Source organism: Cupressus sempervirens, chromosome 10 (assembly GCF_028749045.1).
Source record: "Cupressus sempervirens isolate cs-2001-9-10 chromosome 10, ASM2874904v1, whole genome shotgun sequence".
Lineage (NCBI taxonomy): Eukaryota > Viridiplantae > Streptophyta > Pinopsida > Cupressales > Cupressaceae > Cupressus > Cupressus sempervirens.
In genome coordinates, this window is record NC_143127.1 from 657,010,139 (window position 1) to 657,154,317 (window position 144,179).

The following is a 144,179-nucleotide window of genomic DNA, read 5'->3' on the forward strand; positions in this document are numbered from 1 at the left end:
AATGAGATCACTTCATCCAATGGATCAAGTGATCACACCATCGCCAACTACAAAATAAAGAGGTATATATGTTGGCATTATGATTATTTTGTCATTAGTGAAAACACTTACTCAATTCTATATGCTTACCGAGCATCAAGTGGTTACCTTGTAAACTTAGCAATTCACCAGTTTACACCGAGCAGGCAGTGGCTACCGAGCAAATTCAGACAATGTGAAGTCCACCAATGTCTACCTAGCTTCTCGTTATCTACCATGCTTTACAGTGTCTACTGAGTAGATAATTTGTGTCATGAAGATTTAGTGCAAACTGAGCAATGAAAGATTCAGTGTTTACCAAGTGAAGCAAGGTAAACTCAGTGTATAGTATCTACTGAGTAACACTACATCTACTAAGTCAACAGTGGTTATTGAGTTCAGAACTACATTGAGTGATTAGTATGGACCGAGCCTTCACTTCTACTAAGTGCATGACAATGCTGAGTAATGCAGTGGATGCCGAGTATCAAAAGATCACCGAGTCAGTTTAGCGAACCCGAGTTATTTACTATAGGGCCAACTTTGTAATGTATTTGTTTACTTGTATTTTGGCTAACCTTGTAAATTTTGTAAGTTTGAAAGGTATATATGTAAGATGTATTGTAAGATATCATGTATGTATATATGATGCATGGAATGAGAAGGAATTGCGAAGTAATGTAAAGTATATGTGAAAGATCATCAGCAGCAGTTCAAGGTACACAGCAAGGTCAATTCAAAAATTGAAAAGTATATCCATTACATGAGGTGATCAATGCATAAGGGATCTTATCAGCAATCAGTTGCAAGCAGATCCACTACTTCATCCTAATAGGTGAATCAGATTTTTCAAATCCTCTAACAAGGTAGACTTAACAATCTTTGTACAAATCTCCTAACAGAGTGCATACTTCATTGTATATTTGCAAATCCTCTAACAAGGTGGACTTAGCAGTCCTTTGTGCTCCTAACAAGGTAGATCACCAGAAGTGGTCAATGTAAGTCTTAACCGGCCAATTTTATGTTGCAGTATTGAAGTTTTGTGGGTATCATCCCCACCCTAGTTTTACTTTCTATTTGGAAGGTTTCTAGGTCACCAAATATTGTGTTCATTTGTGTAATGATTGTTTTATGTTTCATAATTTATGCATGCAGTAGTATAGATGGATGTGTGGTAAATTAATAAAAAGTTTTAAGGTTACTGATTCACCCCTCCCCTCTTAATAACCTATCATATCCTAAATATTTCCAACAATTGGTATCAAAGTTTTGTGGTTCTCGGGATAAAAGTTTAGTAGCTTGAGCAAAGATCTAAGAACAGATGGAGATATTTAGACTTGACAAGGCAATTGAAAATGAAAAACTAAATCTAGAAATGGCCATGGCTCAACTCGAAGAAGCAAAGGAGCATCTTTTTCAATCCCTAAAGAGAAGGAAGGAACTTGCAAGACAAATGAATGACCATCAGTATGTTGAAGAAAATATTGAAGACCTTTTACCATCAAGTAGCTCAGATGAAGCTAATGAGGCAATCAAGGAACTCCTAACAAAGAATGGCTCTCTGAAGGAAGAAGTAAGAAAACTTAAAAGAGAACAAGAAATCCAATCAATCAAGCTATGTAAAGTTTTGGAACAAAGAAATAAGGCTAATGAAGACTTGGAGGCAAGAAATAATAAATCCAATTAGCATGAAGACCTCATGGATCAAATCTCTAGAGAAAATGAAGAAATCAGGATTCTCAAAGCACAGAATGAAAGAATAAGAAGTGATATAAATAGTGAAAGGGAAATTAATGAAAGAATATTGAGAGAACTGAGATGTGAAAAGAAATTGTTGAAAAATTAAAGAGTGACCTAAATACTGAAAAGCAAATCAATGAAAGAATGATGAAGTCACAAGAAGACATGAATCAACTGATATAGCAAAATGAGCAGAATCTTCATAAGCAAAATGATAAATCAGGACTTGGATACAATGAAGAACAAGGTGAATCTTTCAAGAAAGGTGCAAAAATGTATCCAAAACCCTCATGCAATCATTGTGGAAAAATTGGTCACACATCAAACAAATGTTGGAGCAATGGAAAAAGAAAATTTAATGGAAAGTGCTATAACTACAATCAGCATGGTCACAAAGCCAATGAATGCAAGGAGAAACCAAAATTTGAAGGTAATTGTCACAAATGCAAAAAACATGGTCACAAGGCATCTCAATGCAAATCCAAAACATTCAATCCAACTAAACAACTTGTAAAGGAAATATTTGGATGGGACTACAATAACTGGTGCATATGTCATTATTATAGAGAATATGGACACATTGGTCTAAACTGTGCAAGACATCACCTAAGGAAGAAGGACACTAATATAAGGTGTTATACATGCACTAAACTTGGTCATATAGCTAAAAACTACATGAATATAGGGTGAATTGAAGATGGATAGAAAGCAAGGGCTAACAACATAAGGAAACAGATGAAGCAACAATGGATTCCTAAATCCACTGAAGATGCAAGCTCAAATCATGGATTTGAAGTCACTCAAGAAGCGAGTGAATCCATCCCCTCAAACTAAATTCTTAAGAATTTGTTGGAGCTGTACTCACCAAGGAAATCATAAGCAGTTCCAAGAAATGTAAGGAATGTAAATGATCCAATTAGTATTGCAGATACACCGGGATCATAGAAAAGTTATCTTTCATCGAATGCATAAGACTCTACTAAGAAAAGTAGTTAAAGACCTTACCGAGCAAGGTTGAGAGTAAAAGAGAATTTTGTTTGTTTATCGAGTTAATACTCATGTCGAGTTAGGTTAGTGGATGAAAGTCTATCATGCACTATGAAAACATGGTACCTAACATTAATGGCAAAATTTTCATCAAAATGGGCGAAATTCAACTTCATTTTTATCGTATTCTTAGAGCTAAAATATTTCCAAATGCATTTGAGTGACTTCAAGCAATTTCAAACAAATTTGCAATTACGAATTTGATCAAAGATTTCCATTACTTACCAAGAATAAATGGCTTCCACAAGCACAAGCACCAGCAAGGTGAAATGTGGATTAGAAATGTTGGTCAATTGCACAAAATGGAAAGCATTGAACTTCAAGTTAGTTCCCATTGTGGCAGAGGCACTAGACCCTAATGGCACACAATTGCAGATACCACCAAAGGTACTTCTAATCAATGATATCTGAACTCATTTCAAATGTTCTATTCAAGAAATAGGAACCCTAGAAATGGATAGCGTGTTAGAAGAAATGTGTGTTAGTGGCTCTTTGAAACTCGAACATAAACATTTGGAGACAAAAGGGTTCACCCACATCTCCCAAATGCCAAGAAGCTTCCAAATAAAATGGATCAAATATATCCTTAACCATGTTCACAATGGTCAGCTATGGTTGGAACAACCCATATTGATCACTAAGAAAATGATTCACAAGATTACTGGCCTTCCCATACTCAGCAAAGCCAAATCTACTAAAACCCTAGGTCAGGATGAACTTCAAAAGAAAACCCTAGTTGAGTGGGATGGCAAAAGCTTAAAGGTTAGCATAGTTACCAACATTGAACTTAGATATGGAATTATCATGTGATAGCTCAGAAGATCTACAATTCAAACCAATTGAAAAGTGTGTCGTGTGAGGCTGTAGACCTGGCATTTAAGGTTGTGAAGAAGAATTTGGAGCATGACTTGTCTGACCTAATGTTAAGACAACTGAACAAGAACATGGACAATATCAGATCATCCAAGAATAACCCCTATAAATTTGGATCACTGTTGACATGTTTATTCTTCTATGAACAAAAATTATTTCCCTCCAAAGGTTTTGTTGCATGGAGAAAGGTTTTCCCCATTCTTTATCAGATTAATGAGTTTATAAAAGAAATGGGTGTCAATGTTGACAGTATAATAGGCAACTATTTTGAGGACTTCAATGAGAGAATGAACAACAGGTTCAGAATCCCTCCTAAACTTGTTGAAGATTACAAAGATGATGTTTGTTTTATGGTTGACTATGATAGAGTATATATTCAGGCAGTCAGGCCCTGAGTTGCATGGGTAAAACCTCTACCGTATGAGGTAAACATTGATGAAACTAGAGATATTATTGAAGCACTGGTAAATGAGCTAGTAGATCCCAAGCAACCAATTTTTGGAATCTACAATGAGGTTAAAGCCAGAATAGAATTGGAAATCAAACTTCCCCAAGCAATCAGTAAGAGAAAGGTTGTCAAGTTGAAAACTACTACCAAGCCTTTAATGATTATTGAGGGAAAAGGTGAGGATGAAGAAGAGGGGCAGGAAACAAAAAAGAAAGAGGAAGAATTAGAGAAGGAGGCAGAACCTACAAAGAAGAAAGGTAGGGTTATCATCACAAAACCCCCAAAGGCCTCCATAGTTGTTTTCATAAGAAGAGGTAAAGGTAAGAATAAGGATGAAGTAGTATTCAGCAAGCCCCAACTGACCTTTCAAGAGAGATTGAAACAAATGGAAGAGGGATTTGGCATCACAAACTTCAAATCTTTAAAGTTTGAAACAAGGACTGATGCAGAGAAGATGCAGATTGAGGAGCTAGTACTTAATAAGATGGGAAAATGGAAATACTCCCCAGACCAGATTGCCCCTCAAATCTCCAAAGAGTTGTTGGTAAGATTGCAACCAAGGTGGGAGTCAGCCACCCAAATAGCCAAGGACATATATGAGCAATCCTTGAAAAATGTTCTACCAAGTCTTACTGAGGTAGAAATGAAGGTAGCAATGAAGAACAATGAAGGTAAAATGATGATCAAATTTCACACATGTTTGATTTTAATCAAGGACATTGAGCATGTTGTCAGAGATGCAACAAACATGTGGAAGAACATCTATCATCTGCACAAGCCCAATAATGATCCAGTGGTAATCAAGGATGATGATGGCACCAGTAGTGATGAAGGAGATGACAGCGCTACAAGTGCTAGTAATGATCAGGCACTAAGGTCTAGTGATGAAGAAAAAGGGGAAGAAGTTGAAGAGGAAGACAAGGAGGAAGAGGATGAAGAAGATGATCCAATGAAGATTACAGCACAAGTCATTGATTCCCTTCCTCACTCTCCACTTATGACTACAACATCATCAAGGTTGGAGACAGCTTCAGCAGGATTGGCCACATCAGAAACATCATCTACTCCTGGTTCCCCACAGCTCCTAGCATCTTCTATGGAAGTAACCATTACTTCATCTACCAAGTTGTAGCCTTCTTCATCAACACCTGAGCAATTAGTCACTACATCATCAACTATTTCAACCTCCTCTTATCAATGTGCAGTAAGCTCTACAATTATTTCTACAATTTTGTCTACTCTAATTGTGAATATTCCAGCCTGTACATTACCTATTTGTACATCATTTTTGGGAAGCACACCAATTTTGGATTCAATCGGTACTTCTCTCAGCTTTCCTCCACTTGCACATATTCAAGTATTTTCTACTAGTACATCTATGTCAATTGTTGTCTCTGTTTCCAAATCCAAGGAGGTAAGCATGGAAGTAAAACTGAAAACTCCTTAAAACTTTCGCTTATTGGAAAAAAAATTGATGAAGATATAGATTTGGATACAGAAATTGCTGTTCCAAAGATAGACTTGGATAATGCCTCATCCAGTGAGATGAGAATGGTTAGCCAACTTTTAGAGCAAAAGGCAAGGCAGAAGCAACTCAGAGAAGAGAGAGATAGAAAATATACTATAATAGAAAATGCTAAAAACATAATTATTGAAGCTATTGATGTTGATGTTGATTCATCTCAACACATTTTGTTGCAATTAGAAGAGGTTGTAGATAACTTCAATGAGGACACCTCTGGACAAGAGAAACTCATTGAAAAGGTGGAAACAAAATTTCATAATAAAGTGCTTGAGTACATTGCTTAGCACATTGCAATAAAATAGGTTGAATTAACCTCAATTTTGAGCAATCTTGAGCAAGTGTTCACAAATGTAACATCACTTTTTGGCAAGCTCTATGATGTTACCAAGTTCACTAAGGAAGTCAAGGAAAAATTGAATAAATTAGATGTGGAAGTAAAAGATAACGCTCAAAAGTTGCAGCTTGACCATAGTTCAAGCTCATCCCATCACATAAAGGTGAAATTTTTGTCCGAAATGTAGGCAAATTTACTTAGAGAAGAAGCCAAAATCCGGTCTACACTGATTGACACTCAAAATATGATTCTTCCAGTCATGGATCAAATGCAGAAACACATTGCCTACTCAAAAATATTAATTCATGATAGCAATTTTTCAATAGCAGATCATATGATTGAACTTTCTGCAGAAGTTCAAGTGGCTCTCTCCACCTGCAAAATTTTGCAAGACAATTGGGATAAGACATTGTCTCTTATTCTCAAGGTACACTTAGATTTTCTCTCACATTTTGGTGTCTCAATTTAAATTTATTGTATATACATTCTTTGGCATTATTGTGAAAAAGGGGGAGATGAGATTGTTGGCAAGGGGAGATAAGATTGTTGACATTGGGAATATGAGATGAATAAGGAATAAGAAAGACATTGTACAGATAAAAGCTATGCATACCATATATATGGGGGAGATATGTGAGATATGTAAGATATGTAAATAGCAGAGTAAATCTGGATGTTAGTTTCGATTCATAAGTGTTTTTATCACTAATGCAAAAGGGGGAGATTGTTGGCATTATGATTATTTTGTCATTAGTGACAAAACTTACTTAATTATGTATGCTTACCGAGCATAAAGTGGTTACCTTGTAAACTTAGCAGTTCAATAGTTTATACCGAGCAGATAGTGGCTACTGAGCAAATTCAGACAATGTGAAGTCCAGCAATGTCTATCGAGCTTCTCAGTATCTACCGTGCTTCACAGTGTCTACCGAGCAGATAATTTGTGTCATGAAGATTTAGTGTAAACCAAGCGATGAAAGATTCAATGTTTACCGAGTGAAGCAAGGTAAACTTAGTGTACAGTGTTTATCAAGTGAAGCAAGGTAAACTCAGTGTATAGTGTTTACCGAGTGAAGCAAGGTAAACTCAGTGTACAGTATCTATTGAGTAACACTACATCAACTGAGTCACCAATGGTTATCGAGTTTAGAACTACATCGAGTGATTAGTATGGATCGAGCCTTCACTTCTATCAAGTGCATGACAATGCCGAGTAATGCAATGGATGCCGAGTATCAAAAGATCACTGAATCAGTTCAGTGAACTCGAGTTATTTAGTATGGGGCCGACTCTGTAATGTATTTGTTTACTTGTATTTTGGCTGACCTTGTAAATTTTGTAAGTTTGAAAGGTATATATGTAAGATGCATTGTAAGATATCATGTATGTATGTATGATGCATGGAATGAGAAGGAATTGCGAAGTAATGTAAAGTATATGTGAAAGATCATCCGTAGCAGTTCAAGGTACACAACAAGGTCAATTCAGAAACTAAAAAGTTATATCCATCACATGAGGTGATCAGTGCATAAGGGATCTTATCAGCAATCAATTCTAAGCAGATCCACTGCTTCATCCTAACAGGTGAATCAGATTTTTCAAATCCTCTAACGAGGTAGACTTAATAGTCTTTGTACAAATCTCCTAACAGAGTGCATACTTCATTGTATGTTTGCAAATCCTCTAACAAGGTGGACCTAGTAGTCCTTTGTGGTCCTAATAGGGAAGATCACCAAAAGTGGTCAATGTAAGCCTTAACCGGCCAACTTTATACTCCAGTATTGAAGTTTTGTGGGTATCATCCCCACCCTAGTTTTACTTTCTATTTGGAAGGTTTCTAGGTCACCAAATATTGTGTTCATTTGTGTAATGATTGTTTTATGTTTCAAAATTTATGCATGCAGTAGTATAGATGTATGTGTGGTAAATTAATAAAAAGTTTTAAGGTTACTGATTCACCCCTCCCCTCTCAGTAACCTGTCATATCCTAAATATTTCCAACAATATATGTGATTGATATTTCAAAGCTCAATTATACATTAGTTCCAAGGATTGGGTTCTAAAAATATCATATAGGCATGAAGTAAGATGCAAAGTATTGGTTAGAACTTGGAAGAAATCTATAAATTTTCATGTTGTTGTCGAGCATGAAAATTTTCATTGTAGTTACCGAGTGAAAGTTAGTCGATGTTGAGCTATCGAGGGTGATAGTGTTGGCTGAGCTCGTAGTGGTTGTCAAGCATGAAGGAAATTACATGGAAGGAAGTGAGTTAGAATTGCTATTGGAGCCGAGCTTATAGCTGTGTAAGCATTGAGCATTTATTGTGAAGTTTTAAGGGATATATGGTTGATTTTTGACTCATTTGCAATCATTCAAATTTGGAGAGAGTACAAAGAGTTGAAGGCAAATTGGAAAGAAGGATTCAAGAATTTTCAAACCAAATTCAACTACTACTTGACACCAATCATCAGATTTTCAAAGGCATTTATCGTGTGTTGAACTACGTTGTTTAAATTTTCACAAACCCTAGTTAGTTGTTATGGTGTCTAGTGCGTCTATTGTCATGACTAAGGAAGGAAAGGAAGTTTTGAATGTTCAATTGATAAGCAATGAGATCAAACAACCACATTTCTGGGAAATTCCATACATTGCATATAAAGGAGACGTGTCTGGTGTATTATTGATGATACCACCACAAGGTTTGATGATACAAGATGTAAGGTGTTGCTACACTTGTAAGGTTGGAAACATTGGACACATGGAGATAAGAGAGTTATATGGAAAATTGTGTGCGAATGGAGTGTTAAAAGATGAATTCAAGGTTTTAGAGACAAAAGGATTAATCTGTGCCCTAGATTTTCCAAACATATTCAAAATTAAATGGATTAAGATTGTTCTTAGTAGAATTCAAAATTAAATGGATTAAGATTGTTCTTAGTAGAATTCATGATAATTTTTATGCTTAGAAGATGGCCCTATAAAAATCACAAAGAGGATCATTCAAAGAGTGATAGGGTATCCAACCATAGATAGACCTAAGATAATGAGGAGTAATGCAAAAGAAGAAATTGAAAATAATATAGGGGCACTATGGAACAAGAGAGGAATGACCATAGACACAATTTCTGATCCCCTAATTGCTTTTGTAGTAAGAATTATTGCACATAAGTTCTTTCAATCCAACAGGTTAAATAGTGTACCATGTATGGCAATGGATTTGGGTTACAGGATAGTGAAGAAAGACCACTTTTATGACCTTACCAAGTTACAACTCCAACAGGTTATCTAAGAATATGGGAGCCATAAGGAAAACAAAAAGTGCACAATGCAAATTTGGTTCAATACTAGTTTGTATATTTTTCTATGTGTAGAACAATTTTCCCACATTTGGGAAAGTAGCTTGGAAGGCTAACAGATTAGTTACTGTACAGATTAGTGAATTTATAGAGCAACTTAGAGATAATTTTGAGTGTGATGACTAGCTATTTTGAAGACTTCAAAAATTCAATGAAACAAAGACAAAGGATTCTAGTATCACTAGCAGAGAAACATTTCAATGATGTTTGTTTTCTATTTGATGTTGATTTCACATATGTTCAAGCTGTTGTTCCAAGGGTGAGATGGCTTAGACCACTACCTTATGAAATTAATTTTGATGATGCATCTATAGCCATCACTACTTTACTGATGGAAGAAGTAGATAAGGATGCTACTACTTTTGGAAACTATATTGTAGCAAAGTCAAAGATCACAATGGACTTAAAGACAAATTATGTGATGAGGAAAAAGAATAACCTTGTAAAGAAACTCAAAGAACAATTCAATGAAGGGGCAGAAGGAGGTGAAGACGAAGAAGATAATGAAGATGATGAAGATAACACCTGCCCAAGCACCACTTGCCATCACATAGGGTCAAGGTCAGGACCAAGGAGAAGAAGAAGCACAAATTGATGAAGGTGTCAAGGGAGAAGAAGCCAATGAAGCACCTATTTCCATAGAAGAGAAGAAGAGGAAAGAAAAGAAGTTGGTAGCAAGAAAATCTAAAAGGTTGTGAAATCTTCACAACAAAAGCCTACAGTTCTTGTTACTAGGGCTAGCTAGAGCTACTGCCAAGAAGACTTAGGATGTTTAGAAGCCTAAAGGAAAGAGAGCTACTACAGCTACATAAGGAGATGAACTTGAGAAAAAGAAAAGAAGGAAGTATATTTCCCCAGCTAAATCAAATGACGAGAGGACAAAATCAAATGATAAAAACCAATTCAAAGTGGTAAGTCATTGTCCCTCTTCTGATTTGGACAATGTGTGTGAAAATATTAAGAATAATGTTGATTTAAGTGGATTCACGCATGTTGAGTTTGATAAACTTGGAAAGTTAGATATGGATAAATTAGAAGAGTCTATATATGCCATGATGGAAACTTTTAAGATGACTCCAATTGAGATTGCCAACTCTCTACCAAAGAACCTATATGATAGAGTTGAGCAAAGGTGGAAATATAGTCTCACAACATAGAGAAATTTTAGAGAGACTACACTTACCAAAGTGATGCCAAATTTGGACAAATATGAGATGAGAAAAGCTATTGATAAGTACAAGGAAATATTTCCTCCAAAGTACTAAGTTTTTAACATTTTACAAAATAAGATTGAAGCTATTATCTAGCAAAGCACATAGATATGGAAGGTACTTTATGGGCTAACAACATAAAAGGCTATTAAGCAAGCACCTCAAGAAGTAGGTGAAGACAAAATAGAGGAAGAGGTAGTTGAAGCATAAAATGATGAATCTATGATGGAAGTACACAGGGAAGGCACTACAGAGGCAACAGATGAAGAAGAGCAATAGCCAAACCAGAATGTACCAGTATTGTAAATGTCAAGTGCCAGTCCTCAAGTAGATATAATAAAGGTTAAGGATATGTCTGACACCATGGTTCAAAACATCAATCTCCTAATAGAGGAGTATATGTAGAAGATACTGACCGATTCCACCACCAAGGCACAATTATGCAACCATCTTACATTGGTGAGTGTGGATGAGATTGAGAAGGTAGAATTGGCATCTGCAAGGGAGAAAATTCAAGCATTATCAAGTGCCCCCTCTTAATCTATAGAGGTGAAATCTACCATGCCTATGGTATTATACCACAGGAAGCACATCATGCCTTCACATATCAGCACCATGGTACCTACAGTTACAATAATTGAAAAAGAAAGGACACCAATTCAAATAGGTTAGGAAGCCAGTCCTGCACCTACACCATAAGCACAAGGTGGAGAAGAGATCAAAGAAAAGGAAAAGGATAGGATTGAAGATTTAGTCTTGACTAAAAAGCTAGAGGAAGTAATAGCAATATAGACATTGGTTACCTTACTAGACACTGCTACTCCTACTCTTAGTCAAGCACTTCATAGGCTAAGTATTGAAGCTACACCTTTGCAAGCATCAAGGACAAGTCCTAGCACATCTAAGATTTATGAGGTTACATCCTATGGTCACATAAAATTAGATGAGGTGATTGAGTTACCAAAGTATGATCTTACTTCAATTACAATAGAGCAGATGAGCATATTGTAGGATGATCTAGCAAGGAAGAAACACCAAGAACTACTCAGAAGGAAGCATGAGAAGAAATGAGCACTTCATGACATCAAGGATATATTTCTTGATGCATTTAGACTCCCTACACCTGATGAAGCCAAGCCCATCATTGAGTAGTTGGCAAATATTGTAGAGAAAATCAATGATGAAGACCTAGATACCAATGTCAAATTATTGGAATGGTCTAAGAAGAAATTTCAAACCAAGGTGAATGACCAGATATCTAGTACCATTGCACTACACTAGGTTGAGTTACCAACAAAGATTGAGGGTGTGAAGAAAGTATTAGAGAATATTTTCTCTCTTTACACCAAGTTGTGTGATACAACTCTATTCACACAAGAACTATAGCACCATATTGATACTCTGCAAGGAGATATGAAGATAATAGGTATTACTCTACCCAATTCTCTAGCATAGAGTCAAAAACACTTCAGGACTTTGATGAACTCCCAAGGTTAGCTATGAGCCTTGCATGCTCAAGATGCAAACATTTGGGCTACATTGATCAGTATCCAATCCATGTTGACCCCACACATGGACATACTACACCAAGAAGTAACCTTTGTATAAACAGTAATGAAGAAAGATCCTCATCTTTCTGCACGTGAAGGCTTAGTTCACCTTGTTGCTAAGTTATCTATCTAAATCAAATCATTGGAAGTAGCATGTGATAACTAGGATGTAACTCTGAAGATAGAGGTACATAAAAATTTCTTGGACAAATACACAATTTGTGTACAACCCATGACATAAGTGTCAAAAGGGGGAGAATGCATGAAAGGAGAGATGAGTTTTGGAGGAGAGCAAATAGAGACAGAGCCAGTGTAGAAAATCTACTCAGCAGGAGTATTCAATTTTAGTTCATAATAGAATAATCAACTTAGGGGGAGTTATTGAATTTTGAGGTATGATTGATGAGTAATAAGTTTTGCAAAATTTCAAACTCTTGAAATTATATATTTAAGACAAATACTAAATGGATATTATCTGAGTTATGCTTGAAAGGCTAAGATTATTCATGCATGACCAAGAATTTTGCCACTCATGTCAAAGGGGAAGATTGTTAATCTTAGATTGGTTTTGATATATGAGTGACAATATACTTAAGTCATTTACTTAGTTAATGCTAAACAAGTAATGTATGTTGAGCATAAGTTGTTAGATAGTATATGTTGAGCAAGAGATACGCAATATATATGGAGTAACTAGTAAGTGTCGAGCAGATAGTAAGTGCCAAGTCATTTAGATGTCGAGTGATTAGAGGATGCCAAGTTATCTAGAGGCTAAGTTATAGCATTGAAGAGATAGTGGATGTCAAGCATCAGACAACTCAAGTGCTAAGTAATATAGTTTTGACATAGTTGTTGTAATGGCAAAAACTATTATGTAAACCATTTTGGAGCTGAACTGAGGGTTGTTTTGCGATCCTAGATTATAAGGACGAATCTTTATTGAGGATCCCTATATAGTACATGCAACCAATCAGAAAAAGGGAAGGATTAAGTAACAATATGGTTGAATCACAATCATTGATTCATACCTAACCCTAAGTCACCTAGATCTTCTGAAGGAGGACAAACCCTAAACATTTTATGAATGTGGAAGGAGAAAAGAGAGAATTTTGCATGCACAAACAAAGCATCCATGGTGACTAAGGTATGGTGAATTGGGATACATTGCAGAATTTGTTAAAGGAGAACAAAGGAAAGGAGTTAATGGATAGAAGAGATACATCTTATCAATGAGGATCAAGTACACATCAAGAAATAGGTAATTTTTTATCTACCAGAAGAGTGCTAACCATAGGATCATTGTTGAGACATTCTAATGGATGAATCAGTTAAATTTATTAACAAAGTAGTCTTAACAGGTTGTTGTAAATCCTTTAGTAGGGTGATTACTTCATTGTAAGTTAAATTCCTTTTACCAAGCACACTTCTAATAGGGTATTGAATCCTTTAACAGGGTAAGATCTAACAATCTTGTAAGCTTTTAATAGGATAGACCTTTCATAGGGTAGATCATGTTTCATGATCAAACTTTGTAACCTTCATTTGATACACTTTATTACTGTAGTAGTGGAGATTTGTGGGTGTCATCCCCACCCCAGTGTTACATTCTCATTGGAGGGTTTCTAGATAACCTCATACATGTGTTGAATGTTATTTTTTTTCATACTATGGATGAATATGTTTAGCTAGCTATTTTAGTTTACATGTATAATTGTGAGATGGATGTATGGTGAATGAATTTATGGTTAAATTTTTGAAACATTGATTCACCCCCCCTATCAAAGTTTACTTTCCTTATTGTATTTCCAACAAAGATACCGTACATTCGTAGTTTAAGATCTACAATAAAATTACATACAAAATCCTTACTAACAAGGGTTTCAAGCAAGGTGAATCCTAACATTTATCTTATTTTTTAGTCATTTACATTTACATTTCTCATTTATGATTAATTCCTTAAGCTAGGGCTTGACCAAGGAAAGCCCTCATCAAACCCCAACCACAAAACCTTTCTTTTCTAAGTTGAATTGCAAGATACCAGTCAGAGCTTATAGACGTATAACCTACTTTTCGAGAGCTTTCTAGAGAAGTCAATTTCAAGTTATCAGACTAATTCAACCTGATTCTAGGACATCCTTCCAAGTCAACCTAGTCCTTCAATCTCCTTTTTTGAGTAGATTAATGGGTTTTGTTCCTTTCATAATTTTATTCTGAGATCTATGGATGGATATTCATAAATAGTTCAAATCTACGAGTTTCAGAGCTAAAATAAATCTTTCTCTATGCATTTCAAGGTGAGTCTTTTATATTTTATTTCCTGCATATCTTTACCCTAGATCTATATCTTAATTAGGCTAATTGTACACACATAGCATCTAGATTTACATTATCTAAGCAATTAGTTCAATTTCACATTCAAATTATCCCATCAAGGGCCAAAGAGTACATTTCCTTGTATTGCATTCCTCTTTATAATTTAAATATAGTATTACCACCCTTCTTCTTTTGGGTTATAGCTAATCTAATTTGGATTATAAGTAGAATCATATTTGGAATTTCTCCTCTTTCCCTCGCATACATATTTGAATGGCTTAGTGACCCAGAATTGGGAGACTTGTAGTCCTACTAAAGTGTCTCCCTTTTCCCCCTAAATATTTTGGTGAACCCATCTCTCTCAACTCTTTCTTCTGTGATGTTATATTTCTCCTTTAGTTTTGGTGTTTACCTTCTTTTGGTGAACCTAACCTTCTTACCCTTTTTCTTGGAGTTATATATTCCTCTTTTGGCAATCTCTCTTCTTTGGCATCAACTTCACTTAAACATTTTGCTGAGATTGACTTGTGCCCTCTTTTCTTTTTTGGAGTTAGATTATTTGTTTTAAGTGTTTACCTTTCTTTTGGTGAACCTCCTTTCTCTCTTTATCACAGAGTTATATTCTCCTATCTTGTGTGTGGTTAGATCTCTCTTTATGCTCTTTATTACATTTACATGGTTATATCTCATTAGGTTTTCCTTTTGTGATCTCCTCTTTTATGAACTAATTACACAAATTCAAACCTATAGCATTCCCGTTAGGCAAAGTCATAGATGATCATGATTCCTCTTTTCTTCCTAGGACTCATGATGACACTCGCATTCATACTTATGATCTTAATCTTATAATGGAGCATAACTCTTCTCACTCATCCCATGATGAAGATGAATCTTTAAGAGTTCCTCTTCACAAGTTGATAAAATTTCTAGTGAATTTGATAAATTGGAAACCTAGCTTGCTCAAGAAAATTAGAATCCTGATAGTGTTTTTGTTATTGAAGCTCTTAAGAATCTAGTTAAAAATTATGACAATAACATTTCCATATTGCATGGTATATCTCACCTTATTAATACTCATGCTAAGTCTTTGACATAATGTTCTCAAGCAATAGGATATCATCCTCCTTCAACAACCATTGAATCTTCTATTCCACTCTTTTCTATCATACCTACATATGCTCCACCTCTTATTCCTACTTCTATACAAGTGACCACTCATTTAAGTGTTGCTCTTCCTAGCCTTTCAATTCCCATGAATGTTCCTCCTACTTCCAATCCTTGTTAATTTCTTTCATATAATGTAGTTCCTTTTACTTATTTGAACCCTTTTACTCATTCCTTCTAATCCTCCACCAACATCCTTATATATTCCTTCCGCTTCTTATAACTTTCCTAACCCATCTAGCATACTTATGCCTACTAGCATTTCTTTCAATCCTATTGTTAGTACCTTGGTCCAAATTGTCACTACTTTACAATAACAACTCTCTCAATTAACTCAATCTAAGTACAATATTCCAACATATGATGTTGTTAATCCCCTTTCATGATGAAGACATAATCCAAGACAAAAATGAACACAATAGGAAAGGGGGAATATTATTATTAGAAATGATATGCTATTATATTTAGTACAACAAAAATAGACTCCATGACATGCCCTATGGGCTTAAAATGTTATCAGATTCTGGAGAAAACCCTTCTCACAGTACCTTCTCTCGAACTCCACCAAAAACTACCTTTACAATTCCAGAAAGGTCCTTAAGTAAACCAAATTAGGTTTAAGGTTAGGAATACATTTTAGAATATGCCATTTGGCATTCACCACCAAAATAGAAGGTTCTATAAAACACGTCATAATTCAATGTAAAATTAGAAGAATCCAAAAATGGTAGTCCAACTTTCAAGAGGCATAACTTTTAATCCAGAACTCCGATTGATGAACCATTTACATTTCTAGAAAGCTCTCCAAGCACTCTATAGCCCTATAGAATGGATTTTCTTCTCCCCTATTTTTTGGGCTTTTATAAGGCCATTTAGTTCCTCAAATCTGACTTTGAAGTGCTCTTAAGAGGTCTCCAAGCAACTTAAACCTACAATAACTTTCAAACCGTAAAGCCTTTTGACCCGATTCTTTCTCTGGAGTGCTTTAAATTATAAGTATAATAATCCCTCCAACTTAAACCCTCTAACTCATTATAATTATGGCTCAATTACAAAATAACCTATTTTCTATATTGACACATATCCCAAGGTGCCCAAAAACTCTAACCCAAAAAACCAATAGTGGAGTTATGAGAGTTAGAATCTTTATTTCACCCAAATGGGTATCTAGAAATGAAAACACTTTAAATAGAAACAAACACTAAGCATATTTTTGGGTGATACAAGATTGCCCTTACACCACTGGATGCTCCTACATCATTTCATTAGATATCCTTCGTGATGTTATTCCACAAGATGTTGAGGTACCTCATCTTGAGAATTATAATGGTAAGGAAGATCTTGTAATTCGTGTTAAAGCTTTCCAAACTATATGTAGTGATTTTTCTCATGACTATAACCTTATGGCTAGGTTGTTTCTATGTACTTTTAAGGATAGGGCCTTGCAATGGTATTGCTATTTACCCCCATATTCTATTGATTTTTTTCAAACTCTTGCTAATGCTTTCATTCAACAATTTTAGAGTAATATTGGTCCATGAATTTCTTTAGTTGATTTAATGCATTTTAAGAAGAATGTTAAAAAGAAAATTATTGAATTTATTGGTAGATTTAAATATTTGTATACTCATATTTCTCATTCAATACCTGATCATGATATCCAATGCATCTTTATTTCTAATTTACAAAAAAGACATTAGGGATAAGATTCTCCTTATTGGGTATACCTCCTTTTCACATCTATGTGTAGTACTTTACCATTACTAGTTACAAGTGAGTCAACTAGAGAGCTCTACTCTAATGGCTCTTGCTTTTAGTAATAAGAGTGATTCCAATGGAAATTCAAACAAGTTCTCTAAACCTAAAAATTTCATCAAAATCAAGTCTACAAATACAGTTGATGATCAAGTGACTACTACATCTAGAGGCACACCTACTTTCTCCTCTATATATCATCCTTATCATCAATATACTCAATTACCTTAGCCTTTGTCTGATGTGATGACTAAATTGATTCATCCTTGAATTCTTGAACTTCCTCCTATTCATCCTATTGATCCTACTAAGGCACTTCCTAAGTTTGTTGATTCAAATGCTTTCTGTCAATATTATTGTCAACCAGGTCATGATTCTCAAAAGTTTTATGGTTTGTAGAATTCTATTTGGGACCTTATTGATTCTAAGGCTATATCTCTTGATTCTTAAATTTATAAGATGAATAAATCTATTGTGCCACCTAATCAAAACTTACAAATTTACACTAATCCTTTACCTTCACACTCAATGAAAGGTTATCAATCAATCTTTTTCTTCCGATCATCATATTAATTATGATGAGAAGATACAAGAAGAAATTCATGTGGTTAATCATGTTGAGTTAGCACCTCAACCTCTGATTTCTTCTCCACATGAACCTAAACAATCATCTATTATTAGCTTTAGTTAGTCTAATATGTTTAAGGCACCTAAGGGTCCTCTTTATATCACTGCTAGAGTTGCTCATATTACTTCTCATGGTGCTTTGGTCGATCCTTCCTTTGTTGTGAATGTCATCAATAAAGAACACCTTTTTAACAAACAATTATATAGAGATACTTATGATTCAACTCCTGTATAGATTTAAACTTGTAATGGTTTTCTTTATCATCCTCGAGGTTCTATCACTTTACCTATTACTCTTTTAGGGAAAGATTTTTTTACTACCTTTGTTGTTATTCCTACTTCTAATCAATTTCAATTAAGCTTGGTATTCCATGGATTTCTTTATAAACCATCATGTCCTAGATATTTTGCTAAGATTATCGGCTATCTCATCATGAAACACCGTCCACTCATCTTGATCATCTCTATAAAAACTACTAACAATATAAAGTAGCCAAGATCATGGAATTGATTCTTCCTAAGGGTTGTTCACTCACACCTATCTTGCCTACTCCAACTAATCCCTCTACTTCTAAACCTATTTTATCTTATATATCTATTCCTTCAGCTATTATATCTAAACCTATTGATGTTCCTTCTTTAGAACCTATGGTAGTTGATCCTAATCCTCCTATTATATCCTATACAAATATTTGTAATTAATAAGCTTGTTAGTGTCACAAGAACCATCAAGCTAAAGGTAAGGATAAATCTCATTCTCTTGCTTCTCAACTTATGTATTTGTCTCAACCTTTACCCTCCTTTGATGAAGCAGTGTGTGAGTCTTTGAAGGGAGCTAAACAAGGAAACACTTTTCATATGGATAAACATTATGATTTTATCCATATTTTAGATTCTATTAATCTATATATAGAGGATAATTTAGATGATGAACATGTTAGTAGTTATGAAGGATTAATTGATATGGATAATGATTTTCCTAACATGCTTTCTATGCATCTTACAATTGATCCTAGTAATGAGCATAGTGACTCCCAAAGTCCTTGCTTAGAACTTGTTCTGATTCTTACTATAATGGATTTTGTTCCTCTTGTGAGTTGCCATCCTTCTCCTAGCATTTTAGATTGAGATGGAGTGGGGGGGGACATGTGGAATTAATCTATCATGGTACTCTTTGTGTTCTTGTGTTGTGTTTTCTTTTGTGTTGTGTCTTTTTGTTATATGTTTTTATTTTGATTTCTTTAGATTATCCTTGTTCCTTCGTTGAGCTCAAGGGGATAAAGTGTTAGATACAATTGTTTGATTGTGTGTTGTCTTTGATGTTACACAAATGTCATATTAGTTATCAGTCAGTGTCTATCAAGATCAGTTGGTCACCAAAGAAAATTTCAAAGTCTACCGAGCATTCTTGGAAATTACTCTATGGAAATAGTTTCTACTGAGCTCACTTGGGCGTCAAAGAATTTTGTGGCAGAAGTTAGTGTTAACTAAGCACACATGGTTAATGAAGGAAAGTCAATGTTTATCAAGTTCACTCAGTCTCCAAAGAATTTTGTAGGGTTCATAATGTTAACTGAGCCTCTATTGGTTAACATAGGAAATCAGTTCATGAACAGTGTTTACCGACCAAGGTCAACCAATGAAGGATTTTGCTATTTTGGAAAATAAAGTTTAATTAATTCATGTAATGATTGTAGTCGACTGAGGTAATGATTATTGGTGATTGTAAGTTGTAAATGAGCTGACTTGATAATTTGAAAGGTATATATGAAAGGTCAAGTTGAGAATTCTAAAGTGTGATGAGTGAGCATACAAGTGTATTGATTGAAGAAGAAAGTGTGAGTGAACTTTGAAGGATGGTCAAATATCCTTGAGGAGTAGCAAAGTTTTACTTGATCAGGAAGGATCTAGTAAAGCATAACAAAGATTTGTATCAGAAATTTAGTTGCATGTCATTTAGGTCATTTCATTGTTACTTTCTCACCATTGTAGCACTGATTAGTAAATCTCTTAACAGAGTTGGTCTAACAGCCATTTGTAAATCCTCTAATAGGGTGATTAAATCCTTTAACAAGGTCACACATAATAGTGTGTTTTGTAACCTTTAACCAAGTTGGCTCCTAACAGGGCTCACTTCAGAAGAGTGAAAATTAGTAGTTAGTTACTTGGTGGTTTTTCCCATAGTGGGTTTCCACATTAAATCTGGTGTCTCATGTGTTCATGTTATTTCTTTCATGGTTGCATGTTAATCACTGTGAATGTTTAAAAATCAGTAATAAGTTAACATACACTACATCTACCAAGTTACAGCATTTTTTTGTGTGTTTACCAAGTGATAGCAGTAACTAACTTATCAAACATCTAAGGGATCTGTGGATTTAATTTTTTGGTAACTGATTCAGCCCCCACCCCTCTTAGTTACTCCATCTATATTTCCAACAATTGGTATTAGAGCATTTGGTGCTTGCATGAAGGATTTCAAGGATCTAAGCTAAAGATCAGGATGTCTTACAAGAGAGAAATTCCAAGGCTTAATAGGGATAACTTTTTAGCATGGCAGGGACTGATGAGACTTCATCTGGCTTCCATTGGAGATACAAGATTTAAATACCTTGATCAAGAATACACAACTCCTTCTGACACACTATCTATTAATGACATTGCTGAGAAGAAGACTCATAACACCATGATGATAAACATTGCATCTGCCCTAAGCTATGAAGAATTTTATGATATCAAGGACTGCAAAACTGCCTTTGAAATGTGGAACAAGTTGAAAGATATCTATGGAGGTGATGAAAATGTGAGGAGAGCCAAATTAGAGAGTCTAAGAGGATAATTTGATGAGATGAGAATGAGAGAGGATGAAAACATTGCCAAATATGTTGAAAGAGTCAAAGTAAGTGTCAGTGCAATCAAAGCTTCTGGGGAGATATCAAAGAAGAAATAGTTGTAAGTAAAGTTCTTAGAACAATACTTCCCATTTATGCAATTAGAGTATCTGCAATTCAAGAAAGAAGATGTGAAGCAAATCATAAGATAAATTTGAATGACATAGTAGGAAGATTGACTGCATTTGAGCTAGATAACTATGACAATTATGTTCTAGCTTCCAAGAACATTGAATCAACATTTGAAGCCAAGATTTCACTCAAGGAAAAAGGTAAGAAGATAAAGGAATCTCAGTCAGAAAGTGAAGAAGAATCAAAAGAAAGTTCGGATAGTGATCTTGAAGTAGTTGAAGCTCTACTTGCAATGAAATATTCTAGAGGGAAAGGAAAATACAAAGGTAAGGTTCCCCTAATCTATTTTTCATGTGAGGAAATTGGTCATATTACAACTAGGTGCCCAAACAAGCAAAGCAAGGATGAGAAGAAAGGTCATAAGTGCAAAGGCAAGAAATATTTCAAATCATTCAAGGACAAAGGTAAGAAAACATGTTTTATGGCTAAGGATTGTAAGGATTCAGATAATAGTGAAGATGAAATTGTTTACATTGTTGTGAAAGATGAATCTAATAATGATGAGGAAGATAAGATGGCACTTATCTCTCATGTGAGAAAAAATGATACATGGATCATAGATAGTGCTTTTTCTCATCATATGGCTGTGACAAAACTAAGTTTGAACATTTTGAAGACTATGATGGTGGTAGTGTAAGGTTTGGAAATAATGAACTTTGTTGCATAAAAGGAAGAGGCCAAATCTCATTACCCAAAGAACTTGTATGTGATAATGCCTATTGGGTTGAAGGACTAAAACATAATCTGTTGAGTGTGGCATAGCTAATCAATATTGGATTCAAGGTGGAATTCATGCATGGAAAGGCAAGACTACTGGATGACAAAGGAAATCTGATTGGATCAAGCATACAAACAAAAGGTAACTTGTTTTATCTTGAACTTCGTGAGTGCTCATGCTTTATTGCTCAAGTTGAAGAAAGTTGGTTATGGCACAGAAGGTTATGTCATGTAAACTTTGATAACATGGTAAAGATAAACAAATTCAAGAAAGTAAGAGGCATTCCTAGTTTGAAGAAATCTGATGTTGGTCTATGCAAGAATTGTCAGATTGGTAAGATAGAAAAGACTAGTTTTAAAAGCAAAAGCTATCAATCTGAAGATATTTTGGAAATTGGGCATACTGATTTATGTGGACCTATTGAAATTGAGAGCTACACTAGAGAAAAGTTCTTCATTCTTTTTTTTGATGACTACTCTAGAATGATGATTGTTATGTACCTGAGAGAGAAGTCAAAAGCATTTGAGAAATTCAAATGGTATTTGGCCAGATTAGAGAAGGAAACAGGGAAAAGATTGAAATGTTTGAGATCAAACAGAGGTGGTGAATTCATCTCCCATGAATTCAATAACTTTTGCATTGAAAGAGGAATCAAAAGACAGGTATCAGCTCTTGGAACTCCCTAGCAGAATGGAATAGCTGAAAGGAGGAATAGATCTATCATATATTATGCAAGAACTCTAATGATTAAAAAGAACATTGCTATCAAATACTGGAAAGAAGCTATCAGCACTATAGTTCATACTTTGAACTGAGTATACTTGAAAAAGGACTCACTCAAAACTCCCTATGAATTATGATATGGCTACAAACCCAATGTAAGTTACCTGCACGTATTTGGAAGTAAATGTTACATTTTGAAAGAATCTAGAAAAGGAAAATTTGATGTGAAGGGCAATGAAGGTATATTTTTGTAATATTCTTGCAAGAGTAAGGCATATAGATGTTTGAAGTTGTCTACTCACAAAATCATAGAAAGTGCACATCTGAAAGTTGATGAGTTTGTAGAAAGGACTGAAGAAGAAATTAAAAAAGAACTAGAAGATTACAGGAGATTTGTTTTCATTGAACCTGATATAGTGCCAAATACATTTGTCAATCAAGTGACTTCTACTCCTAAGTCTTTAGTCACCGAGTTGCAAGAAGTTCCAACCAAGTCATAGGAACCTGAGTCATAGTCTGAAGCTACTGAGCTAATGCCTACCGAGCCAAAGCAGCCAGAACCTAAAGTTGAAGTGCAAGAGAATGATAATGCAATTCATTCAAGAGGCAAGGAACCTATATTGGCCAAGTATGTCATGAGACATCATGCACCAGATCAGATTATTGGAGATAAATCAAAAGGTACTATGACAAGAAGTAAGCTAAAAGGTACTTATTTACTTGTTGATTTTGAACCTAGAAATGTCAAAGATGCATTGGAAAATGAAAGTTGGATTGAAGCTATGAATGAAGAGATAGAAAAAATAGAGAACAACAAAACTTGGACTCTTGTACCTAGGCCTAAAGATAAAAATGCGATTGGAACAAAGTGGGTATTCAAGAATAAGTTGAATGAAGATGGTAAGGTATCAAGAAAAAAAGCTAGATTGGTATGTAAAGGCTACTCTCAAGAAGAAGGAATTGATTATGGAGAAACTTTTGCTCCTATTGCAAGATTGGAAGGTGTCAGGACCTTATTAGCATATGCAGCATACAAAGGATTTAAGGTATATCAGATGGATGTCAAATCAACATTTCTCAATGGTATTCTAGATGAAGAAGTCTACATTGAGAAACCTGAAAGTTTTGTTGATCCAAACAAAAAGGATATGGTCTACAAATTACATAAAGCATTGTATGGTTTGAAAAAAGCTCCTAAAGCATGGTATGAGAGATTGCATAACTATCTTATTCAAATTGGTTTCCAAAGAACTAATGATAACAATAGCTTATACATCAAGGAAGGACCAGATAACAAGATTTTTTTGGCAAAAATATTTGTGATGATACTTTGTTTACAAGAAATGATGATCTATGCAAAGGTTTTTCAGAGAAAATGAACAAAGAATTTGAAATGTCTATGTTTGGTGAGATTAAGTTCTCTGTTGGTCTTCAGATACAGTAGATCAAGAATGGTATGTACATCACTCAATCTAAATACATCAAGGAGATACTAAAGAAGTTTGGTAAGGAAGATTGTAAACTAGTTGGAACACCCTTGTGTACTAGACTAAAACTTACCAAAGATGATGAATCAAAAAAGGTAGATTAGACCTTATATAGATCAATGATTGGAAAATTACAGTATGTAGTTCATACAAGGCCTGATATTGCTCTTGCAATTGGTATAGTAGCAAGATTTTCAGAAAAACCTAGAGAAAATCATATGATGGCAATCAAAAGGATCTTGAGGTACTTGAAAGGAATTGAAGATTATGGCCTATGGTATAAATTTGGATGAAATTTGGACTTAAAAGTGTTCACTGATGTTGATTGGGCTAGTAATCTAGATGACAAAAAGAGTACAAGTGGAGGAGCATTCTTTTTTGGCAAAAGACTGGTATCTTAGACAAGCAAAAAGCAAAATTGCACATCCCAATCTACAACAGAGGCAGAGTATGTTGCAGCAACATTGAATTGTTCTAATATTGTTTGGTTTAAATAGTTGTTGGAAGGCATGAAGGTTGAGGTCAAAGAACTAGTTGTTATGTTTTGTGACAATACAAGTGTAATTAACATATCAAAGAATCCAGTGATGCATTCCAAAACCAAGCATATTGCTATAAATTATCACTTTGTCAAAGAATTAATACAGGATAAGGAGATCAGATTGGAATATGTCCATACAAAAGAACAGATTGCTGACATATTCACCAAGCCATTACCTAAGGATGCATTCTTGTATCTAAGAGGTAAGTTAGGGGTCATTCCCCTACCTGAAGCTCACTAAAATAAAGTTTTAGTGATGCATCAATAGGAACCAAGTTAAAGATCTATCAGTTGATACAGCATAGTCATGGGAACATTGCATATGAATCAATACTCAAGGTACATTGATAGTCATTTGGTATGTTTTTTCTTTGGCATGTGTTGTCAAAGAGGGAGAGTTTACTATCATATCTTTCTGAAATTTAAATGAATTTGTTTAAGGGAGAGTTTTCTATTTAGAAAAGAAGTTATGTAATTCCTTCATAGAGGGAGATTACTGCATTAGAGAAGTTTATGGCATAAAATCTAAGAGGGAGAAAAATTTCTATCAAAAAAAGACTCGTTTACAAATTTCATTGTGCTATGACATGTTTGTTGGGTGATGCGACACGCTCCCCTGCCCACAAGTGGTTAATTATGTGGCGTTCCATGTTCACTAATAGTCATGGCTTTTGGTACAATGAAAAATGGGCCTTGCAATTGGTATTAGAGCCTAGTTTTGGCCTGGTCATGGGTTCAAATCTCCTCGGTGCCTTCTCGACCCGCGTAAGCACCTGGTATGCTCGTCAAGGAGGAGATTGTTGGGTGATGCGACATACTCCCCTGCCCACAGGTGATTAATTATGTGGTGTTCCATGTTCACTAATAGTCATGGCTTTTGGTGCAGCGGCAATTGGGCACTACAATGCTTTGTGTTCATTTCTATGTGATCTATTATTTTTTGTTATTGGTTATATTTGCATGTAGTTTTTATTTCTATCCGTGGTTTATCCTAACAATGTTTTGTTGCCATCAATGCCAAAGAGGGAGATTGTTGGATACAATTGTCCAATTGTGTGTTGTCTTTGATGTTAGACAAATGTCATATCAGTTATTAGCTAGTGTCTACCGAGCTCAGTTGGTTAGCAAAGCAAATTTCAGAGTCTATTGAGCATTCCTAGAAATTACTCTATGGAAACAGTTTCTACCGAGCTCACTCGGGCATCAAAGAATTTTGTGGCAGAAGTCAGTGTTAACCAAGCTCACATGGTTAATGAAGGAAAGTCAATGTTTATTAAGTTCACTTGGTCTCCAAAGAATTTTTTAGGGTTCATAGTGTTATCCAATCCTCTATTGGTTAACATAGGAAATCAATTCAGGAACAGTGTTTACCAAGCAAGGTCGGCCAATGAAGGATTTTTTTGTTTTAGAAAATAAAGTTTAATTAATTCATGTAATGATTGTAGCCAACTGAGGTAATGATTATTGGTGATTGTAATTTGTAAATGAGCTAACTTGATAATTTGAAAGGTATATATAAAAGGTCAAGTTGATAATTCTAAAGTATGATGAGCGAGCATGCAAGCGTATTGATTGAAGAAGAAAGTGTGAGAAAACTTTGAAGGATGGTCAGATATCCTGCAGCAAAGTTTTATTTGATCATGAAGGATCTAGTAAGGCAGAATAGAGATCTGTATCAGTAATTCAGTTGCATCTCATTCAGGTCATTTCATTGTTACTTTCTCACCATTGTAGCACTGATTCTTAAATCTCTTAACAGAGTTGGTCTAATAGCTATTTGTAAATCCTCTAACAAGGTGACAGTTCTATTGAATTGTTCTAAAGACCTCTTGTAAGGCCACTCCTAACAGGGTGATTAAATCCTTTAACAAGGTCACACCTAACAGTGTGTTTTGTAACCTTTAACCAGGTTGGCTCCTAACAAGGTTCACTTCAGAAGAGTGAAAATTAGTAGCTAGTTACATGGTGGTTTTTCCCATATTGGGTTTTCGCGTTAAAGCTAGTGTCTCATGTGTTCATGTTATTTCTTTCATGGTTGCATGTTAATCACTTTGAATGTTTAAAAATCAGTAGTAAGTTAACATACACTGCATCTACCAAGTTACATCATTTTTTTGTATGTTTACCGAGTGACAGTAGTAACTAGTTTATCAAACATCTAAGGGATCTATGGATTTAATTTTGTGGTAACCGATTCACCCCCCCCCCCCCAGCCTCTTAGTTACTCCATCTATATTTCCAACATAAAGTAATCATCTTGTTGTATACATTCTTCTATTTGTACCTCTTTCTTCTATATGTTATGTCATACTTGTGCTATTGTTTATACCAGTGATCTTTTATAGTCTTCTTGGTTGCCTATGATATGGTAGCACCAATATTTTTTGGTCTTCGTGATATTGGCCCAAAAATAATCCTCTTCATAACTTTGGCATGTCTTTTCCTCCATTGTGTCATAGTTCTACTTCCTTTTGGGAATGATGAAATTTTCATACTTGATATAATATAACATTTTATCATATGATCTTACTAACCCCAAAGTTAGTAGATCCCTTTGTGCTCTCTCTTTTGTTATGTGCTTATTTCCCTTAATATGTTTCTCTTCTTGGGGACATGTCATAGTGGAATTTTTGTTTTGTGGATGCATGCACATTTTAGTTAAAGCTATTTCTCCCATTAAGGTATTGGCAGTCACTTTAATGTAGGGACATACACTCTGCTCATCCTTTGACAATGGAGTGCAAATGCAAATTATGTGTATAGCTTAGAGTACTTCAGCCTTTAGTGCTTGGTATGATTTCTAAGTTATTCCCAAAGCTATGCATTGTTATTTCATGTTTACTCCTCTCTTACTTGTTCCTTCTAGTTTCTAGGAAATATTGACAGTTCATAGGGGCTTGGTCTCTTTTTAGATCTCTCTTTAAACTATTAATAGTTCGGGAGGCCTGGTCCTTGTTTTTGGACCTTTCTTTTGACTACTAGTAGTTTGGGAAGCCTGAACTTGTTTTGATCCCTTCAAAAAACACATCCTTATGCTTGTGTCACTTTTGATTCTTTTTTGGGACATGGAGTTCCCTTGAAGTTGAATCCCTCAATGGGCTGACTAGCATGCCACAAAAACTTGCTAGACCATTTGGTTCATCTTCGATGGGTTGACTACCATGCCACACACACTTGTTAGACCATTCAACGTCATCCCCTTTTGTAGAGACCTTTCCCCCTTTTTCTTTTTCTTGTATGGTTCATAATCAGACACACAAACCTTACTAGGCAAGTAACTACACCCCTTTTTCTAGTGATTATCTCTCTTATTATGATTCTAGATGTGGTAAAGACTCAAGTCTCTTTGGGGCTTGATGATTTCTTTTCCTCCTAAATTATGATACGACTTTCTCTTTTTATGTTGATCTACTTTACCATGTGTTTGAGGAAATTAATACTCCCATTAAAGTGTGGGCTAAATGTACCATCTTAAAATGGATGCACTTGCCTTTTAAGACCTTTTAGCTCCCTCTTCATAATGCCTTCTTCAAACCATGGATGTACATGTGCTCAATCTCTTTTTCTTATATCTTCTTCCTCTTTCCACCCTATTTCTCCTACTATCTACCTCTTCTTTTTGTGGTACTCCAGACTTGATCTCTAGGACCAAGTTGACTTAGGTCAACCTGTTCTTGACTAGGTCGACCTAGATCAACCTAGTCCCCAGTGATTTAGGGCTTAGGGCCCGAAAGGACTCAGGGGTTTAATTAATTTTCATTTTCTCTCCCATCAGCTTGTATTATTTTCTTTCTCGAAAAATCATATATAAGAAGACTTGGAGGCTTCATTTTCATATCTCCTTCATTCATGCACTCAAGTAATCCAAGCTCTTGCTCTGAAGTGAAGATTTTTGCCTTTTGTATTCACTAAGTTCAAGTACTCAAGATTTTCAAGCATAAGGAGATTTCTATCTAGCATTGAAGGATCCTTTATAAGCATTTCCTCTTCAAGATCTATCTTAATGTTGGCCATCAAGGGATAAGATCTACATTGGAGCATTCATTATCTTCTTCATCGATGCATGTTTACATCCATGGCACCACAATTATGGTAGATCCGTTGCAAAGTGTGGAGATACCCTACATTCCTAGTTCAAGATCTATAATACATTTGCATACAAAATCCTTACTAACAAGGTTTACAAGCAAGGTGGATTCTAATATTTATCTTTTTTTTAGTCATTTACATTTACATTTCTCATTTATAGTTAATTCCTTAGCCTAGAGCTTAACCAAGGAAATCCCTCATCAAACCTCAACCACAAAACCTTTCTTTTATGTGTTGATTTGCAGGATACCAGTCGAAGCTTATAAAATTGGAAACTACTTTTTGGGAGCTTTCTAGAGAATTTAGTTTTAGGTCACTAGACTATGTCAACCTAGTTGTAGGACATCCTTCTAAGTCGACCTAGTCCTTCAGTCTCCTTTTTTGGGGAGATTTCTAGGTTTTATTCCTTTCATTGTTTTATTATGAGATCTATGAGTGGATATTCAGAAATAGTTCAAATCTACAAGTGTTGGAGCTAAAATACATCTTCCTCTACACATTTCAAGATGATTCTATTATATTGTATTTCCTTCCATATCTTTATCCTAGATCTGTATCTTAATTGGGCTAATTTTATACACATAACATCTAGATTTTCATTATTTAAAAAAATAATTCAATTTTGCTTTCACATTATCCTATCAAGGGCCAAAGAGTACATTTCCTTGTATTCCATTACTCTTTATAATTCAAACTTAGTATTAAAACCCTTCTTGTTTTTGGTTCTAGCTAATCTAATCTGGATAATAAATGGAATCATATTTGGAAATTCCCCTCTTTCCCTTGCATACATATTTGAATGGCTTAGTGGCCCGGAATTGGGAGACCTATAGTCCTACTAAAGTGATTGTCTTTTCCTACTAAATAGTTAGGAGACCTTGAACCCTTGTTAGATTCTAACCCTGTTAAAGGTTCATAATGAGACAAATAAACCCATTATTTCCTAAATGCTTCAACAACTATAAAGATTAAACTTCAAGATAACATATCCAAAATACTAATTTGACTAATATGCAACTTACTTTTCAAAATAGTTCCTTTGAAGCTCAATACAATTGACCAACTCTATCTATGCTCTACTATGATAATCCAACATTCAAACTCACATTATTTGACCACATACATGATACATGGGATGATTCCAAACTAAGAAAAAATATCATTCCTTTATACCCTCACAAATAACTAATTAGGTTGACCTATTAAAGCTTCCCCAATGAATATTTAATTACATAGGACCATGCTAAGGCACACACCTTCATAAGAATCTTCCAAATATTACATTAATGTTCTCACATACTACAATACAATTATTACATTTTCCAATGATATACAATATATTTCCTCAATCTAGTTGATTGTCAATAAAACATACTACATGTTTCACAACAATAACCATTCTAAAATTATCTTTGACATAGCTATCACTGACATAGTTATATGAACAAGTCTTCTACCATGATTCAAGATCACTGAATTTAATTCCACCCCACTCATAAGATATATAAAATATGCCATTGACTACCTCTAACATTATTTCTTGTACATTGGTATGCTACCAATCCTCACCAAAAGGAATGTAACTTGTATATAACTCAACATAAGATCCAATGAACATAGATATGATATTTGTACTCATCCTCTATACAAATCTAAGCTTGCATAGCTTAACCTAGCATATGCCAACTTTGATGTGCCAACAATCACCCTATAATATACATAATCTATGTCTTTCATGATCACATAAACATATATTGTCATCAATGACAAAACTTGTAAGTAATACAAAACATAAGTAGTACATCCAAGTATCTACCAAACCTTTATTTTAACACCCTTTTTATTGTTTCGCATAGCATACATACATCTCTCCCTTGAATTTGGTAAATTATATTAAGGGCATCCTAGCATGTCTGACCTTTGTACACCACTTACTTTACTTGCCTAATTGTTGTTCAAGCTAGTGTTCCCCCTTGGAGTCAACATTGGTAAGTTCCTTGAAAATTTAAAAGATACTATAACACCTCCCTTTGTTAGCATTCCAAAAATTGTTCTTTGTTCTGAACTATCCCTTTGGAACACTTCCATTGTTTTCAAGTGTCACATGTTTCAAGACTTGATCCTAAATTATTATTGAATCCACCTTCTGTTATGCTTATCTTTGGCCCTATCACCTCCATCTAGACTACTAATATGTGGATTCAACTATTATCCCATTATAATTTAAAGAGTGGTTTTCCAATTTTATGTTTTTTTCATTTTGCTAGACTTAAAATTTTAAACAAAAGGAATAAATAAAAGACTCAAAAAATGTTATCAATAAATAAATAAGGGTTGTGTGTAGCTCTAGTACCTCCTATGGTAGGGTAGATAGAAGGTGTGTTTGTGGATGGCTTTGGCAAGTTGAAGTTGAGAGCAAACTAATTATGCAATTCTCGACACCATCGATAGGGAATGAGCAACAATGTAGCTACAAACAATACAAGAAAAAACAAGGAAACTACAATGTTGAAAGCATAAATGGGTCCCGAAAACATGGCCTAATGAGGTACCCAACACAACCAAATATCTAAAAAATGGAGAAATAGGGAAAACCACATGGGAAAAACCTACTCCAAAAAGAGATAGAAGGATGCTAAAAACAAAAGAAGAAAGAAAGGATTCATCACTGAGACTCCCAAAGGACAAGTTCCTTCACCCCAAGCATAGAATGTGGCTAAAAATACCACAAGGATGCAAAAGGTTTAATGAAGATGTTTGTAACCTGTACAATAGTGGGAATATACTCCACCTAAGAGATCCATCCTCAATCAAATGCATGATAAAGTGCATATGAAACTTAATGTGCTTGGTCCACTAATGCTCAACTGGGCTATGAGAAATGTGTATAGCACTCTAATTGTCACACCAAAGAAATGTGGACCTGTTAGGGGGAAATCCAAACTCTGTCATCAACTGTTGAAGCCGTAAAACCTTCTAGCTAGCTAGCACAGCTGCCCTGTATTTTGCCTTTGTAGATGATAATACATGAGCATGTTGCTTCTTGCAAGACCATGTGATAGGACTAGAACCAAGACATAAAACAAATCCAAAAGTAGACCTTTGATCATCAATATCACCAGCTAAATCTGAGTCTATATAACCAACAATGTGAGGATCCCCTGATGTATAGTGAATGTCATAACATGTAGTATCCCAAATGTACCTAAAAAATATGTTTGGTAGCTTTCCAATGACTTTCATGAGGATCATGTGAGAATTGAGGGACACGGCCAACCACAAAAGAAAGATTAAGATGTGTGTGCATCAAGTACAACAAACTACCCACAAGTTGTCTACATAAAGTGGAATCCAATGTAGGAGTAGAGCAAGTGGTAGATAAAATAAAACCCAACTGAAAATGTGTGGGAGAAGGCTTGCAATCAAGCATGATGAATCTCTAATGCATATAAAGATCATAATTTTGCTATAGTATGGCTATCCCATGCAAAGATTGAAAAACCTATAGGCCCAAAAAATAGTGCAGAAGTCCAAGGTCTATCATCTCAAACTGCTCTCTCAAAGCTCATTGAACACTCTAAATCATAGAGGGTGAGCTACATGTAATAATGAGATCATCAAGATATAGCACAAGTATCAGTAGATCAGCCCCATGATGTTGAATGTACACTATAGGATCAAAATGATAATGTGTGAAGTGTGATGCAAGCAAGAAGGGATCCATCTTCTTATACCAAGGTCAAGGAGATTTTTGAGACCATACAAGGACCTCTAAAGTTTGCACACCATACACAAGTCCTTTACAAAGCCTTGAGGTTGCTCTAGATAGATCTCCTCATGTAGGTCTCCATGCAAAAAGGCACTCTTCATATCCATACGAAATAGTATCCATCCCTAAGAAGCTGCAAGAGGGAGGAAAAGGTCAATATAATTCATCTTAGCAACAAGAGAAAAGGTCTTGGATTAATCAATACCATCCACCTGTGAAAAGCCCTTCACAACAAGATGTGCCTTGTATCTATCAATAGAACCATCTACAACATACTTAGTATGGTACACCCACTTGCACTGAACCAAATTTCTTCTTTTCAGAAGAAGAAAAAGATCCCAAGTATGGTTCTTTATCAAATAAGAGTACTTCTCATCCATAGCCCTATCCCAATCAAAGTGTCTTGTTTCCTATGAAAAAAATTGTGGATCATCTAAAATGGCATGACTCAATAGTCTAATTCTAGATGTCTAAGCATAAGCATGACGAGAATCTAAAGGATCTCTTGCCATAGGTCCAACTACATCAATAGTATCATGAGCCCACTTGGGTACTCGCATAACATCAGGGGGAGGAGGGGAAGGTGGATCATAATAAAGGTCTTCCTTAAAGGATAAATAATCTTGTAGAGAAGAAGAGGAAGTACTAGGCAATGAGGGAGAAGTTGGTGATGGAGGGTCCATTGGAGGATAATGCTCATCAAACTAGACATCACACTGAAATAAGACCTCTTTGGAATTGGGATAAAAAAACCTATACACCTTCACATCCTCATAGTAGCCAAAAAAATGAGTGGTCAACTCTTCCTCGCCATGGATTTCCTCTAAACATCTGGAATAAATGCCCAAGCCTCGCTACTAAAAATATAGAATGTAGAAACATCAGGCTTGACACTAGTCCAAGCCTCCTTAGAAGTTAAATATTTGAATGCCTTATGAGGCATATGATTCTGAATATAGTTGGCATAATTGATAGCCTTAGCCCAAAATGAATAAATCATAGCGCAAGATTCTATCATACAATTGGTCATCTTCCTTAATGTCTTATTCTTTCTCTCAACAACTCCATTCTGTAGAGGGGTATGGGGAACTATGAACTAATGATGCCAACCATGCTCAGTGCAAAAATATTTGAAAGACTGATTCACATATTCCCTGTCATTGTTAGTGTGTATGTGCCTAATAGAAAGACTAGACTACTTCTCCATAAATGTCTTAAAGATTCGAAATGAATCAAGAACATCTGACTTGTACTTCAAGAAGTACACCCATGTGCATCTAGAGAAGTCATCTATGAAGGTAAGTATGTATCAAGCACCAGAAAAAGATGGAGTGGATAATGAAATAAGATCACTATGTATCACCTCCAATGGTGTCTTAGCATGTGAAGATCTACCTCTCAGAAAAGGATCTTTGTGATGTTTGCCAAGTGCACAACCTTGATAAACATTATCAGTACAAGAGATCTAAGGTAGCCCTGTTATTAGCTCTTATATACTCATTTGTTTTAGATATTTGTAGTTGACAAGGCCAGAACGATCATGCCAAAGCTTGCTCACTATGTTTGTGTGAGCGACAAGAGAAACACCTACATAATTGGAGCTCTTGAAGCCATCAAACCAATATAACTGAGACTTTAAATTAACACTCCCAATAGCAACAACCAAATTAGTATCATGGAGGTCTTGAATAACCATATCATGTGGTGAGAACTCAATTGTCTTACAAGAGCAAGAATGTCAAATCTGATAGATAGACAAGAAGTGTGTGGAAATGGTCAGAACCAATAGAACATCCTATAGAGAACCACCCTCCAAAGTAATAGTGCCAGAACCTGAAATTGAAAACTGTGCAAAGTCACCAACTACAATTTGTGTAGTAACACTCTGAGCAAGTAGGGTAACCAAATCAAGTGAGTGTCATATGGTGTAAAGCACGTGAATCTATGATCTAGGTAGTAGGAGAAGGCAAGGCTTGTGTAGAAAGAGAATGTCCTTTCCTAGAAGGAGGAGGTGGTGGCTTCGAAGAAGCAATAGTGTGTTGTTGCATGGCCTCCTCTAAAGCCTCAAGATGCTTCCAACATCTAGAAACTAGATGTCCTTCCTTGAAACATCACCTATAAACTTCTTAGTCTTGGAGGAAGACTCACCAGACTTAGAAGGTTTACCCTTTGGAGTGGATTTTCATGAATCTAATCTAGGAGATGGCTTGGAGGAACTCTCACTACCAGCTAAATCTATTTTGGGCTTCAATTTTTGCTTTGGCTTTCATATATATGTCTAAGCAACCAATGCCTGATTCTTTAATCATGCTAGAGAGTCCAACTATGTAAGCTTGGTTTGCTCTCTAGTCAACCGATTATAGAATATCTCAAAGGTAGGCATGGTAAATCTAAGACCCAAAGCATCCATAGTGGAATGGAAAGTAGAAGAAAAAATCTAAAAGTTTCCTCAAAGTTTTGATAGAATTAGATAAATGCATGCCATATTAGTCTTCACTTTTCCACATCCATACAACAAAGATCTTTGTTATTTAAAATTCATCAAAAAGTCCTCAATGGAGGGAATAGCATTAGGTACAAGTGATGTAAAATCTACCTCAATATGAAGTGCCTTGAACTCATTGACAGTACCAAATAAGCCCTCTAGCACAGTTTGCATATCTTGAGTAGTGCATCCATCAAGATGAAACTACAAATTGTCAGATACCTATAAAGCAATCAGTCCCATGGCCTTATCCATCTTGTTCCTTTGCTACATGACCTCAAATGGCCTCTATAAAACTGGTTAAACATCATCTAAACAAATCCACAACCCTTTTAAATGGAGAAGCTATGTCATCAAGGTTTTCCATGTGTGATAGTTATGTGGGGTTAGAAGTGCTAGATAAGAAGAGGTCTCGACCATGTTTTTAGAAGGTGTTTATTTTGATATATTTCTAGTTTACTAATGTAAATGATAGAAACAAGAATAGAAAGTACCCCCCACAATGCAAAAAGTCAAACCCCAACAGCTAGAAAGAAAGCTATATAATGAGAAGAGCATAAAAGATTCAATGACTATAATGTGTACCTTTGAAAAATTCTGATGAAAATGATAGATAATTTGAAAATTTCTTGAGAAGAGATTTTTGATGCTTCTTTCAAATAAAACTTTGGCACTAATTTGAGCAAATTAGCCCTCTCAGAATGTAAGAAGGATCAATTAGATTTCACAAAAAGGTACCATAATGGTAAAAAATTCCAAAGTAAACTCCATGGCTACAATGGGCTCAAAATTATCTTTCCAATGGTATCTCACTTGCCCAATTTTGATACCGTATGCTCAATATATCGTAAAAAAATGATAGCGCCTCTAGAAAGTAAAACAAATTTGAAAGCCCCTTAAACCCCCAAAAATAAGCCTCCTGGGCTTTCACATGACTGGACACTAGAAAAAAGGGGGTTCAATTTCTTGATGGGGGTTCAACACTGGCAGGAGAGTGGCGGCAGCGTTGTGGCTAAGTGCACAACTGAGAGGGTTGAATGTGTGGCTGATGACAGTGATTAGATTGTATCGGCTTTGTTTCAAGCAAGTCGCTTTGCTTTGTAAACTATCAATGACAAATGTAAATTTTTGCACTTTTCAATGCTATTTTTTAAAAAATATTTTTTAATTTTTATTTGTGATTTTGACCTCGATTTATGTGTCGAGGGTTGTATGACCATGGTATGCAAAAAAAACAAATTGCCTCACTGGTCAACAATGTCCAAAATTGAAGTGGTTTATGTGGAAATAGAGGTTTTGACGCACTCTGAATCCAACCTCAGTGTTCATTTGGATTAAAGTGCTTTGAATTTGAGAGATCCCCTTATTTCCACAAAAGATACCTGAAAAATACTACTTCTAATCAAACAAACCCTTGATCTTTGTCCCTTCAAATTTTTTTAACAAGTTGGAATAGATCCAACTCTTATACCGTATAAGATTTGATGAAAAATAAATCTTCTAAGCCCAAGAAACCTGCATGCAAAAAACCTATCACAAAGAAGGAGAGAGAAGAAAAGTACAAGGAATTTGCTTTGACAATATCCAAGATTGAATTATCAGCTAAAAGAATGAGTAAAAATATAAAAGGGATCAATCCTTATAGAAGGAGATCGTAAAACCTAAAAGAGAAACCTTAAGAGGTAAATGACATTTAATAATTAATATTTAATTATTGAATTAAAATTCATGTGGATAAAGTGAAATATTAAGTAAGGAGTAAAAGGTAATTTAATAAATTAAATTAAATTAATCCTTTACTCTAACATAATACTTATCAACCATTATCAAGTATATTGGTTTTTCTAAAACAGGTCTATGTCAAAGAATATGGTATTGAGACTAAATTTTAAATTTCAATATTAATAATATTTTTACTATTAAGATAATCATGTATAAGCGTTAGATATATTTTATAATTTTAATAAGCAAGTTTAACTCTAAAAGGTTCAGGATGCACAACCTCAAGCTCAAAATAATTAACTGATAAAAATAAGTATGAAAGGTCATCAAAATATCTCATTCTAGGCATAGTTCTGCGTTTGTTAATGCTCATTGTAAATGAAAGGGCACAAATTCACAACTTTGTACTAGAATCCAGATACATATAATAACTTGGTTACTAGATGTTCATTATAATCGCATATAATATTTGTAGATTTTGACATATTCCTAAAAGACACAATCTTCTAAAATCAATTTGTTTCTGCACTAGTAAAAAGGATTGTAGTTTGATTCCATAAATGATTTATGTTGCATAATGAGTTCAAACTAAAATATATCTATCAAAGTAATAAGACAACTCAATAATGATTTATGTTCCACATAATGAGTTTAAACTAAAATACATCTATGAAAGTAATAAGGTAGAAGTAACTTTAGAAACATAAGACCAAAAGTTTTTTTTTATTACGATCTATCAACAAATGCATCCAACATATAATGCTAGAAAAATATTAGGAGAAAAGGAGGTGAACTTTTATTACGATCTACCAATAGATCCTACCCACATATTATGCCATTAAGAAATTGGAAGAAAAGGATGTGAATTTTTGTTATGATTTACTAGTAGATCCATCCCACATATTATGCTAGAAAAATATTGGGAGAAAAGGATGTGAATATTTAGTAGAGATTGTTGGTGCAACATACAAAGGAATGATATCTTTAGGAACTAGTTAAAAAAGTTCTAAATGATTAATGATAAAGAGTGATTACAAAACTCTTAACTATCATAGTAAATTGCTAGCTGCAAATATTTGCTTCCAAGCTAGAACTATTGGTCGAGTACAAAGAACTACTTGTCTCTTATGGATATCCTAGCTCAAGTGTGTTATGTTGTGATGCTTTGTTTTAAAAAAACCTCTAACAATGTTTCCTTGATTTCTATTTTATTTGAAGTTTCTATTAATGTTACTTTGATTTTTTTATTTGTTTTATGTTTATCATTAAATGAGAGGAATAATTGCTGAAAATTAAGTTGGGAAGCACTTAACTTCCTTAATTGAGGAGAACACAATATTTAGTGTTGCAGAGTTTCCACAATACTAAGATTGCACAATTCATGTGGAAGTAACCACACAACTCATCTAGACACTAATATTTCAAAATTAGGATACTGAGCTTTTAACTAATTTTTTACCTATACAGTTGGTGCAAGCCACCAATATGTGTGTTAGTAACTTAGTAGAGCCATAAATGAGAAAAGATCATTCTTGACTTTGATTCTTCTACAAGTGCTAATTTTTGAGCTCATTGACAAAATTGGATTTTTATATTTTTATGTTCATTGGTTCTCACTGTGTTGAACATTCATGCCAAAGTTGATAAGAATTGATACATATAACTATAATATGTTAATGATATTAGAAAGTGCATTGAACAATAAAATTATAAAAGTATTAAAATAAAAAGAACCTTGGCTATAAAAAGCAACAAAACACAAAATTAATAGTGAAGAGACCTATCCAAAAAACACATGAAGCAAGGTCCACGGATCAGAAATTGGAAATTTGGAGAATAATTAAGATGGTTTTGTATCATTGAGGTGGTTTCATCACTACACATAGGGGAAATTTCATTTCATACTTTGAAATTACTCATATTACTCAAGAATGCTCCAAATTCCCCTTTTAAGTTTGATTTCTAGAGCCTTCCAAGATTCCTAACGAGAAGGCGTGCATCTACAAATCAAGCTAAATGCTCATGGGAATTATGTAATTAGTCATTATTTCATAATCGTATAGGATTTTTCAAGCTTCAATAGACGGTGGGGATTTGCAAAAGCTTGTATTAGAGATCTAAAATAGCTACGAAGACCTCATACTTGAGGCTCTCATTGGTGTTGTTGACAACATTCCTCGATTTCTTCCTCCACCACATAGACTAGATCCAAAATCTGATTTGGATTAAGTTGATGTAATATCTATCTATTAAAATATGTGTTGGTTTTATACAAACTTCTACATTATTTATTTATTTGTTTAGGAATTTATACTTCATAAAAAATCTACGAAATAATTTTTCAAAACTAATGTAGCATAATGGGCAGAAAAATCTTTGGTTTTTAGAAAAGAGTTCACTTTTCTTCATTTGTTTGTATCTAGTGTTATGTCTAAACCATGGCACATGGTCTTTTTAATGGAATTTTCAGTTGGGAGAGAAGTCACAAAAGAAAGAGTAATTAAAATTCTAAAAATGGATCCATTTGATGATTTAAAGATAGCTATTGTCATTTATAGGCTTGGTGTCATGTCCCCTATTCAAATAATTTTTTTAAAAAAAAATAAACTTTGTTAAGGCAGGCAGGCTCCAAAAAGGTGAAATTTCGGAAAAAGGGGTTAATCTTTGGAAACCAATGGACTAATAAATAAAAATTATATTTTATTAACCCCTCTTGGACGTGAGTTAGGGTTATGCCCTCTTTAAAAGGGGTTTGGAGGCATTTTGGGCTGATTCTACATCTTGATTCTTGCTAATTTTCTTGTTGTTCTTCAGAGGCTGCCAAACCTGTGGAGAAGGAGACCCAAGAACGGGAGTTTGCAGGTTTCCAGGAAGGCTAAGGACGGGAGTTTGAAGCCATTCCATGTGCATGCTCATACAGAGTTTGCCTTTGTGCTGAATAGTGCCGATTTGGGTGTTTTCGGGGTTGTTTTTGGTTTGAGTTTGGGTTTTCAGTTGAGTGTTTCATATCAGTTTGGTTTGCTGTTGTATTTCAGACTTTATGATGTTAAAATAGAGTTGAATATATGTATTGGGTCGTGATTAAACTTCTGAGATAGTTTATGAGTGTTTGTGGTGTTTTCGGGCATTTTTGTGTTAATTTCGGGAGCCCGATTAAGCATAGTTTTGCCCTACATTTGTGAGCTGTTGTGTAAAGGCTATACAAATCTGGAAATGTCATTTTTTAGGCTTTTATGCTGCTGAAATTTCTGTAAAAATGTCCATTTTCAGATTTATTAATAATTTGTGAAGTTGTGAAGTTTTTGGCCCTAATTTGGACATACCCGATTTGGGTTTTATTGGGAAATTGGCAGATCTTTGTAATATTGGTTGTTTGATTTTAAAGTTCTGATTTGAGGCTGGAAATATCATAAAAAATCAGTAAAGGGACATTACACTTAGAGGCATTGGAAAAACAACTATGGCCTCTATTGTCTTCAAGAATCAGAACATTTCAAACGATGTCATTAAGAAACTTCAATAATAGATATTGAGAGAGTTGTTGGGCCAAGGGAACATCGAGTTGAATAGTTTTGTGGAAGATCATAATGAGTTAACAAAGGACTTTAGAAAATGTAGTGGTTCCATATGTATGTTTATTTACAATGCCCTAGAAGCAAATGACCTTGCTAAGCTTTTCCCTATTGATTTCTCATGCTTTCCCAGTGGGATGAGAATGCTTGTAACCCCTTGGCCATGGAACATGGATGAAGAATTCACTTGAAGTGTGAAAGGGACTAGGGAAGAATACTGAAAATGGAAACATTCAAAACAACTACTAGATTGCAAACATAGTTCTAGTACAAGAGAAAACAATGAGGAACATGTGATTCCAATCTATTATAGAAACAGGAAAAAAAACTAAGTTGCATCAAAGATAAAAAAAAGTCCAAAGGGCATACCTATTGATCTGAGAAAACCCTCAATATAAATGAGATAGTGTTGAATGCATTGTAAAAGAAAAGTTGATTGCAGTAATAAGGAAACATAGCCAACTAATAACACCAATGTTAGTAAGCATGCAAAGCCACGTACAACATGCTTTACAAGGAACACATAGAACCCCTGTTGCTACTTTAGGAGGTTTTTTTTGGCAAAATTATGTACCATGAAAAAACAAAAAACTAATGAGAAAATGGACTTGGACCAAAGAGAATGCTAAAAATTTGCGAGCAAAAATAGTATTTAATAGGAAATGACAAACAATGCTTATTTATGTGGGATTGTTTTCCTAGTTTTCAAGCTCCCGAGGCACAATTAAATAAGAAAGTAAGATGAAAACATTAGTCCCCACCTATAGACGACATGGACTAATAAATATTTTTAAAAAAAATTGATTTAGAATCCACTGGAAAGTGAAAGATCACAAGAAATCAAATATTTGCCATAAATAAATAAGAAAAAAATCAATTTAGAACCCACTAGAAAGTGAAAGATAGAAAGTGAAAGATCAAAAGAAATCATATATTTGTAAAACAAATAGATAACTCAACATCGAATATCATAGAATACAGAATAATCCAATAACTTAACACCAAATATCACTAAGTATGAAATAATCCATTTCCATCATAAGGTACGAAATAATCTATTTCCATCATAAGATGAGGAGGATATGATAGTAGGCCTAGAATTTGACGACCACCCCTACTTGTCATATGATTTTTTACTGATGGGTGACTTATTTTAGTACCTTTCATTTTACATTTTAGGAAAAAATTATCAAATTTTTAAAAAATAATTAACTAATTATTCTAATTTTAAATATTTTGTAAATTAGAAAATAAAAAATATTAATTAGTAATATATTCAAATATTTTTATAAATAACTTATAATTATAAATTAGTATATATAAAATAAAAAAAGTTTTTATGTATGTTATTTTAAAAGATTCTTATATATATATATATATATATATATATATATATATATATTACTAAAAAAAATTCTAGAAGATACTAAAGAGGCTAAGATTCTTAGAGACAAGTGTAACCCTTATCCCTAGCAGAATAACTAGTAGCGACTCAGATCTACTCAGCAGAAACATATATTTTGAGGAGATTCAAAAAGTCATCACTACCTTAAAAGATGACAAGGTTCCCAGGCCCTATGGTATCCTCATTGAATTTTACAAAGTTAATAGTAGCTAGATCTATAATGACATGCAAGAGATTTATTTTGAAGCCTTGAATAAAGATTCTCTTAGTGACTCGATTATTATGGGGAACATTAAACTTATTCCTAAGGAGGATCATAAGGCTCTCATTAAGAACTGGAGGCCTACTACCCTCCTTAATTTGTCTTATAAGATTTGTGCTAAGATTCTTTCCATCAAACTTGAGGAAATCCTCCCTAAGTTTGTTTGCTCCACTCAGACTAGTTTCATTAAAGGAAAATATCTCCTAGAGAATCTTGTCACCAGTTGGGAGGCCATGAATTGGGCCAAGTATTCTAATCAAAATGTTGCCATGTTTCTTCTGGATTTTGAGAAGGCCTATGATAGAGTTGAATGTGACTTTATCCTCATGATGCTTGAGGCCTTTAGATTTCCTTTACCCTTTTGCAAGTTGGTCATGATGTTACTTAAAGATGTCTCTACACAAATTGATGTGAATGGTTCCCTCTCGACCCCCTTTTTGCTTGGCAAATCTATTAGATAGGGGTTCCCCCTTGCCTTGACCCTGTCTATGATTGCCTCTGATGCCCTCTCATTCATTCTTAGAGATAATCCTCTCTCTCTCCTTGTGTTAAGGGTGTCCTTTTACCTGAAAATTCTAATTTGTTACAATGCCAATTTGTTGATGACATTGCTTTTTCTTTGAGGTTAATGAAACCAACTTTGAAAATATGCATAATAAATTTAATCTCTTCTACTCTATTTCTGGTGTCTGGTTGTCCCAGTCCAAATCAATCATCCTTGGATGGGATAATCAGCCTCCGGACTAGATTGGTAAATTTGGATATCAATGGGAGGGTCCTTAGAAAATTGTATGCTACCTTGGCATACCATTCTTTGTGGAGCCCTCACTTAAGGAAAAATGGTTATGGATAAAAAGGAAAAAAAAAATTGTCCAAATGGCACAACATGTCTCTATCTTTGGCTAGTAGAGTGCAAGTGTGCGAAAAGATCTTCTCTTCCTACAACATATACTATTATTTTGCTTGGATGTTTAGCAACTACTAGATTCTTGAGATTCAAAAGGTCATTAAAAATTTTCTTTGGTCTGATGGTAAGGGTAATAAAAAGATGCATTATGTCAAATGGGATTGGTGTCACACTGATAAAACTTTGGGAGGACTGGGGTTTACATTGTTGGAAATAATCCAGACTAACAAGGTTACTGAGAGGGGAGGGGTGAATCAGTAACCCTGAAACTTTAATTCAATTATGTATGATAACACATTCACCATTCATCCATCTAATCTAATGTATGCATGAAAACATTTATAACACATGAACACACTAATTTGGTGACCCAGAAACCTTCCAATTAGAAAGTAAAACTGGGGTGGGGATGATGCCCACAAAAATTCTATACTGCAGTATAAAGTTGGCCAGTTAAGGCTTACAATGATCACTTCTGATGATCTGCCCTGTTAGGAGCAAGTAGGATTGCTAGATCCACCTTTTTAGAGGATTTACAAACATACAATGAAGTATGCACACTGTTAGGAGATTTACAAAAGACTGCTAAGTCTACCCTGTTAAAGGATTTACAAACTGGTTCACTGTTAGGATGAAGCAGTGGATCTGGTTACAACTGATTGCTGATAAGATCCCTTGTGCTCTGATCACCTGATGTGATGGGTATATCTTTTCTGCATCAATTGTTGACCTTACTGTATTCCTTTGTTCTGCTGGTGACTCACTTTTCCTCTTTTCAAAATATTGTAATATAACACCAACAATGATTAATATTTCATTATTTCAAATGATATATATCATTCCAATATTTACACTGGCAAGGTCGGCCAATCACAAGTGAGCAAACATTACTGAGTCGGCCAGATAGTAGAAAACTCAGGTTCCTCAAACTGACTCGGTGACCTTCTGATACTCGGCATCCACTACAATACACTGCATTGTCATGCACTCGGTAAGAGTAGAGGCACGGTCCATACTAATCATTCTAAGTAGCTTGGAACTCGGTAACCATTGGTGACTCGGTGAATATTGTGTCACTTGGTAAAAACTGAAACCATTGATAACCTTCTTCACTTGGTAAACACTAATTCCTTCATTTACCTTGTTTACTCGGTAAACACTAATTCCTTCATTTACCTTGTTTACTTGGTAAACACTGATTCCTTCATTTACCTTGTTTACACGATAAACACTGATTTCTTTGATTGCCTTGATCACTCCCTTTGTTTACCTTGATCACTCGGTAAACACTAAGTTCTTTGTTTACCTTGATCACTCAGTAAACACTAAGTTCTACTAATGACTCAGTGAGCACTGACTGCTTGGTAAACACTGCAAAGCTCGATAACCACTAACTGCTTGAGAACATTGTTCTGCTCGGTAACCATTATGAATTCAGTAAATACTGCTGAACTGCCCATATGCTCGATTTCCAAAGGAATGCTCGGTATCAACTGTAGACTGAGTGATGAGCTCGGTAATCATTCAAAATTGAATAAGTGTTGTAACTAATGACAAATATATCATAATTCCAACAATCTCTCCCTTTGGCATTAGTGACAAAAACACTTATGAGCCAAAACTTATATACAATATTTGACATATTGATGACTAATTCTATTGAATATACATGACTTCCTTACATATAACTCCCCCATACAATATACACAAGGTATTTACATGAGTTATATGACTTTTATTCACAGTATCTCTTTGTCTCTTTGTACATTTATCTCACTAATATTTCTTCCTGAGTATCTCTTTCTCCCCCTTTTTGACAATAATGCCAAAGAATAAAATAATGTATTTACATAGAGACTCCAAAATGTGAGATAAACTCTGAATGTACTTGGAGAATGAGTTGCAGAGTCTTATCCCAGTTCTCTTGCAAGATTTTACATGTGGATAGAGCTATTTGAACTTCTACAGAGAGTTCAATCACATGGTCTACAACGGAGAAATTGTTGTCATGGATCAATGTTTTTGAATGGGTAATGTGCTTCTGCATTGTGTCCATGATGGGAAGGATCATATTCTGAATATCTAACAATGTAGATCGGATCCTTGACTCTTCTCTCAGCAATTATGCTTGCTTCTCTGACAAAAATTTGATCCTGAGGTGATGAGATAAGGTTGAACTAGGGTCAAGCTTCAGGTGATGTGCACTTGTCTTCAGATCCTCATCTATCTTATTCAATTTCTCTCTTATTTCCTTAGTATACTCGGTAACATCACAAAGCTTAGCAAAAAGAGATGTTACATTATTAAAAGAATTTTCAATATTGGCCAAAACTATGGTTAATTCAACCTGTTTTATTGCTATATGATGAGCAATGTGCTCAAGCACCTTATTATCAAACTTCTTTTCTGCCTTCTCTATCAACTTTTCTTGACCGGAGGTATCCTCATTGAATTTATTGACTGCCTCTTCTAATTGTAGAAAAATGTGTTGAGGAGTATCAACATCAACACCTATAGCCTCAGTAATTATATTTTTCACTTCATCAATAATTTTAAACTCTCTATCTCTCTCATTCCTTAGTTGTTTCTGCTCTGCCTTCAGTTCTATGCGCTGACTGAGCAGTCTTAGTTCATCAACTGAAGCAGTATCCATATCTATCTTGAGAATGACAATTTCAGTATCCAGGTCTACATCCTTATCAATTGTCTTTCCTATAAGCAGAATTTTTAGAGGAGTCTTTGGTTTTTTCGTTGTACTAACATATTTGTCTTTGAAAATAGAGACAATGGTTGATGAGGTTGGACTGGCTGTCAAAACTGGAATAGGACCAACTAAAGGAAGACTAAGAGAGGGGCTAAATGTATCCAAAATTGATATACTTCCCAGAATTGATGTGCATACCGAAATATTTACAATTGAAGAGCTTACTAGTGCAAAAATTGGTGCTAATGTAGCTGAAGTTGACAAAATTGGAGAGCAAACTGGAAAACTTACTGTACATACTGTAGGAGGAATTGATACTTCTGATGTAGTGACTGCTGCAATGGATGACTCAGTAACTGAAGAAGTTGTCTGCAGCTCGGTAGATGAAGTGCTTGGCACTTGCATTGGGAATACCTGGAGCTGGGAGGAGATTGGTGAAGATTGAGCAATTGATGTGGCAGTAGTGCTCACAATCTCACTGGTGGAAGTTGTCTCTATAGTAACAGATTTTGGTGGAGAGTGAGGAAGGGATGTAATAATTGCTACTGCAATTTTCACCGGATCATCTTTTTCCTTATCTACCTCTTTAGCTTCTTCCTCCTTGTCTTCTTCCTCTTTATTTTCCATCAGTGCATGCAGTTCTCCTAGTGAGATTGTGATGGATGGAGTGCTATCAAGCTCATCATCATTGCTGCTATCATCATCTTTAATTTCTACTGGGTCTTCACTAGGCTTATGTAGATGATAGATATTTTTCCACATGTTTGTAGCATCATTTACAACATGTTCAATGTCTTTAATCAAAATCAAACAGGTGTGGAATCTGATCATCATTTTACCTTCATGGCTTTTCATTTCAGTTTTTACTTCTGCTCCAGTGAGACTTGGTCGGAGATTCTTCAGGGATTGCTCATAAATATCTTTTACCGTTTGGGTGGCTAACTCCCATCTCGGTTGCAATCTCTCCAATAGTTCTTTTGAGATTTAAGGGGCAATCTGGTCTGGGGAGTATTTCCATTTACCCATCTTACTGAGTACCAGCTCCTCAATCTGCATTTTCTCAGCATCAGTTCTAGTTTCAAATTTCAATGCTTTGAAATTTGTGATGCCAGCTCCTTCCTCCAATTGTTTGAGCCTTTGCTCGAATGAGGGTGTAGGCCTGACTAATATAGGTTCCTGCATACCTTTCCTGGTTCTTCTGGAAAACACTGCAGTAGGCTTCTTTTTAGGTTTGGTAATGATCACCTTACCTTTCTTCTTTGGTTGTTCTTCTGCAGATTCTTCTTCTCCTTCTTCTTCTCCTCCTTCTTCTTCTCCTCCTTCTTCTTCTTCACCTTCTTCATCTTCACATTTTCCCTCGGTGAGCATAAGAACACTGGTAGAAGTTTTTAATTTGGCTATTTTCCTCTTGCCCTGGCTTATGGCCTGTGGTAGCTTGATTTCAAGCTCAATTCTAGCCAAGTAGCTCCATCATAGGTTCCAAAAATTTGTTTCCTTGGGTCTACTGGCTCATTTACCAGTGCTTCTATGATATCTCTGGTTTCATCAATATTTACCTCATAGGGAAGAGGTTTCACCCATGCAACTCGGGGTCTGACTGCCTGAATGTATACCTTGTCACAGTCAACCATGAAGCATACATCATCCTTATAATCTTCAACAAGCTTTGAAGGAATTCTAAATCTGTTATTCATTCTTTCCTTGAAGTCTTCAAAATAATTATCCATAATACTATTAAAATTTTCACCCATTTCTGCTACAAATTCATTTATTTGATACAAAATCGGAATATCTTTTCTCCATACAACTGTACCTTTTGAAGGGAAAAACTTTTGTACATAGAAAAATAAACAAACTAACAAAGAACCAAATTTACAAGAGTTGGTTTTTGAGGTCCTTATACTGTCCATGTTCTTATTAAGTTGTTTCAACAGCACATCTGTTAGGTCAAACTCCATGTTTTTCTTCACGACCTTATAGGCTAAGTCTACAGCCTCACAAGGCACGCTATTCAATCTGCTGGAACTATATATCTTATATGCAATTAAATAAATTCCAAATCTTAGCTCTGCATCAGATACATTGTTAGGTTTCAATCCTCTGCCATCCCATTCAACTAGGGTTAACTTCTGAAGTTCATCTCGACTTAGGGTTTTAGTGGTTTTGGATTTGCTTAACATAGGTAAACCCGTGATCTTATGAATCATCTTCTTTGTTATTAGGATGGGTTGCTCTAACCACATTTGACCATTATGCACACGGCTTAAAATGTATCTTATCCATTTCATTTGAAAGTTCTTTGGCAAGTGCGGGATATGGGTCAAACCTTTGGTTTCCAGATGTTTGAATTCGGGTTTGAGGGTTCCATCCACGCATAACTCGGCTAGGGCATTATCCATATCTAGGGTCCCTATTTCTTGAACAGTGCATTTGAAATGAGTACGAATGTCGTTTATAAGTAGTACCTTTGGTGGAATTTGCGATTGGGCTCTGTGCGGGTCGAGCGATTCAGCTATGATAGGAATGAGCTTGAAGCTAGGTGCTTTCCATTCTACTCCCTTCACAAGCATTTCAGAGCCTCTCTTTGCCTTTCTGCTATTGTTACTTGCGGATGCCATTGTTGCTCAGTGAGTGAATGATTTTGTTAAACAAATTCTTCGCTGGAAAATCACTTCAAATTGCTTGAACTCACTTTCGTGCTCTTGGAGTTCTCTTCACTCTGTATATTCTAAATTTGTGGTGAAAAAATGAGATCAAATTCTGCCTTTTTTGATTAAAAAATTTGCCATTAATGCTCAAGTACGAAGGTAGCTGAGATGACCTAGGGTTTGTCAGATAGTCACTGACTTACTCAGTAAACCTTGCAACTCGGTGAACAAACAAAACTTTTCATATTCCCGACCTGGCTCGGTTAAGTCTAAAACCAACCTTGCTTGGTAGATGCACCACAGTGAACTATGTCTTATATCTGAAATACTGATTAGTCTTTTGCACTCCTTTATTCTGGAACTGCTTAGGATATTTCTTGAAGATGCAGTCCTTGATCCCCTTTTGATGATTCTAATTAGAAGTGGAGTCACCCACTTCTTGAGTGACATAGGCATTATTTGAATTTTTTGGCTCAATAGATTTTGGAATCCACTGTTGTCTCATCTGTTTTTGAATGTTGTTAGCTCTGGCTTTCTTTTCATCTTCAATTCTTCCTATATTCATGGAATTCTTGGATATATGACCAAGTTCGGTACATGTATAACATCTTATAGTAGTATTTTTTTTCTTAGGTGATGCCTTGCACAGTTTATTCCAATGTGTCCATATTCTCCACAATAGTGACATCTACACCAAGTATTGTAGTCCCAACCAAATATTGCTTTGATAACTTGTTCTTCTAGATTGAATGCTTTGGATCTACATTCAGATGCCTTGTGACCTTGTTTCTTGCATTTGTGACATTTTCCCTCAAACTTTGGTTTCTCTTTGCATTGATTTGCTTTGTGACCATGTTGATTGCAATTGTAGCATTTACCATTGAATTTTCTTTTACCATTGCTCCAACATCTGTTAGATGTATGACCTAACTTACCACAGTGATAGCAAGTAGGTCTTTGATTCTTTTGGGTACCCTGTTTGGAAGATTCGCCTTCTTCATTGTATCCAAGGCCTGCTTTACCTTTTTGTCTATGAAAATTTTGCTCATTTTGCAAATTCAATTGATCCATATCTGCTTGAGATTTTATCATCCTTTCATTGACTTGTTTTTCAACATTTAAGTCATTTTTCAAACTTTCATTGATTTGTCTTTCAGATCTCAGATCACTTTGTAAGCTTGCATTGATTTGTCTTTCAGTGATTAAATCATTTTTCAAACTTTCATTCTCAGATCTTAGATTCATAATTTCTTCATTTGCATCAGATAGTTGCCCTACAAGATCTTCATGCTGAAGGGATTGATTATTTCTTACCTCCAAGTCTTCATTTGCCTTGTTTCTCTGTTCCAAAACTTCACATAGCCTAATGGATTGGATTTCTTGTTCTCTTTTCAGCTGTCTTACTTCTTCCTACAAAGAACCATTCTTTGTTAGGAGTTCCTTGATTGCTTCATTAGCTTCATTTGAACTGCTTGATGGTAAAAGGTCTTCAATCCTTTCTTCAATATACTGATGATCATTCATTTGTCTTGCAAGTTCCTTCCTTCTTTTTAGAGATTGAGAAAGATGCTCCTTTGCTTCATTGAGTTGAGTCATGGCCATTTCCAGATCTAGCTTTTCATTCTTAATAGATTTGTCAAGTTTGAATATCTCCATTGTCCTTGATCTTTGCTCAAGCTGTCAAACTTTATCCTGAGCACCACAAGGCTCTGATACCAATTGTTGGAAATAATCCAGACTAACAAGGTTAGTGAGAGGAGAGGAGTGAATCAGTAACCCTAAAACTTTAATTCAATTCTGTATGATAACACATTTACCATTCATCCATCTAATCTACTATATGCATGAAAATATTTATAACACATGAACACACTGATTTGGTGACCCAGAAACCTTCCAATTAGAAAGTAAAACTGGGGTGGGGATGATGCCCACAAAACTTCAATACTGTAGTATAAAGTTGGCCGGTTAAGGCTTACAATGATCACTTCTGATGATCTTCCCTATTAGGAGCAAGTAGGATTGCTAGATCCACCTTGTTAGAGGATTTACATACATACAATGAAGTATGCACTCTGTTAGGAGATTTACAAAAGACTGCTAAGTCTACCCTATTAAAGGATTTACAAACTGGTTCACCTGTTAGGATGAAGCAGTGGATCTGGTTACAACTGATTGCTGATAAGATCCCTTGTGCTCTGATCACCTGATGTGATGGATATAGCTTTTCTGCATCAATTATTGACCTTACTGTATTCCTCTGTTCTGTTGGTGACTCACTTTTCCTCTTTTCAAAATATTGTAATATAACACCAACGATGATTAATATTTCATTATTTCAAATGATATATATCATTCCAGTATTTACACTGGCAAGGTCAGCCAATCACAAGTGAGCAAACATTACTGAGCCGACCAAATAGTAGAAAACTCGGGTTCCTCAAACTGACTCGGTGACCTTCTAATACTCGACATCCACTACAATACATTGCATTGTCATGCACTCGGTAAGAGTAGAGGCACGGTCCATACTAATCATTCTAAGTAGCTTGGAACTCAGTAACCATTGGTGACTCGGTGAATATTGTGTCACTTGGTAAAAACTGAAACCATTGATAACCTTCTTCACTTGGTAAACATTGATTCCTTCATTTACCTTGTTTACTCGGTAAACATCGATTCCTTCATTTACCTTGTTTACTTGATAAACACTGATTCCTTCATTTACCTTGTTTACACGGTAAACATTGATTTCTTTGATTGCCTTGATCACTCAGTAAACACTAAGTTCTTTGTTTACCTTGGTCACTCGGCAAACACTAAGTTCTTTGTTTACCTTGATCACTCGGTAAACACTAAGTTCTACTAATGACTCGGTGAGCATTGACTGCTTGGTAAACACTGCGAAGCTCGGTAACCACTAACTGCTTGGAGAACACTGTTATGCTCGGTAACCATTATGAATTCGGTAAATACTGATGAACTACCCATATGCTTGGTTTCCAAAGGAATGCTCGGTATCAACTGTAGACTGAGTGATGAGCTCGATAATCATTCAGAATCAAATAAGTGTTGTAACTAATGACAAATATATCATAATTCCAACATACATACCTTAAAATTCAAGGGATTGCCCTTGCTACCAAATAGATATTTCACTCTCTGGAAGGCTTTGAACCATGGAAAGTCCTGGTTAGGAGTAATATTCAAAGAGGTTTTCCTAAAATTCCAAAAATTGGAAGAATCTCCCAATGGGGGATCTTATAGAAGGGAATTTCCCTGTGATGGTTCATGGACCTGTTGTTTTTAAATCTATTTGGAAAGCTTGGGAGCATGTTAGGGCCTTTCTCCCTGCCAGGGCTTTCCATGATAATAATATTCTTCATGGTGAGTGTTCCTTTTGGTGGAACCCCTCTCAGGTAAGCCCCTTGCCCTCTCTCAAGGTTGCTCAACCATATCTTGGGTGGGGTTAGGAACCTCCCAACTTATATGTTCTCAGATCCATGTATAACATCCCCCACTCTCAGAATAAAACTTATAATATGATTTTCAAAGCTTGCAAAGATCTTCCTACTATTTTTCATGTGAATTCTCATAGGTTTCTTGATATGAAGTGGTCGGATGGCTCTATGGTTACTAAAATTAAAGCTAAAAGTATTTACAATTTTCTTGCTTATAATAATTCCATCATCAATCATGTTAATAATCTATGGTACAGTAATTTGGATAACACTTCTTGGAAAAAGTTTTTTAATCTTCCGTGGAAAAGTTCTATTGATTCCAAAGTTAAATGCTTTAAATGACTTATGCTACTAGATGGACTGCCTCTGAGAAAAGATCCTACCTACACTGAAATATGTGATATCTGTAGAATTCCTGATACTTGTAGACATATTCTTTTTGACTACTCTATTGCTAAAGAAATTTGGTTATTATTTGGCATTACTTATCCTCAAAATGTTACAATATTTGAAATTATTACGGGATATATTCCTAGTTTAAAAAATGATTCTAATATTTTCTAGAATATTCTTTCCTCTAACATTTTGTAGCAAATATGGAAAATAAAATATGAAGATAGGTATCAAAATGTTCCCAGAACCCTTATCGAGTCTTTCAAAAGACTCATCTCTTAAAATTTCCTTGCAAATGATGATAAACGTGATGATTGATCAGGACAAGCTAAAGAGATTCCTGAAAGTGGGGCATGAAACAATGTTTTCCTTTGAAATGAAGAATGACTATGATTGGAGGAAGACCATGGACAACTTTGTTGCCTTTGAAGATGCGGTGAAGAAGTTAAACCTGGAGATCAAAAAGAATAAAAATGCATATGATGATATGATCAATGTGTTGGATCAGATACAAGATAGAATGAACATTGTTTGGATGGAAGGCTGGACCACTTGGGTGAATTCTTACTCAAATATTCTTCATTAGATAGGCATTTCTCTATTGTTTCTTCCTGTATTTGTTGCTTTTGTTATATTCTTTAAACTATGTTGAACTCAGTTTGATTTTTAGGTACATCTGGTGTGAGGCCTCACCTCCCAGGTCTTCTTGATGTTGTATATCTTCCTTTTTCTTTGACCTCTCTATATTTAATACAAAAATAAAACTTAAAAAATATTATTATTATTATATTCTATCTTAACAAGATTCTAAATTAATAATAAAATTCTATAACTATCAAAATAGAAACATATATAATAGAAATATATCTAAAAAGAACAAAATAATAGAAACATATATAAACAAGGATGCATTGCGTCTAGTTCCTGCCGATGTATAATTAGAGTGTTGTAAAAATATTAGACATTGTTAAAATAAATGTTAAATTAAGTAAATAATAAAAAAGTTAATATGATATTAATTATAAGGCATCGTGGAAGAAATTTAAAGAAATAAATACTTTTTATTCTCAATTCATTAGTAATCTTCATACTTTTCAATTAAATAAATCAAAAGAACTAGTGTTTAGAATGTTTAGTATTAGCCTACAAATGTATAACAATAGGAGTTCATAGATAATAGAGAAAAAACATAAAATAGAACATCAGTTTGTTTCCCTGCATAATTTTGAGAATATTTTACTGTGCCAAGATAAAATAAAAATAACTCAAAAGTAATATATGAATTGCCATTTCAGAGGCGCATTACCTTAGTGGTACTTGGTTAACTTAAAAGATTGACATAATGTTTGACTATTTCTATAGTTATAAGTAATAACAATAATTTTTTATTAAAAAAAAAGTTTTGAAAATGTCAAGTGAATTTTTTTTTTTAAAATTATACATTAATATCTTATACATTATTAAAAGAAATTTAAGCAAAAGTTTAATGTTAAATTATAAATTATTTCTATAATTCAGACTTACTTTCAAATATAATTAAAAATATTGGACTCATTGACAAATAATTAGGAATATTCATTTTATTGTATTAAAATTCACAAATATCTATAAAAGAACATAAGAATTATGCTTATGCTTTAATTGCATGGTATATTTGTTCAATAATTCTCCATTATGTCCTCTAATGAACATTTTGAGAAATATGTAATGGAATTAGTTGGTTGTTATAGTTAACAAGAATGTTATTATAGTCACAATTCAATATTAACCCAAAATAATAGAACATGTAATATTGAACAACGATAAAATTTCTCTTTTTCATATTAATTTTAGGACTCCAACCACTGCCACTATTTGACACTTGGTTTCTTAGTATTGACATCGATTGGACTTTTCATGCAAATGCAACTATGTGTGTTCTGGGTATGGTTTTTTCTTTGAAGAGGTTGTGAAGATAGTGTTTATACTTTTCTTAATGGTCTGAAAAATGGTAGTGCAATTTTTATGCATCTTCAAATCCTGTACAATTTCCTTTTTTCAGCGAATAAATTTAGATGCCTCAAAATATCCAAGTTGGCTGCACAGCGAAAGTGAGCCTTAAAATATCTGAGTTGCTGATTTGGGTGCTGTCATGCCCAAAATACATGGGCACAAAACACATGCAATTTTTTAATTTTTAATTTTAAGTCAATAATTAAAAATACTCTAAGTTTGATATGTTTGTGTTCAGAGATAAAGTATTAGTTCCCTACATTACATCTTAAGTTTATAATCTAGAGGAGAAATAAATTGTTAAATTTGAACTCTCATTATAAGTATGATATTATCATTTGTTTCACTATTTCATTTCTGACTTATAAAGATAATTTGCAATAATAATTTAATCAATGTTTATAAAACATTTAAATTTAGAATACAATTTTAAAAACAATAACATTAAAATTACTGTCACAATAAAACTTAATTAAATTTAAAATTTCAACTAAATTAATAATCAAAACTAACTAATAGTAATTCATGATTAAAATATACATGTTAAAATTCTAACAACTTGGAACTAAGTAACTAATCTCTACAATTAACTTTAATACTAACTGAGATTAACAATTACTAATTACTAGCACAATGATACTATATTACTTCCTTTAACGAATCGAATCAACCAACATTACTTAAACAACATACTATACTAATAATGAAAACTAACTTTTCTAGCAATAGTCCAACATTAAATTATTCTAACAAACATCTATTGTAATAACTAATATACAAAAAAACATAATAATTAAATTTCTTAAAACTAACACTAACTAAAACCACAATATAAAATGACAAACTAACTATAACCTTGATATGCTAACTTCAATTAAAACAATAAATTACTAACATTTAAATATACCAAAACCTAAACATATTAATTAAGTTACCAATAAATTAAAACTAATCCATAATTAAAACTACAACTAAAACTTAAAACATATATTAACAAACTAAACAAGATAATAAATAAACAAAAACACTACTATCTAACATATACGAATATTTTTAAACAGACATAATAATTTAATTATAAAAAAAGAAATTTCGAAACTAACTATCATAAAAACTAAAAACTAATTTCTAACTAAACTATATAATCTAAACACTTTAATATAAACTACCTACTAATCTAAACTTTTTACTAACTAATCTAAACTAAATAATAATAAAAATAACAAAATTAACTTATTTTATTAATACTAAATTAACCTAACCTAACATTTAACAATACTAATCTAACTACTAACTAAAACTAAAAGAAACTAATTAACAACAAACTTAGACTAACCAACCCTCCAAAAATATCCTAGCACAAAATTCTAACTAAACCCATGCCCACTAACCTCTACTTACCTCTAACCCACTTGGCAAGTGGATTCCCCCCCACCTACCATACCCACCCACCAATAAACTTTTTCCAACATGCTTGGGCAAATCCCCAAACATCCCCATGTAGACCAAGGTCTGCAACATGCAGCCCCAAGAAGACTTGGCCCAGGTACGTAGGACAGCACAAGGACAAGTCAACCAATCAAGGACTCCTTCCATGGTGATTGGTGGATGAAAATGTTTGAATTAAAGCAAAACTTAATACAACCACTTTCCTCAAAACAAAATGCAACGACCACCATTTGAGACAAGGAAAGGTGACGTCAACCATGACATAATGACACTTTTTCCATTTAATGACCAAGCTAAGATGTAAGAGAAAAAAAGTAGATGGGTTCTAGGAACTAGGGGTAATTATGAAAAAAGATTATAGGTGAGACAAAGGATAAGATAGGATATAAGATATTTGCATTATGTTTCATTAGATATTAATATTTATTTTATTGATTATTTCTTTTTGAATTTGAATTTGAAACAAAGGATCAACAAAGAATATTCTTTGTTCCTCAAATGATTTAGTTTTTTTCCCTTTATGTAAAATCCAGAGAGCATTTTGCTCTTGGGAGGGATTTTTTTTTTTTAGCTTTATTTTTCTAAGTATAGATTTACAAAGCAATGTATTTTTTTTTACAAGGGGTATATTTTTTGAATGGATTTAAAACATGGATTCAATAATTTGTGTCACAATAATACAAGATTTATTTGATCTCCTAATAAGTACAAAATTGAATTGAAATATCAACCATATCCATTTTTCTTTCTTTAACATAATTGAACTCAAAATTTGCATAATTGAAAGTCATCCTTTTATCTCATTTTTTATATGCATCCATATAACCGAAAATTACAAGAAAACTCATGAGAAACAATAATATTCTATCACTATTTTATTGGCAACCTGATTCAAAGGCTCAATCGAGAAAGAACCAGGAAGAAAACCCCGTGTCGTTTCCATTACAACAAAGTTTTGAAATACAATTTACATAGGATTCCAATCCAAAAATTTCAACAATACAAATAAATTTCCTTCATGACCCTTATCAAGGGGTCCATATCATTTTCTGCAACACATTGCTAAGATTGTGGAGGGAACATAATCTGACCAGGTGACAACAAGCATAACAAGGAGCCAAAATCAACATTCATATTCATACTAGGTTTTCACAACAGGAATTCAACAATGAATCAAAACTAGGGAAAGGTGGATTTTTTCAATAGGAGATGTCAGACACAAAACCAAACCAAGTGCCTAATCAGGGCTATAACTCAAGAACTTCCGTTCTTCCATTCTTACATGCCAAAACTCATACATGGTTTGTGTTGACAAGTAGGGGCCTATAACACCCTACCCTCTCTCCCTCTTCTCATCCTGAGAAGAGACTCTACACTGTTGGAGTCCAACTAAAAAGACCTTTCTCCAAATTGGTCACTTCTGCCCTCTCCAAGGGTGAGTAATGCCAAAACACCCATACGAGAAAACTTCAAAATTCAAGCAAAAACATGAAAGCAAGCATTCAAGAAAACATGATTTTCAATCCTTCCCAAACATACCCAACATACATACAAGCATACCAATAAACAATTCCAAAAGCATAAGCATGAAACAAGCATGAACAATCTGAACAAGGGAGATGAAGAACTCCTACCTTCATAAAGAGGTTATGGAAAATGATCAAATTGAGAAGAGCTTTTCCTTCCTTCCCTCAATCTTCCAAGACTTCTCTCTAAAAGTAGAGAGTGGGTAACAACCAAAACTAATCCAAGAAGGGCCTCTAAATAATATCCAAAATCAACCACCAAAAAAGGCAATAACTCCCCCCACTCACCTAAAAATCTAGAAGTTTCTAACTCGATCAATCCTAAGGTTAACCACTAAGTGGAGTTGAGTTTATGCAACTCATGGTAACCACTTTCAATTTTCGCACAAAGGCAAAAATAGACTTTTTGAGTGACCTCAAAAGTCAATAAAAGGGGCTTAGGGGGTGGAAAATACCCCCAACCCATACCTATACCCCTTGGGTATAAAGATTTCATGTTTTAAGGCCTTAGGAAATGATTTGGGGCCAAACAAATGCTAGGAAAATTTAGGACCATCTAACAACTCCAAAAATACAGATTAAGCACTAAATCGGATTAGGGGTGACTAAACTCGATTAAAAACAAATTAGCGAAAATGACACTAACTTAGTCCAACTTAGGTCCAAAGGTTACACAGATAACCCTAACTAGCATGCTGAAATGTATATGCAATTCATGAGTGTCAAGTGACACTATAAGAACATAGTTACAAACATTAACATTTACTAATCATACATCTCACAAAATAATTAAGTTATGAACAACAAGGTTTCCACAAATAGCACATAGGGATCAGTTACATTCCTCCGTCGAGTTTCTCGGCTAAAATATCCTGCACACTCATTGCACACATCAGTAGTCCCATAAAATCACATGCACATATGTATATACGTATCAGGGAATCACATAAATTAAAACATACATCTATAAATCAATCAGAGCTTCTCTCATCCTACTCATATTCTTAACCATTAAAATCTCTTAATCAAAGTGTTAATCCTACATTTATTTATTTCATCAACATACATATTCATAAAACATTAAATGATGAACATCAAATATCTGAAAATATACATCACACATCATGAAATAATATAATATGTTCAAGTCTTCGATAATGTCTCGACATCTCAAGTCGTGAGTATCAAAATAATAATAATGTATCACTATGCTACGATGGGTTAGGGTGAGGCCTCACAGGTGCAGATGTGGATGTGTGAATTGGGTGTGTGGATGTGCAATTTCTTGGGAGGATTTAGGATGTATTTAGCTGCGTTTATATGTATATGCAAAGAAATGCAAGAAATACATAAAATTAAATCATTTGATAGTATGATACTTCACCATTGACCAAGATATCTGATAAATATTAAATAAGCCATTTCATATGCATTTATGTTCATAATTCTAATGCAAAAGAAAATCATTACAATTACAAAATCAATATTTAGTTCATGATTCAATGTTAAATCAAGAAATGATAAAAATATGATATAAAGCACATGTTATAAAGTGCTCTTGAGAAGTTTTTCCCGAAAAATGTCAAAATTGATGTTTGGGTGCACAGATTCTCATGAAGGCTTCCAAATGCCCTATGCCCTATGCATGCTCACAAGAAGCACATACCAGGCACTAGGATGCTCTTTGGAGCATCCAGATGCCCTGGATGTGCTTCTTGTGAGCACATCCAGAGAGCATCCAAGTGCCCTCCATTCACTTCCTATGAGTAACTATAGGGCATTTGGATCTGAATTAGCTTCTGGATGAATTTGCTTCAGCCTCTAGGCCTGAAAGCTGCTAATCGATAATAGAGGAAAATATATAATCACAAACTGAAGCATGATCATAAATTGACCAAGGATGGGCTAGGTAAGCAAGATATCAAAATCAACTATTAGCAAATGGAAGCTCAACTAGACTTTGGCTAAATTGGATGCTCAATCAAATACTAGAATTAAAACTGAATATTGATGCTAGCTTTCTCAGCAACATATAAAAGCATTGTTTGCAAAGACGTATGAAAGTGAACATAAAAAGAGAATATTTTTCACTTGAGTGTGTTCTACCACATCTTGCATCCATTATATGTGTTACAAAATTGATAACAATTGAAAACTGAAACTATCACAAGGAACATCAGCTTGGGGTTGGCATTTTCTATTGTGTATCCTTCACATAGTATTTGACTCCTAATTAGTAATAAAGAATCAATATCCCCACATCATTCCCAACACTTCAAAGAAAAGAAAAGAAAGCATGTCCAACACATCTCCTTTTCCCCAAAATGATGGGCTACAAGAATCGCATCTTAGATCCTCGTGACACTCCCTTCATGAAACACTGTTTTGGTTTTAGTAACTTGTTCAGTTTTCGGGCTAGAGAGAGAAGAGAAATGAATAATATGTACTAGAAACCTTGAAATACTTTTCAAAAATCCTGGAAGATCCTTAGAAATATAAATAGCAAAGAAAGTAGTGATTTCATGAAAAACAATAGCAAGTTAGTAATACTCTATTTGGATTTGTAGCATGAACCTGTAACACTTAGAATTGTGTCATAAATATTAAAGGATTTTCAAGATTTAGAGATTTCCAAGTCATGTTGTACTATGCACTAGGGGAACGTAAGAAAGTAATTAATCAAAAATCTTAATTTTGATTTATATAACTATACAATCATCACACAAGAGCATTGTAAATGAAGATAACAATCATTCAACAATTTTAAGAACATATATGGAAGGAACTATCAAAATCTTCTAGTAAAGTCTATTGTGTCCTTCCCACAAAGAATCAACTACATGTTGAAAATTAAAACATCACACAGATCAAATTTATTGGCTTCCCTTTCAATAGTCTACCATGCTATGCTAAGGAGTAGAATGAAGAGAGAAACAATGACTGAACAATCTATCCATCTGTTTTACTACCACTCAATATCATACCATGCACACAAGAATGAACAACAATGAACAACACCTGAACAAATTAGAAAATAATATAAGAAGAAGATGAGGGATAAATTGAAGCATAACTTGAAGGGAGGCAAATTTCTTACCTCAATATTTGTTAAAAAATGGAGGTAACCAAATACTCATAGCTTCAAAGCTTCACACCTGATGTACAACCTCACTTAGGAGAGGCTTCTAAGAAGAGAGGAGACTGTATAAGCATGTGGATGTTCTAGATTGTGGAATTAGAAATCCCAATGGCTAATGCACATTTAATGTAGATAGTTCTCTTTTGAAAACTACATTAAATGTAAAGGTTGATCTGTAGCAAATATCTTGGGTTTTAGTACAAATTTGTAAATGTTTTCATACTCTTTCAGATTTGGAAAGATTTGGCAATAATACCTGTGCTTTTTCTGACTCTTTTCAATTTAACAATAATAGCTGTCACTGTGCTATAGGTGAGCACAATAAAATTCAATACAAATGTTTCATTGTTTGATCAATTACAAGCTTTTAAAAAACCTTGAACACTGACTGTTCACTGTACGAACAACAAATGTAATAAAAAAAATTATAGTTAAATAGAAAGATGTAAAAATTCAGAGATTTCATTGGCTAAATAAACTACAGAATAAACATCTCATGAATACTATAGTTGTCTGCAGGAGCTAATAAAATAATATATATATTTATCATACATATATATATTATACATATTATAAATTTTTTTTTCTATTAGATATAAGAGTTTCAGAGCAAAAAGAGCAACCAAAGTACCACCACAAAAATCAATAAGGAGGCCAAACCTCATTAAGGAAGAACAGATTCAGCTGTACAACATAACAAAAAGAGGAGAAAGACTAGCTAACTAAGAACATCATAGTAATTGACCACCCAGGGAGTCCAACCTAAGGGACCCTCCATCCAAACGACACTTTTACGTTCTTGAATCTGCATCAGCCTGAATAAATCATCCTTTCTAGCATTCGCTTTCTTACGAATTTCTCTATTAAGGCTAAATATTGACGGTTATATTGACGGTTTCGTAATAAATTTATTTGTTATGTTTATTAAAAATTTAGGCTATCAATATCCATATGGTCTTAACAATATTTTTTTGGTCCATACGGTTCAAAAGTGGAAAGACGACGGCCAATACGGCCATCAGATTCCAGGCCTGTATGGTAGATATTGGTCGGATAGAAGGCCATTTAAGGCCTAAATATACATAAGAGGAATTTGCTCAGTTTGACAACGTCTTAAAACGCAACATATATAATTCTTCATGACAATGCTTAACGATTCAACAGGAAGCCCACGTCTCGTTGCAAAATTTATAGTTTAATCAGTCCTGAAAAAATTAGCTCTAATTGTTCGCTTGGTCCAGTAATGGACGCTCATTGATGACGGACATGGTATCTTTGAACTCATTGTTGCCTCTACTAATAGGCATAGCTCTCATGACATACGAAAACCACGTGACAGTACCCACTTGTGAAATCCTCCCTAACCAAGTTAAACACAATTCATCATCCTCAGATGTGAGTGTAATGCTCGTAGCAGATCTTCTTTTGTTGGGCTCTGAAACAGGCTACAGAAATCTCTTCTTCACTGTGCCTTACATGACAAGAATTTTGAGGGTTTGTTTTCTTTTTCCCATTTCAGGATTTTTAGTTTGAACTTTTGTAATCTAGGACATCTTATACAATTTCTGGAACATTTTATAACAAAGTTTTAGTGACAAATTAACGAACTATTTTATTAGCTCAATTTAATTTTTCCGAAATCGCTGGATGCTTTACAGCTAGGATAATTTTTATTTGTTCTGTTGCAGCCTAATTCCATATTTGGAATCTAACATGTTTACTGGACTCTGAAGTACGGTGCACGTAACTGTATTAGCGTCTGCTTATATCACCAAAACCTGCTATATTACACCATCCATGGGTTTTCCCTCCGAATTTATCCTTTTTCATCGGTAGCAAACGTTCTAGTCTCTGCCGTTTTGTAGTACGGGCCGCTCTGATCACATTCATAAGATTCGCAAACATGGGCTAGACTTGATTGCGCCACATTATCGTTGCACGATAACGCCTTTACGTGTTTTTAGAGAGGAGAATTTAAACCTATATCATGTACTAGTGAGTTTCTCCACTATCCTTATGTCACAGTCCCCTGGAGTCGGATTATTATTTAAACCTACATCATGTACTTGTGAGTTTCTCCATTGCCCTTATTCCACAACCCCTTGGATGCAGATTATCTATTTTATCATCAATAAAAGGGTTCATTCTTGTACTGACCTCTCCAGCAAGAGAGTGTACAAAATAAGAAAGCCTCTTCAGCTCGACATTTTTCTTCCACCAAAACCTGGTCGGGAGACGACTTTCAAGCAGAATATGGCAAACAAACCCACCTAAAGGAAAAACCAAGTCTGAGCTACAGAAAACCAAGACCATTTTGGCGATAATGATAACGGGGCAATTAATAACATCTTGTTCAAAAGATTGGATGCTGGTTTCTGCAGTATACAGCTATTGATGACAGGACTGGCAGAAAAGGCTAAACATCCATTGTTTCCATTACTATCTTTCTTATTTACAAAAATAATCCCCCATAGATTTGGATGGACTTGCTTTTTGAAACTAATTTATAAAAGGTTTTCTAATGCAACTTACTTATCATTGACATATTCGAAATTTTTGAAGTCACTCTCCCTGGACCCCAAGGGTATATAGTCGTTCTTGTGTTGTCACCACATATTCATCAAAATGGGTAGTAGCTGTGTCAATGGCATTTCTTCCATCACAATTCATTGTCAATCATCACCAGCAGCCATCTGTGCACTGCTGTGTCATTGATCTTCCACTTTAGACCATCATGGAATATGGCATCAAGGGTTTCTGTCAAACAATTTTCTGTATTAGCATCTTAGGTTCAGTTTCTCCAACTGAATATCCAGGAAGGGTGCATTTTATTTTCTAGCCCATCAATAAATTGATATATTCCAAATTGACAGCTGGAATATCTGGTACTGATGTAGATTTTATCTTATAAGTTCATATAGATACATATGCTGAAATAACCTCGAGTGATGTAGCAAATAGTTGGTGCATGTTAAATATGTTTGCATATCCCCTTACAATTACCTTTTTTTAACGTGATTGTTTAGTTTGCAGTGTAGAGAAGGGGTTGGCCAACCTTGAGATTGGTAAAATCCCAAGGGACGAATCGACTCTTGTGCCGTCTTTCTAAACTAGTTCTCTAGTTTGCTCGGGACATCAAGAAGATTAATTAACTAGACAGAACTTGAAACACTAATTAATGCAAGGTAAACTAAAGAAGCTAAAATACTACTATGTTACAAACAGAAACAAAAATTTTGACTATTGAAAATAGGAAAGCAAACTCTGAGGATGGACTGGCTGGCTTTGTGAGCTCACTGTCTTAGACGCTTGCGTAAGCCTAGGACTACAACATGGATGTAGGACACCTGCGCAGTGTATGTACATCCTTGTATGAACAAGATATGGGGGCTGAGAGAAGAAGGTACAAGACCATCAGATAATTTAACACAAATTAAATCTGGACTAACTGCAAAAAAAAGAGAGTGTGAGTAATCTATAAAAGTAACTATTTCAAACAATGTAAGAGAAAAAAGAATGCTTAGAACCAAGAGGTAGAAGAATCCCAAGATCTCTTGTTGCATCTTCCTTCAATACCTGTGCACAAACAAAAAGAATAATGTTGGGACTGCTTGATTAAGAGGTCTGCCAAAGTCGATCCCTGCTTTGGTGTTTCCACCTTCATGGACAACGAAGATAGCTAGATAGATAATGAATGACTGATTAATGATTAATGACAATTAATAAACAAGACAATGATCAAAACACTATGGTATGCTAAATAAAATGAGATGGGATGAGCATTGGAGAACTACCTTTCCAGATCAAGAAGGCGAAGCTTGGTGGGATGAAGATGAGATCAAGCTGGTGAATGATGAAGGTGGTAGAGCTGAAACATCAGAGTGCCATAAAGCTGTGAAAAGTGTCGAAGATGATGAAGAATATTGCCAAAAGCCAAGAAAAGTTTGAATCACCAAGAAGAGAGACAAATGAAGGCAATTTGTGAAGTTTAAAGCAGGCTGAATGATTCTTGATGTTGATGTGTGGTGGGAAGAAGTGTTACACTGCAGAAGCAGTAGTTGTAGTGTGCCAACAGCCACCTGGGCTTCTGTAGATTTGAGGGATTTGTGCACCCCATGCAGACATCTCCATAGCACACACGTGTCCTGAGCCAAACAGGTCACCTGGTCAGGAATTCGGGCAGGGAAGGTGACAAGGTGGATGGAGGCTTACATGGAATTTCAATTTTTGGCTAAGGTAGGGGCATTATGCAATGAGGAGTTACATGGGTTGTAATTTACAATACCACACATTGGTAGCTAATTTTTCCTTAGTTGCCGGATTCGTCCTAGACAAACTGGATCTGGGCTTGGATCCGCGAGGATGCGGGCAGGATCCTTGATTCTGCCTGTGGATCTGTCAGGATCTGCAGCCCGCAGATCCATAGGCAGAGTCAAGGATCCTGCCCATGAGGGTTGCGGATCCTGACGGATCCACAGGCAGCATCAAGGATCCTGCCTGGATCCTCACGGATCCAAGCCACAGCCCGAGGATCCATATCTTGAAATTTTCATAATTTCATTTTCTAATTCACCAATTCAATTTGAATGTGTTGATTTTCTTTATAATCATGAAAATAGATCAATTATCAAGTATATTAGATTCATAGATCCATACTAGAATCATAGATTCATACTATGAAATGATTTAGTTTTAGAATTATGTATATTTTTCTTATATTTTAGTATATATATATATAGAATCATAGATTTATACTATGAAATGACTTAGTTTTAGAATTATGTATATTTTTCTTATATTTTGGTATATATATATATATACACACACACACACACACACGCATGAATTCTCCATGAATCATAATTGGGAAAAAAAAATCCCTGAATCCACAGATCCGATTCACGTGCCTGAATCGGATTCGGCAACTAAGAGTTTTTCTGCTAGATAAAATTGAAAGGCCATTATTAGGTTATTCCAGAGAGAAACAAAATGTCTAACTCGTTTTAAGAGAATCGAATAAATTGGTGAGAGTTAATGGATTTAGTTACTATATGGTCCATAGGTTGTGCATAGAAGCATACTATAGTAGTCCACTCATCTTTACATTTCAGATTGAAAGGGTTTTTATTTTTACTATATACAATACTGCAGAATGATTCTCATAATAGAATTCTTCAATAGGCTCATAGATTTCTTGCGAGGTTCCATAGGTTGCAATTCTAAATTTTTAAGCCACGAGATAGAGCATGAAGCTGCCCTTACAATCTTTGCTTCTACCATAGACCATACAATCTGCAAAATCAAATGGGCAAGAAACAGCTATGCTTGTCAGCATGCAATAAAATAGCCTGATATGGGATTACTTGTGTTAGAGAAATCCCCAGGTCTGATATCCGAACCAGAAGAGGACAGTTCTACAGTTTGGCATGTTTGATTAAAATGTTCTGTTAATCTGATACATATAGGCTTCCATATGAGGAGTGCATTTGCAACCTCAAGAATTGTTTTGAGCTACTCTATTCAATAGTGGCTAAAGAACATGTTGAATTAAGGATAAACAATGTGCTATTCTTAAGTACCAATTTTACACATCAAAACCAAATACATCTGACTAAATTTTATGATCTTGCTTGATTTTCCAATTGAAGTAGGAAAAATTCAAATTCAAATTCTTGTCACTTTGAAGAGAGGCCGAGGACGTTTCCAAGGTGTTTTTGCATCCTCAAAACATTTATAACTGTGGATGACCCGATTTTGGTTGGGTATTCACCCCCTGGTAACACAGTTTAGGAGGTGTTTTATACATGTTTGGAGGTGTTGATGTGAGTTTTGTGACCACTTCAACATGCTGAATCAAATACTTAGTATTCCAAATGAAACACCAAATCTCCAACTCTCCTTTTAACAAGGAAGCTCATATGCTGAACAATGTATTTGGATTGTGTGGTCAAATGAGACAACACCAAGGTTCCTTCTATTTTGTGGACTTTCACTCAGTTACAATGATGTGATATGCTGGTATCACAAAGGGACTTACTCTAGTTCATTGAATGGACTTAAACTTTCTAATGCGAATAATTTGGTAATTTGAGCTGGTCAGCTACTTCTAATCAAACAAACTGCATATAAGGATAAGGGGTATAGAATGCTAATCCAAGTTTACCAATGTAAGAGATCATTGATAGTGAGGCGAGATCTTAATCAGTCCTTGTTTCATCAAACCAGCTACCACCAAGGAGGGTGCTATCTTCTAAGGATACAGGAATGGTTTTCACATTTTTAATACTCATTCAAATACTCCATGATGGCACAATCCGAATGAACATTTCCAATTGAAGATAAATGCTTTCTATTAGGCTGAGATGAACCTTGCACTGTTACTTACAATCAACAAGTACCAAAAGGTATGGACTCTAGCTGCATCATTAATCACTATTCAACAATATCTTCCATTCAACTGCTTTTGCTTCTAATCACTATTCAACAATATCTTCCATTCAACTGCTTTTGCTTCTACTCAACATAAAACAAAATCCTACAAGTGAGGAAATGTACAAACCATGCGATACTCCAAAATAATACAAATAATCCACCATGAAGACCAACAATGAATTATGAACAATTTTTGCAGTATTATTGCAACAATCTCTCCAAGTCTCCTCTACTTCAAAACTAATGAGATACAAATGAGAAGGCCTTAGCCTTTTATGGTTGTTCAAATCTAATGGATGGCCAAGATTGATTGAATATCAAGGGTGAGGATTAGTCCAACATAGCCCTAATTAGGGTTCCCCCAACTACCATCGACAAGTATTAAAAGCTTATTGACCTCATCCAATTGCAATAAAGAACTACCTTATGGGCCAATGAGAAAATTAAATCACTTAAATTGACCAATCAGAAAATTGGTTTGGTAGAAGAATTGAGTGAATTCCACATGTACACTTGGCATCATTTTGGACACATGCAATTGAAGTCTTCTGATTGGTTGAAGATGAGTGGGTGCCACCTCAACATGCTTATCTTGTACAGTTGATCAATTCCTTGGAGATGAAATAGTATTTCTTGATAGTCAACTTTATGAAGTCTTTTGTTAATTCTGATGGCTCATATTTGCAAATTGCTTCATCTTCTTGAAAATTTTCTCATTGCAATTGCTTGTCTTTGAACTTGCTTGTTACTTGAAATTTTGATTCCTTGGCTTTGATCTTTAGAAGTGTTGATGCACTTCAAGGAGTTGGATTATTCTATCCAAACTTGGATTTCCAAAGGAAGTTCAAGTTGGTGATGATTTTCCTCCATTTGCTTGTAGACTTGTGCATTTTTCTGGATCTTTGCTCTCCATCTTGTTCTTGTTCCCTCGGGTTTGCATCTTTACTTTGACCATCAACTTTGAACTATCTTCTTGCTTAAAGTCATGAGCTTGATCTCACCACAGTCCTTTGCTCTCCAAGCATTTCCTTCCATCATAGTTACCTTAAAAGAAATAATTGCATCAAGATTTTTGAAATGATGAATATGGACAAGAAAATAATTGTTAAGATAAAACTGTTCTTTCCACTTATTTGATTTCAGCATAATGCATGGATGAAGGAAACTTGTAACTAATCTTGACAGCAATGAAGCATAAGTATTAACAATTTTTAACTCAGATTCACATCATTATCTTCTTAATTGTCAACTTTGATTGATCACGCTAGTAAATATTTGATTTCCTGATTGCACCTTTGCTCACGAATATGATCTATTTTTCAACCTTGGCTAACCTAGACTTGTCCTGGTCATTGAATTTGGGTTCAATTCCTATTGATGAGGTCAAATTGCCTGGTTTCTAGGGGCTGGCAGAAATATTGGGGGTCCATGTCCAGCCTTGTGGACATGAAGAGGTTGGGTTCTGACCCCTCCATGTTGAGCCACTTTGTTCCTTACAAATGGATCTGCTTCTTCAAAACAACTTACAGTTCAACTTTTCCTTATGATTCTCAGCTTCAATTTCATTCTAAACTCTTCTTCATGATCTAATGGCAAAGGTTTACTCATTAAAATCTCAAGTCCTGATCATGGATTTTTCTTAAATCAGACTTCTCTTAGGGGGGATAATTCCGATTTTCACCTTGGATTGTCTAATTCTAATGTCATTATGCCTAAGGAACTGAAACTTGCTCAAAATTTGAGGGCGAAATTTTGAGGTCTCAAGCCCAAGATTGTGGACACGAGCGAGTGGGAATCCGACCCCTCCATGTCAAGGTCTCATTTACCTTTCACATGGATTAGCACTCTATCTTTCTTTCTTAATTTTCAATCTACAATTTCACTTGAAATTATCATTTCCCCTCATTATGGCCTCGATAGATTTCATTCTAAAATGTTGGGCTCAATTATGTCCTTTCTCCTCCCTTGCAGGTCTGATCATGATACCTTTGTGAAGTAGCTGCTCTGTAGTTTGTTAAAATTAACTAGTTTTAGTCAGAGGGATCCTTATCTTTACCTCGAAACTCTAAATTTTTGCGCAAGAGATTACATGGACTAGAAATCTACTCATAGTAAGGGATTAGATTTTTTTGGGGGAAATCCTATTATGGACACAATGGGGTCAGATTTCAACCCCTCCATGTCTAAGCTTGGACGTGTGGTGGTTGGATTCTGACCATTCCAAATCCAAGCTCCAGTTTTTTGACATGGGGAATCTTGCTCTTCTTTGCACTTTTCTTGTATTCTTTCCCTCTTTTCATGCCTTCCTTCTCATTTCTTCGTCAACAAAACCTTCATAACACTGTGTCTTTCACATTCAAATTCATCTCATAGCTGCATATTTGCCTTGCGTTTTCATCTCAACTTCATGCTTTGTAGTTATTTCCATCATTCTCACTTTGATTCTAAAATTACTAAGTCCACTTCTCTTATAGTTCCCTGATTTCAACCACTCAACCCTTACAACCAGACCTCTACCTTCTCTTGGATTTCAATCTCATTCCTTTCTAAGTTACTGGTTTGAGTTCGGGTTCGAAGAACCAGTTCGCTGGTACGACAAAAATTTGAAATGCGGTTTCAGTTTGTTTGGGTTTGTTAGTACAAAAACATGTAAAAATTATACATACATACATATGTATGCAGACAAGAAGAATGAAGTAAAATTAGAATGCCACATAGTATCATAGAAACAACAAAAACACTATAAACTTGTAATTATAATATCATATCTATTGTCAACACCAAAATATTAAAATCATATCGAGTCCAAGTATCTTTGTTTTGACTTTCAACGAATAGAATTTTATACTAAGTTTTAATCATCTAATGGTTTATCTAAATCTTCATTTTCTTCTTCTCATCATCAAAGGCATTAGTTGATTCACAAATAGTGCCAACATCAATGGGATCAGTTGCACTAATGACTTTTTGCTTTCTAAGTTGTCAAATCCTTATTACATTATCATTGTACAGAGAGCTTGTTAGTTTGTAATCCTACTTAAAAAATATTATAAAGTAGCTTGCAACTCCCTTCACCTATTGAAGATGTTGTTTAATGTTTAAAATATCATTTCTCATGATACAAAGCTTCCAATTAATTGGAAAGGGTCATTATCAACAATTGAATATAAACATTTTACTGGAAGATATATTGAGTTCTAGTTTAGTTTGATGTAATAAATATCTGAACTTTAGCAAAATTTGTTTTGTAATGTTAAAGATCTTTATTCAAATGCTGTAATAATAATTTTCTGCACTAAATTATAGAATGTATCTCGGTGGAGCTGTACCTGGTTTGCACTCGGACCTGCCTGGGTCTGCCCTGTATTGACCATGGTTCTACCTAGGTTTGACCTAAAGGAACCAGCTTGCCGGGGTTCGGACCCAAGTGGAACCCAAAAGGGAACCAGAACCAGAACCAAGGACTGGTTCGAAATTTGCCTGGTTCAAAGGGCTGGGGGGAGAACTGGGTGACTTAAGCCTTTCGATTGACTTGACTCTCAGGCGAGCTTGTTCATTCCTAATGTTGCTCTGACTCATTTCACTACCTAGAAGATTCTGAAATTGTTACCAAGGCCATCTAAAACACATGCCCCTGCTACCAAGAAAAAAGAAGGGGTCCCTGTTTGCAGCGGGGTGATGGTGTGAAATTCTCACACAGTAGGTTGCTATGAGGGATTTCCTTGCTTTTCGTACCTGTTTCAGTCAACAGTACCTTATGCTCTGCCATTATCGATTTGTCATATGCACAAAAAATTATATTGGACCAATTCTTTCTTGACATAGCATGTTGTGTGGTGATTTGAAGTGTTGTTGGGAATGATAAGATTTCAGTCAATAGGATGTGGTTTTGTGCATTGGAATAATTGTCTGGAGTGTTTGATAAGCTATTCTATGCCTGTAAGTTGTAACCCTCCATTTCTTTATTACAAGTGATGGAGGTTGTTTGAAGTTATGTTGCTGTCCTGTCGTTGGATGCGTTCGAGGGTGGTTTGAGAAGTGTTTGCTAAGGTTCCAAGTTTCAGGTCCTGCATTTTCCTAATAGCTGACCTATAACAGTAACAGTTTATACCATGTTTCCAGGCTCTTTCATGTCTGTACCAGCTTGTGTGTTTGATCTACCGTCGTTATGTTTGCATTTCATGTATTAAAATAATTTATCAAAATTTTGAGTAATGTTTCCTACCAATCACTTTGTAAGAGCAGCTAATGAACATTGAAAATTCATTTCAGAACTTCAATGACAGTAAGCACCATTGTTTGCATGTTCATGATTGTGATTTGATTTGGCAAAATTGGCAAATTTTCTAGGGGTGATTACTACATATTTGGTGTATGTGTTTAGGACTTCGTGTTGTTTAATGTGTTCTTGCTTTGTTCAGTCTATGTTTTCAGCAATATTTTTAGTTAAAAAACATCAAGTTTTGCCTTGTGTTGAAGTTTGTGTCAGCATTTTGTCCAGGTGACTTCTCGTTGTTTAATGTGTTCTTGCTTTGTTTGGTCTATGTTTTCAGCAATATTTTTAGTCAAATGACAAAAAACATAAAGTTTTGCCTTGTGTTGAAGTTTGTGTCAGCATTTTGTCCAGGTGACTTCTCATTGTTTAATGTGTTCTTGCTTTGTTTGGTCTATGTTTTCAGCAATATTTTTAGTCAAATGACAAAAAACAAAGTTTTGCCTTGTGTTGAAGTGTGTGTCAGCTTTTTGTCCAGGTGATTCAAAAAGATACTGTAGGTTTTGTAAAGTTGAGAGTTAACAACTGTCTCAAGACAGATTTTAAAGGAACGCTTAACAACTTGCTGTGAGTTCCATCTCACAACTTATCAAGAATCTACAAGGAAGTGGGTAAGTTATGCAGCCTACTTTGTAACTGTATCACAATATATGTATTACAATCCAAAATAAGATAATTATGATGAAACTTTATGCATGGGGAAATAGAGGACGGAATATTGAAAAAGGTTTGCAATTGGCAAAGAGGGATTTCAACTTTCATCTAACGTTCATGCATTCATATTGCAGACATCTTTTGTTCAATCTTTGTACAGTTTGTAAAATATAACGTGATTGGAAATACAGAAGTTTTAAGAGTTTCTGGGGAGGAGACATTTACAGAAGCTGGGCAGAGTGATGGGTTATTTGATTATCTGCATCTTTCAGAGGCCAAGGAATCCTAATTATACTTTTGGTTTTCTGCCTTTACTTGATTAATCAGTTAGCGAGGATGGTTTTATTTCTTTTATCAGAAATTCTATATTTCTTATAATGTCTCAATTCTATCTGTTATAAATGGACTGAAGCATGCATTTTTCAGACAGTTTATAAGTTGTCAATAAAAGAATTGCAATAGAACTCAATAAAAAACTGGAAACTATGTATATGTGCTGATGGAGGACACTGCCAGGGCAAGCTTTAGGAGTTTCTGCACTTTTGAACTTTTGGTAAAACAAATATTAGCAGTTCTATATGTTCCAAACTATCCTGATAAATATCAGTCATTCCCAAAAACTTGCTGCATTTAGTCTTGAGAATATTCTCTATGGCTTTTACATGGTATCTTGTCATTTTGATTTCATTACCAGACCATTTCATATTACTTCATTCACTCAAGTTCAGTAACTAGCCTCAACTGAAGCAAATTATTTGTCATCAAACTTCGAAATTGGCTTTTCTGGATTTCTTAAATAGTTATTTTCACTTTTTAAAGATAGTAAGATGTTTGCCACAAGTTGAGTTCTATTATAGAAAGTTCTGCATAATCCTTTGCTGTTTTATCTTTCTCCGAAAACAAGGCACAGAGCCGGGATCCCCAATTCCTTTTATGTGAGAAGCAACGGCTTACAAATATGATATCATGAAAGAAATTAGAGGATTGTGCTAGAGGTTTAATTGTTTTCTGTTCTTCAGTGATCCTCTAGTCTGTGAGATTGCTGCTTTTGTTTTACTACTGTAACTTGATTTTGTGATGAAATTTGGTCTGGATTAAGGCATGTTTGTAGTTTGAGGCAACATTTTATTATTATTATAAGTATGTCAGATGTTTTCTGCATTGTGATTACAGAAGTCACTTCTGAAGCTGAAGCCGGATATGTTAATTGTTCTGGGAGATGTTTCTGCAAATGGGTGGAAATCTGCAAATAAACAATGGCTATCTGTTCTACATCAATTTCAAATCATGGTGGGGCCTTTTGTTGAAATTCCATTGCATATTGTTGTTGGAGATAAAGAGGTTGGAGGATGCCATGAGATGGACAGACTTATTGATCGCGCTGTCAATAGTTTACCTGGATTAGGGTCTGCTGCTTGTGGCTTCTTTTCTATAAACAATGTTAGTTTTGTTTCCTTGAATGCTTTAGCCATGGCATGTGACCAGGATAATTTACGCTTTGTTGTTGAAAGTGTTATTGAAAGGGAAAGTGCAGAACTTCAACAGGAAAGGAATGAAGATGAAATGGCTAACAATGTTGAAGTTCCAGAAGAAGCTAATAGTTTTATGATGTGTGAAACTTCTCCAGAGGAGTCATCCAGTCATGATGAACAGCAGTTCTGTTGGAGACAAAATGGTGTTCGAGCAGGAAAAGGTCCGGTGGTTTTGCTGCATCATCCATTGTATAGAGCTAGTGATGAAGCTTGCACAAATATTGACATACCAAAGTGCAGCGTATGGAATACACAATCCCAAAACTGTAAGAAATCTTGGGCATCAACAGATTTGTAAGTTTGAGTTTACTCCAGATACATTTGTTTGTTTTCTGTTTCAACAACAATACATAGGTTTACTTGTATGCCACCACTCTCTACATTGCTTATGTTTAATATTTGAGCTCATGAGCTCTTCCAAGTTTTGGTTGCATGTTGCTGAAAGCCCAAACATATGTTTTAAAGTTGAGACTTTAACAACTAGCTTAAGGAAGAGATTAAACCAAAATAAATTTAAGTAGTTGGAGAGGATAGCCCAAGTTAATGGAAGTAAAATATACCATAATCTTACAGATAGAATGGATGCCCAATGCCCTCTTTGGAGAAAGTAAACTTTTGGTCAGAAGACTTATCAGGCCTCCATGAGACACAGAAGATGTGTACTGCTTCTTGTGACGAGGACTGTATTGTGGAATCCAGCCAAGCACTTTAAATTTCATGTGTGGAATGGATGTGTTTGTATAAACTTCTTGCATTTTTCCAGAGTGCTCTCTTTTCTCTCATAATTTGTGAGAGTGCTGGATGCTATCAATGTAAGGTGACTTTTGAAGTTCATTTAAATGAATATTTGTCATGCTTCCACCTTGAAACAGTCATGTATGATTAAGGTGTCACATAGAAAGGATGCCCTTGATTCAGTCATGTACGGTTGAGGTATCACATAGAAAGGATGCAATCAATGCCTGATATGGTATGTAAACATGGATTCGATTCAGAAAAGAGTTTATTATAGCAGCGACTTGTGGTTATTAATCCATGAACTGGGGAGCAATGATCATTAGTGAGTAAATATCACAAGTTTTAGTAGCAGACACCACAAAGAGGTAGCAGCCATTCAATAATCATGAATAAAGAGGCATTGGGTTCCTGGACGGGGAGCAAATCTAATGCAGAGGCTTGGGTGAACGACTCAAAAACTTGGGAACATTTCAATGCCAATCAGGCATACTTCACATCAAAGGCTATGGAATCAAATTCAGAACAAACCAAAATTTGGTTCAAAACTTCAAACTCTACAAATCAACACCTTGAACATCTTTGGAATGATGAAAATGTCATGAGAGAACTACATTCGGTCAGAAATACATTGGCAATGCATAAAACAGATCTTAACAAACTTACTGTCTCTGCAGCCACAGGAACTCATACAGTAAAGTGACAGTTTTCAGAAATGGACTTGTTTGATCCCTTAAACTTCACAACCAATATTTCTGGAAAGAAGAAAGCTTGTTGCCAACATCATTATCTTTCTACACACCAAATTATAGGTAGCCCAGACATAATCATACTAACACGTTTACTGACTGCAACTTCTGGAAGAACATTTTCTGAACAGGCTGCCTTCACAAAAATGACCACAACTTATTAAATACTCCATAAAAATTGACGAGACTTGAAGAAGGTGAAAGCTAATAAATGTGACTATCAAATCCAAGAGGTTTTATGCCATTAATAGGCTGTACAAGGCCGTAGAACTTACTGCAATATTACTGTTTGTGTTTTTCTAGCAATCATCAATGTGAAACACACTCCTAGGGCATCAAAGGAACATGGGCAAATCTAATATTTTGGATCTGCAGCATTAGGGTCTTCAAAAGAATATCAAAATGGAATGTTTCACCAATTCCTAGCCTCTTTGAATGGATATATTTAAAAGGTACGCAATTGCTTTATTTGTTGATTGCCCTTAATGAGGGTTTGGGGTGTTTTCACAACAACTTCAATAATAATGACGGTTACAAAGACTTCAATAACTCCTGCAAAACTTTATGAAATTCAATTTTAGTCTTATTCAAATGAAAGATAAATACATATACTAACATCCACAATCATGCATGGATCCATTTAAAACCATGCAAAGCCATAAATGCTGACTGTTGCTGTCCCAGGGATGGAAAATATACAGAAAATAACAGATTTGTATTGTCTTCTTCAAAAATTCCATACAATCTCCATCCCCACATCGCTTCTTCCTCCTACAAACGCCCAAACAAGGACATTTAACTCTTCTCATGCCTTCAACTGATCAAAACTAATTCTAACTGCCCATTCCCACTAATTTGCTTTTTGACAACATCTGTTTGCATTGACAACTTTTTGTCAACATGACATTTTTTTGCAATATTTGGAATATGACCACAAAACTTGAAGTATGATCCTTATATGCCAAATGGACAATATAAGTCCACTTATACTATTTCTACTTATTTTGGTCATTTTTCAAGCTTTGACCATGTATGATTTATCAAGACCTCATGGTTCACTAGGAACTTAATGGCTTTAATAGCCCTACAAAATGATTAGAATAGATTCCAAATGGTCCTTAGGACCTTATACAACCTTGAAAAGAAATTACATACAAAAATAAATACCAAAGTCTTCACGAGTCATCCCACTGAATAGATGCTCCACCAAAATTGATCAAAGAGACATGACATTTCAAAGGGGCAGGTTTCAAAGGAAAGAAAGTGACTCCCCTGCCCCTAGAGAATTTTAAAAGAAGTCCATATTGGGAAACTGGGCATCAAGGGTGGATAAGATTGATATAAAATATCAGTGTTCAGAAAAAGAGCAAACTTGTGAATTAATGAGTTTGGTATGCTATATGGATAAATGTTATTATATATCTATAATATTTAGTATATTTTTGACCAAGATATTAATAAGCTTGTGAATCTATTATATGTTTTATATTTATAAGTTTTTCTGGTTTTCTTACCACAAACCATCATATGAGGAATGGAAGGAAACAAGTTAGAGAGAGGTACTAAATTGGTTCCCTCAAATTAAATAGGCCACCTCAAGTGATGGAATTGTCTTAGCTGGGTGTTCCTGCATCTTGTGGGCCAAGGGGCGGGCTTTTATAGAGTACAGGTAACACTCTTGGGCTCAATTGCTCTGAACAATTTGTGGCTAGTGGTAATCTTATTTATGATTTCATATAATGTCAATTGTTCATTAACTCTCATGCTCGATAACTTTAGATGAGTTATCGTTAGAATGCTATTGGTAAAATGAATGATATTGTGGAATTGTTGATAATGGTAAAAATAGGTCTATTCCAATTTGGGGACATCACAATATTGCATTAATTGACAAAATATATCTCATAGAGTGCCAACAATGATTTTGTATTATGATTCATTTCATGCCTTGCTAGTAGTCAATGTCAACATATTCATGCTATACAAACTACCTTAATTTAAGAAATTCCTTGCCAAGACCCTCTCCAGGCAAAATAGACTTGTGATCAAAAGCATTAGAACTCTAGTTTGAGTGTTAGGGCCATTGTGAGACAAAGGAGATATGGTACTGCTTCTGGTGATTGTAGAAGCCAATAGAACTTAATGTGATAAAGCTCATAAAAGGGGAGATCACAAAAGAAGATTCTAATGAGATCTAACCACAATAAAGATCTAAAGAATATCAATGTAACAAGGAGCATAAAAGGGTGGATCTAAATGCAACAAGAAAGATAGAGAGATCTAACTTCACAAGATAGAAAAATCCAACTCCAAAATCACACAAAGTAGGGAATGCACAAAGATGCAATCTAACACCAAAATAAAAAAGCAAAGATGCATCGGGAATGCCAAAATGTTTAGGGAGAAAATGACATCAATAAATTTAACAATGTAAACTAAATGAGATGAATTCATTAGTTGAACAATTTCACCCTAAGCCATCCAATATAAGAGAAAGAGGGGCTTCCAAACACTCTCAATATAAATCAAGGTGGATTAGCAAAATTTGAATAGGATGAAAGGGTGCCAATGTCAAACTGAAATGATACTAAGTATGCAAGTAAGTCCTCTTTCATGCAATGTTAATTTACTTTAAATGTGCAATGTGAATGTAAATTGAACCGATTGATTAAATTACAAAGTTAAAATAGATCTAAGAGCAATATGTAAGCACCCAATCCAATTCAAATGTGAAAATAGTCTATGATAAGAGATAAGAAAAGGAAGGGTAAAAATCTGACCTTAAAATATGTTAGGGGTAGTGCTTTTTTGCTTCAAAAATCATGGATCTAAAATTGTGACTAAGAATCTAATTGTGGATTTGCGATCAGGGAAGAAAACCCTGAAAACCTCAGATCTCTAGGTATAGGTAGATTTGGGTGACGTCTACCAATAGGTTTATGGGATGATGGACATGTTCTCGGAGCATAGAAACTAGGTCAACCCATATTTTTATTAAAGCTTATGACTAATATTGTCTAGATCCGAATTGACAATTTCAATACCTTGTTCTTGCACACAAGAAAAAATGATTTTTGTTGGGGGGTGGAGGTGCTTGCCTTGGTCAAGCCCCTATTTAGGAATTAATGTTGAAAGAGACAAGTATGTAAAAGCATGCAAAGAAGTAAGTTGAATGTAAGTATTCACCTTACTTGATAAAAACCTTTGTCAATAAGGATTTTGCAATGCTTGAATGTTGTTGATGTTGAATCTTCAATGAAGGATGTAGGAAATCTCCACAAATACAATGGATCTGACCAATACCAAATCATGGAGCCGTGGATGTAGATGTGCACAAAGGATGAAGAATATGATGAATGCCACGATGTAGATCTCCTCCTTTGATGGCTAAACAAAACAATAGATCTTGAAGAGGAATTGTTCACAAAGGATTATTGAATCTTGAGTACAACTTGAATGCTTGATGAATTCTTGAAATGCTTAATGAAATTGCCTTGAATTTGCTAGCTTGAGTGTCCATGCGCTTGTGATTGCTAGTGGATGTCTTTCTATGTAAAAATGAGGGGCCTAGGCTTCCTTTAATACTAGTTTTTGGAATAGAAAACAAAGCAAACAGATAGGGTCACCCAATTTTCAAAATTAAATCCCTGAGAAAAAACTAGCCTAGAGACCAAAACTGTCTGGGGTATAGGTTGACCTATACTAGTATAGGTTTGCTGAGTCGAATTGTACTAGGGTTATCCTAAGAAGGATTACCTCGAGGTATTAGTAACTACATTGATGAAACCTAAAAAGGGGGTAACTGAGTGGGAGAAAAAACAGATTAAGCACAAATGCATCCATGGTCCATAAAATTAGTAAGGAACATAGCTAAAAGGCCTTTAATGATGGGTGCTTCATTTTAAGATGGTACGATAAGATATTATATAAGCCATTTATAATATATAATTTTTTTAATGTATTATTGATTATATTAATATTTTTTACATGTATGTAATTATATTTCATATATTTGATATGCGATATATAAAATTTATTCATTAGAATATTATTATTTATTTGTATATAATTATATAGGTAGGTTAATGTATTTATTTATTTTTATATTATAACATTATTATTAGTAATTTTAATATTAAATGTTATAATAGCTATTTATTATTACTAGGTTCTATTCAGAAATAAATTAATGTGGCCTTTCCAAGAACACTTATCCTATCATTATGTTGATGTGCTCCATCTGTTGCCTATTCTTCATGTTGGTCAACTAATTAGAACATTCTGAAAGCTATTACTGTTACATCCCAATTTTTGACCTAATTTAAAATATAGCCGTTGAGGTTCACATGAAGTCAATTGACAGTTAAATTTGTTATAATCTTGTGAAATGGTAAGATAGTTAGTCGTTATAATTTATTTATCACAAATTCATAGGCGGTTAGCCGTTATAATTATTTATGATTAAATAACTTTTTATGGTAATATGATTTAACTGCGAAGAATTTTCTTGTAGGAAGCACGTCAAAGGGGTGGAAGCATTGTTAGAAAAGAATTAGGCACAGGAGCATCACCATCACTGGGCAAATGGGTTGAGGACCTAGTGACTTGAACATCAGGATACAATTGATAAAACCGCATGAGCTATTAAATAAATAATTTAAAACGTAAAATAATTTAATTGAATTATAAAACGTACCTCAAAGGATTTAATATGATCTTTCACCTTATTATTATAATAGATATATCTATATACATACATATAGATATAAAAATGAAATGGCACCATTATATTATAATAATTTAATAAAGTGATGTCACCCCATTCATATATTTACATGTACATATATAAATATAAGATTATAATAATATTCAAAATATAATAACATTCAAATTATAATAATATTTGAATTATAACCTTCCAACTCTTTTTCCATTTTTATTCTTCCCTTGTTTATAATCGATTTAACACTTGGCAAATCGATTTAACACTTGGCAATTTGAAGTAACATACAATCTTTTAAAACCGGCGGAAGCCAAAAAGTCATGGCTTGTTCTTTTATATAGAAGCCATGAGAGGAGTTGGGAATATAATCCACACACCTGGCTACGATTTTACTTACCCTCTCTGCCACCTTCAACACCCGTCTTCATTTCCATTTACAAGTAGCTTTTCTGCCGTAGATACTCAGCCATTGAGGAATAGGTATTCTACATTTGGATACGTCTGCAGCGTCCAAAGGAGGACAAATTTTCCAATTCGATTTGCAAGGTTTTAGACATATTAAGAATATACATCAGGTCATGTAATGCTATTTCAATATCATTTTATAACAACCAGTTAGGCTCACAAGATTCCTTCTTTTCCAAATTTATTTCAAAGCTACAATATGAGTTTGCTGCATACTCCATGTTCTTTGTTATCAGTCCTCTTCTTTTAACTTTCAAAACAATTTAGATACAACCCTTATGTAGATGTTTTTCCAAGTACAATAAAATCTGGAATAAAATATACTATCCAATGATATTTTCCAAATAGTCTCAAGAACATAATCTTTTGGTCACAGTTGTGATAAGCATACTAAGCAACGAATCTGTGCATAGAGCAGATTGCAGCAAGTTTCAACATTTATCATGATGATATCTCGTTTGATATCTTGTTTGAATTTACGAATTGAACTTCTTTAATTTAGCCTTGTTAATTTAGCGATAACCAAGTAACCAAAGTATGGATCCATAAATCTTTATGCCATTGGATATTAAAATTAAACAATCAATTCTGAAATCTTTAAAGAACATAATTATGTAATCACAGATTGTGAAATGTTGGATTTATGTTATCTTCCTAAATAAATTGATAGAGCCGTTTGCTCTGAGATTCCAACGCCTGGGACTCACCGGACTGTATAGCCAAGGGAAAGGGTGAAAGAGTGAGAGAAAGGAATCTGCAATAACAAAAAACAAAATTAGATATGACATAACAGTGTTTATCATTTTTTAATATGAATTATTTAATAGCTCATGCATGATCCTGTTTATTGTATTCTCCTGCTGTCAAGTCGAGTGGTGTGAATAGATACCAGGATGCTCAGTGGATGACAAAATGTTCCAAGTCTATTCCGGGTGGGGAGGGCTTTTCTTGTTAGAGATTGTGTGGGGATAAGTTATGGTCCGAGGTTGGGTGGTTAAGCCCTTGACAATGTTTCACCTCTCCTTAAGTTGTTGGATGTACAACAGACAAAGATAAGCTATACATTCAATTGTTATTGGGAAGAGGTATTTTTATTTTTATGATATATATGCAAGACTAAGGTAAGATTAATTGAGTTGTATCATTGTTACAGTTATTTTACATTTAAATGCGAGAGATAGATTTATTTGATGGATTGTTATATCAATCTTTCATTTATATGAATAATAAATATGAGCATATCTTCTAAACTTATGTTATTGCCACAACTAAGCAATCAGAAAGAAATGAATGATAGAGTGGTATCTGAAGCCCTAATTAATTCAATGGTATCTAAAGCCCTAATTGATATAGTGGTATTTGATGCCCTAAATGGTCCAATGGTAATTGAAGCCCTAAGTGATACAGTGTTATCTCAAGCCCAAAATGATCCAATGGTAATCGATGCCCTAAGGGCCCATTTGGTTGTTGGCATAAGAATTGAAAATTAGAATAGAAAACTGGAATGGGAATGGAAATGGGGAATGTGAATAGAAAAGGGCAATTCCAATCCTGTTTGGTTGACTTGGAATTTGATTGGCAATATGTTAATCTATTGTTTGGTTGTACAAAAATGGAATAGGAATAAGGTTAAGTTTTGTATTTTTAAAAATATTTCTCTTAATTTTTTTTGTTTTAATTTATTGTTTTTTGGTTCATTTTTTCAATAATGGTAAAAAGGTTAATTTATTTTATTAATTGAAGTTAATGAAAAATATAATTTATTTCATTTTTCTAAACAAATAGATATAATAAAAAAATGTTAAAAAAAAATCAGATTGGGGATAGGAATGGCCTATTCCAATAACAATTATTTTTTGGAATGGACATATGCTCATTTTAGGGGCAAAATTGGAATATGTATGCCTATTCCCTATTCTGATTTGGGGTACCAAACAGAAAATACATTTCCTATTCCAATTTTCCTATTCCTCTTTCAGCAACCAAACGGGCCCTAATTGATATAGCGGTATGTGATGCCCTAATTTTATATACTGGTATTTAATGGTAATCATTATTTGATTTTGATATAGCGGTATTGGATGGTAGTCGTTATATGATATTATTATAGTGGTATTTGTGGACTAACCTGGGTGGTTGTAGAAGCATCCCTAGATTGACTTCGGTCTCTAATTCCATGGTATGTAGTTTTTAATTTCATAGTAAATTCATTGATGGTGTTTTCAATTTTTAGTTAAGAAATTTTGTTTGACTGATTTTAACCGTTAATCTCATTTATATAAACGAAATTGATGTAACTGTCTTCCTATGAAATTGAAGAAGTAACTTCATTTCTTTGAGTATGCTAGTTGTCAATTAAGACCCGGGAAATCTGGTTGTTACAATTACAGCGGATTCTATCTAAGTAGCATCATGAAAACGATTGGTTTCCTTGCTATTTCATGTTATGTTATTTTTATGGGTGTATCAGTTTTAGTGTATGTTTATTTCTTGGGTGGTCAATTATTTTTCTTTTCTTTCTTGGATTGAAGGATTAATTATACTATCTAACCTCTGCAACAATGTTTAGCTTATGTCTCTGTATGATGAAAATTTATAACCAATGTGAATATGTATCCTTTGAAGCTTCCAACTAAATAAAGAACACAAAAGAGTTTTACATCTTCCTAATTAGAAATATCAATATCACATCCTCACTGTTTGACAAGCTGTCTCTTTTCATAGTATCTTCTGTTTTCTAAAGTACAAATCTTAATTAGGGAGAAGATATTTAAGTTTCCTAACCAGCATACACTACATCCTAACTAATGGTGCTCTCAGCTCTTTTCAAGATTTTATCAATATGATCTGATACAAATGTCCTATGAATTTTAGTCTCATATAATAATTTTATTATTTTCTAGCAGTCGTGCATGTCGTATTTAGTACTACAATTGGACTGAGGCCTAGGGTTTGTCTTTCAATTTTGGGACAGGGAAGTTTTGAAAACTGCGGAATACAAGCATATGGTTGATGTTCTTTCACTCAACTCTACTGAATATATCCTTCATGCACTTAAGCCAAGGTGAGTCCCTGTAGTTAATAATAATGAATAGAACATGTTAACTTGCTAATCCTTTATTTTTTCAGTAAGGTGAAGTGAAATACAATGCTATGGGCAGAGATGTAAAACTTGTTTTGTTGTATAGTGAAATAACTGCATAGGTACCCTCTTCACACACTTAAGCCAAAGTGAGTCCTGTAGCTAACAGTAATGAATAGAACATGTTAACTTGCTACTCCTTTATTAGGTCAGTAATGTGAAGTGAAATACAATGCTGCATTTCCATTTTTTGTGGACAGAGATGTTAAAGTTGTTTTGTTGTATAGTGAAATGACTGTGCAGGTACCCCAAAAATGATATGTTATATAATTTAAACATGTTAGATTTTGTCCTTGAAGTGTGACATTGCATTAGTTGACTTTTAGAATTCCCTTTCTTCTAGTTGAAGTGTCTATTCAGTTATAGAACGCTTGTTTGGAATTAAGTGGTGTTATGTGACCCCCATAGACCTAGCTTGGGAATGCTCTTACCCTCTGACCAAGATCTAATCAGATTCTTCATATTTTTTGCTTGTGTATGATGACTCCTTTGATTTCAGTAGTTAGGCTTATGGATGCTGTTAGATACAGTTGAATGTTAGACATAAGTTTTAGGCAAAAAATTGTTTGTATATGCATTTATTGCTCAAGTGGTAGATATTTCTGTAATCACACCACATCATTTATGTCTTAAAGGTAACCTATAAAGCAAGTGAATTAAGTTTTTCCTATAATAAAAAATACAAGCATAGTTCAAATGATTGGACTTGGCAAAAACTCATCAGTCCCAAAGATTTTGCTAACTTGGGGCTAAACTAATTTCCAAACATAAAAACACATGAAAATTGTATGTGTTAAAAACATGCATATTATTATTGATTTCATTTTTTTATAGATAAAAATTAGGCTTGATGCATATCACATATCAAAAAACAAGTTGAACACATCAACTTAAAGTTTTGATATAATTGTTTTATGCCAAGCATAATTCAATGTTAGTTGTCTATAAATTTCTCCCATATTGAAGCTACGAAATGGCTGTGGGTGTCCTTGAATTGGATGGACGCTGCAACTTCTTGTTGAAGAAAAATATCATTCTTAACAAGAGTTTAGGCATATGATCATGATACTAAATTGATAAACTCTTGTCTGATGCTTCATCTAAGGCCTTTTCATATGTTGCCTGATCTACTCCCCACTCCACTATCTCCTTCTCCAAGTTAGTATTATTAGCACTAAAAATGGGATCGACATCCTCAACAATCCAATATGAAACTTAATGTCATTGAGGTCAAGTGTTGCACGTGTCTCCTATCCCTTCACTTTTAATGCCTTCAACCAAAGGGTTATGTGCATTGAAGTGCTCTTGAGTGAACTCTATTGCACTTACTGTGTGTTGCCATGATTTCGGTCTCCTATATTTTTCAAACTTCTAGGATTAGGGTTGTGTCAATGTTTCGTGTCTGTGTCTGGTCTAGGTTGCCATTAGGATTTCCTCCCTCATCTTTCTCTCTGAGTTGCCTAGGTGGGAATACAAGAACAATGTAATGGATTCAATAAGGCTAGGTGACTAGGATTTGGGGGGGTAAGTTTCTGCATACCCTAGATGAGAGAGAGAATCAATTCTATTCATAAGAAACCTTAACTCTATGATCAAGTGTTCCATTGGAGGCATAATGCAGGTAGAATATTGAGATCATAGGCATATTCGAAGCAAATGGCAGCAAAGAATATGAGGACCAAGGCTAAAAGATTATATGTAGATCATAGGAACATCTTGGAAACCAGAGAAATCAGATCGAATGTAGAAGCAGATAAATCCTTAGAAATGGTGAAAGAACCCGACCAAAGGTGGTATGACTCTTTTTCAAATCCAATCGATGGCTTATATTTAATCCGTGCGTTTACATTGCAAAGTTGACAATTCAAATGGCTCAGAGATTAAGTCCAAATTGTCAGATGAAGACCAGATTAACGGATAGTAATTTAAGATGGAATTATAATTGACCTAAGAGATGTATCTTTCTAACCGTCAAATCAAAAGCATATCCACGATTGTTGTTATGTCGCTTTCTAAAGTTACACGAGGAATAGTCATGGCGAGATAGCGACAAGCTGACACCTGTCCGCGGGACCCAATTGATGTGGGACCTTCTTTGAGTCATGTGCAATCATTAAGAAACACAACGAGGATCATTGATCTCAAGATAGATCTACGACTGTCGTTATGTTGCCATGTAAAGTTGCTCGATTGTTAATTATGGCGACATAGCAACAGAGCAACACGTGTCTCGATGGGCCCATCACATTCTGTAGTTGTCAAATTCTCCAGGCAATAAAATAGTGCCACCTATCTGCCACGATGTACATAGTTGGAAGGTGGATCCGCACTACAAACCAAACAAGAGAATTGAGATCTTTTTTGCAACTGTCGGATCTTGAGAAGATCAACGCTTGTTGTTATGTTGCTTCCAAAAGATGCAAGAAAAATAATCATATTGATATAACGGCAATTTGACATGTATACACGGGTGGAGCCATGAAGAAAGTCATACAGGGAATTGCTAGGTTTTAATCGCAATCATTGGTTTATGATCGACGGCCAAAATTCAAACTTGTTGTGACCGTTGGGATACAAATTTCATGGATTTGAAAACAAGGCGACTGTTACAGATCAAAGAGGAATATGAACCATTTCGAGAGTTTCTAACCATTTTTGCTTTCTTTCTTTGATGTATTGAATTGTAATTGACAACTGTTGGATTTCTGAGCAATTCAAGTGCCCTGTTAATGTAACTGATGAATCTGTAACTGGCCAAGAACCCTAAAAGGGGGCCTATATATGTAATTTTCTGAGTTAATGGAAAGGATCGACAATTCTATCCAACTTTTCCCCTTGCATTTTTAGATGTTGAGTGAGAACCAAAGAGTTAGATGGAATGAAGGATTTGTATGATGTTTGCAGTTAGGTAATGTGATGTTTTGATTCCATTTAGGACTAGCATGCCTAGGTTCCTTTCATTGTCTCCTTCAGTTGAGCTAACCTTACATCCTAGAAAAGTCTCAATGGGATTGTAGGATAGATGCATTTGGAGCTGTTAATTCCTTGTCAAATTCCATTTTGGTAAAGGATTATCAGTTAAGGCGGGTTCCATTTCATCTTACATGTGCATCTCTGCTCTCTCCCTAGATTACATTTCAGTAGGACTAATCTGCATTTAGAGTAGAGTAGGAGTAGTTTTAGAAGGACTTCAAGGTAGCTTGTGATATCCATTCCACTGGGTGTTATAGGTTGTCCAAATCTATTTTGGCTTGGGTTGTTTGTAGTTATGAGCATCTTGGTTTATCCTCTTTTGCTCTCAGGTTAAGAGCATACTCCCATCTCAATGATCTATTAAAGACGCAATTCATTGCATATCTTGCATATAAGGGAGCTGTACCTTATAATTCAGAGGGCAGTGATATAACACATACACTGACCCATTTGTTGGTGACATCCTTTTGTTTTCTCACATTTTGGGCATCTAGAGTCAAGGTAAAGCCAAGTTGGCAAGAGGGACAAACTGTTAACCAACATTGTGTAAAAATAATTTGAATCACATTCACAATTGGAAGCATTATAGGGCTTCGACAAAATGCATATGGTTAGTCGTTGAAGATTAGGTGTTGTTGCACCAAATTCTTCTCAGCACAAATTTGCAAGGACAGCCTTTATCACTCTGTATGAATGTCAGAAAACCTCAAATTTAAAGTCAACTATAAATAAGATGAAATATATATGTTTTTTTTCTTACGAAGTGACTCTCCTTGAAGACATAGACAAATAAAACAATCTACCTTTTTCACACTTATACCTGTAATTTATCATGAATCAGGTCTTTAAGGTTTTGATTATAGATCATCGTCACTATACACGTGTTGAGGCCATCCATAACACCCTCATTAACTCTGAATGAATTGGAGAAGGAAAAAATCAGATTCACATAGCAGGTGATGGCAGTATTTTGGAGTTGTTAGTTAGATCTTGAATCATTGACACTCTTGATAGGGTTATGTATGGCAAGTAGGAGATTTTTTCCATAGCAAGTCAAGATATTATATTTCTATTAGGATTTGTCTAGGTTTCAAGTCAAACTCATTGACCCATGTTTCATGAGTAGGTGGTTCCCAAGAACACATCTCTCATGATAATGAATGGAGCACTTAGCACTCTCCTTGAAGGCATAGACACAAATAAAACAATTTCCCCTTCTCACACTTATTTCTATAACTCATCATGAATGAGGCCTCTAGGTTTTGATTATGGATCATTGTCACTATACATGTGTTGAGACCATCCGTAACACCCTCAATAGCTCCGATCAAATTGGAGAAGGGAAAAATTGGATTCAAATAGTAGGTAATAGCAATATGTTTGAATTGTCAATATAATCTTTAGTCAATGATACCCTTGATGGGGTTATATATGATAAGTAGGAGATATTTTCCACAACAAGTCAAATTGTGATATTTCTATCAAGATTCAATTGTATAGTTTTCAAGTCAAACTAATTGAGCCATGTACTTTGAGTGTGGTTTACAAGAACCCATCTTTGATTTGAATGAATGGAACAATTGACGCGCATTGGATCCAGGTAATGCTCACAGGGGCAAAGTATTATGCCTTCCTAGGAGCTCACCCATCCTAGTATTGCTCCAACTCAAGCACACTTAAGACCACTTAGCTTGCTACTCCATTTGCAAAACCTTCAACAAAGGTTGGACCTAATGAACCACTCATTAGAGAGCTCTCAAGCTCACCAATTGATAAGTAGAAGATATTTTGCATGCCAAGTCAAATTGTGATATTTCTATCAATATTCAATTGTGTAGTTTTTGAGTCAAACTCGTTAACCCATGTTTCATGAGTAGAGATTCACAAGAACTGATTTTTCATGAGAATAAATGGAACATATTGCACCCATTGCATCTAGGTGATGCTCAAAATGGTGAAGCATTGGGACTTTTTGGGGACGTCACCCATCCTAGTATTGCTCAACTCAAGCATGCTTAACCACAAGTTTCCTCCAAGGTTAAGCCCACTTAGCTTGCTACCTAGTTTGCAAAACCTTCAACAATTGTTGTGCATTATGAACCTTTATTTAATGCCCCCATTTTGAAAATATATTAATTGTAGATAATATTTTAAAAATTAGAATTTAATAATAAATAATTATTTTGATATTAAAATATAAAAGTAAGAAAATAAATAATAAATTTCCCAAACAAATAGATCATAAACATTGGCTTGAGACAATAAGAACAATAACAATATTGATTGATTATTTGACTAAGCCCCATACAATAAAAAGCAAGGTTGCATGGGATGGGGATACTTAGGGTACGGGTACAACTATTTTTTAAATAGGGGATGAGGGTACTTGGGTACATCAATTTTTTTAAGATAATTTAATTTTTATAGAAAATCCAAAAATATGAGTCATGACAATAGTCTTTCAAAACAAGAACCGTGATAAAGCTTGCAGATGTAATGTATTGTTTTCAGTTTCAGATTTGCAATGTGTTTGTAATAATAATATATGATAAATGTTTAGATGCATAACAGAGAAGGCAAACTTTAAACATGAACAAGAAGATCATAAATCATATAATGGCCTATTGCAAACAATAAACTCCAATAATATCCCGAATGGATATTCTCCCAAATTTGCTCGCAAACAATTATCAGAATGCAGACAGATATTGCATGCAGTAAACTTAAGAATTAAACTAAAAATGCTCATGCAGAAAACCTCTGAAACTTCTGTTGTATTATGATTTTCTGCAATACAGAATTATTACCAGCAAATCCATATATATTCTTCAGAAATATGTTATTGCATTATACATCTGCAATACAATAACAGACATCCAGTCCAATCTTAAACATAGAAATACAGTCAGATTGGAAACATAAGATAATGTAAAGACAAGTGAGACACCTGAAATGACGTCTCCCATGAACAATGGGTTCCCGTCCACTGTTGTCCGGCTAGAGGGTTTCTGTCCTCAAAGCTGGTTCTAAAAATGAAAGCAACATGATTCCATGTTTCTCCAAGAGAAAACTGATTTGAAATCCAATAACCAAGCATGCTGAAGATGAGTGAGACTTCCTCTTTTAATGCTCAACAGTGACTCTTCAGATGCCCATATTGTCTTTCATCTTATTTCCCTTTTGTCACCTTTTCTCCTTTTTAATTAAAAGAGATCTTTGAATAGTTTTAATTTAACTCCAACGTCACTTTTAATTATTTTATAAGTTGGGTTAGTAATTTTCTAATGTCCCCCAAAAAGGGACATTACAATCCTCCTTCCTCGAGATTTCTTGTCCTCAAACAATCAGTACCAGGATCTCATATAAATCTGCAGGTAGCTTTAAAGCCCAATCTAGAAACACATCCTTCCACACTACGAAGTAAGGTATCAAAATGCAACTCATCCATCAAGCGGATCCTTGGATCCCTATGCCAATCTGTGAAGTACCATTGCGTCTATAGGCTGCGCTACTCTGATCATAACTGCCCCAGATCTCAAACTGTGTAGTAATACCACCAAATCTTCAAAATGCCACGTATACATCCGGTCAACACTTGGATCCCAAACCATCTTATTAACACAATCCTGGGAGGAGTAATGGATGTCTAATAGCCTATCCTTCTGGTCCAACCAACTGAACAAACACATCACACAACCAAAACCGCAAAAATGCATGAAGTTCAACTCATAAGTCCACCACATATTTCTTTCATAAATTGAACCAGCAATACAGAAGATGACGCTGTTGTCATTATCCCCCTGTACGGGAAGGGTAACCATCTCATAAGGTGCATGTCTCAAGATGAGGAATATCCATGAATCAACCTACAACTCGCTAACCTCAGGAGGCTGAACCAAATCTGAAAAAATAATAGCAGACCCAACGTAACAACCATTAATAGCTGGGGTATGCATAAAGATAAAATCACCAACTAGCAAATAAATAGCTTCCATCTCATGAAGATTTGGTGATATGCCTCTAGATAATTTGGTAGGAACTACCAGCGTACATTAAGGACAATTCTGAATTTTTAGCATCACCATAAGTACCAACACTCAAGTCAACAACTCCATTAATGAGATGATCACCATCAAGTGAAATCTTTGAGTCATTTTCACTTGTTTCATCTCTATCCATGTGGCATTGTGTACATATATAACTGTTGTCATTAAAATTAGAGTTTTCATGGTTTGCTTCTTGCTGGTCCATATAGTCCTCTTCAGCATAATGCTCCCCATCAGGATGGAGAATGGTGGAAACATTGCACTCATTTTCATGTTCACAAATGGTATTGATCCCTTCAACAATTTGTATCATTTCCCCAGTTCTATATTTAATTTCATCATCCTTGTGAAGGGCTGCAATAGAAGTTTGATTTTCACCCTGGTATAAAGAGTAATGTGTCATACTTAGCTGAAGAAAAAGTTCATCCACCTCCTCTATATCCTAGACCTTGAGCAACTTCAAGTAATCTGATTTCATTCTTTCCAATGCCCTCTTAAGAGTGTGAAGACTTGCACTATTGGTTCCCTTCATTATTCCCTTCTCCTTTTCAATACTTTATACTTCCCACACGATTTCCTCAATGTTTTTATGTGTGTTATCAAAATGCACTAAGGCTACAATGATCATATCGTTTGATATTTTTAGTTTATCTTCTAAATTATACGCTCCAAAATCATCATCTAGATGTAATGTTCCCGAACAGTTTTGGAGATGCTCCTGTGCTGCGCTGTCACTCTTCTGTGTTGCGCGACTACTACCTGTCCTGTGCGGCTACTACTCGTGTTGCGCGACTACTGCCCGTGTTGCGCGGCCACTACTCGTGCTATGTGGCCACTTTCTCGAATGGTCCCAGAGACACTCCCGTGCTGCGCGGTCACAGCCCGTGCTGCGCGACTACTACCCGTGCTGTGCGGCCATTGCTTGTGCTATGTGACTAATGCTCGTGCTGCTCGGTCATAACTTGTGCTGCACAACTACTACCCGTGTTGTGCGGCCACCTACTCGTGTTGGCGCAACTACTGTCCGTGCTGTGCGACCACTACTTGTGTTGTGTGACCACTTTCCTGAACGGTTTCGGAGATGCTCTTGTGCTGCGCAACTACTACCTGTGCTGCGCGACTACTACTCATGCTACGCGGCCACTACTCGTGCTGCACGACCACTAATCGTATAACTGAAATTTAGAATGTTGTACGTTGTGCTAGGAAGGTCGTATGATTGAATTAGAGCAAGCCGTACGGTGGATTAGAGATGGCTGTACGGTGTCTTGAAGTAGACCATACGGTGACTGTAGTAGGGTCGTACGGTGATCCAAAAGACTTATCTCAGTACGGAATGATGGGTAAGTCGAGGTGTATGTATGGTGAAAGCTGTGAGGAAGGACAGTATGGAGAAAGGGGGATAGCAACCAGAATCCAACACAGAATGTAATCGTGGTTCATACATAGTACACCGTAGAAAAATCCACAATAGCAGAGACTTAGATGCGAATAATAATTACCAAAGATACTCCAACTTGCCAGATCTGATCCAAGTAATACATGCAACAATAGAAAAGAGTGAGGGTTGAATCCCACTGAAATTGCATGAACCAAATAGGGAAGATCTTTCACTTCTGAAATGGCGGACAATTCCGAACTCCAATAGGAATCTGCAGTATAGAGAAAATATAATCCAAAGCATACCTATAGACTACCTACAGCCGTGCTTAAATACCTGTCAAGAAACCATTTCGAGGGTGTACAAAGATAGCCGACGGCAACACAAACTACGAAGACAAAATAAAATGGGTCCGAACTAAATTAATCAATCGGGCTGTTACACAGATTAATTAAATACATTTATTTTATGACGGGGACATTACACTAGAAATTAAATGTCTGATTGGTCCTTCAGATCAGCTCCTAAAGTAACATCATCTTGCTCTAGTTCTTGAATTCTAGATTAATTTTTACTTTCAGCTGTACCATTTTCAGAATCTCCCTTTATCTTCATTTGTATTATCTCATCAACTATTACACTACGGTTTTCAAATAGTCCATCCTCATGGAGAGGTCAATTTTTCGTTTTTACATATATCAAATAGATAGACATTATCACGAAAATATTTATCAATAACCACTTCCAATTCACCAAATAAGATGCTAGAACAATCATTACCATTATCTATAACAAAACCCCTCTCAAGATCTTCATCATGTTGAAGTTGGACTAACGAGTCCTCAATTTCCTCAATACTGATCTGCACTTCTTGAGCTGACTCTTCTACATTGTTTTCCTCACAAGTATGATCAAGTGACCAGATATTCTTGCACATAAAACAAATCTTCTCTTTCTAGATATGCTTGACCATGGTGTTCATACCAAAGGATACGAAAATATAACCTCCTATGAAGAATTCTCTCAAAAATTGATTAAACAATTTGATCGTAAACATCCCCAAAGAGATTTCAAAAAATTGACTCAAAAAAGACAAACATGATTAGTAGACGAATACATTTGAAGGTTTCAAAGAATATCTGTAGAAGTCACGAGGTTAGATGAGGAAAAACTAACCTACCTATTCATAGAAGGGTTAAAAGATTCGATAAAAGGATTAGTGGCTGCCTTCAAACTTAGTACCTTGAATGATGCAATAGAAACAACGTTGAATGTGGAAAAATCATCCCTAAACAACATAAGCTTAAATGATCATGTTAAATCCTTCCAAAAAACGGACCATCACCGAAGGGGCAACCCTGTCATTGATGAATTAAAGAAGAAATACTTATGTTTTAAGTGTCGAGTGCCATGGGAGAAAGGCCACCAATGTCATAAAAGAGGGTTGAATCCATGTTGCAGATGCAAGGAAAGATAAGAGCTTGTGCACAAATGTAAAATCCAAGTCCACCAATTTGAAGCAACTTCTAGGGATGGGGAAGAAGAAAAACCCAAAAAGAAAGATAAGTATGGGAGGATGATGAAGAACAAGTAATCATAGCCGCTATTACTTCTCGAAAGTCCAAAAACCATCCCTTCTGTATGAAAGGTACCCTTAAAGGACAAAATGTCATCACCATAGTAGATAGTGGGGCTTCTCATAATTTTATGACTAAGTCATTGGTGGCAAAAGGAAAACTTGAAACTAAAGAATTCAAGGGGTTTTCCGTAGGGGGGCTTTGGTTAAATGCACAAGAAAAGTTCCATAGTTAGAAATGCTAGTGGGAACACACCCTTTTAAAGCAAATTATTGCGTCGTACTATTGGATGCGGACATGATATTCGGTACCCTTTGGATATACGCGTTGGCATGCTTTTTATTTGATTTACCAAACCTAACAATTCGTTTCCAACTAAGTTACACGGGTACCCCTCCCCCCCTCTAGACCTCGAACTGGTTCGAGATTCTGGTCCAATTCGACCAGGGTTCAATTTTCCCAGCTTGGTCTGCCCGGGTTCGAACCCTCCCCCCCTCTGGACCTCGAACTGGTTCGACCAGGGTTCGATTTTCGAATCCTGATTCGAACTCGGGCGGACTAGGCTGGGAAAATCGAACCAAGTTCAAACCCAGCCAAGAACCCACCCACGGATGCGGAAATAAAGTGATTTATTTGCATTTTAAAATAATTTTTGGGGTCCATGTACCCTAAAAAAGTGTTATGAATTGGTTTTTTGCTCTCTCATAGTTATTTGATGTTTTTAAATAGGTTGTTTTGCCTTGAAGGAGAGCACATAAGTTTTTGAGCAAGCATCCAGTTGTGCAAGGAGGAGTTTGAAGATTGACTTGTTGGTGTTCTTGAAGTGTTTGTGCATCATTTATACACATTTGCAAACTTGCAATGGCTGGAAAAGGACCAAGAGGTAAGATCTTATTCCATTTACTATTGTTTTGTTCTAGTTTTTCCATTTTTTTTTCATTTCTCTTTCAATCTTTCATATGTTCTAAGTTCTTGAATCTTTTCCATTATTTCAAAATTTGTCATTTTCTTGCATATAGATTATGAACATATATCTAATTAGTAATTTCTTGCCATAGGGAAAGGTTCAAAAGTAATGTCATCTACCTCTTCATCAATAGGCAACACTGAACAAAGAATGGTAACCAACTCCAATTCTCCTCTATGGAAGTATGTAGACATTATAAAACCCATTCCAGGAGGTGGTGCATTCCGTTGGAGATGTCGAGGATGTGATGTAGAAAGAAATAGTTCTTATTATCGTGTGGTAGGCCATCTATATGTTTATATTGGAAGAGGAGTCAAGAAATGCCCTGGCAAAAATGGTGTCCCTATACCAAATCACACCATGTTAAAATATTTTGAAGAGCATGAGGCAGCAGAAAAGAGAGAAGGACGCAGGGCAATAGAACTCGAAAGTAGTAGCAATAAAAGTAAAAAAGCTAAGGGAATGCAGCCCCCCTCAGATGTTATTGTACAAGACCACCCCTTCTTCAATACTACAATGGACACTAACATTGAATCTGTCCCCATTGTACACAAAAGAAAGGGGCCAATAGAAACTTCTTTTCAAAACAAGGCTCGGGATATTGCTGAAATTAAGGTGGGAAGATGCCTCTATGCAAATGGGTTGTCTTTTAATGTTGTCCGCTCTCCGTTTTGGAAGGACATGTTGAGGGGTGCCAATGAAGCTCCAAAAGGGTATTGTGGCCCCGGGTATGAGAAAGTGCGCACCACCTTGTTGGATGATGAGGTCCAATGGGTTGAAAATCAATTGAAGCCCATAAGGGACTCATGGGTTGAGACAGGGGTGACAATTGTTTCAGATGGCTGGAAGGATTCTAGGAACCGTCCCTTGATCAATGTCCTTGCAGTGTCCCCTAAAGGGGCAATGTTTCTGAAAGCGGTGGATTGTGAGGGCAAAGTAAAAGATGGGCCATTTATTGCTGATATCTTAATTGAGGCCATTGAACAAGTGGGTACAAGAAACGTTGTCCAAGTCATAACAGACAACGCAAAGAATTGTAGAGCAGCAGGTTTGTTGGTTGAATCATGATATCCACATATCTTTTGGACACCTTGTGCAGTCCATTCACTCAATCTTATGCTACAAAAGATTGGGAACCAAATTGAGTGGATCAAAACAGTGTATGAAGAGGCTGAGGACATACAAATGTTTGTCACAAACCACCACATGACTCGATCTCTTTTCAGGAACTACTCAAAGTTGGATCTATTGAAGGTAAATGAACTTGAACTCAAATTAGTAATTTAATTTTTAATATTTGACAATTTCTGATTTTTCATATTTTACTTGTGCAATTGCCAATGTGTATACTTTTCTTAGTTTTCTAAAATATGTATCTAATAGTTGTTTTTTGCTCTAATTTATGTCACAGGTTGCTGAGACCCGTTTTGCATCACATATAATCGTCTTAAGACAACTTGTGCAAGTGAAAGATGCACTTCAAGGTATGGTAATCAGCAACAATTGGGGTGTATGGAAGCAAAAGAACACTGAAAGGGCAAACAAAATAAAGGATAGGCTATTGGCTGACTCATGGTGGGAACGTGTGGAATATCTCTTTAAGATCACTGAGCCCATTATGAGCATGCTTAGGTACACTGACATGGATAGGCCTTGCTTTGGAGAGATCTATGATGGCATAGACTCAATGATTGAGAAGATTAGGCAAGTTATAAATGAGCAGGAGCAAGATCCGCAAGAGACCTTTCTCAAACAAGTGCAAAAAATTATTAATGAAAGATGGAACAAAATGACCACTCCATTACATTTGCTTGCCTATGCCTTGACCCCCAAATACTATAGCTCACAATATTGTGATCTACCAGGAAGGTTGCCACCATATAGAGATATGGAAGTGTCTGACGGGTACCAGGCAGCATTTAGAAGAATATTTCCTGATGATGATATAAGAGATTTAATCATGGATGAGTTCATAGCATTTGTCAATGCTACAGGTCTAAGTAATGATGCTCTTCGTCATCAGTTCAAGAAGCATGCTCATGGTTGGTGGTACCTCCATGGCCAAAAATTCCGAACATTGCAGCCCCTTGCAATCAAAGTTATATCACAAGTAAGTTTAAAAAAATAAATAAATTAGTTCACTTTATCTTCAAAAGAAATTTTTAATAAGATTGAATTAATTCCTTTTTAATTGCCTACCCTATGTTGTCTTTATAGGTTGCTAGTTCTTCTGCATCAGAAAGAAATTGGAGCACCTATTCTTTCATCCACTTGATGAAGCGCAATAGGTTGCAATCAAAAAAAGCCGAGAACTTGGTATTTGTGCATAACAATTTGCACCTTCTTTCGCACAAGAGTCAAGAATACAAAGAAGGGGAGACAAAGAAGTGGGATGTAGATGCAGAGATTGCGGACTTGGATGCTTCCACTGCTGCGCTTGCAATTGATTATTTTGATGACTTTGATGCCAATACCATTGTTGATTCTGCTGCTGATCCCATTGGCTTTGGTGCAAGTAATAGCGTAGGCGGAGAAGGAGGAGATGAAGAAGAAGATCAAGAAGAAAAAGATGAATATGAAGAAGATGAAGATGAAGAATGAAGAACTTAGAACTAGAAATTCAGAATTTTAATAAATTTTCATTCTATTAGTTACTGTTAAACATTGAACGTGAAACAATGACACTTGAACTTGATATTTTAAATGTTTTGAATCTTTCATCTTTGATGTTGAAGTTGATTGAACTATGTTACTATATGATGGTATGCTCACCATGATACATTGATAAGTTATTGTTTATGCTGTTTTAAAGTTTTAAATGTGTTTATGGTACTATGCTACATTCTAATTTTAACTCATGCTTCATAAAAATGTATATATATATATTTATAATTTTTACATGTTTTTGTATTAACGAATCCAAACAAACCCAAACCCTTTTCCAAAATTTCGTCGAACCAGCGAACTGGTTCTCAAACCCGAACCCGGAACTGAACCACGAACCGGCAACTTAGGTTTCCAACATAAAGGAGAGGAAATAACTTTAAAAGGGCTGCCCAATGGGTGTTTGGATGTAGCCTCTTGTAATAAGATGGGATTTTTTTTAGAAAGATCAAGGGGAGTGGGCAACATAATGCATGATCCTTGACAAATCGACCTCTCAAGGGAAATCCATTCACATCGACATGGAGCCTATCCTAAGGAAGCACCAAAAAGTTTTTGATGACATCCCTCTAGGACTACCTCCCAAACAAGGATTTGACACATTGCAAAATTAGAGGAAGGAGCTGAACTAGTAATTACAACAACCTATTGGCATCCACAAAAATTTAAGAGGAAATAGAAAATACTATAAATGAATTATTGGAGATGGGTCACATTCAGCCAAGTTCCAGCCCGTTCGCTTCATCAGTTATACTAGTTACGAAGGACATGACAATGATAATGTGCATTGATTATAGAGCCTTGAATAAGAAAACAATAAAAAATTGATACCCTGTCCTTAGAGTGGATGAACTTATTGATGAACTCCATGGAGCTAAATATTTATGAAAAATTGGCCTAAGGTCTAGGTATCACCAAATAAGGATGAGAGAGGGGGACATTCCAAAAACAACATTCCAATGCCACTATGGACATTTTGAGTTTTTGGTCTTACTCTTTGGGTTAACCAGTGCGCCCACTACATTTTAGTTCTTCCTAAATCATACTTTTAGGAAGCAACTCAAAAAGTCTCAGAAAGTTTTTATTGATATTTTTTGACAATATCCTCATATATAGTAAAACTTGGGAGGACCACCTTAAGCACATTGATGAGTTATGGAAAATTCTTAAACAAGAATCATTGTACGCCAAAGCTTCAAAATGTGATTTTGGTTTGAAAGAAATCCTTATCTTAGGCCACAAAATCAGCAAAGAAGGAGTAAATGTTGATGAAGAAAAGATCAAGGATATTAAAGAATGGCCTAAGCCCAAGATGTTGACCCAACTAAGGGGCTTTGTAGGACTTTGCAGCTATTACCGGAGGTTTGTGAAAGTATTCTCGAAATTAGGAGCACCTCCTATAGATTTAACCAAGAAGGGAGCTTTTGGATGGAATTAACAAGCTCAACAAGCTTTTGAAGACCTCAAAAAGATCATGAGTTCAGGTCCCATACTAGCCATTCTCAATTTCTCTCTACCATTCAAACTACAGTGCGATGCATTAGGAGAAGACATTGGTGCACTCCTCATGCAAAATAAACACCCAATTGCTTTTGAAAGAAGGAAACTCCATACCTCTGAAAGATCTTATTCAATCTATGATAAGGAGATGTTGGCGATCATGCATGTGTTGGTGAAATTCAGACAATGCTTGGTTTGTAGAATTTTTTTGGTCAAAATAGATCACATCAGTCTACAGTTCTTAAAACAAAAAGATCTTAATGGTCGTCAACACAAATTGGTAAGCAAGTTACAAGGTTACAACTTTGATGTTAAGAATGTAACCTGGGTAATTCTACAGGTCTGATAGTACAGATCGTACCTTCTTAGTATGGTTAATATATCCTATGAATGGCAAGTAATACATATTTATGCCTCTCCTATAGAAGCCGGCGATTCCAAATAGATGTTCTTGTTTTGTATTTAACTAAACTAATACTAAGTTTTGTTAATTCTAAACAGAATTCTTGAAATCGCCGATTTAGGGATAATTATGTTTTAATGCCAAACTAATGGTCATGTCCCTTGAGGGACATACCCTCTAGAAGGATATATATACGGGTTGTGAATGTAGTTTGGAGGACACACATACACACAATAGTCTAATCTTCCAAGCATTCTCCTTCAAATACATAGTAGAGATATTCTAAAACATCCAAGATCGAGTATAGAGGACTGGACCTGCAATAAACATTAGTGATATCTGCCTCAATAAAATCTGAATATACATATTGTTTAAAAGATCATTCTCAGCAACTTGAAACTGAACTATAAGTCTGATTCAAGAACCTAAGAATTTGCAAAACTTTACATGGTATCAGAGCCAAGTTATTAGATCTAGGGCCCTGCAAAATTTCAGTAATCAGACCTCATATATATTCAAGTAGTTTTCTCCCATTTTCAATGGCATATACAATTAGACCTGAGGACAGATTCGATGGGAAGGAACATTTTGAAGCCGGAAATTCAGAATCTAGATGATTCTTGAAGAGAACAATGTTAAACAATTTGTTGATGGAGCATCCAAACAGCCACTTGTTGAACCTCACAAATCCATATGGACCAATGGAAATAGAAAAGCCATCCAGATCATCTTGGATGAAGTAAAAAATGATATCGTACCTATGCTTACGAAACACCAAACTACCTATGATATGATGAATGCATTACGGAATGCATATGAGGTAAACAATGCAACTAGGGTTCTTGCACTAAAAAGACAATTGAATCACATCCATATAAAGAAGGAGAATCGATAAACTCTTATTTCCTAAGAGTTGCTGGCATTAGAGATGAATTATCAAGCATAGGAACCATCGTTAATGACACCGAACTAACGCTCATGGCCATAGATGGATTGCCAGAATCACAGGAAACATTTGCACAAGGAATAAGTGCTAGAGATCAACTTCCAGAGTTTAACAGACTCAAGAATGTTTGTCGTCAAGAAGAGTCAAGAAAACTAAAGAAAGGAGGAAAACCAAAAGTAGAAGATGAAGAACTTCATGTTCTTAATGCAAACTCCTATAAAGGCAAGAAAAAGCACTTCAAGAAGAAAAGGGGAAATCAGAAGAATGGAAAGCCCAAGAAATATCTATCTAAAATAAAGTGTTTCAAATGTGAAAAATTTGGACACTATAGATCTAATTGTTCGAAAAATTCCAAACAATAGGCAAATTGTACAAATGTCATTAGAGAAGAAGAGACTTATGATCCTGAGAACCGTGTTTTGTATCCCTCTCTATCAAATGAAATCTCAAATAAGGCATGGGTAATTGATAGTGGATCTTCCAGACATATGATAGGATACAAAGATACTCTAGATTCCTTATCAAAGAAAGTTAACAATGAAGTTACTATTGGTGATAACTCTGCACACTCAGTTGAAGGAATTGGAAACTACACTTTGAAACTAAAAACAGGAAATACTCTTCTTAAAGGTGTACTCTAAGTACCAGGGATTAAAAGAAACCTAATCTCAATTACAACACTTGAAGATGATGGACACAATGTTGCATTCGTGGATGGCAAATTATTAACTTGGGCTAAGAACTCTTCCATCAAGAAAACTAAATTAATTGGTCAAAAAAAGGGATTATTGTATGAATTGAATACAGAATCCAGTCGATCATTCAAGCCCTAGTTCACGAAGCTGAAGATTCAAACGAAATATGGCACAGAAGATTAGGGCATTTAAACTTTAAAACCTTATCAACTATGGAAAAGATGGTTACTGGATTACCAAAATTAAATAAAGATCACCCTAGTATTTGCAAAGGGTGTGCTCTAGGTAAAAGTACTGAAGTCCTTTTCATGATAGTACTAGAAAAACAAATAATGTACTATAATTAATTAATTCAGATTTATGTGGACCTATGTCCGTTCCCTCTCTTGGAGGATTCTGGTATTATATCCTGTTCATAGATGACTTCTCTAGGAAAACATGGATTTATTTTTAAAAGTGCAAGGAATCAGAAGAAATCCTACAAAGATTTAAAGAATTCAAAGCATTAATTGAAAATTTTTCAGGACATAAAATTAAAACCATTAGAACAGATAATGGAGGAGAGTATACCTCAGACTTGTTTAAAAGGTTTTGTAAAGAATCAAGGATCGAGAGGGAGTACACTATTCCTTATAACCCAAAACAAAACGGGCTAGCTGAAAGAAAGAATAGGACAATTATACAAGCTGCTAGGGCTATGATTTTTGACCAAAATCTAGAATACTATCTTTGGGCAAAAGCCTCTTGTATTGCTGTATATATTCAAAACAAAAGTCCTCACTCCTATCTTAAAGATAAAACCCTTGAAGAAGTATTTACTAGAGTAAAACCTAATATAAGTCATCTCAGAATTTTTGGATGTCCTGTATACATTCATGTTCCAAAAGAAAAGAGAACCAAATTAGAACCATCTGGGAGGAAAGGTATCTTTGTAGGGTATAGTGAAACTTTTAAAGCATATAGAATTTTCATACCTGGATAGAAAACTATTGAACTTAGCAAAGATGTAATCTTTGAGGAAGATCTTGCATTCAAAAGAGCCATAAGTTCTAATGAACCTTCTCTTTTATCAAGTTTTGAAAGAGTTAGTGAATCTGAATCCCAGAGAGAGGATTTAGAAGAGGTCGAATATGAAAATATAAACCTTGAGGAAAGTTCAAAGAAAAGACCACGTTGGGCCATAAAAACAGTTGAAGCAGCTCAAGACTTTGCTGCATCTTCAGGATCAGTTACAGAAAGTAAAAGACCTAAAAGATTCTCTAGTCATACAACAAGTATGATTGATTTATCCAAAATAGAGCCAACCAATCCTTCTGATGCTATTAAACATCCAGCGTGGAAAAAAGTTATGATAGAAGAATATCAATCAATTATGAAAAATGATGTTTGGGAAATAGTTCCAAGACCAAAAGCAAAATCTGTTGTTTCTTCCAAATAGATATTCAAAATAAAGCATGCTGCTGATGGGAGTATTAAGAAATATAAAGCCAGATTTGTAGCTAGAGGTTTTTCTCAGAAAGAAGGGATTGATTATGAAGAAACCTTTGCTCCTGTTGCCAGATATACTTCCGTACGAGCAGTCTTTTAGCAATTGCCGCATCTAAGGGATGGAAGGTACATCGGATGGGTGTAAAGACAACATTTCTAAATGGAAAGATTTCAGAAGAAGTCTATCTGGAGAAACCAGAAGGATTTGAAACCCATGATCCTAACACCTTTGTTTGCAGGCTCAAGAAAGCTCTCTATGGGCTTAAACAGGCTCCTAGGGCCTGGTATGAAAGGATTGATAAATATCTCACCGGCTTAGGATTCTCCAAGAATGAAGCCGATCCAAACTTATATTATAAAAGAAATCAAGATGATATGGTAATACTAATATTGTATGTAGATGATTTATTAATCACAGGTGATGATCATCTTATAGATCAGTGCAAAAAAGATCTAACTAGAGAATTCGAGATGAAATACTTGGGGCTTCTCCATTACTTCCTAGGATTGGAAGTACGACATAATTCTAATAGTTTCATATTGAATCAAGGAAAATACACTTCAGATATCTTGAAGAAATTTGGAATGTGGAATTGCAAGTCTATGTCTTCTCCAATGGAGACCAATTTGCATAAACTTAAAGAAGCAGTTGCAGAATCACCTCCAGTAGATTCTACTCTCTACAGATAGATGATTGGGTCCCTTATGTACCTAGTAAATACAAGATCTGATATTTGCTATGCTGTTCATGCCTTAAGTCTGTTTATGTGTGAACCTAAGGAGATTCACTTAGTTGCTGTTAAACACATTATGAGACACTTACAAGGCACTCTTAATTATGGACTAAAATATGAGAAAGTTGCTTTAGATATGCATGGATTCACCGATTCAGATTGGGGTGGAAGTGTTAAAGACAAGAAAAGCACTTCAAGATGCTGTTTCAGTTTAGGATCAACTATGAGTTCATAGATATGCAGAAAGCAGTCTTCAGCAGCTTAGAGGTCCACAGAAGCCGAATACATTGCAGCAGCGATGGCCTCTTGAGAAGTAGTATGGCTGAGGAAGTTACTTGTCGAATTATTTGGGCAAGCCATGAATCCTACGATTATTCATTGTGATAATTAGAGTTCCATCAAGTGCTCGGTGAATCCAATTTTCCATGATAGATCCAAGCATATTGAAATTCCTTACCATTATGTGAGAGACATGGTAGATAGGAATTCTGTAAAATTGGAATACATTTGTACTACAGATGAGACAACAGACATACTCACCAAACCTCTGTCTAGAGTAAAGATAGAACATTTCAGGAGGAGACTTGGTATAGTTGAGTTGTAATCCATTTGTACTCTTTTGATTATTAATAAAATAATTTTATTTTTGTCAAGCTATTGACTGTTATGGGCTCCACCATGTGTAATCATTATTTAAAGAGGTGACGATCTCTGAAATAATGAATACTTGTGTAAAAGACATTATGAGAGATGACGATCTCTTAGATAATGTACTAAACAATAGATTTTATTGTAAGATCCAGATGAGTTTTAGATTGTCTTGTGACATTGACATTGCTATGTTCATGGGTCACAAATTGGATAAAGGGAGAATCTTAGAGTTCTCTGGGTTTATCTTGTATTCTGGTAGATCTTAAACTTAGGATCTCGTTGTGATATAGAAATACTAGTTTCTATGAGTCACAACATGTGTCTTATCAATAGTAGCAGTGATTTGTCATATCACAGGTTTAGTAATATGACTTTGTATCATGTGTTCTATGATACCACATACTAAGAAGAGACAGACAGATATAGAGTATTTATTCTTGCTTAAACATTTGTATTGATGTTGCTAGATATGATATCTCTCTATAGGATTATTAGGTTAAGAGGGAGTGTTAAGAATGTAACCTGGATAATTCTATAGGTCTGATAGTACAGGTTGTACCTTCTTAGTATGGTTAATATATCCTATGAATGGCAAGTAATACATATTTATGCCTCTCCTATAGGAGCCGGCAATTCCAAATAGATGTTCTTGTTTTTTATTTAACTAAACTAATACTAAGTTTGTTAATCCTAAACAGAATTTTTGAAGTCGCCGATTTATGGATAATTATGTTTTAATGCCAAACTAAGGGTCATGTCCCTTGAGGGACATACCCTCTAGAAGGATATATATACGGGTTGTGAATGTAGTTTGGAGGACACACATACACATAGCAATCTAATCTTCCAAGCATTCTCCTTCCTTTGAATACATAGCAAAGATATTCTAAATCATCCAAGATCGAGTATAGAGGACTGGACCTGCAGTAAACATTAGTGATATCTGCCTCAATAAAATCTGAATATACATATTGTTTAAAAGATCATTCTCAGCAACTCGAAACTGAACTATAAGTCTGATTCAAGAACCTAAGAATTTGCAGAACTTTCAATTTGACATAGAACATGTCAAGGGTAAAAACAATATTGTAACTGATGCATTTATCTAGAAGACCCCACTTGTACACCATAAGCAACATTACAACAGATTGGAAACACTACATTGGAAAATATGCAAAAGATTCTCATGAAAATGATACCATGGAAGGAAATATACAATCAAAAGATTATAAGGCAGCAGGAGTCATCTGATACAAGGACAAAATATATCTTAATCGAGGCTCGAAAATGAAAACAACAATCATTAAAGAATTTCATGATAACCCTCTATGAGGACATCAAGGGTATTATAAAACATACATTTATTAAAGGAAGAATACTCCTAGAAAGGACTCAAAAAGCACATACTCTGTTGATGAATTGGCATCAGTTGGATTATATCTGATTTGATGGATATATGTTGATATCCTTAAATATGCCATTCTAAGAATATCATATTTAGATGATATCTCTCTATATGCCTGAGAGCATAATGTGTTCTATAACAATCCTCCCTAGCTAAGAGGGAGTGTTAATGTTGTAGCTTTAGTCGGATTGAATTGATCTAGAGTTATTCCCCAATGGTTTTTGGTTAAACATTATTGCATTTGATTAATCATCAATTAGGCGTGCATGCACACACACACACATATTGTTGTTAATAATGTCTAATAGAAATTAACTTACCATAGCCAATATTGATTAACATAGAGACATGTCTTTTCTACTCCTTTATATATGAATTTGGATCTGCTCTTGGAAAACACATACTAGTACATACAACAATGCTTAGTACATTTGCAGCGATCCATGAAAAACAACATAGTATTGGAGCCAAACCGCAAATGTAGAAAAGGATATCTCAATCAACTCATAGATAATTAGTAACAGAAGTGAAGAATATAATAATCTTCATTCTGCAATATTTAATATGGAAAAGACAATCCTGTCTTGAAAATAAAATTACAGTTGTTCATTCACTGGTGAAAGAAAACTACAGAAAACATATAAATAGTGTTTCGGCATCATTCGACCACTAACTCTTTATTGAAGCAAGTGAAATTTGTTTTTGGAAGATGGACATGATTCATAAATATCTTGAAAAAAATGGGGACAGGAGGTGATGGAAATTTTCACCATACTCTTGATGAAATTCAGTTGGATAGAAGCCTTGAGCATGTCGCAGAGAGTCACAGAACCGAAGTGCTGGGTAGTTGCATTCAGGTATAACAGAGAATTAGAATTAATTCTGATTCAACTGTCTGCGAATTGAAGGTTGGAAAAGCAAACACAAACAAATCTTTTTACCATGCAGCATGTATATAATGGGAGTTTCATAGTCAGTAGGACACATCCCTGTCAGGGAATCGGGATTCACGGAAGTCGACGATATCAGAGCAGAAAATTGGCAGAATTGGAAATAATAAAGACAGTGGCACTAAATTTACCACCATTCACGACACACTCAATACATGTATAGATGACAACTTTCCGTGGGAAGAAATCTAGGGGTCTATATAAGACAACCAAAACATCAATAACTTTTGAAGTCCAAATTAGAGGAATAGAATGGCAGCGAAGACACCAAGTGTCATGTATCATAGGCAGATTACTAAACCATGGAAGATCAATAGTGTTGAATGACACAGAGCAATTATCACCATACTCTGATCCATGTTCATTAAAGATGATTAAGAAGCATAGAGAGTAATGACCAAGTCAGTCAATAATAATCCAAATTGACATATTTAGCAAAAATGGACAATATGGTCAGCATGTCGGCAAACAAGGAAATACCAATCAAAATTCTATATGCATATAGAAACTGGGAGATTGGCAGATAAAAATCACCAGCTATCCCCACTCAATAAATAATAGTTTTGATTAATAGGAAGCTTATATTGAGGACGGCACTGATATATACATATGGATAACCTACGAGTATTACCATTAAAGCCTAGGTGTGAAAAATACATGGAATAAAGAGGAACGCAGTCAGCATAGACTTGGACAACGAAAAGAGAACAGGGGTCAGCAAATGGAGTAAATGGTCAGTGCCTACACATCCAACTAACAATTCTTAATATTCAGTCAACAAATAGAAAATAATACTCAAGAGCCATGTCAACTAAAGAGAAAGAAGCATCAAATAATATTAAGGAAGCAATCTGTGATCATGCTCTTCCAATATCACAGAGATATGAAGTCAGTTATAGAGATGGCAAACGATAGTCTTCAACTACACATTAATACTCTGCATGGATAGTCTTTAACTACACATCAATACTCTGCGTGGAGACTGCGATGTTAATAACCAACTCATTTGGTATATAACAACTAAGTGAAGGTATCGTGCAAAATAAAAGGAGTATATATTCCCCCTTGCAACACGGAAACCCAATATCTTGATTTGTTGAAAGGAAGGTTTAGAAAGAATAAATCCACATGCCCTCACATAGGAAGCACGTTGAACACATAGTGGACGGTATCGAAGGATATATAAAACAAAATATAATATTAAGGGAAGAACCACATATAAATTAATAAATATGTGAAGGAGGAATGATAAAGTGATCGGTGGTTTAATATTATGTGGAGGAAAATAAAAACAACAAACCAAGCGATACAGGAGAGAGTTTGTAATTGCAGAAGTTATTAATCACTTGTACATCATGAGTTGATTGTCAAAACAAAGCCACCATCAAACTCTTGACATATTGAACTGTTGAAGAATTTGATACATCAAAATATTACATTGGTTTTTATAATCATTGAGGATTATAACATGATTGTTGAATAAATTACATTGACTTTTTATTCAGCATCCTCTCCTAAATATATATTGGTGACTCATCCTTAGTATTGGGGATTCTTTGAAAACAATTGTTTCTGCCAATGGCAATTTATTAAGAGTACAGTGATAAGGAAGCTTGGTGCGTGGATTTGAAGGAAGGATTTTCTGATGCTTCTATTACTAGAGATTGAGTAATTAGATTTGAACTTTCTGTTGCTGCGTGAATTCTATGTTGATAAGTATTCCAAGTTTTGGCGTAGCTGTATGAGGTGAATTTTAAATTGAACTGAGATCAAGATGATAAATTCATTGGTGGCAACTCTTGAGTAGATAATTTGCGTGTTTCCTTCTTGTGCGTGGAGTTTCTCAATTTCTTGGTTGGGAAATAAGTATAACTGAACAAAATTCCAATACATTTCAACTCATAGTTGAGCTGAAAGTCTGTAGATCCTAGCTGATGTTTTGGGCATTGTGACTGTCTGGGAAGAGCCTGAGATTTTTGTTGCTAATGTAGTTGGCATCGGTGTAGTTCAGAAGAGACACAAATGGGATCATTCCTTTAGTCTCCTTGTCAACATGCTGGAGTATTGGAATACAGGAGATTCAACAATTTGGACATTTTGGCCTTACCTATAGAAAGGTGATTGAGTTTGAAGAAGATCTGCAGTAGAACCTGTGAATTGGAATGATGGAAATGTCAAGAAATGCATAACAATTGCTTATATACTGGCCTGCCTGCATATATCAGAGATGCTACAAGGTCATCCTAAAGATTCTAAGCATTATAAAGTGTGACTACTTAGTGTTGAAGTTGAACATTGCCAAAAGATATGGACTTCTTGTAAGACTATGAGCTGAAAGCTTGGTCTGATTGCTCATATAATGTCATTCCATAGTACAAATAGACTAAGGTTTTGAGCTATTCTAAACAGAAAGAAGTTTTCCATAATTGATGCAAAATTGTTCAATGACATAAGAGTGAGAATTTTACATTGTGGGGGGAATACTAACCAATGTTCCATTCCCACTTGAACCATCTTTAGAAGGGAGATGTAAGGGAAGGGACATCATCAGAGTTTCAAATCTGAATCACCTTATGATTTGATGCATATGTTCCTTCACTAGAGCAACTTGTATTAAGGATGTTGATGTGCAGAAGAATATTCTTCCAGGAAAAGAAGAATGATGCATTAGGTATGTTGTTGAGTGATAACTTACGAGACTATGGAATAAAGACAAGACAAGGGGTTCTTTCATTGAGAGGGAGAAAACTATGATGGAATTTTGTTTTACGATCAAGATTGGTTGTTCAGATGATCTTATGACATTATGACAGTAGCTCAAGAGTGAGTAATTAGAGGATCTACTTAGTTGACATCGGAGGATCTTGAACATTTTGTTTCAGAGGGAGTCTAACAAGCAACCTTGGATGTAAAATTAAAAGATTGAGATCTTCTTAATAAGGAAGAATTTCGAGGTGAAATTCTTTGTAATGCATTTTATCTTTGTGAGAGAAGGTTGAGGTGAAAGACTTTTTCCACCCTCTAGGAGCAGCTATGGTGGATCCACCTTTTGACATGGTTCATGGTGGATATCATGTGAGTTACTACATGATTTTGTTGGAAAACATCATGAGAGGTGACGATCTTTCATTGATATATTTGTGAGGTCGCTATTGTAAGGTGACGATCTCAACAATGGCTTGACCCGTTATCATCATGGACTATGTTAAATTGTTGTCCCAGAATGTGCCAGAGATCATGATAACTAACGTATCATGAAGACTACATTAAGCTGCTGTCCTGGAGATCATGATACTTTATTTGTTGTTCGAGTTCTTGATCTATTGTCATGATAGACTTCATTAACTTGTTGTCCTAGAATGTGCCGGAGATCATGATAACTAATGTATCATGATAGACTGCGTTAAGTTGATGTCCCGGAGTTGTAGTAATAGAGACTACTTTATCGTGTTGAACATGTCATTGATGTCAAAATGTATTAGCATGTGTTTGAACAATGATTGCATTTACACATTTAAAATGATATACTTACAGAATATGTTTGTTGAAACTGGAAGTCATGGTTGTACAGATATAACGGTTTGCTGGAACTAAAACTCATGTTCATGTTGGTTGGTTGTTCTTATCTGTGGTTTTTCCTGTATCTGACAGCTTGCTGAGAATATCATCGATGCTACATACCAAACAATTACTTTATAATGTTACCGAACAATTCATACAAAGTATGCTGCTGTCCGTAGTAATAAAAAATCCCGATGATTTATTTTGGCAGAAACTATATTTAATTGCAAGTAAAAACACAAGTATGTACGGTGGTTATACACCTGGTGATGAGGTCATATTAAGAAGTTGGGCAAGTAATGATAATCGTCTCTGATGACATTTGTATGATTGGCAAAGACATCTTACAAGAACGAAGGAATCTCCAGATAAAATTAATTTTCATTTGTCTTATCAAACACACAATCAGGCAGCTCACTCATAAGGCATTTGTCTTTTTAAACACACAATCAGGCAGGTCAGCAAGATGCGCGCGTTCGATTCCCGTCTGATCTTGAATTGGCAGAGAGTGAACGCGACTCCCCCCAAGTGGATGCCGTTCATCGTATTTAGCCTCCAATATACTCATCGGGCATACACCCAGAGAGGTTACTTTGCAGTAAAAAAGGACCCGATAAAGTTTTTGGAACAGGCTGGACACTCATTTGTCTTATTAGGCACACACAGGCTGGACATCCATTTGTCTTATTAGGTACACACACAGGCTGGTCAATTACAAAGCAGGACCCGATAAAGTTTTTAGAATGATATTTATCTTGTATCGAACACGATATCGTTTGCCGGATGATATTTGTCTTATCAGTGCTAAGTAAGACAACCTTTTAAGAAAATATTAAGATACGGAAGTGTGCGTCTCACCTGAAACGGTGCCAAGACAAGATTAGTTTTAGTTAAAGTGCAAATATACAAGAGACATTGGCCACGTCGGGAATTACACATACTAATAAGCAAAACTAATTTTTTTGTTAACCGGCAGTTGGTAAATATAATCACAACTGAATTAACCTCTTTAAAGGTATTGAGTGCCCCTATATAGTTGTGTGCTTCGGCATGTATGGTAGATGGGTGTGATGGTATCACTGTAATCTGCTATGACAAGTATTTAATCTCTTGACTGAAGAAGAGTTAGAAAACTATGTGAAACATCAAAAGTCCAAGAGATGCTGAATAACAGAGATCATTTATGTTAAACATTTGACAGTGTCAAATCTATGGTTTTGCAACTACAGTCAGAAATACAGGTATAATGTTTCTGTGATTTTTGAATGTTAATTTTGTTCAAGTTGCACAGAACAGAATAGAATTGTTAAAAGGATTATTCTGTTAAGTTTCTTTCAGTCTGTTAACGAATTTGCCAGATTATACATATAATTCAGATTCAGATTGCAAGACAGTATTATAAGTATCAGTTTATATTGTTCAGGCAGATTGTGAATCATCAGTTCAGAATAAGAGACTCAGTTTTATGTTGTTCAGGCAGATTGTGAGTCTTCAGTTGAGAATAAAAGTTAATACAGAGATGTATCTATGTTGATTGAGTTTGTGTTTGTAAACTGATTCACAAATCAAAGTTAAAAGTGTAACTGGATTGTAGTCCAGATTGGTTGAGTAGATACTAAGATTTTCTACACTACTAATTCACCCCCCACCCCTCTTTGTAGTGTAATTGTGTTCTTCATATTGTCCCTGAGATCAAGGTTGTTATCTGATAGACTACATTCAGTATTGTCCCAGAGTGTGCTGGAAATCAGATAACTCATATCTTTCTAGGATATGATATTCTTGTTGATAGGCATCTTGGTGTCGATGCTAGTGCTCACATCACAAGAATTTGAGGTTGATAAGATTGTTCAGAATCAGATCACCATTTTGTGAAATGGTTGTGTTGTTTAAATCCTCCCTCGCTAGAGGGAGTGTTGATGAAATAGCATCAGTCAGATTATAATCTGATTTGATGGATACATGTTGATATCTTTAAATATGCCATTCTAAGAATATCATATTGAGATGATATCTCTCTATATGCTTGAGAGCATAATGTGTTCTGAATGTGTTCTATAACAATCCTCCCTAGCTAAGACGGAGTGTTAATGTTGTAACTTCAGTCAGATTGAATTGATCTAAGAGTTAATCCCCAATGGTTATTGATTATAACATTATTGCATTTGATTAATCATCAATTAGACACACACACACACACATATTGTTGTTAATAATGTCTAATGGAAATTAACTTACCATAACCAATATTGATTGACATAGAGACATGTCTCTTCTACTCCTATATATGAATTCAGATCTGCACTTGTAAAACACATACCAGTACATCCAGCAGTGCTCAGTACATTTGCAGCGATCCATGAAAACCAACATTCTTGAGCATGTTTAGGAATGTATGACATGCTAGAGAAATAAAGCAACACAAAATACATCTTGCAGGACTAATTCAACATCTGCAATTACCTAATAAAAAACGAGAGAAAATATCTCCATGGATTTTATAGCGGGCCTACCCAAAGTACAAGGGAAAGACTGCATATATGTGGTAGTGGTTTGATTGACCAAATAAGCACACTTCATGGCCATACCTACCAAATATAGAACACCTCAAATTGCATAAGTTTTCTTCAGAGAAGTATTCAAGCTACATGGATTACCCAAAAACATTGTTAGCAATAGAGAGCACGTCCAATTGCATATGTTATTTTATTTCTTTTTTTGTAATGTAAACATTGAAGGGATGTTGGAAAAAATAAGATTTCTACATAATAAATTAGTTTGTTGCTATGATAGTTGGGAAGCTCATTCCCGTAAGTTAGTTTTGTGTGGGAAAAATAAGGCTTTAGAAAGCCATTGTTTTGTATTGAAATTGATCCGATCATATTCAAATATCATTTTCATTTTAATGCGCAATCATTATGTAATTTTTTGTAATTTCTGTTTGTTCCTCTACCATCGTAATGGTATATACTCGGCAAAATTTCCTTCTAAATGCTAGATTAAACTCAAATCATTTTTTTTGTTAATAAATTAAAAAAATAAAGCCTGTTACCTCTCATGTATGTTTTTATCATCTTTTTGGCAACTCCATGTTCACAAGGGAAAAAAAGAGGAGCTGCGCGGTGTTAATGAAACTAAGGCAGTATCCACCGAAATGATTAAACAAAGATAGGTGATTGCTGATGTGGTTGTATTGAATCATAAACCCTGCTATTTGTCTATTGGCAAGTAGCATTCTAAGAAAACATCATAGATTGCATTCAATTTAGGGATACAAATGTATGATAGTCACGTGAATGGCTATTTGTTGTATATGTAGGATCTGAAGTAACCTAATTTTCAGCACATGCTGTTATTTGTTTTACTGCTTCCAGGATTGAAATAGAACTGGACTAGTTCTCATTCAATCAACAAAGTTCTCATGCCCATCTTTCTAATATTTAAAATACCATTAGGCTTAGTTTCACATTGCATGAATCTACATATAAACATTGTTTGCATCACTTTTTGGATTGAAGTTTCATTCCTTCTGCTGGATGCAGCAACAAAAAGAATACTAAAATATATTAGTAGAATGAGTTCTAGTTTGTAAGGAACTGAGCAAAAAACCACTATGATGTTTGAAATAATGAATACTCATTCAAAGGCTAAATGGTGGAAAACACCTTTAAGGACTTCTACTGCTCTACTATTAAATTTGATAGACCATGAATTTCCAGTTGCTGAGAACTGTATTACACTATTTTGCTTAAGATAGGTTTCAATTTATTTATCAATGATTATGGGTTGTCCATATGGACGTTGGATCTGAGCCCTGGTTTGATTTTGTTACAACTTACACAAACCGTAAAGGTAATTAGATTTGGTCTAGTGCTCTAGGTCATTAAATCTATATATAAAACACCCTAGAAAATGCTCTACTATAAAATTTGATAGACCAGGAATTTCCAGTTGCTGAGAACTGTATTACACTATTTTGCTCAAGATAGGTTTCAGTTTATTTATCAATGATTATGAGTCATCCGTATGGACGTTGGATCTGAGCCCTGGTTTGATTTTGTTACAATTTACACAAACTGTAAAGGTAATTAGATTTGGTCTAGTGCTCTAGGTCATTAAATTATATAAAAAACCCTAGAAAATAATGTTTGATGTTTTGCTTATTGCATCTTGAGCACAATCTTGGATTCTGACTTAGTTATGCACTCACTATTTCTGCATATGGTGTCTTTTTTCAACTCAGGATGGTGTTTACTGCGCATACACATCGTTTTTGTGATCGAACCCATGTTGATGGTACAAGAGAGATTACGGTACCTACCATGAGTTGGAACTTGCGGGATGACCCCAGTTTTGTGGTTGCTACCTTTGGTAGAAGAAATGATGCTGTCATGATTCAACAATGCTTTCTTGCAAGGGAATCTCATGTTCTGATGGCATATCTTTTGGTTTTGATTTCATTGCTGTTTATATTTATAATATCATTTTGGTCAGACACTTCTTTCTCATATTGGGGAAGAATGCAGTAGGCATTGAAGTAAAATGTAAAACATGTGAGCTTGTCAATCATGTTTGTTGTTTCATATAACAGCTTTTTTAGATTTTGTAAATTCTCCCCTTTATGGAGTAACCTTCGGCTTAGTTGCCATGCTTGAGAGGTATCTCAGTACCTACCATGAGTTGGAACTTGTGGGATGTCACCAGTTTTGTGGTTGGTACCTTCGGTAGAAGAAAAGATGCCATCATGATTCAACAATGCTTTCTCACAAGGGAATCTCATGTTCTGATGGCATATATATTGGTTTTGATTTCATTACTGTTTATATTTGTAATTCTATTTTGGTTAGACACTACATCTTTCTCATATTGGGGAATCAAGCATTCAATAGGCATCAAAGTGAAATGTAAAACATGTGAGCTTGTAAATCATATTTGTTGCTCTATATACCAACTTTTATGAGCTAGCTAAATTCTCCCCTTTATGGAGTAGCCTTCGACTTAGTTGCGTGGAATTCGCTGAGGACATAGCCTTGGCCTTGTTCATTGGGTGCATTGCATCCCTTGAGTTGGATGCGATATTTCAACCAATCGCAACTCTTTGGTGCGTCTCTTGAAATTTGAACCTACGTATTAGTCTCGAGATTTTTTAAAATTTGAGCTCATCCCAATCAATGAAACCTAGACCAATTCTAAATTGCTATAAAAAACCAAATAATATTCTCCCAGTCCTTGTGAAATTTTAATGTATGTCATTGCTTGAAAGTGGCTTGTGTGTATTACATCCCAGATTTTTGCTTAATTTAAAATAGTCTCATAGCCATTGAAATTAATGTGAAGTTGGTTGACTGATGAAACTGTTGTGATATTTATTCATGTGAAATGGAAATTATGGTTCGTTATTATCTCCTATGACATGTTAGTTAATCGTTATACTTGGATTTCATATGACATGTTTGTTAATCATTATGTTTGGAATTGAAAATGAATATTATGGAAATTGTAAATGATTATGTAATATTTTGGAAATTGGTATTTTGAAATCATAGAAATATGTTTTGATTAAGTAAAAACAGGTTTTGAAAGGACTCGAAACTTTGTACAAAGGGACAAGAAAGATATAACAATGAAGGAACTTAATACAACTGTGGAACACCACTAGACAAACTAGAGGAACACACCATAGTTCCCAACAAGAGGGCTAGCAACCCAGAAAGCCAAAGACCATTAAGATTTACATCTTGGTCCAATCATGGAAATATGTTATTACTTCAGAATTTTTACTTTTGCAGGAGGATGATGAATTGGGGAAGTGTTGCCAAAATGGGAGTTAGGAATGGGGCACCACACTCACTGATGAACCATCAGGTATGGAGTCTAACTACCTTTGACTAAGGATAGATGACTTGGCAGGCAAGAGAAAACCTTTGGATTACCATTAGCTAATCAATTATCGTAAAACATTAAATCATAAAGGAGAATCACTAAGCATAGCAAATTTGTTACCTTTATAATTTGAGAACCTTATCTTGCATATGACATGTTTTAATAGAATGACACAATGATACCTAGGTATACTCGTACGTGTACATACATGTATGTGTATGTATATGCAAGTCAGTTAAGATGTATACATCTATTCTTTTGAAAGTATATATAAAATACATATGCTTAGGATTTACGCATATATGCCTATGTGTATATACACCTATGAATATAACTAAGTACGAAGATGTCCCTTGTATTAAAACATTAAGAGATTGGAGTTTTTATTATTCTTTCATCTTGGCGACAGCCTTAATATTTTTTCCTTGAGCGACCACCTTGTATATTTCTCTTATTTCATTAGACTTTATATTTGAGTAATGACTCATCATAAATTATTCATATTTTGAACTGATGGCCTTGTGAGCACCTTGCAACCTCATAACTTTCTTGTGTAACTGAGCATGCACACAAGAGCTTTTCTTGCATATCTATGCTCACTCACGACGAAGGATTGTTAACATTGCTTCTCACCCTTTGGTCTGCAACACTAAAGATTCATTTGTGTTGAGAACCATTATCGTTTTGCCATAGTTTCCAATTCTATTTTTAAGCCAATGAGTGACCATCAACATTGCTCTAAGAGAGCTATGTATGGGACTAGATATCCATCATCCATATACAGGACGATACCCTAAGTTTGAATTGTACAAGAGAGTTGATGTACTTATCTTCGCCTCGTTATTTTTGCAAGTTGAGCTATATCTCTCACCATGTCATGCATTATAATCTGAACTTCTTTGCATCTTTCCGAAATATGCATTTGAATTAATTGATTCCCTAGCAAGGAATGCTTCATTATTTTTCACAGTCCAAAATTTGAAATGCTTTTTAGCCCATGTATTTCCTTTTGTTGTTTCCTCTGGAACTTATATAATCAAGGAGCGATCATGATAATTGTATTATATTGAAATCATTTACAAATCTTGTGCTCCATTCAAGCAACAACATGAGAATTACAAACTTATTCAAGCTCCTTTCAAGCAACCATAGTAGAAACAACATTTGGAAACCAAGAGTTGCAACTTAGAATCCACCTTTTACAATGAGACAAATACAACCAATAGAAGACCAAGAGTTGCAACTTAGAATTCCACAAAGATGCCTCTCTTGGGATTTGAACTAAGGTCTCCACAATGAGAACTCATTGCTTCAACCAACTAAGCTAAAGCCCTTGGACGCCATCATGATAATAGAAAGATATGTTTATCAAATATGATTTTGCAATCTTAATAAACCTCTCTAAAAAATGCTAGCTCTCATACAAGAGCAAACACCTGCATGGTAATTGATAAATTTGAAAGGAGATTACACTTCTCATTCATAATGCCATAGGCTAGTTTGGGCATGATAAGATGACAATGTCTATATTTTCAAAAATTAGATATCACTTAAGGAATCATTGAGGAATTCATCCATGACGACCAACATGGTCAAGATGAAGGGTGTGAATGGGAATATCTCTGCAAGATAAAATAAACATAAATCAGCAAAATTATTCAAATAGAAAATAACTAAGTCAACTCATGGTAATCCTTTGTATATATTCTTGTTGTCAAGTCGAATGGTGGGTGATTGGGTTTACGTGATGCCTATCCAAAATTCTTAGCCAAGGTACGTTAATGACATGAATGCCGCTATGCTCAGAGGTTAGAGTGCTAGTAGTTATAAGATAGGTTGACGGAAGGTGTCCACAACCTTGTGAGTTGACTAGTCAACACTCTAACATTACGATGCTTAGTGGTAGGACAGTGGTGTCCTAAGCCTATTCCCAAGGTAGGGAGGGCCTTTCTCGGTAGAGATTGTGTGGGTATACTTAAAGGTCTGCAGATGAGAGGTTAAGGCCATGTTAATGCTTCTCCTCTCTTTCAGATGCCGAGGCTTGCACAACATAGGAACATTATCTGCATTTTCTCGGGTATCTATTTCATGTTTTTGCATTTTTAAACATGTATTTAATTTTTGTTATTTGGTTATAATAGTTGTCATGATTTCTTTTACATGGAAATGCAAAGGATATGGTAGTTCGAAGTGAATTTCATGTGAACCTAGAGGTTGAAATGTTAGTTTATCTTTTAGTTATATGCATTGTAAGATAGTTAATATGTATTTTCCTTTCATGTGAATGAGTAGAGTAATTGATATAACTGTCACTCTCATTCGGTTAAGATTTAATTTGTATTTTCCTTTCATGTGAATGATTAGAGTAATTGATATAACTGTCACTCCTTTCATTCGGTTAAGATTGTAATGATATTTCTTTTAATTAATGGTTGAATAGATTACAAAAAATTAGTATGTTACATGTGGTATTAGAGCGTTGGGTTCAACTCTAAACCTTGAGCTCATCACACTTTTAACCAAACTAGGAATCTGAATGTAGATTTAAATGTTAAGCATGATGTATACCTGAATGTCTCTTCACAAGAAGCCTCGACATCCTATATTATTATACCTGATCAAGAACATGCCAAAACAAGACTACTCCTACTGCTCCACACCCAAGGATAATGAAACCTTAGCACATACATTGCGGTGAATCAACAAAGAGAGGGTCAGGTGGACTCCAACCAGGAAGACAATAATGAGAAAAAAACTTATTGAGGCATGGAATGCCAAGCAAATTGATCCTCTTATGATTTATCTTAAACCATATAAGGGGTAGGGTAAGCCTAGAGATGAAAATTGACAAGATACCCAGGAATATTGTGTCTAATTTATGTTAAGTTATTCTTTTGCTATGTGCTCACGGGAGGAAATTTTGTCAATAATGTAGTTGCAGTTGCAACAAGCCAATTATGCTAAAACAATAAAATAAGCAATTGACAATTCTTGTCTTTGTTGTACATAATCTCTCTAAGCAATCATATACTTTTTTTTGTAAACAAATGGGAGTATGATATTGATTAGGAAATAATTGTATATTTTAGGAAACTCAAACTTAAAAACATGGCCAGCAATGGAAACACTATAGAGAATAAGGTGACCAACGGGGTCAATCCTTGGAATTCCTTAGATCTATTGATCCAGGTTTTGCGAGATACACAAACCCAAGTTAGAAAACATAGAAAAGAGAATGAATGAAATGACAACCCATATTGGGTGAGGTCAGAAGGAGACTCACTCCTCGCTTCCTCCTGGGATTGAACTTGAGAATTCTGGCCATAGTGAAAAGGAAAATCAAGCTTCATTAACTCCATATGAAAAGCAAAAGAAACTTCAAATAGTCAATGACCTATCTACCTATATTAAGAAGATCAAACCTCCTAGGTTCTTAGGCTTTAAGTTTGGAGAAGATGTTGAGGCCTAGTTAACTGAAATGGAATAATATTTCGAAATCAAGAGTTTTTTTGAAACATCAAAATCAGTATAGGGAATATATCATCTCTCTAGAGAAGTAGCCACTTGGTGGGGAAACACTAAAATAGAGCTCAACATTAAGACAATTGAAATCACATGGGACAAATTCGTCTCTATTTAAAAAATTTGATGGCTTCCCTAGATGTTCTATGATTAGAAACTGTTAGACTTCCAGAATCTCAAGCAAGGGAATCAAACTATGCACAAGTATTGGGAGAAGTTTACCCGTTTACTAAAGTACGCTCCCTCTTACCAACAAGACAAAAACCTGAAGGCTAGGAAGTTCATCATGGACTTAAACAGTAGGATTGAGGGAGCTATGTATGTCCTTGCTCTAGAAATCATGGAGGAAACTCTCGAGAGACCCATCTGACAAGAGCACAAAATCAAAAGGGATAATTATATTTGAGATAATAAGAGGAAGACTAGTTGGAACACTAATAGTTCAAATTTAGGGTTGCATAAGAAGAGTTTTAAAAACTTCAAATCCAAAAAACTAGGATTCAAGGGAAACAAAAGTAAGGAGTTTAAGGGTGACCCCAAAACTAACAAAGGCAACATAGGGAATGCAAATAAAGAACCACCTAAAGGTTGTTTTAAATGTGGTGGGGATCATTATGCCAATCAACACCCCAACAATTTTAATACCAACCAACAACCACAACCCCCACTACCCCCTTAGTAGGCCATTTATCAACAAAGGATTCATGCAGCCCTGGATAACCATCGAGCTAAACATCAATTGGGCCCTATAGAATCTCTCTATAAGATATCTAGAAGTCCCTTTTCTATATTAATTGATATAGGAGCAACATAATGATTTATCTCCCCAAAACTATTGAGAAGATCTCCTAAAAGAATTGGATTTATGGAAAAACCCTGGACAACTGAATATGCAAATCGGACAAGGGCTAGGGTAGAGTAGTATTGAGGCCCAGGTAGACTTTCTGAACTTCTCTACTGAGGTAAATATGTACATAGCACCTCTAGAGTCTTATGACATCATCATGGGGATGAATTAGCTCAGTGGGTACAAAGCAAATGTGGATTGTCTTGCCAAGACAATGGAATGTCTAGATGATTGGGGAAACCCTGTAAAAATCCAAGGAATAATGCATGAGGTAAAACCTAGAGAAATCTCAACTATGTAGCTTAAAAGATTTAGAAGAAAGGGGTATGAAATATTCATTGTAAAGATAGAAGTCTTGAGGGAACCCCTAGAAACCACTTATCAGGATGACTACATCTTTTGAAATGGGAAAATTAGAGAAAAATTGAATAAATCCTTCGAAGATAAGTATGTATATCTTAAAAACAAACTAGATGTATTTCCAAAAGAACTTCTTGACCTACCTCTGTCTAGAGTATTTGATTTCACTATGGATTTGCTACCTAGGTTAAAACCCATTTAAGAGTGCCCTATCAAATTACCACTACCAAACAAATGGAATTACAAGACCTAATAGATAAGAAACTTATTTGACCAACTGTCTCACTTTGGGGAGCTCAAGTGTTGTTCATCAAGAAGGATGAAACTATGAGGCTGTGCATAGACTAAATGATGCTTAACAAGGTCACCATCAAGAATAGATACCCACTTCCCAGAATTGACAGTATTTGATTAGATGAAGGGAACAACCGTATTTTCCAAGATTGACTTAAGATCGGGTTATCATCAACTCTAAATCAAGGAAGGAGACATTCTCAAAATTGCCTTTAGAACCCACCATGGCCACTACAAGTTCAGAGTATTACCCTTTGGGCTAACCAATGACCCGACAACCTTCATGAATCTCATGAATAACATTTTCTAGGAATATTTGGACAAATTTGTGTTAAGTTTTTATTGATGATATCCTCATTTATTCTCAAAATGAGGACAAACACTAGAGGCATTTAGAGATAGTCTTGTAGAGGTTTCAGGAGCATAAGTTGTATGGGAAACTATCCAAGTGTTTGTTTTATTAGAAGGAAAATCAATATCTAGGACATATTATATCAACCCAAGGAATAGTAGTAGACCCAACCAAGATCAAGGCAATTAGAGAGTGGCTAGTGCCTAAGAATGTGTGAGAGGCCAGGACCTTCATGGGCCTAGTAGGATTTTACAAGAAGTTTGTTAGGGTTTTCTTTGGGATCGCATACCCCATCACCTCACTTTAAAGGAAAGAGAAAGAAATTATCTAGACTGAAAAATTCCAAGCAACTTTCAAATACCTGAAGGATAAATTAACTACCACACCAATACTTAGGACACTTGACCTAGAAGGCCAATTCGTAGTTATAACAGATGCATCAGGAGAGGGATCAGGAGGCATATTGATGCAAGAAGATTAGGTTATTGCCTATGTATCTGAAAAATTGAAAAATTATGAACAAAATTATGCACCGCATGACCTGTAATTAGTAGCCATTGTTCATGCTCTATAGATGTGGACACACTATCTAATTGAAAAGCCTTTTGAACTTTGGTAAGATCATCATGGACTGAAATACATATTTGCCCAACCTAACCTCAATGCTCATTAAAGAAGATGGTTAGAGTTTCTAGTAGATTGTGACTTCGAGATTAGTTATATCAAGGGTAAAGAAAATAAGGCAACTGACACTTTGAGCTGATGAAGACATATATCAGCCATGGTGGTAATAAATACTGGTCTTAAAGAGAAAGTACTACATTGTCTTCCTAGTGACAACCTTTATAACAAGATCAACCAAGCACTTTAGAGGGATTCTAAAGACCCCAAATATGGAGGATACCAATTAGAAGAGGATGGACTCTTGCGATATAAGGGTAGAATGTATATACCCAAGGATCTAGAAATTCGAAGGATGATCTTAGGAGAAATTCATGTTGCTCCATATTCAAGACACCTTGGGGTGACTAAGATGTTGGCTGATATGAAACCCTTGTACTTTTGGAAAGGGATGAAGAGAGAAATAACAAAATACATGGCAATATCCCTTGAATGTCAGAGGGTCAAGGCAGAGCAATGTTACCAGCTGGACTATTACACCCAAATGAGTTTCCAGAATGGAAATGGCAAATAATCACCATGGACTTTATCCAAGAGCTATCCATGACCTGTAATAGACATAATACCATCCTAGTAGTTGTGGATAGGTTAACCAAGGTGGCTAATTTTATACTAGGTAACCTAAATAGATGGAGAACTAAAAATTGTTCACAAGTTTGTGAGAGAAATTCTCAGACTCCACAGAGCCCTAGAGAAGATTATATCCAATAGAGATACCAGAGTAACATCCAGATTTTGGCAAACCTTATTCTCGCCCTTGGGAACCAAATTGAATATTACCTCTTCCTATCACCATGAGACCGATGGTCAAATGGAAAGGATAAACTAGGTATTAGAAGATTTCCTAAGAGTATATTGTATGGACCAACAATATCAGTGGGAAATGTATCTTCCATTAGTAGATTTTTCTATTAATAATTCTTACCAATCTGCTATTAAGATGACACCCTTTGAGGCTCTATACAAGCATAAGTGCAAAACCCTCGTGAGTTGGAACAAAATTGAGGATTGAATCATTGTCGGGCCTGAGATGCTTCTAGAGATGGAGGAATAGGTAATTTAGAACTATTAGAGGCCGAAGGAGGCAAATGCCGAATAAAAGAGTTATGCAAATGCAAAGATAAGATAACATAATGATATTAATGTCCAACAAGAGACCAACAAGGGTCTATGGGAATGAAAGATACAATAGTATAGAGAAGACTACAACAGTGGGAATGTCAAAAGGCGTTCGGGAAAAGAAAAGAAAACACCAAACAAGAAGCAAGAAAAGGGTGAAACAATAGGAAGAGAGAGTAGGATCATCAATCCTTTCTTGGTACAAAAAAATCGCACACAGAGGTATAAGGCCTAAGATGAGCAAAGAGGATCCCTTGAGAGTTCTTAGTAGGAGAAAAGGTCCTCCTAAAAGTTAAACCATAGAAAAGTACTATCAAGTTTGGCAAAAACTCCAAATTAGCCCCAAGATATATGGGACCATTTGAAGTATTCGAAGTCATAAACTTGGTAGCCTACAAAATTGGTCTACCTCTGATCCTTTCTAGAATGCATCATGTGTTCCATGTTTCATACCTTAAGAAATATATAACTTGTCATGAGCATGTTATTGATTGGAATCTCTTACTGGTGTAAGACCTAGGGGTGGTGGAAATAGAGCCACTCAAAATACTCAAGGTGAGGAAGCTTCACTTGCGAAATTGAGACATAGCCTAATGTAAGGTCCAGTGGGATCAATACACTAAGAAAAATGCCACCTGGTAAGATTATGATGAAATCTTCTAGGAATTCCCTCATTGTTTTCCAAGAAATTAATTTATGAATTTAAATTTAATGTATTGTGGATCTATATATGTTCTAGTTAGAATGATCTATTTTATATTGCAAGCTCATCGAGGATGATGAAACACAAGGGGGAGGGTATATTACATCCCAAATTTTTGTTTAATTTAAAATAATCTCATAGCCGTTGAGAATTCACGTGAAGTTTTTCGACGATAAAGCTGTTGTGATATTTATTTTATGTGAAATGAAAATTATGATTCTTCATTATTATCTCATATGACATGTTAGTTAATCGTTATACTTGATTTCATATGACGTGTTAGTTAATCATTATACTTGGAATTGAAAATGAATATTATGCAAATGGGAAATGAATATGTGATATTTTGGAAATTATTGGTACTTTGAAATCATGGAAATATGTTATTACTCTAGGATTTTTCCTTTTGTAGGAGCAAGATGAAGGGGGAAAGTGTTTCCAAAATGAGAGTTAGGAATGGGTCACCACACACACTAACGAACCATCATGTATGGAGTCTAACTACCTTTGACTAGGGATAGGCAACTGCCAAGCAAGAGAAAACTTTGGATTACCATGAGCTAACTAGTTATCATAATCATTGAATGATAAAGGAGAATCACTAAACATAAAAAATTTGTTACCTTTTTAATTTGAGAATCCTCTGTTGCATATGACATGTTTTAATAGAAAAACACCATGATACCTAGGTATACTCATACATACATGTGTCTGTATATATGTGTAAGTCAGTTAAGATGTATAAATCTTTTTTTTTTGTCAAAGTATTCATAAAATACATATGTTTAGGATATACACATATATGCATGTATGTGGATATACACCTATGAGTATAGCTAAGTACGAAGATGTCCTTGTATTAAAACATTAAGAGATTGGAGTTATTATTATTCTTTCATCTTGGCGATAGCCTTAATATTTTTGCGTTGAGCGACGACCTTGCATATTTCTCTTATTCCATTGAACTTTATATTTGAGTAATGACTCATCATAAATTATTTATATTTTGAACTGATGACCTTGTGAGCACCTTGCCACCTCAAAACTTTCTTGCATAACTGAGCATGCACATGGGAGCTTTTCTTGCATATCTATGCTCACCCACGGTGATGCATTATTATCATTGCTTCTCACTTCTTTGGTTTGCAAAAATCTAGATTCATTTGTGCCAAGAACCATTCTTGTTTTTCCTTAGTTTCTTATTCTATTTTAAGATAGTGAGTGACCATCATCATTTCTCTAAGAGAGCCATGCACGAGACTAGATATCTAACATCCATATATAGGATGATACCATCCATTTGAATTGCATGGTAGAGCCAACCTACTCAACTTTGCCTAGTTATTTTTGTAAGCTGAGCTATACCTCTCACCAAGTCATGCATTATAATCAAAACTTCTTTGCATCTTTCCAAAATTATGCATTTGAATTAATCGATTCGTAACAAGGAATGCTTCATTATTTTTCATAGTCCATAATTTGAAATGCTTTTTAGCCTACATATTTCCTTTTGTTGTTCCCTCTAGAACTGATATAATTAAGGAGCCATCACGATAATATAAGTATATGTTTATCAAATATGATTTTACAATTTTAATAAATCTCTGTCAAAAGTGCTAGCTCTCATACATGGGTATCATCAATATGCTCTATGAGATGAGAGTAGCTCCTACATAGTAATGGATAAATATGAAAGGAGATTACACTTCTCGTTTATAATGACATAGGCCAGTTTGCGCATGATAAGATGACAATGCTTATATTTTCAAAAACTAGATATAACTAAAGGAATCACCTAAGAATTCATCCATGAGGACCAAAATGGTCGAGATGAAGGGTGTGAATGGGAATATTCTTGCTAGATAAAATAAACATAAATTAGTAACAATTATTCAAATATAAAATAACTAAGTTAGATCATGGTAATCCTTTATGTATATTTTGTTGTCAAGTCGAGTGGTTGGTGTTCAGGCTTACGTGATGCCCACTTGAAATCTTTGGCCAAGGTTGGTTAATGACATGAATGCCACTATGATCACTAGAGGTTAGAGTGCTAGTAGTTAGAAGATAGGTTGACAAAAGGTTTCCACAAACTAGCTGACTAGTCGACACTCTAAGACCAAGATGCTCAGTGGAGGGACAATGGTGTCTGAAGCTTATTTCCCAAGGTAGGGAGAACCTTTCTCGATAGAGATTGTGTGGGGATATTTAAAGGTCCGCATTTGGGAGGATAAGCCCATGACAATGCTTCTCCTCTCTTCTAGATGCCAAGGCTTGCACAACACATGGACAATATTTATATGTTCTCGGGTATCTATTTCATATTTTTGTATTTTTAAACATGTATTTAATTTCTACTATTTTGTTGTAATAGTTGTCATGATTCGTTTACGTGGAAATGCAAAGGATATGGTAGTTATAACTGAATTTCATGTGAACCTAGAGTTTGAAATGTTAGTTTATCTTTTACTTATATGCATTGTAAGTTATAGTTAACTTGTATTATCCCTTTCATGTGAATGAGTAGAGTAACTGATATAACTGTCACTCCTTTCATTTGATTAAGATTGTAATGATATTTCATTTAATTAATGGTTGAATAGATTATGGAAAATTAGTATGTTATAGTACAATAGTAGATAGTTTGTAATTGTTAGGTCTTTACCTATTAACTTATACTTTTCTCTAATATTTGATACATTTTAGAGCGACAATTTATTGGTAACCCCTAAAAATTTTCTTTCCATGTTATCCTTTTGTTGCCAAGTAAAGACATGATGACCCATATCTATTTTTTTCACTAGGAAGAGGTAGGAGGTAGGAGGTTGGAAAGTTGGTCATGAACCATGGTGAGCATTGTGATTAGTAAATAATTTCTTAAAATTGCTTGGTATTTCATTGTTTAGACCAAACAAATCTTGAGTCTTTCCCATCCATTATTTGATGCTATTCCATTAGGTCTTACTTCAAGACCTCTATTAAAATTTTGGGTTGGATTATCAGAATTTTTATAATTTGATTGTGAGAAAGAAGAATCAATTTTATTTTGGATTGTAGTTGGTATTTTCATTAATAAATACATCCATAGGGAAGTAATCTCCAAACTTTATGAAATTTTCTCTCATCCAAGAGCTCTTTACTTCATATTTAGTATTTCTTTCATCAATATATAATGTACGCAACTTGAGATAAATGATGGGAATAGGTTTCATTTCTTCCTAAAAATTAATTAGAAAATATCAGTTGTATAAACACATTCTAGATGGAGCATTTCAATAATTTTTAGTACAGTAAATAATTTTTTTAGCAATATTTTGTTCAACATCAAATCAATGTTGAAATAAATAAATAAATAAATGGAGTTAATGTAATATAAACTTTATTATCTATATTGTAAGTAAATTGGACAAACCAAAACTTATGAATGCTTGTTAATGATAATCTCCTAAAAATTTCAAATTAATATTTTAGATAATTTTTTATTTATTTATAATAACAATATTCTTATTTATCTACTTTAATGGAAATACTCTTATATATCCATACAAGTATAAGTTATTGTTTACTTTTACAAAGTTTTAAAAATATATCTTATTAAAATTTAAGTTCATATCTATTTTATAAAATATAAGATTTATAGTATTGTTGAGAGATAATAATATCTGTGAATTCAAAGGTATCTTTTAAAATTAAATTATTGAGAAATGAAGAGAAGTTAGTTTGTCAATTTTTTGCATTGATAATAAATAGGGGAAGTTAGGTCAAGGGAAATTAACAATAAAAGTTATTGGTTTTTATTAATTAAAATGGTAATGTTTACAAATTTCAAAAGCATTTTATCATTGATTTTAGTATGTTCTTATGAACCTTTATTCATGAAACATGGATGTCTAATTCAAAAACTACATAAATGAATCTTAATATAATATCTCAAGTGAATTAATATAGAAAATATCTTCTATTTATTTGAGTAGTTACATGATAGTAGTCTTTGTGGACAATATATTTTTGGTAGTTTTAACTGTTAATTAATAAATCAATCAAATAATATCTTATTATAAAATTTAACTACAATATATTTTCTAATAATACTGCACTCCCAATCAAAACCCTTGAAGATTTGGTAGCAAAGTATGTCATATATGGAGTTTCTTACAAAATCTAGCTTTGGATTTGTTATGGCGCCACTTTAGTATTGGTTGTTTATATTGCACACAATATTGTTAGGAAGAATGTCCAATTTTCTCTATGTAAGATGTTTCTAAAGGATTTTCTTGAAAATGTGAAGAAATCTTTTGAAGATGGTTTTGGTTTTAGATTTGGGTCATTGGTCATGTGTTTAGTTTTCTATTTCATGAGGTCATTACTCAGTAAAGAGAATGTTGAATGGGAGACTGTCATCCATGTTAGTAAATGAATTTGCAAATATTTTGATGCGTTAAAAAATAAAAAAGATGCATTGAGGCTATACGGTTCCATAATAGATAAAGATAATCACACCATTATTCCTCTCAAGGATACTATGTTCATTTTGAAAATTATCCATTCTATCATGAAATACACTTGAATTGTCAACCTAGGGATGTAGGACTTGAAATGGGTCAACACGGTATGTGCACTAAGTTCCTTTAAGAGTCTTAACACCTATGCTATAGGAACTTAAAATGCATGAAAGGAATCTATACTACTGATACAAAATAGTAAACACACTTGGACTAACAACATATAACTGTCGAAAACTTTGAAAAAGGAATTCTAAACTAGTTAAGTATTCAAACATCCACTGCAGGAACTTTCATAGTAACACTGCCGCATGACTAATACAGTAAATCTATCTTAAAAAAAGAAATTGCAAGAAATGAATCTACTCTACCTAAATCTATTCCACCTTCCAAGTGGGCTCCCTTGGTTGGCTTCAACTAACTAAGTACACAATAGGTATTCCAAAATCACTCTCTCCTTAGAATCCTTCTTTGATACACCATTGAATAATTCATGAAGAACAAAAAAGAGTACTTCTGAATCTTAAACTAATATTATCTTTTCTCTCCTTCTTTCCAAAATAATTCCAAATCCATTATATAGAGGATTGGATACTTATTAAAAACATAACATAAAAGCTATGAACAAACATCACCAGAAAAGAAGGCAAAATGTCAACCATGACATAGAACATTGATTAAGAAATAAAATAATAGCTTCGTAGGAAATATAACAAGTCGAGTCTTCCTGGTTTTTCTTAGAACAATAACTCCTCTACAGGTGCAACATATCATTAGGAACTGATTTGTGCTTCCTTTTCCATGACTGGTCCTCATCATCTTCTTCATTTAATACAATAATCACCACCCTTTGTGCCACTTCTCCATTTCTTGAAAATTATAAACATCAGGAACACATATGCATGACAACATTTCTACTCTTATTCAAATATTAGAACAAAGCTTAAAATATTAATATGAAATACTGCATTCTATGTATAATATTAAGCACAGTATGTCATAGCCACTATCCATTGGTTTAATAAGTTCTAGCCATATCTAGCATAAGTTCACAAGATATTTAAAAAAAAATGTGTTGGAAATTTTTTTCACAAGGCTCAAAGAGTAAGTTCAAACTATAACAACTTTATAAAATTTGAGACATTAATATGCCTCATCATCTACCCCCCACTATGCCAATGCTTCTCCTCAAGCATTGTATTTCTTTTCCATGGCTATGAAATCTCCCACTTTAGTCTTCTCCTGTTTCCCACTTTTGAAAGTGTAGAAATATGCTCTGGTGCATCTCCAATGTTCACCCAAGTGTTCTTCAACCAATGAGTCTAGTCTAGTAGCATTATTTTTATACAGAGGCCAAAGAAGGGTAGGAGGTTGAAAAGTTAATGGCATCCATAGCTCTTTTCTAATTTGTCTTTCCAATTGCATATATTTAGCCACTCTATTAATTGCTACCTTAAAATTGACAGGCCTATGTGGTTCAGCCTTTTTCAAAGCTTCTAGCAGTAAATTCCATCAATTTCTAAGCCCTACAATTTCTTTTTGCTATGTAAAGTTTGGAAGTGTCTAATATTCTCTGTAAACCTTTTCCCTTTCTTCAAACACTTCTCCCTGACAACTAGTTTTGGTCTTCCACAAGTTAATCTGAACTAATCTCTCAAAAGGTCATAAGGCTTATGGGATTCAACCCAGAGTGGTAATGGTTCAGATTTCTCAAGATCCCTATAGGTATCCAACTGCCTATCATAATTTATCTCATTGTGCATCCATGATATTAAATCTATGAGGTAGACATCCCCTATGTAAATCAGAGTGTTCCACTCTATCTCATGTGGAATTATAAAATTATGCAAGTAGAGTTTACACAATAAATTCTTTTGCCATGAAGGCAAAGTTTGATATACATTATAAAAATGTTGTACATTTTTGAATTCACAATCAATATCTCTTATTGTCATCATCAATTGAAATAACATAAACTGTTCCTTCAAACAAATAGCATACAAACTTGGTGGTGGTCTATAGGCCATTACCTAGTCAGCTGGCTTTAGAGCTTTATTAATCTATTGTTTCTATTTTTCAAGTTGCTCCTTCAATGATTCAATTTCCTCATCTTTGTCAAATATTGCCTTCTGCATTTGGTCTCTTTCTTGTCTCCAAAAGGTTTTTTTTGAAAAATGAAATGATTTTATAGACCAAACAATATCAATTGAATTGTAGATGAAGGAATTTATTGAGCCATAGATTTCATCTTTTGTTCTTTGGCAACTTGCTAGAAATATTGGGTGTACCGAGAGGATTTATAAGGTATAAGAGAAACATTAGAATATATAGGGACTCGTAGCATGGTAGGTTGATCATTTCTAGGGGATTTTTCTAGAACAATAGTAGGGTTTGATTTACACATTTTCTGATTCTCTTAGGGTATCTCATTGAAGGGCTCATTTTCATGTGTTTCCACATTTTGGGGCTTCAATTGCACATGAGAGTCATTCGAAATATTTTCAACTACTGATTTGGTATGGGACTTTGAAATTGGGGTATTTGGGTTTTCAATGGAAGTTGGGGATACTCGACCTCGCATACGAGGGCTTCTACGCACAAGAACCTCTTTAGCTTCAACCATTTTATAGGTCTGCTTTGGTTTAGTCGTGATTGGAGTAGATGTTGCAGGAGTGGTTGCTACAAGAATACAAATTTTCCTCTTTGTTACTTTAACAAAGGGGTTTTGGGCTTCCATTTCAAGATTAGGGATTTTTTTACAAACCTTACGCTTGCCTTTATTTGTAGAAGAGCTAAGTATATCATCCTCTAAAATAGGCTCAACAGGCTTATTAGGAGAGGGTTCTTTTTCTATTTCAGCCAAATTTTGACTAGGCTTTGCGATTTCTTCCCCATTTCCTAAATGTTGGGGGATAGGGTTGGCTTGAGGCTGCAAGGTTTTAAATTCAACAAATTCTGCCCGTGATATAGGGGAAGAATCCCTACGAGACCTTTCAACTAAAATTTTGATGAGGGCATGATGAGAAACAAAATTTACATTTCCTTTTTGAGTTTCTTTAGCACTAATACACAAAATATTATAAAGGAAATTGGGGACATTAACTTGAATGTTATGTCATATGCAACTAAGCAACTTAAAATGATGAACATGCAAGTTTGAAAACCTGCCATCACAGGTCAAATACTTGATAATGTGGGTTGCCAATTTTGGATATGGAGTTGGAAGAGAAAGTCTTTTACACCCTTGCTTTGAAATGTCCAATTAAGGATCATCTAGCCGAGTGAATTGTGACTGTGAGGACCTGACATCATATTCATTTGGATAATGCTCCCCAATTGCTGGTAGTCCTTTGACTTTTGCTATCCTCTTTTCAATAGCAATCACTCTTAATCCCCATACTATTGCTTCCCCTTTACCAAATGTTGTCATAAACTTTGTTGCCACTTCTTCATTGTACTTAGTTAATTGTAAGAAATATCCAAGCCATCCACAAGCATGAAATCGTCAGACAGCTTCAACATCTACGAGTAAAATATTATGAATGACCGACTCATACCTCTTTAATTGCCCCCCATCTCAAAATGTCTAGCTTTGATTTTCTCTACTCTCACCACTCTGATAAGTTTTTCCCCCTTTTTTTTCTCTGCAAATTCCCTCTTCTCAGAATTTCAAATTGATCTTTCTGAGGAATGCCCTTACCACTTCCTTTAACAAGACTCCATGGTGTTCGACATGTAAAATAATGATGCATTAATTATGAAGGACATCAAGGTTTAACTTAATGTGTTTTTCGTAATAACTCTTAGTCCTTTCAATCATGCCAAACATAGGTGATCTACCCCAAAATCACAATGAAAAGGTACGACATATACAAAAAGATTTTAAAATTAATTAAAAATATTAGACTACCATCAAAGTACAACCTATAATATGGACATGACTAGGATAACATGCAGATGACATTCGGGAATTAATACACTTTCTTGGCCCCCACTGAAATTTGACAAGTGTCCACATTTTAAAAATTTTGGCATAGGAAGGAGAACTTGGCTTAAGACTTATATGATAGATTTAATACAGTATTAGATATAAATATCGAAACCTAAAAATGAAGAACAAGTAAAAAATTGTTGTACCTAAAAATTTGAGAGTGTACATCCACAGGTAGGTTGATGATGTGGCAAAGTCTAGTGATTGTAGAAAAGGTGCTGACAGTATAGTTTATTGAAAATAGTAAAAATAGAAATTGTGGGTGACGTGGATTGTGAGTGGATAGTAGATAGATAAATGAGATGGGTTGATATGAAGAAAAAGAAAAATGAATGAAAGAATGGACCTCATATAAAATGAGGTTTTATTATGAGGGCTTTGTGAAAGTTTGTCATGGAATGGCTGCAAGAAGAAGGTTGACACCCTCTACTACAGGAACTATGTTCGTAGGAACTGGTAAATTGGTTGGTTGTAATTGCTGCAGGAACTCATCTTTGGTCTGTGGTTTATGATAGAGGCGCAACCTATGGCCATTTACAAGTAACTTGAATTGGACATGATCAATTGTTGTCAGTTGCACTACTCCATTGTCAAATACATATTGAATTTCATAAGGCCCTAACAATTGAGTCTGCAACTTCCCTAGATTCTCTTTGAAGCGAGAATCATATAGGAGAGCCCAATCTCCTACTTGGAATTGTTTATTATGGATATGTGCATCATGCCATTTCTTTCACTTCTATTGAATGAGTTCCATTCTTTCTAAAGCTCTCTTTCTTATTTCATCCAACAAGTTCAAGTGGAGAAGTCTCTCTTCTAGTGCTATAGGAAGAATGATGTTTAGCTCTAAAGTAGTGCACAATGTTTTATGTTCAAATTCAATAGGCAACATTGTTGCTTTACCATAGAAAAGCTCAAATGGAGTGAATCCAGTTGTTGTCTTCCATGTGGTCTGATATGCCCAAACAACTTTAGTTAATCGGCTAGCCCAATCCTTCTTGTGTATGTGCACTATCTTAGTCAGAATGGCTTCAATTTCTCTATTGGTGATCTGTCATTTCCCATTTGTGTGAGGGTGATAGGGACTGGATTTGTGGTGCCTTATATTGTATTCTTTCATAACCTTAGTGATCAAGTTTGATGTGAATAGGGCTCCTTGACCTGTGACAAGTTCTCTGGGGACTCCGTAGTGGGTGAATATTTCTTCATATAGGAATTTAGTGACTTTCACATCACTTGTATTTTTTATTTCTCTAACTTCCACCCATTTGGTTACATAATCTGTACATACTCAGATGTAGGATGGTGGGTCAATTGGACCTATGAAGCCCATACCTCACTTGTCAAAAGGTGTTACTACAATCTGTGGAGTAAGTGGCATCTAATCAATTTTGGCTGGTTAACCCATCCTCTGGAATTTATCACAGTTGGTGTTATAAGTTACTGCATTCTTATATAAGGTTGGCCAATAATATCCAATTGTTAGTACTTTCAATGTTGTTCTTTTTTCTACAAAATGGCCTCCACATGGTTCGTCATGACAAGCATGTATTATATAATATATCTCATCTTCCCTAACACATTTCCTCATGACCTGATTTGGTCCAACATAGAAGAGATTGTTATCTATCCAGAATAATGAAAACTTTTCTCTGCTAGCTTCCTCCTTTCTTTGTGAGAGAAGTGTGGGGCATTCTATTTGCAGCAAGATAGTTTGCTATGTCTGCATACTATGGTGTATGAGTTTCTATATGGAACAAGTGCTCATTGGAAAGGTATCTTCAATTAGAGTTGGATCTTCATCAATAACGTTCAATCTAGACAAATAATCTACAACTATTTTGAATTTTCCTCTCTTATCAATAATGGTAATATCAAACTTCTATAACAACAAGATCCATCTTGCCAATCTACTAGTTACAATAGGTTTGTTCATTAAGTACCTTATAGCTGAGTGGTCAGTATGAAAAAAATTAGGATATCCAGTTACATAATGTCTAAATTTGTTCAATGCATAAACTACAGCTAATAGTTCTTTTTCAGTTACTATGTAATTCAGTTTAGGTCCATGAAGGCTTTTACTAATATAGTAGATGACATTTTCAAGACTAGCAGACTTTTGTCCTAATACAGCTCCTACGACATAGTCTGACGCATCAGTATGGATATGAAATGGAATTGACCAATCAAGTCCTTTTAAAACTGGTGCTGTAGTGAGGAGTTTCTTAAGCTACAGGAAGGCTTCATTACATTCGGGTGTCCAAATAAATTCAACTTCCTTAGTCAACAATGTATACAAAGGACTAGCTATTTTACTAAAATCTTTTATGAAACACCTATAATAGCTAGTATGACCTAAAATAGATCTTACATCTTTTGGTTTTGTAGGTATGGGCAATGTTAGAATTACCTCTATCTTAGCCGGATCCACTTGTATTCTTGCAACAGATATGAAATGACCAAGCACCACTCCTTCCTGCATAAGCATGAAACATTTCTCACTATTGAGTAATAGATTATGTTCTTTGCATTGAACACAAACCTTTTCAAGGTTCATCAAGGCTTCTTCAAAGGTGACTCCAAATGTTGTGAAATCATCCATGTATATTTCTATACAATCATGTGATATATCAACAAAGATGCTGATCATGACTCATTGAAATGTTGCAAGGGCATTACACAGGCCAAATGGCAAGACAAAATATAGAAAAGTACCCCATGGGCATGTAAATGTGGTTTTATCTTGATCTTCAAGAGCTATACTTATCTGATTATAACCAATGTACCCATCTAAAAAAGAAAAATATTTCTTACCAGCCAAAGTGTCTAGAACTTTATCAATAAAGGGTAAAGGAAAGTGATCATTTTTGGTTGCCTTATTCAATACTCTATAATCTACAAAAATCTATCATTTTCCTCCCTTTTTAGGCACTATGACCAGAGGTGAGACCCATCTACTATCAGATATAGGGTATATAAAACCAACATCAAGCAACTTTTATAGTTCAATTTTAACTATTTCTCTAAGGGCTAGATTAATCCTTCTCTAGGGTTGATAGAGTGGAAAACAACCTTCATTGATGTATATTCTATGCGTGCATAATGTCAAACTTAACCCTTTCATATCTTTATAGTCCCATGCAAAAGTCTTTTCATGTTTTTGAAGAAGCTCTGTTAATTGTTTCATCTGTGTGGAAGACAATTTGGGTTTGACATGGAGATTATGACCTTTTGACAACTCAATAGTAGTTGTAAGATCAGCTATGGCAGCTTCAGAGATTGGACTTCTATCTAGTTCACATGGTAAGAGCTGATGGATAATATCTGGCTCCTTGAGTAGAAAACAACTCTCATTACATTCCTCATATGTAGTTAATTCCAACAGAAAACTATCAAATACATTTTTTTCTACCACACAAGTGTTATTAAGAATACTTTGAATTACTGAATCCTCTTCCTATAGCTTTAGAAAAGATTGTCTATGTAACAACATAAGCTATGCTATAGAGTTTAACTCTTCTTCTCCATCCCCTAAATTTGGCCATACAGATGTACTTAAAAATGGTTGTGGTTGTGTTGGGGGGATATAGATTGAATTTCTTTGTTGCCTATCCATTAGATGTGGTCATACTTCTTGACCTACAACTTATATTTGCATCAACTATAGCTAACCATGGTCATCCTAACATAATAGGGTAACCAAATAAATTGACTTTTGGGGACAAAATCATGAAATTTGCAGGGTACTCTAGAGAGTCTAGGGTTACTACTATGTCTTCTACCATCCCCTCAGGAGTAACAGTAGAACTAGTTGCAAGCTACATAATTGGGTAGCCCTTAACCCTTCTATATTCAACTTTTTTTATAGTATCCTTAGTGATAATATTTATAGCAGTACCAAGACCAATTAAAACATTTTTAATAAACTGACCATTTATAATCACATTCACAACTAGACTTCCTAGATCAGAGTATTTATGAATAATCAATTTTCCTAACATAATGTCAGCCAATTGTCCTACAACTTGGACTGTAGTTGGGTCCTTTTTCTTCCTCCTAGGCTTTTTCAAGCAAACTTCTGTAATGGCTTTGCCATAAATAAGAACATGTTTAATAGCTTGGAATAAGGGTATTTTGGATATGCATGTTCTTTAACTAATCAATAATGTCAAAGGATTGTTCCTCTATTTGTGTAGGTTTACTTTTTATGAGCTTTTTTAGAAAAGGAGGTTCAACTACTATTTGAGTTTGAGCTAAGCTAGTTATATTGGTTGGGTCAACCACTTGTGGCTAAGAAGTTACAGGCTCTAATGTTGTAGGAGTATCTAGTATTTTAGTTGTGAGAGGTGGTTTGGGCACTGGTAGGGTCATACCAGATCTCAAATGTATATCTACAAAATTTAGAGCATAAGTAGGGTCTTGTTGAGCATCAACAAAATATATGGGTTGTTGTGGCTACTAGCTATTTGGATTTGGTTGAGGTTGTGCAGGAAACTAAGTCTACTTTTGAGGTCTAGGACTTGCAGGTGGTGGCATTAATGCGAGTTGTTGGACTAAAGGTGGTAATTACAGATTACCAATGTTTTGGTTAGGCCATTGCTAAGGTCCTCTCCATTGGTTTGTAGATTGCCAATTCTCTTGGTGTTGTTGCCATTGGTTTTGCTGATTTTGCCATTGATTATTTTATTGGTTTGGCTAGGAAGGTTGGGAATTCTAAGGCCATTGAGGCTATTGTGGATTATTTTTCCAAGTATTATTCCAATTAGGTTGACTATATTGTGGAGGACCTTGGGTACTACAATTTTTCCATTGATTACCATATAGATTTGAATTTTGTAAAGGGTCCTGAGGCATACCTTGACATTGGACCCATGGCTGGTGTTGAGAAATGAAGAATACTTTCTCATCCTCTTCATCTATCTTGATGTACTTAGTTGGAAGATCTTGGTTTTCCACGCTAGCGACCAATTTGCATTGGCAATCTTTCTTCTGCGTCTGACAATGTGGATAGTACTCAGCTAGTTGTACCGCAACTTCTACATGCTTCTTCTTTGCAGTCATTGTGTTGAGATGTGTAGCGACATCATTTATGATATCCTTCTTAAAATCTGAGAGCAACTTAGATATCTCAAGCTTTGAAATACCATGACTAATTTCTTTAGTAGCTATAGATCGATGTCCTCTTTCTTTCTTCATAGTTGACCTTGAATATTAGTTTGTGGTGACTAATTAGGGAAGTACTATACATACTTCATAAATTCTTTGGGGTTTGGGCTGTGGCCAATGTTGTGGTTGACATATGGCCAACATATGGACGACATGTTATAACCCTAAAGTGGCATAAAAATACTTATATAAAAGGGCTTAGGGTTAGGGATTATTTTAGTGTGGTGATGCAAAATCGGTTCTTGCGGCGATATTGAGTTGTAAGGGATTACAGATAGTAATCAGGTTGTAATCAATGGATCATAATAATATTAAACTTGCTGTTTGGTGGACATAGCCTAGGGATTGGGCGAACCATGTTAAATCTTGGCTTCTTGCATTCTTTTCTATGTGATCTATTATTTTTTGTTATTGGTTATATTTGCATGTAATTTTTATTTCTATTGGTGGCTTAATCCTAATAGAGTAGTTAAGACTGATTTTCTTAAGGTCATCCCAAGAAGATTGATATACATCATCACCAACCATCAGGTCTAGTTCTTCTAGACAATTATCATTCACCCCTCTCAAGAAGACTAGCTTTTGTGAATCCTCTGCCAATAAATGCTGACAATTTTGCTGTAGTGTATACAAGAAATGTAAAACATAGTCTTCCAATGTTTCATCCTTCTTTTGTGATACTCTAAAGATATTATCTCCTCTTGAATCATTTTCTTTACAAAAATATTTGTATTTATCGAGAAACAAAGTTTGCATTTCATCCCAAGTGCTTGCTGCATTGACTCCTAAGCCCATGAACCATCATAAGGGTGATTCTTGTAGTGTTGTTGGAAACAACTTGAGCTTATGGGCATCAGTGTTGTAGTCAAAGCTACGACAGAGTATGCCAAAATCAAACAAGAAAGTATCAAGATCTTTAGTTGCATGGCCACAAAAATTTGGAAGAGCATTTGGAGGTATATTTTTTAGATTTGCATTGGTTACAAGGCTTGGGAGGGGAAATGGAAAAGTAGGTTGTGCCATTACTGGAAGTATTTGATTATGGGGTTGCTGTTGAAAAGGAGCATTGGGTACTGGATTGTTAACAAATGGTGGATTTGGAGCAACATTATCAAGGAAACTGGCAAAATTTTAGCATAAGGTTGAAGACCACTTGTATCTAAAGGTTCTACTCTAGAGGATGATTCTGTAGGAAAAAAAAGGCTTGTGTTTGTAAAAGGAAACTCAAATTCTTCTTCAATTTCTTCGTTCAGATTAATAGACTCCTGTGGAAGAAATATCTCATATTCATCTTGTTGTCTTCCTCTTCAATGCACGTAATTGAAGTGGTGACTTGTTAATTAGCTTACAATTTTTGTAGTTTTTAACTAACAAACTAATCTAAAAATAAAGGACTCACAAAGGTTCCTAGTTTGAGACCATCCCTGGTAACAACACCAAAAATGTACAGCTTCATAATAGATAAAGATAATCACACCATTATTCCTCTCATGGATGCTATGTTCATTTTGAAAATTATCCATTCTATCATGAAATACACTTGAATTATTAACCCAGGGATGTAGGACTTGAAATGGGTTAACACGATATGTGCACTAAGTTTCTTTACGAGTCTTAACACCTATGCTATAAAAAAGTAAAATACATGAAAGGAATATATACTACTAATACAGAATAGTAAACACACTTGGATTAGTAATAGATAACCATAGAAAACTTTAGAAAAGGAATTCTAAACTAGTTAACTATTCAAACATCCACCATGATTATTTCCGACAAGTGCTTCAAGAACTTTCACAGTAGCAATGCTAAAAGACTAATACAGTAAATCTATCTTAAGATAGGAAATTGCAAGAAATGAATCTACTCTACCTAAATCTATTCCACCTCCCAAGTGGCCCCCTTGGTTGGCTTCAACTAACTAAGAACACAATAGGTATTCCAAAATCACTCTCTCATTATAATCCTTCTTTGTCTACATCATTGAATAATTCATGAAGAAGAAAAAAGAGTAACTTTTGAATCTTAAACTAATATTATCTTCTCGCTCCTTCTTTCCAAAATGATCTCAAACCCATTATATAGAGGATTGGATACTTATTAAAAACATAACATAAAAGCTACGAACAAACATTGCTAGAAAAGAAGGCAGAATATCAACCATGACATAGAACATTGATTACGCAACAGAATAACAGCTTTGTAGGAAATATAGAAAGTCAGGTCTTCCTCATTTTTCTGAGAACAATAACTCCTTTGTAGGTGCAACTTATCATTAGGAACTGATCTGGGCTTCCTTTTTCATGACCAATCCTCATCATCTTCTTCATTTAATATGGTAAACACCACTCTTTGCATCACTTCTCTATTTCCTGAAAATTATAAACATTCAGAACACATTTGCATGACAACATTTCTACTCTTATTCAAATATTAGAATATAGCTTAAAATATTTATATGAAATACTACATTTTATGTATAATATTAAGCATAGTATTTCATAGCCACTATCCATCAGTTCGATAAGTTCTAGCTGTATTCAACGTAAGTTAACAAGATATTTAAAAGAAAATGTGTTGGAAATGTTTTTCACAAGGCTCAAAGAGTAAGTTCAAACTATAAAAACTATATCAAATTTGAGACATTAAGATGCCTCATCAGAGGCATGTTCTGTGTCCTTTTAGGAGAATGTTAGTTCAAGATTGGTTTTTGTTGGTGGTGTACCAATGGGTTATGTTGTGAAGGATTCCTCCTCAAGTTAGAAAAGATTAAAAGTTGCTGTTAGTGGTTCTCTTTGAAACCTATGAAGACAAAATTTATTGCTAAAGGAAAGGAAATTATTACTTTTTTAGAGGGTGGAGAAGAAGATGTTAATGAAGACAAGGAAACAATTGAAAAAGATGAAGAAGAGGTAGAAAAAAATTTATTTTCTCCAACAAAATTTTTTCTTGTCAAGTCTAACATGGTCTAGAATTTTCTGGTAGATGGTGAATATAAAAAAAAAATGGGCAAGTTTTGGTCCAATTTATCATCAGTAATATAAATTTGTTGATGGAATCATTGACTGGTCACTTGATCAATAAGATGATCACAATATCTATTGTGTTTGGTATGTTACCAGCCAAATTGATTAGAGATATTGAGAACAAATTGTTACAATATGGTGTAGATTTTAGGATGGTTAAGAGGCCTATTGAGAAGAAATGTACCAATGCTAAGCATAAACTTACTAGAGTTATCAATAAAAAAATGAATGTGTCAAAGAAATCACAAAAATATATAGATACTATCTTTGATTTCCTTTTTTCATAGATAATTTCAGAAGTAGAATTAAAGTCATTGAGAAATTTATGAATTGCCTTGGGAGAACATATGATTATTTTAAGGACAAGAAAGGAAAACAAAGTATTAAATTTGGTGAAATATAGGTAGAATTATTGTTAATGTAGAGGTAGAGTGAAGACCTACTATAGAATTTTTGGTTGGTGAAGGACATGATAGAGGTTTAGTTGGACAATGTCACCAACATCCTTCTTGATGCATATAACTATGAACACTAATTTTTATCTTTGGAATGTAGATCATGTTTTGATTTATTACTTTATCATGATAGTTTGTGCTAGAAGCTTCTATTGTTGAATGGATGAAAGAGCTTCCAATATTAAAGGAAAATCATTATAAGATCTATTGTACTTCTTTGAATTTCTTTCTTTTATCTTTGGTCCTTTTCTATTGTCATAAGAAGTGGGAGAGAAAGAGAAAATAAAATAAAATGTTGCATCTACTTAGGGGGTCTTTTGGTTGTGAGTAGTTTGGATGATTAAACTTTTTTTTTTCAAATTTTTTGTGCTTTTCCACTGGATGCACAGGCATCTTGAGTACTTTGACAATCTTGTATAAACCAAAAATATTTCCTATTTATTATTCCTATCTTTTGTTCCTAGAATGACCTTTGTTGTTCATATTTTCTCCTTCTATGAAGTTGGCTCTTTAATGAGGAACTATTGTGGATCCTATTCCTATGCTTGCATAAATTAATTCCATCACATGCAAGAGTTATCCTTCTCTTTGTTTGAGGCATGCTTATTTCCTAGCAGCTTCAGTAACGTGTGGGTTTGGGTTTAGCGAGGTTTGTATGGTATCAAGGATTTCTATGGCCTTGTGGTTTGCTTCTTGGATCACGTGTGGAGATATCTTTGTCCTCAGAGATGTTGTTTTTCTTAATTGTAAGGTTAATGATTTCTCCTTTGGGGCATGACCTATATTTTATAATAAATTGTTAGAGAGGACAACTTGTGGTCTTGTTGGCTATATAATTAGAGGTTTAGGATTAGGAAATGTAGAATGAAACTAGATGGAAGGAAGATAACAAGAATTTGGCTCTTTAAGCCCGATCTCCTATGATTGCATATTATAATTTAAATGTATATGGTTGTAACCTGGTAGGCCTTATGCCTAACATGTTGAATGAAGATTGTCTCATCATATCTACATTGACTTCTAAATAATCTCTTGTGGTTTCTCCAATATTATTTTGGCTTTCGTGTGTAACTCTAGCAAGGGAATTTTGGGAGTGGTCTTAGGCCCTTCTACCTTACATCAAGTGGTATTAGAATGAAGCTTTCCTTCCTTGTAAAGTTTTGGGATTGTAGAGAACCCTAATTATATTGGTTGTAGGGTGGCAGATTTGATTTTCGACGTATAACTTGCAGAGGTTACAATTCTTGCAAGAACTATTGTCAAAATGGTTCGAGGTAGAGGAAATGTAGATAATGTTACTATGGGCATGTTGAGACATATTGCAACTAGACTTGAAGTTGTTGAAACGACTAAGAGAAAAAATGCATCTTGAAGATGTTAGTGATGAAGAAGAAATGACACCACCTAACTAAATTTGAAGAAGAACAAGATGAGGAAATACATTTTAAGGATTTTGCTAGAGTGAATTCAAGATCTTCTTTTGAACTTTAAAGTTATTGTGGAGAACTTGATATTGACACATTTCTGGATTGGATCTCTAAGATTGAGAATTAGTTTGATTATGAAAATATCCTTGAAGAAAGGAAGGTGAGAATAGTAGCTACAAAGTTGAAGGAAAATCCTTCTCTTTGGTGGGAACACTTGCAAAATGATTGAAAAAGAAGAAGAAAAGAAAAGATCAAGACTTGCATGAAAATGGTTGGTAATTTGAAAAAGAAATTCCATAATATTGATTATAAAGTTAATTTTTAGAGAAGAATGTAAAGTTTGAGACAAAAAAATAGGACTATACAAGATTATATTGAGGAATTCTACAAGTTTGACATTAGATCTAGATATGTTGATGACGAGGATGAAAAAGTTACTAGATACTTATATGGGTTGAAAAATTCTATAGAAGATGAGATTAGTTTTTTGAAAATGGAAAGTGTTGAAGAAGCATAATTGTATACCTTCAAAGTTGAAGAAATGTTGACAAAGAAACAAGAACATAGATAGAGGAAAAGAGGGGGAAGATTTTAGAAAAGTAGTGGATGATATTATGGGAAAAGTAGCACATTCAATAATAAACATAATGACAAATGAAAATCAGAATGGAAAGAGGATAATGAAAGTTGAGGAAGAGGTATTGGCAAGAGAGAAGATAGATCTTGGTTTAAAGAAACTTGTTTTAAGTGTTGAGAAGGACATTGAGCCTTTGAATGTAACTTTTGTGGTAAGAAGATAGGAACAAGTAGTAGAAATGTTTTGATTCAGGAAGAAGCAGTTAATGCACCTAATGAACTTGTGAGGAGAGAATTTTATGGTTAAAAGAATCTTGTGGAATGAATAATTGAGTGAGGAACCTATTTTGAGGAAAAGTTTTTTTAAGACCAGATGTAAGATTGAAGTAAAATGTTATAAAGTAATCACTAATAGTGGTAGTTCTAATAATTTAACATCTGAAGAGTTGGTACCTAAGTTGAATTTTTAGAGATTGAGACACCCTAATCCTAATTACACTTCTTGGATCAAGGATGAACATAAATTAATGGTAAGTGAACAATGCCTTGTGAAGTTTAGGATTGGGAATTATTTTGATGAAGTTTTGTCTGATATTATGCCTATGGATTATTGCCATATTCTTTTGGGAAGACCTTGGCAAAATGATAGACAAGCTTTACATGATGGTAGATTGAATTAGTATACTATTTGGGCTAATGGGAAGAGACAAGTATTGTTGCATTAGGTATCTAAACTCACTGCACTATATTTAGAGTTTCCTTGGTTGAAAGAAAGCAGTTTGTAAAAGACATGAAGAAACATAATATTTTCTTTTCTTTGATCCCTATAAAGACTGAGAAAAAAGATGAACTTGAGCATGCACATAAGGTTAGATCTTTGTTGATTAAATTTCAAGATATTATTTCAAATAATGTACTTGATGAATTACCCCTTGTAAGAAGTATAATTTATTGCGTAGATTTGATACTTGGAGCTAGTTTTCCTAATAAAGCACCACATAGACCAACACTTGAAAGGAATGAAGAATTAAATAGACAAGTGAAAAAATTGATTGAGAAGGGTTTGATTAGAGAAATTGAGTCCTTGTGTGGTATCTACTATATTAACACTAAGAAGAATGGAGAATGTGCACTGATTCTAGTGCTATAAGTCAAATAAAAATGAAGTATAGGTTTTCATTGCGTAGGATGGATGACATTATGGATCAATTGGGTGGAGCAAAGTATTTTACAAAGATTGATTTGAAAAGTGACTATCATTAGATTTAGAATCATAGAAGGGGATGAATGGAAAATTATTTGTAAGACTAATGAAGGTTTGTATGAGTGGTTGGTTATGCCTTTTGGTTTAACTAATGCACCGAATACTTTTATGAGATCGATGAATGAGGTTTTGAAGATATTTTTGGGTAAATTTGTGATTGTATATTTGATTAACACACAAAAAGTCTAAAGGGAAACATCTAATGCATATCAGACAAGTGTTGCAAAGGTTGAAGGAAGAGAATTTGTTGATAAATTTGATGAAAGAGGAGATTGTGTGCCTTGGTTTTTTTATTTTTACTAATGGATCCTAAAAAGGTTAAAACTATTCTTGATTGGCCTATACCTAAGAATGTTGGAGAAGTTAGACCATTTCATGGCTTAGCAAGTTTCTATAGGAAATTTATCAAAAAGTTTAGTTTAGTGTGGAATGCGATGATAGAGACAATGAGAGGTGAAAATAAAGAATTAAAATGGAGACATTAAGAAAATAGAAGCTTTGAAACATTTAAAGAAAAGGTCACATAATTATCTCTGCTTGCTTTGCCTAATTTTAACAAAGTTTTTCAAGTTGTCTATGATACTAGTGGGAATGCCATTAGCAATGCTTTTAGTTAAGAAGGTAAGCCTATAACTTTCTATAGTGAGAAATTTAATGATGCTAAGAGGAAATATTCAGTCTATGATCAAGAAATTTATCCAATTATTCAAGCTTTGAAAAAATGGAGACACTACTTGATTCCTAGAGAATTTGTGTTGTACACTGATTAAAGCCTTACCGTATTTGGGAAGCTAGAATAAATTGATTAAGAGACATATGAAGTGGGTTGAGTATATGCAAAAAATTTATTTTGTGTTGAAGCATAGAAGTGGAAAGTCAAAAAATGTGGTATATACTTTGAGTAGAAGAAGAAATTTGTTGATAGAGACAAGAGTTGAAGTGCTTGGAATTGAAGATTTAAAGAAATTGTATGAAACTGAACCTAATTTTGCAGAACATTGGAAGGCCTATAAGAATCACATGACAGATGAATGAGATAAGTGGGGGTAATTATTTCACCTAGGAAGATATGTTGTCTAAGGGAATTTAGTTATGTATACCAAGAGGACCTATGCAAAATAATATCATTAAGGAGAAATATAGTCGAGGTCTTGTAGGACATTTTGGGATTGATAAGATAGTGAAGTCAATTTTTTAGAGATAATTTTGGCTATAGTCATATAAGAATGTTAAAAATATGGCAAAGAATTGCAAAATTTGTCAAGTAGCTATGGGAACTAGTCAGAATGTTGGATTATATACACCTTTTCTTGTTCCTAGTAAACCTTGGGAAGATACCTACATGGTATTTGTTTTGGGATTATATAGAAATCAAAGGGGTAATGATT

The 144,179-nt window shown here is 34.8% G+C and overlaps 1 protein-coding gene across 3 annotated transcripts; it reads left to right on the forward strand.

Moving 5' to 3' along the window:
* Positions 1 to 61,072: 61,072 nt before the first annotated feature.
* Positions 61,073 to 113,587, forward strand: LOC149535542 (uncharacterized). Of its 3 annotated transcripts, none has more exons than XM_089803447.1 (5): positions 61,137 to 61,471; positions 71,161 to 71,293; positions 72,510 to 73,162; positions 82,515 to 82,604; positions 112,867 to 113,587. In XM_089803447.1, exons 3-5 carry the CDS (start codon positions 72,537 to 72,539, stop codon positions 113,150 to 113,152), a joined length of 1,002 nt encoding a protein of 333 aa, XP_089659573.1. In that variant the 5' UTR covers positions 61,137 to 61,471; positions 71,161 to 71,293; positions 72,510 to 72,536; the 3' UTR covers positions 113,153 to 113,587. The 3 variants fall into 3 exon arrangements, with proteins under 3 accessions (XP_089659572.1, XP_089659573.1, XP_089659574.1); XM_089803448.1 differs by having other exon boundaries at positions 61,333 to 61,471; positions 71,528 to 73,162; XM_089803446.1 differs by lacking the exon at positions 71,161 to 71,293 and having other exon boundaries at positions 61,073 to 61,471.
* The last annotated feature ends 30,592 nt before the right edge of the window (positions 113,588 to 144,179 follow it).

Excerpts from the sequence above, each read along its gene's own strand:
- LOC149535542 (XM_089803446.1), top strand. The coding sequence starts at position 61,235 with ATGACGGACATGGTATCTTTGAACTCATTGTTGCCTCTACTAATAGGC. Across the intron at positions 61,472-72,509 it reads ACATGACAAGAATTTTGAGG|AAGTCACTTCTGAAGCTGAA; the intron begins GTTTGTTTTCTT and ends TTGTGATTACAG. Across the intron at positions 82,605-112,866 it reads CTTCATGCACTTAAGCCAAG|GATGGTGTTTACTGCGCATA; the intron begins GTGAGTCCCTGT and ends TTTTCAACTCAG.